The following is a 107,945-nucleotide window of genomic DNA, read 5'->3' on the forward strand; positions in this document are numbered from 1 at the left end:
TACCAGCCGTTGTCAGAGGAAGGCCCAAAAAATGGTCAGAGACTCCAGTCATCAAGTCATAGACTGTTCTCCCTGCTACCACACGGCAAGCAGTACCAGAGCACCAAGTCTGGGTCCAAAAGGCTCCTTAACAGCTTTTACCGCCAAGCGATAAGACTGCTGAAAAATGTATAAAATGGCCACCCGGACAATTACATTTTGTTTTTGCACTGCTGCTATTCACTGTTTATTACGTATGCATAGTCACTTTACCCCTACCTCCATGTACAAATTACCTCGTCTAACCTGTATCCCCACATATTGACTTGGTACCGGCACCCCCTGTATATAGCCTCGTTATTGTTATGTAATTTTATTGTGATACTTTATATTTTCTTTTTAACTTTAGATTATTTAGTAAATATTTTCTTAACTCTAATTCTTGAACTACATTGTTGGTTAGGGGCTTGTAAGTAAACATTTCACGGTAAAGGTCTACACCTGTTGTATTCGGCACATGATAAATAAAGCATGGCTTCAGAATGTGAGGTAGAGTAATCTGATCCTAGATCTGTGGTTTGGGACAACTTCTATTTAAAGTTTCATCCATGGGAATGTAATAGAGGTATCACAGTGTTCAACATTACACCATTACAACACATGGACCACTGCCATCTAGTGGTTAAATCAGGATACAACACATGGAGCACTGCCATCTAGTGGACAGATCAGGATACAACACATGGAGCACTGCCATCTAGTGGTTAAATCAGGATACAACACATATAAGCTCCAGGTCTTGGAAGCTTTATTTGGCAAGTTGGCACCTATTAAGTGGTCAGTGGTGTCTGTATGTTCTCATGATAAACTAACTCTTGTTGTTGATAGTTCCAGTCAGTGGTGTCTGTATGTTCTCATGATAAACTAACTCTAGTTGTTGATAGTTCCAGTGGTGTCTGTATGTTCTCATGATAAACTAACTCTTGTTGTTGACAGTTCCAGTCAGTGGTGTCTGTATGTTCTCATGATAAACTAACTCTTGTTGTTGATAGTTCCAGTCAGTGGTGTCTGTATGTTCTCATGATAAACTAACTCTTGTTGTTGATAGTTCCAGTCAGTGGTGTCTGTATGTTCTCATGATAAACTGACTCTAACTCTGCTGTGGAAACTTCACACCTCTCTGTTGCTGATGCTGTTGATGGCGGTCAAGGCTGCAGCATCTAAAGAGAGTGTGTTGGTGTGAAAAGGGAAGGATTGAGAGAGAAGATAAGAGAAAGGAGAAGTAAAGAGATGGACTGACAGGGTTGTGGTTATTCATCGCTGCTGAAGAGAGCATCTTTTTCCATCCACCATGACGTTCTGATGAACAGGGTCACTAGGTAAAGAGAGAGGAGAGAGAGATGAGTGAGGGACAGAGGCGCTGATCCAGTTTACTGCAGTGAAGACCTCCAACACCACAGGAACAGTTATAGACCCCAACAGGTCTCAGTGTTTAATGTGTAGTTAGATACATTTATACACCCAAACAGGTCTCAGTGTTTAATGTGTAATTAGATACATTTATACACCCCAAAAGGTCTCAGTGTTTAATGTGTAGTTAGATACATTTATACACCCCAACAGGTCTCAGTGTTTAATGTGTAGTTAGATACATTTATATACCCCAACAGGTCTCAGTGTTTAATGTGTAGTTAGATACATTTATACACCCAAACAGGTCTCAGTGTTTAATTTGTAGTTAGGTACATTTATACACCCCAACAGGTCTCAGTGTTTAATTTGTAGTTAGATACATTTATACACCCCAACAGGTCTCAGTGTTTAATTTGTAGTTAGATACATTTATACACCCCAACATACATAGTGTATATAAACTGCTCAAAAAATAAAGGGAACACTTAAACAACACAATGTAACTCCAAGTCAATCACACTTCTGTGAAATCAAACTGTCCACTTAGGACGCAACACTGATTGACAATAAATTTCACATGCTGTTGTGCAAATGGAATAGACAACAGGTGGAAATTATAGGCAATTAGCAAGATACCCCCAATTAAGGAGTGGTTCTGTAGGTGGTGACCACAGACCACTTCTCAGTTCCTTTGCTTCCTGGTTGATGTTTTGGTCACTTTTAAATGCTGGCGGTGCTTTCACTCTAGTGGTAGCATGAGACGGAGTCTACAACCCACACAAGTGGCTCAGGTAGTGCAGCTCATTCAGGATGGCACATCAATGCGAGCTGCGGCAAGAAGGTTTGCTGTGTCTGTCAGCGTAGTGTCCAGAGCATGGAGGCGCTACTAGGAGACAGGCCAGTACATCAGGAGACGTGGAGGAGGCCATAGGAGGGCAACAACCCAGCAGCAGGACCGCTACCTCCGCCTTTGTGCAAGGAGGAGCACTGCCAGAGCCCTGCAAAATGACTTCCAGCAGGCCACAAATGTGCATGTGTCTGCTCAAATGGTCAGGAACAGACTCCATGAGGGTGGTATGAGGGCCCGACGTCCACAGGTGGGAGTTGTGCTTACAGCCCAACATCGTGCAGGACGTTTGGCATTTGCCAGAGAACACCAAGATTGGCAAATTCGCCACTGGCGCCCTGTGCTCTTCACAGATGAAAGCAGGTTCACACGCACATGTGACAGACGTGACAGAGTCTGGAGACGCCGTGGAGAACGTTCTGCTGCCTGCAACATCCTCCAGCATGACCGGTTTGGCTGTGGGTCAGTCATGGTGTGGGGTGGCATTTCTTTTGGGGGACACACAGCCCTCCATGTGATCGCCAGAGGTAGCCTGACTGTCATTAGGTACTGAGATGAGATCCTCAGACCCCTTGTGAGACCATATGCTGGTGCGGTTGGCCCTGGGTTCCTCCTAATGCAAGACAATGCTAGACCTCATGTGGCTGGAGTGTGTCAGCAGTTCCTGCAAGAGGAAGGCATTGATGCTATGGACTGGCCCGCCCGTTCCCCAGACCTGAATCCAATTGAGCACATCTGGGACATCATGTCTCGCTCCATCCACCAACGCCACGTTGCACCACAGACTGTCCAGGAGTTGGCGGATGCTTTAGTCCAGGTCTGGGAGGAGATCCCTCAGGAGACCATCCGCCACCTCATCAGGAGCATGCCCAGGCGTTGTAGGGAGGTCATACAGGCACGTGGAGGCCACACACACTACTGAGCCTCATTTTGACTTGTTTTACGGACATTACATCAAAGTTGGATCAGCCTGTAGTGTAGTTTTCCACTTTAATTTTGATTGTGACTCCAAATCCAGACCTCCATGGGTTGATAAATTTGATTTCCATTGATAATGTTTGTGTGATTTTGTTGTCAGCACATTCAACTATGTAAAGAAAAAAGTATTTAATAACAATATTTCATTCATTCAGATCTAGGATGTGTTATTTTAGTGTTCCCTTAATTTTTTTGAGCAGTGTATATACAGTTGAAGTCGAAAGTTTACATACACCTTAGCCAAAATCATTTAAACTCAGTTTTTCACAATTCCTGACATTTAATCCTAGTTAAAATATCCCTGTCTTAGGTCAGTTAGGATCAACACTTTATTTTAAGAATGTGAAATGTCAGAATAATAGTTGATAGAATGTCACGAGGATAATGAGTGGACCAAGGCGCAGCGTGTGAAAAATACAGTCTCTTTTATTAGAGATGAGTGAAACACGAAACGAACACTTACAACAAAACTAAACAAAACAACAAACGACCGTGAAGCTACAAACGTTCTACATAGACAATTACCCACAAACACATAATGCCTAAATATTAAATATGGCTCCCAATCAGAGACAAATGAAATACAGCTGTCTCTGATTGAGAACCACTCAGGCATAGACATACCTAGACACATTCACTAAACACAACCCCATACACTAAACCCAACACCCCCTTACCATATAACCACCCAAGACGAGACAAAACACAAACATTCCCCATGTCACACCCTGACCTAACTAAAATAATAAAGAAAACAAAGAATACTAAGGCCAAGGCGTGACATAGAATGATTTATTTCAGCTTTTGTTTCTTTCATCACATTCCCAGTGGGTCAGAAGTTTACACACCCTCAATTAGTATTTGGTAGCATTGCCTTTAAATTGTTTAACTTGGGTCAAACGTTTCGGGTAGCCTTCCACAAGCTTCCCTCAATAAGTTGGGTGACTTTTGGCCCATTCCTCCTGACAGAGCTGGTGTAACTGAGTCAGGTTTGCAGGCCTCCTTGCTCGCACACACTTTTTCAATTCTGCCCACAAATTTTCTGTAGGATTGAGGTCAGGGCTTTGTGGTGGCCACTCCAATACCTTGACTTTGTTGTCCTTAAGCCATTTTGCCACAACTTTGGAAGTATGCTTGGGGTCATTGTCCATTTGGAAGACCCATTTGCGACCAAGCTTTAACTTCCTGACTGATGTCTTGAGATATAGCTTCAATATATCCACATAGATGTCATCATGAGGATGGAAAATTATTTTGTGAAGTGCACCAGTCACTCCTACAGCAAAGCACCCCCACAACATGATGCTGCCACCCCGTGCTTCACGGTTGGGATGGTGTTCTTCGGCTTGCAAGCGTCCCCCTTTTTCCTCCAGACATAACGAGGGTCATTATGGCCAAACAGTTCTATTTTTGTTTGATCAGACCAGAGGACATTTCTCAAAAAAGTATGATCTTTGTCCCCATGTGCAGTTGCAAACCGTAGTCTAGCATTTTTATGGCTTCTTCCTTGCTGAGCGACCTTTCAGGTTATGTCGATATAGGACTCATTTTACTGTGGATACAGATAATTTTGAGACAGAACATGTCACCATCCTGAGCGGTATGATGGCTGCGTGGTCCCATGGTGTTTATACTTGCGTACTATTGTTTGTACAGATGAACGTGGTACCTTCAGGCGTTTGGAAATTGCTCCCAAGGATAAACCAGACTTGTGGAGGTCTACAATTATTTTTTCTGAGGTCTTGGCTGATTTCTTTTGATTTTCACATGATGTCAAACAAAGAGGCAGTGAGTTTGAAGGTAGGCCTTGAAATACATCCATAGGTACACCTCCAATTGACTCAAATTATGTCTTTTAGCCTATCAGAAGCTTCTAAAGCCATGACATACGCTGTTTAAAGGCACAGTCAACTTAGTGTATGTAAACTTCTGACCCACTGGAATTGTGATACAGTGAATTATAAGTGAAATAATCTGTCTGTAAACAATTGTTGGAAAAATGACTTGTGTCTTGCACAAAGTAGATGTCCTAACGGACTTGCCAAAAATACAGTTTGTTAATAAGAAATGTGTGGAGTGGTTGAAAAATTAGATTTATTGACTCCAACCTAAGTGTATGTAAACTTCCGACATCAAGGGGCCTCCCGGGTGGCGCAGTGGTCTAGGGCACACCAGAGTCTCTGGGTTCGCGCCCAGGCTCTGTCGCAGCCGGCCGCGACCGGGAGGTCCGTGGGGCGATGCACAATTGGCATAGCGTCGTCCAGGGTAGGGAGGGTTTGGCCGGTAGGGATATCCTTGTTTCATCGCGCTCCAGCGACTCCTGTGGCGGGCCGGGCGCAGTGCGCGCCAACCAAGGGGGCCAGGTACACGGTGTTTCCTCCGACACATTGGTGCGGCTGGCTTCCGGGTTGGAGGCGCGCTGTGTTAAGAAGCAGTACGGCTGGTTGGGTTGTGCTTCGGAGGACGCATGGCTTTCGACCTTCGTCTCTCCCGAGCCCGTACGGGAGTTGTAGCGATGAGACAAGGTAGTAATTACTAGCGATTGGATACCACGAAAATTTGGGGGAAAATGGGATAAAAAAAAATATATATATATATAAAAAAAAAATAATAATAATAAAAAATAATAATAATTCCGACATCAACTGTACGTTCCCATTCAGACTAAAATAGACCAGCTGCAACAGTCAACAAAGGGAAGAAGAGGGAGGTACATGTGCACCCCTGTGTATGTGTGTGTGTGTGTTTGTGTGTGTGTGTGTGTGTGTGTGTGTCTGTGAGTCCGTGTGGGTCTCTGTGTCTCTGTGTGTGTGTTTGTGTTTGTTTTTGTTTCTCTGCATGTGTGTCTGTGTGTGTGGCTCAGTTTGTGTATCTGTGTCCTGTGTGGCTCGGTTGGCAGAGAATGGCGCATGGAAAAGTACACTAATGTATCCGCTCACTACAGTAAGTCGCTTTGGACAAGAGCGTTTGCTAAATGACTCACTACTGTAAGTCGCTAAATGAACAAAATACATAAAAATACATGTAAAATGTGTGACAGAGGGACAGAGGTGTGGGTGATGTTGTTCACATACAGCTCTAACCTCAAACTGCCACAGATCTACTGCTCTGATAAGTCTATGTGGAGACAGCCTCTATTTTTACTAATGCTTTCAGTTGTAAGGACATTGGCTTGGTGACTTTGGGTATTTTGAGCATCATGTTATACTGTTTAAATGTCAGCTACCAGACCAGAGCATCATGTTATACTGTTTAAATGTCAGCAACCAGAGCATCATGTTATACTGTTTAAATGTCAGCCACCAGAGCATCATGTTATACTGTTTAAATGTCAGCCACCAGACCAGAGCATCATGTTATACTGTTTAAATGTCAGGCACCAGACCAGAGCATCATGTTATACTGTTTAAATGTCAGCCACCAGAGCATCATGTTATACTGTTTAAATGTCAGCCACCAGACCAGAGCATCATGTTATACTGTTTAAATGTCAGCCACCAGAGCATCATGTTATACTGTTTAAATGTCAGCCACCAGACCAGAGCATCATGTTATACTGTTTAAATGTCAGCCACGAGACCAGAGCATCATGTTATACTGTTTAAATGTCAGCCACCAGACCAGAGCTTCATGTTATACTGTTTAAATGTCAGCCACCAGAGCATCATGTTATACTGTTTAAATGTCAGCCACCAGAGCATCATGTTATACTGTTTAAATGTCAGCCACCAAACCAGAGCATCATGTTATACTGTTTAAATGTCAGCCACCAGACCAGAGCATCATGTTATACTGTTTAAATATCAGGCACCAGAGCATCATTTTATACTGTTTAAATGTCAGCCACCAGAGCATCATGTTATACTGTTTAAATGTCATCCACCAGACCAGAGCATCATGTTATACTGTTTAAATGTCAGCCACCAGACCAGAGCATCATGTTATACTGTTTAAATATCAGCCACCAGACCAGAGCATCATGTTATACTGTTTAAATGTCAGCCACCAGACCAGAGCATCATGTTATACTGTTTAAATGTCAGCCACCAGACCAGAGCATCATGTTATACTATTTAAATATCAGGCACCAGAGCATCATTTTATACTGTTTAAATGTCAGCCACCTGAGCATCATGTTATACTGTTTAAATGTCAGCCACCAGAGCATCATGTTATACTGTTTAAATGTCAGCCACCAGACCAGAGCATCATGTTATACTGTTTAAGTGTCAGCCACCAGACCAGAAAATCATGTTATACTGTTAAATGTCAGCCACCAGACCAGAGCATCATGTTAGACTGTTTAAATGTCAGCCACCAGACCAGAGCATCATGTTATACTGTTTAAATGTCAGCCACTAGACCAGAGCATCATGTTATACTGTTTAAATGTCAGCCACCAGACCAGAACATCATGTTATACTGTTAAATGTCAGCCACCAGACCAGAGCATCATGTTATACTGTTTAAATGTCAGCCACCAGCCCAGAGCATCATGCTATACTGTTTAAACGTCAGCCACCAGAGCATCATGTTATACTGTTGAAATGTCAGCCACCAGAGCATCATGTTATGTTTAAATGTCAGCCACCAGACCAGAGCATCATGTTATACTGTTTAAATGTCATTCACCAGACCAGAGCATCATGTTATACTGTTTAAATGTCAGCCACCAGACCAGAGCATCATGTTATACTGTTTAAATGTCAGCCACCAGACCAGAGCATCACGTTATACTGTTTAAATGTCAGCCACCAGACCAGAGCATCACATTATACTGTTTAAATGTCAGCCACCAGACCAGAGCATCATGTTATACTGTTTAAATGTCAGCCACCAGACCAGAGCATCATGTTATACTGTTTAAATGTCAGCCACCAGACCAGAGCATCATGTTATACTGTTTAAATGTCAGCCACCAGACCAGAGCATCATGTTATACTGTTTAAATGTCAGCCACCAGACCAGAGCATCATGTTATACTGTTTCAATGTCAGCCACCAGAGTATCATGTTATGCTGTTTAAATGTCGGCCACCAGACGAGAGCATCATGTTATGCTGTTTAAATTTCAGCCACCAGACCAGAGCATCATGTTATACTGTTTAAATGTCAGCCACCAGAGCATCATGTTATACTGTTTAAATGTCAGCCACCAGACCAGAGCATCATGTTATACTGTTTAAATGTCAGCCACCAGAGTATCATGTTATGCTGTTTAAATGTCAGCAACCAGACCAGAGCATCATGTTATACTGTTTAAATGTCAGCCACCAGACCAGAGCATCATGCTATACTGTTTAAATGTCAGCCACCAGACCAGAGCATCATGTTATACTGTTTAAATGTCAGCCACCAGACCAGAGCATCATGTTATACTGTTTAAATGTCAGCCACCAGACCAGAGCATCATGTTATACTGTTTAAATGTCAGCCACCAGAGCATCATGTTATACTGTTTAAATGTCAGCCACCAGAGCATCATGTTATACTGTTTAAATGTCGGCCACCAGAGCAGAGGATCATGTTATACTGTTTAAATGTCAGCCACCAGAGCAGAGCATCATGTTATACTGTTTAAATGTCAGCCACCAGACCAGAGCATCATGTTATACTGTTTAAATGTCAGCCACCAGAGCATCATGTTAAACTGTTTAAATGTCAGCCACCAGACCAGAGCATCATGTTATACTGTTAAATGTCAGCCACCAGACCAGAGCATCATGTTATACTGTTTAAATGTCAGCCACCAGAGCATCATGTTATACTGTTTAAATGTCGGCCACCAGAGCATCATGTTATACTGTTTAAATGTCAGCCACCAGACCAGAGCATCATGTTATACTGTTTAAATGTCAGCCACCAGAGCATCATGTTATACTGTTTAAATGTCAGCCACCAGACCAGAGCATCATGTTATACTGTTTAAATGTCAGCCACCAGACCAGAGCATCATGTTATACTGTTTAAATATCAGGCACCAGAGCATCATTTTATACTGTTTAAATGTCAGCCACCAGAGCATCATGTTATACTGTTTAAATGTCAGCCACCAGACCAGAGCATCATGTTATACTGTTTAAATATCAGCCACCAGACCAGAGCATCATGTTATACTGTTTAAATGTCAGCCACCAGACCAGAGCATCATGTTATACTGTTTAAATGTCAGCCACCAGACCAGAGCATCATGTTATACTATTTAAATATCAGGCACCAGAGCATCATTTTATACTGTTTAAATGTCAGCCACCTGAGCATCATGTTATACTGTTTAAATGTCAGCCACCAGAGCATCATGTTATACTGTTTAAATGTCAGCCACCAGACCAGAGCATCATGTTATACTGTTTAAATGTCAGCCACCAGAGCAGAGCATCATGTTATACTGTTTAAATGTCAGCCACCAGACCAGAGCATCATGTTATACTGTTTAAATGTCAGCCACCAGACCAGAGCATCATGTTATACTGTTTAAATGTCAGCCACCAGAGCATCATGTTATACTGTTTAAATTTCAGCCACCAGACCAGAGCATCATGTTATACTGTTTAAATGTCAGCCACCAGAGCAGAGCATCATGTTATACTGTTTAAATGTCAGCCACCAGAGCATCATGTTATACTGTTTAAATATCAGCCACCAGAGCATCATGTTATACTGTTTAAATGTCAGCCACCAGACCACAGCATCATGTTATACTGTTTAAATGTCAGCCACCAGACCAGAGCATCATGTTATACTGGTTAAATGTCAGCCACCAGACCAGAGCATCATGTTATACTGTTTAAATGTCAGCCACCAGAGTATCATGTTATGCTGTTTAAATGCCAGCCACCAGACCAGAGCATCATGTTATACTGTTTAAATGTCAGCCACCAGACCAGAGCATCATGTTATACTGTTTAAATGTCAGCCACCAGAGCATCATGTTATACTGTTTAAATGTCAGCAACCAGACCAGAGCATCATGTTATACTGTTTAAATGTCAGCCACCAGAGCATCATGTTATACTGTTTAAATGTCAGCCACCAGACCAGAGCATCATGCTATGCTGTTTAAATGTCAGCCACCAGACCAGAGCATCATGTTATACTGTTTAAATGTCAGCCACCAGACCAGAGCATCATGTTATACTGTTTAAATGTCAGCCACCAGACCAGAGCATCATGTTATACTGTTTAAATGTCAGCCACCAGAGTATCATGTTATGCCGTTTAAATGTCAGCAACCAGACTAGAGCATCATATTATAAAGTTTACATGTCATCCACCAGAGCAGAGCATCATGTCTTGCTGTTTAAATATCAGTCACCAGAGCATCATGTTATACTGTTCAATTGTAGGCCACCAGACCAGAGCATCATGTTATACTGTTTAAATGTCAGCCACCAGACCAGAGCATCATGTTATACTGTTTAAATGTCAGCCACCAGAGCATCATATTATACTGTTTAAATGTCAGCCACCAGACCAGAGCATCATGTTATACTGTTTAAATGTCAGCCACCAGAGCATCATATTATACTGTTTAAATGTCAGCCACCAGACCAGAGCATCATGTTATACTGTTTAAATGTCAGCCACCAGAGCATCATATTATACTGTTTAAATGTCAGCCACCAGACCAGAGCATCATGTTATGCTGTTTAAATGTCAGCCACCAGACCAGAGCATCATGTTATACTGTTTAAATGTCAGCCACCAGACCAGAGCATCATGTTATACTGTTTAAATATCAGCCACCAAACCAGAGCATCATGTTATACTGTTTAAATGTCAGCCACCAGAGCATCATGTTATACTGTTTAAATATCAGCCACCAGAGCATCATGTTATACTGTTTAAATGTCAGCCACCAGACCACAGCATCATGTTATACTGTTTAAATGTCAGCCACCAGACCAGAGCATCATGTTATACTGTTTAAATGTCAGCCACCAGACCAGAGCATCATGTTATACTGTTTAAATGTCAGCCACCAGACCAGAGCATCATGTTATACTGTTTAAATGTCAGCCACCAGAGCATCATGTTATAAAGTTTACATGGCAGCCACCAGACCAGAGCATCATGTTATACTGTTTATATGTCAGCCACCAGAGCAACATGTTATACTGTTTAAATGGCAGCCACCAGACCAGAGCATCATGCTATACTGTTTAAATGTCAGCCACCAGACCAGAGCATCATGCTATGCTGTTTAAATGTCAGCCACCAGACCAGAGCATCATGTTATACTGTTTAAATGTCTGCCACCAGACCAGAGCATCATGTTATACTGTCTAAATATCGGCCACCAGAGCATCATGTTATACTGTTAAATGTCAGTCACCAGACCAGAGCATCATGTTATACTGTTTCAATGTCAGCCACCAGACCAGAGCATCATGTTATACTGTTTCAATGTCAGCCACCAGAGCAGAGCATCGTGTTAAACTGTTTAAATGTCAGCCACCAGACCAGAGCATCATGTTATACTATTTAAATGTCAGCCACCAGACCAGAGCTTCATGTTAAACTGTTTAAATGTCAGCCACCAGACCAGAGCATCATGTTATACTGTTTAAATGTCAGCCACCAGAGCATCATGTTTTACTGTTTAAATGTCAGCCACCAGACCAGAGCATCATGTTATACTGTTTAAATGTCAGCCATCAGACCAGAGCATCATGTTATACTGTTTAAATGTCATTCACCAGAGCATCATGTTTTACTGTTTAAATGTCAGCCACCAGACCAGAGCATCATGTTATACTGTTTAAATGTCAGCCACCAGACCAGAGCATCATGTTATACTGTTTAAATGTCAGCCACCAGACCAGAGCATCATGTTATACTGTTTAAATGTCAGCCACCAGACCAGAGCATCATGTTATACTGTTTAAATGTCAGCCACCAGACCAGAGCATCATGTTATACTGTTTAAATGTCAGCCACCAGACCAGAGCATCATGTTATACTGTTTAAATGTCAGACACCAGACCAGAGCATCATGCTATACTGTATAAATGTCAGCCACCAGACCAGAGCATCATGTTATACTGTTTAAATGTCAGCCACCAGACCAGAGCATCATGTTATACTGTTTAAATGTCAGCCACCAGACCAGAGCATCATGTTATACAGTTTAAATGTCAGCCACCAGACCAGAGCATCATGTTATACTGTTTAAATGTCAGCCACCAGAGCATCATGTCTTGCTGTTTAAATATCAGTCACCAGAGCATCATGTTATACTGTTTAAATGTCAGCCACCAGACCAGAGCATCATGTTATACTGTTTAAATGTCAGCCACCAGACCAGAGCATCATGTTATACTGTTTAAATGTCAGCCACCAGAGCAGAGCATCATGTTATACTGTTTAAATGTCAGCCACCAGAGCAGAGCATCATGTTATACTGTTTAAATGTCAGCCACCAGAGCATCATGTCTTGCTGTTTAAATATCAGTCACCAGAGCATCATGTTATACTGTTTAAATGTCAGCCACCAGACCAGAGCATCATGTTATACTGTTTAAATGTCAGCCACCAGACCAGAGCATCATGTTATACTGTTTATATGTCAGCCACCAGAGCATCATGTTATACTGTTTAAATGTCAGCCACCAGAGCAGAGCATCATGTTATACTGTTTAAATGTCAGCCACCAGACCAGAGCATCATGTTATACTGTTTAAATGTCGGCCACCAGAGCATCATGTTATACTGTTAAATGTCAGTCACCAGACCAGAGCATCATGTTATACTGTTTCAATGTCAGCCACCAGACCAGAGCATCATGTTATACTGTTTAAATGTCAGCCACCAGAGCAGAGCATCGTGTTAAACTGTTTAAATGTCAGCCACCAGACCAGAGCATCATGTTATACTATTTAAATGTCAGCCACCAGACCAGAGCATCATGTTATACTGTTTAAATGTCAGCCACCAGACCAGAGCATCATGTTATACTGTTTAAATGTCAGCCACCAGAGCATCATGTTATACTGTTTAAATGTCAGCCACCAGACCAGAGCATCATGTTATATTGTTTAAATGTCAGCCACCATACCAGAGCATCATGTTATACTGTTTAAATATCACCTACCAGAGCATCTTGTTATACTGTTTAAATGTCAGCCACCAGACCAGAGCATCATGTTATACTGTTTAAATGTCAGCCACCAGACCAGAGCATCATGTTAAACTGTTTAAATGTCAGCCACCAGACCAGAGCATCATGTTATACTGTTTAAATGTCAGCCACCAGACCAGAGCATCATGTTATACTGTTTAAATGTCAGCCACCAGACCAGAGCATCATGCTATACTGTATAAATGTCAGCCACCAGACCAGAGCATCATGTTATACTGTTTAAATGTCAGCCACCAGACCAGAGCATCATGTTATACTGTTTAAATGTCAGCCACCAGACCAGAGCATCATGTTATACTGTTTAAATGTCAGCCACCAGAGCATCATGTCTTGCTGTTTAAATATCAGTCACCAGAGCATCATGTTATACTGTTTAAATGTTAGCCACCAGACCAGAGCATCATGTTAACTGTTTAAATGTCAGCCACCAGACCAGAGCATCATGTTATACTGTTTAAATGTCAGCCACCAGACCAGAGCATCATGTTACACTGTTTAAATGTCAGCCACCAGACCAGAGCATCATGTTATACTGTTTAAATGTCAGCCACCAGACCAGAGCATCATGTTACACTGTTTAAATGTCAGCCACCAGACCAGAGCATCATGTTATACTGTTTAAATGTCAGCCACCAGACCAGAGCATCATGTTATACTGTTTAAATTTCAGCCACCAGTGTTGTATAGCCCACCTTCTTTACTGATTTCTCTGAAATATTGTCTATTGTCCTTGAGAATTATGATAAAATCATTGTGTTGGGCGATTTTAAAATTCAGTTTGACAAAGAGACTGACTCCAAGGCCATTGAATTTCTGAATCATTTTAGCTCTATGGACTTTATCCAACATGTTACTGGGCCCACCCATAACCACAGTCAAACTCTAGACCTGGTTATTACCAATGGGCTTTCTACTTGACCCACCCATAACCACAGTCATACTCTAGACCTGGTTATTACCAAGGGGCTTTCTACTGGGCCCACCCATAACCACAGCCATACTCTGGACCTGGTTATTACCAAGGGGCTTTCTACTGGGACCACCCATAACCACAGCCATACTCTGGACCTGGTTATTACCAAGGGGCTTTCTACTGGGCCCATCCATAACCACAGCCATACTCTGGACCTGGTTATTACCAAGGGGCTTTCTACTGGGCCCACCCATAACCACAGCTATACTCTGGACCTGGTTATTACCAAGGGGCTTTCTACTGGGCCCACCCATAACCACAGCCATACTCTGGACCTGGTTATTACCAAGGGGCTTTCTACTGGGCCCACCCATACCCACAGCTATACTCTGGACCTGGTTATTACCAAGGGGCTTTCTACTGGGCCCACCCATAACCACAGCCATACTCTGGACCTGGTTATTACCAAGGGGCTTTCTACTGGACCTGGTTATTTCCAAGGGGCTTTCTACTGGGCCCACCCATGACCACAGCTATACTCTGGACCTGGTTATTAACAAGGGGCTTTCTACTGGGCCCACCCATAACCACAGCCATACTCTGGACCTGGTTATTACCAAGGGGCTTTCTACTGGGCCCACCCATAACCACAGCCATACTCTAGACCTGGTTATTACCAAGGGGCTTTCTACTGGGCCCACCCATAACCACAGCCATACTCTGGACCTGGTTATTACCATGGGGCTTTCTACTGGGCCCACCCATAACCACAGCCATACTCTGGACCTGGTTATTACCAAGGGGCTTTCTACTGGACCTGGTTATTTCCAAGGGGCTTTCTACTGGGCCCACCCATGACCACAGCTATACTCTGGACCTGGTTATTACCAAGGGGCTTTCTACTGGGCCCACCCATAACCACAGCCATACTCTGGACCTGGTTATTACCAAGGGGCTTTCTACTGGGCCCACCCATAACCACAGCCATACTCTAGACCTGGTTATTACCAAGGGGCTTTCTACTGGGCCCACCCATAACCACAGCCATACTCTGGACCTGGTTATTACCAAGGGGCTTTCTACTGGGCCCACCCATAACCACAGCCATACTCTGGACCTGGTTATTACCAAGGGGCTTTCTACTGGGCCCACCCATAACCACAGCCATACTCTAGACCTGGTTGTTACCAAGGGGCTTTCTACTGGGCCCACCCATAACCACAGCCATACTCTGGACCTGGTTATTACCAAGGGGCTTTCTACTGGGCCCACCCATAACCACAGCCATACTCTGGACCTGGTTATTACCAAGGGGCTTTCTACTGGGCCCACCCATAACCACAGCCATACTCTGGACCTGGTTATTACCAAGGGGCTTTCTACTGGGCCCACCCATAACCACAGCCATACTCTGGACCTGGTTATTACCAAGGGGCTTTCTATTGCCATATCCTCTACTGTTGATGTTGCTTTCTCTGATCACCACTGGGGATTTATACGACCTTCTTGCCCAGAGCACAGGGTAATACTGAACTCATTATTAAGAAACAATGTCTTACCTCTGAAGTTGATACAGATTTAAATCAGTTAATGAACAATATTCCACCACCTATTCTGCCTTCCTCTTGTGGTGATTTAGTTGATAACTTTAATAGTAAATTAAGGGCAACCAATGATGCCATAGATCCAGTAAAGTTGAAAAAGGACACATCCAAACAGAGAGACCCTCGGATGAGTGAGGAAACAAATAAATTAAAGAGAAACTGCAGAAAGGCAGAGTTGAATTTGAATTGGATGAAGTCAAAGTTGCAGGTCCATTATGATATTCTGAGAGAGCAACTTTGCATATATAACAATGCCATTAGAAATGAGAGAGCATCACATATAACAAGGCCATTAGAAATGAGAGAGCATCACATATAACAAGGCCATTAGAAATGAGAGAGCATCATATATAACAAGGCCATTAGAAATGAGAGAGCATCACATATAACAAGGCCATTAGTAATGAGAGAGCATCATATATAACAAGGCCATTAGAAATGAGAGAGCATCATATATAACAAGGCCATTAGAAATGAGAGAGCATCATATATAACAAGGCCATTAGAAATGAGAGAGCATCACATATAACAAGGCCATTAGAAATGAGAGAGCATCATATATAACAAGGCCATTAGAAATGAGAGAGCATCACATATAACAAGGCCATTAGAAATGAGAGAGCATCACATATAACAAGGCCATTAGAAATGAGAGAGCATCACATATAACAAGGCCATTAGAAATGAGAGAGCATCACATATAACAAGGCCATGAGACATGAGAGATGGGCTCATTTTGCTAACTTGATCACTAATAATCAGAATAACTAGAGAATAAACAGAGATTGCTCTTCTCCACCATTGATGGCCTGATAAATCCTACCTCCGCAAACCTATGTGAACTCTACATATCTAAATGTGATGAGATTGCAGCATATTTCAGAGATAAGATTCAACATTAGACTGGGTATCAGTCAAGACCTGACTAGAAGTCTGATGATATGTGTACTAGCCTACAACATTAGACTGGGTATCAGTCAAGACCTGACTAGAAGTCTGATGATATGTGTACTAGCCTACAACATTAGACTGGGTATCAGTCAAGACCTGACTAGAAGTCTGATGATATGTGTACCAGTCTACCACACAAAGGCACTATGGATTTATTTTCCCTGGTTGACACAGACTCAATAAATTAATATCACAACTTAACCTCTCTAGGGTATGTGGGACGCCACCTCATCAACAGTCAGTGATACTGCAGGGTGCCATTTTCAAAACAACAGAAATTCCTCAAACATACAATTATTTTACACCATTTTAAAGCTACAATTGTTGTAAATCCAGCCAAAGTGTCCGATTTCAAAAAGGTTTTACGACGAAAGCACACCAAAAGATTATGTATGAGCAGAAAAAGACAGCCATTTTTCCAGCATTAACAAAAAGCAGAAATAGAGATAAAATGTATCACTAACTTTTCATAATCTTCATCAGATGACACTCATGTTACACAAAACATGTATTTTATGTTCGGTAAAGTTCATATTTATATCCAAAAATATGAGTTTAGGCGGGACGCTACTGTATCACTTGGCAAAAAGCCTGAGAAAATGCATTGCGGCACATTAAAATGAATGACTATGAAAATTACTATAAAATCACACTTTCATTAAATCACACATGAAAGATATCAAATTAAAGCTACACTGGTTTTGAATCCAGCCAACATGTTAGAATTCAAATAGGCTTTTCAGCGAAAGCATACGATGCTATTATCTGAGCATATCACCATTGCAAACAAAAGAGAGAAAACATTTCATCCCTGCAGGAGCACAAAAACGCAGAATAAAAATATAATTCATGCTTTACCTTTGACGAGCTTCTGTTGTTGGCAATCCAATATGACCCATAAACATCACAAATGGTCCTTTATTTCGAATAATTCCGTTGTCCAAAATATCCATTTATTTGATCCAGAAAAACACCGGTTCAAACTTCCTCCAAACATGACGACAAAATATATCAAAGGTTACCATTAAACTTTGCCAAAAAAATGTCAAACTACTTATGTAATACAACTTTAGGTATTTTGTAACGTTAATAATCGATAAAATTGAAGACGGGGTGATCTGTGTTCAATACAGGATTAAAACGATATGTAGCATGCCTTCTGTTTGATTGAAACGCACCTGGAGTGCCTCGACTTCAAGATGGCCGTATTTCTTCATTGCACAAAGGAATAACCTCAACCTATTTCTCACGACTGTTGACATCCAGTGGAAGCCGTAGGAACTGCAAGCAAGTTGCTTAGAAATCTGGTGTCCCAATGAAACCTCATTGAAAAGACAGTGACCTCAATAAAAATAAAGATCTGAATGGTCTCTCTCTCTCTCTCTCTTCTCTCTCTCTCTCTCTCTCTCTTCTCTCTCTCTCTCTCTCTCTCTCTCTCTCTTCTCTCTCTCTCTCTCTCTCTCTCTCTCTCGCTCTCTCTCTTCTCTCTCTCGCTCTCTCTCTCTCTCTCTCTCTCTCTCTCTCTCTCTCTCTCTCTCTCTCTCTCTCGCTCTCTCTCTCTCTCTCTCTCTCTCTCTCTCTCTCTCTCTCTCTCTCTCTCTCTCTCTCTCTCTCTCTCTCTCTCTCTCTCTCTCTCTCTCTCGCTGTCTCTCTTCTCTCTAGGCCCCCTCATTCTCACACACATCTTTCACACCTCTCAGTCCATCTCAAGAGGAAGTATAGATGGTAGAAAGGAGAGGTGGGGGGGGGTGTACAGGCTACAAGTCACTAGAGTTTAGGTACAGTTAGTGATCGACAGGCTACAAGTCACTAGAGTTTAGATACAGTTAGTGATCGACACGTTGAGATGGAATGCACCTGTCTTCTACTCTGTGAGTTGAATATTATCTAAACCATTTAATATATATACGGTTCAATGTCTAGATATCATGATAATATCTGTATACTTTAATATCTGTATGGTTTAATATCTGTTTAGATTAATATATATCTATATAGTTTAATATATATATAGTTTAATATCTGTATGGTTTAATATCTGTATGGTTTAATATCTATATGGTTCAATGTCTAGATACATTTTAATATCTGTATGGTTTAATATCTATATATAGTTTAATATCTATATGGTTTAATATCTAGAAATCAATGTAATATCTGTATGGTTTAATAAATGTGTAGTTTAATATCCATAATGTTAAATATCTGTATAGTTTCATATCGGTATGGTTTAATACATATAATGTTTAAAATCTATATAGTTTAAAATCTATATAGTTTAATGTCTATATAGTTTAATATCTATATAGTTTAATATCTATATGGTTTAATATCTATATAGTTTAATATATATATATTTTAAAATCTATACAGTTTAATATCTATAGAGTTTAAAATCTATATAGTTTAATGTCTATATAGTTTAATATCTGTATGGTTAAATATGTGTAATGTTTAATATTTATATAGTTTAAAATCTATATAGTTTAATATATATGGTTTAATATATGTATTGTTTAATATCTATATAGTTTAATATCTATATAGTTTAATATCTATATAGTTTAATATCTATATAGTTTAATATCCATATAGTTTAATATCTGAGTGTTATCTGTATGGTTTAATATCTATATAGTTTAGTATCTGTATGATTTAATATCTGTATGGTTTAATATATGTGTGGTTTTATATCTATATGGTTTAATATCTGTAAAGTTTCATATCTGTATGGTTAAATATCTGTATAGTTTAATATCTATGTAGTTTAATATATATAAAGTTTAATATCTATTCATTTTAATATCAATATGGATTAATATATGTGTGGTTTTATATCTATATGGTTTAATATCTATAAAGTTTAATAGCTATATAGTTTAATATCTATATAGTAAAATATCTATATAGTTTAATATCTGTATAGTTTAATATCTATTTAGTTTAATATGTATATATAGTTTAATATCTATATAGATTAATATATATATATTGTTTAATATCTGTATAGTTTAAAATATGTATATGTCAATATCTGTAAAGCCTATTATCAATATAGTTTAATATCAATATAGTCTATTATCAATATAGTTTAATATCAATATAGTTTAATATCTATAACGTGTAATATCTATTTGGTTTAATATCTGTATATTTTAATATCTGTATAGTTTAATATCTATATAGTTTAATATCTATATAGTGTAATATCTATTTAGTCTATTATCTATATAAATATGGTTTAATATCTATATAGTTTAATATCAATATAGTTTAATATCTATACCGTGTAATATTTATATGGTTTAATATCTGTATAGTTTAATATCTATATGGTTTAATATCTATATGGTTTAATATCTGTATAGTTTAATATCTATATGGTTTAATATCTATATAGTTTAATATCTATATGGTTTAATATCTATATAGTTTAATATCTATATGGTTTAATATCTATATAGTTTAATATCTATATAGTTTAATATCTATATAGTTAAATATCTATATAGTTTAATATCTGTATAGTTTAATATCTATATAGTTTAATATCTATATGGTTTAATATCTATATGGTTTAATATCTGTATAGTTTAATATCTATATAGTTTAATATCTATATGGTTTAATATCTATATAGTTTAATATCTATATGGTTTAATATCTTTATGGCTTAATATCTTTGTAGTCTATTATCAATATAGTTTAATATCTGTAGAATGTCAATTCTATGTGGTTTAATCTCTATATAGTCTATTATCAATAAGGTAAAATATCTATATAGTTTAATATCTATATGGTATACTATCTATATAGTTTAATATCTATATGGTTTAATATCTTTATGGCTTAATATCTTTGTAGTCTATTATCAATATAGTTTAATATCTGTAGAATGTAATTTCTATGTGGTTTAATCTCTATATAGTCTATTATCAATAAGGTAGAATATCTATATAGTTTAATATCTATATGGTATACTATCTATATAGTTTAATATCTATATAGTTGAATATCTATATTGTTTAATATCTATATGGTTTAATATCTATATAGTTTAATATCTATATAGTTTAATATCTACATAGTTTAATATCTATATATTTTATTATCTATATAGTTTTATATCTATAATTTTTAATATCTATATGGTTTAATATCTGTATGGTTTAATATCTGTATGATTTAATATGTCCTCTTAAAATGGTGGTTCTGGTAAGCTAACATATATAATTGTTTTAGATGGTCTACCATGGATCATTTGTCTGTATAATTTTTTTTAAATAAAGATGATTCGATAAAATATTGATTTGGGCCTGTAATTCTAACACATTCAGAAATTTCAAAAAAGACAGTCAAAAAATGTGTCATATGTAAGGTTTAAGTTTAAGTTTGTAAGGTTTGTAATAAGGTTTTGGAGAGTCTCTCCTATATCTACGAGATATAAGAAAGCAGGAAATATATTTGTATATTCCATTTATTTGTATGGGTTACCTTCAGATGAGTCCCTTGACACTTGTGATCGTAGAGTCTCCTCTTTCCATAGTGGGGTCATATTAGTTTGTAGCTGAGTCTCCTCTTTCCATAGTGGGGTCATATTAGTTTGTAGCTGAGAGTCTCCTCTTTCCATAGTGGGGTCATATTAGTTTGTATCTGAGAGTCTCCTCTTTCCATAGTGGGGTCATATTAGTTTGTAGCTGAGTCTCCTCTTTCCATAGTGGGGTCATATTAGTTTGTAGCTGAGTCTCCTCTTTCCATAGTGGGGTCATATTAGTTTGTAGCTGAGAGACTCCTCTTTCCATAGTGGGGTCATATTAGTTTGTAGCTGAGTCTCCTCTTTCCATAGTGGGGTCATATTAGTTTGTAGCTGAGTCTCCTCTTTCCATAGTGGGGTCATATTAGTTTGTAGCTGAGAGTCTCCTCTTTCCATAGTGGGGTCATATTAGTTTGTAGCTGAGTCTCCTCTTTCCATAGTGGGGTCATAATATTAGTTTGTAGCTGAGAGTCTCCTCTTTCCATAGTGGGGTCATATTAGTTTGTATCTGAGTCTCCTCTTTCCATAGTGGGGTCATATTAGTTTGTAGCTAAGTCTCCTCTTTCCATAGTGGGGTCATATTAGTTTGTAGCTGAGTCTCCTCTTTCCATAGTGGGGTCATATTAGTTTGTATCTGAGTCTCCTCGTTCCATAGTGGGGTCATATTAGTTTGTATCTGAGTCTCCTCGTTCCATAGTGGGGTCATATTAGTTTGTATCTGAGAGTCTCCCATTTCCATAGTGGGGTCATATTAGTTTGTATCTGAGAGTCTCCCATTTCCATAGTGGGGTCATATTAGTTTGTATCTGAGAGTCTCCTCTTTCCATAGTGGGGTCATGTTAGTTTGTATCTGAGAGTCTCCCATTTCCATAGTGGGGTCATATTAGTTTGTAGCTGAGTCTCCTCTTTCCATAGTGGGGTCATATTAGTTTGTAGCTGAGAGTCTCCTCTTTCCATAGTGGGGTCATATTAGTTTGTAGCTGAGAGTCTCCTCTTTCCATAGTGGGGTCATATTAGTTTGTAGCTGAGTCTCCTCTTTCCATAGTGGGGTCATATTAGTTTGTAGCTGAGAGTCTCCTCTTTCCATAGTGGGGTCATATTAGTTTGTAGCTGAGTCTCCTCTTTCCATAGTGGGGTCATATTAGTTTGTAGCTGTCTCCTCTTTCCATAGTGGGGTCATATTAGTTTGTAGCTGTCTCCTCTTTCCATAGTGGGGTCATATTAGTTTGTAGCTGAGAGTCTCCTCTTTCCATAGTGGGGTCATATTAGTTTGTAGCTGAGAGTCTCCTCTTTCCATAGTGGGGTCATATTAGTTTGTAGCTGAGTCTCCTCTTTCCATAGTGGGGTCATATTAGTTTGTAGCTGAGAGTCTCCTCTTTCCATAGTGGGGTCATATTAGTTTGTAGCTGAGAGTCTCCTCTTTCCATAGTGGGGTCATATTAGTTTGTAGCTGAGTCTCCTCTTTCCATAGTGGGGTCATATTAGTTTGTAGCTGAGTCTCCTCTTTCCATAGTGGGGTCATATTAGTTTGTATCTGAGAGTCTCCTCTTTCCATAGTGGGGTCATATTAGTTTGTATCTGAGAGTCTCCTCTTTCCATAGTGGGGTCATATTAGTTTGTAGCTGAGTCTCCTCTTTCCATAGTGGGGTCATATTAGTTTGTATCTGAGAGTCTCCCCTTTCCATAGTGGGGTCATATTAGTTTGTAGCTGAGTCTCCTCTTTCCATAGTGGGGTCATATTAGTTTGTAGCTGAGTCTCCTCTTTCCATAGTGGGGTCATATTAGTTTGTAGCTGAGTCTCCTCTTTCCATAGTGGGGTCATATTAGTTTGTAGCTGAGTCTCCCCTTTCCATAGTGGGGTCATATTAGTTTGTATCTGAGAGTCTCCCCTTTCCATAGTGGGGTCATATTAGTTTGTATCTGAGAGTCTCCCCTTTCCATAGTGGGGTCATATTAGTTTGTAGCTGAGTCTCCTCTTTCCATAGTGGGGTCATATTAGTTTGTAGCTGAGAGTCTCCTCTTTCCATAGTGGGGTCATATTAGTTTGTAGCTGAGAGTCTCCCCTTTCCATAGTGGGGTCATATTAGTTTGTAACTGAGAGTCTCCTCTTTCCATAGTGGGGTCATATTAGTTTGTACCTGAGAGTCTCCTCTTTCCATGGTGGGGTCATATTAGTTTGTAGCTGAGTCTCCTCTTTCCATAGTGGGGTCATATTAGTTTGTAGCTGAGTCTCCCTTTTCCATAGTGGGGTCATATTAGTTTGTAGCTGAGTCTCCCTTTTCCATAGTGGGGTCATATTAGTTTGTATCTGAGAGTCTCCCCTTTCCATAGTGGGGTCATATTAGTTTGTAGCTGAGTCTCCCTTTTCCATAGTGGGGTCATATTAGTTTGTAGCTGAGTCTCCTCTTTCCATAGTGGGGTCATATTAGTTTGTATCTGAGAGTCTCCCCTTTCCATAGTGGGGTCATATTAGTTTGTAGCTGAGTCTCCTCTTTCCATAGTGGGGTCATATTAGTTTGTAGCTGAGAGTCTCCTCTTTCCATAGTGGGGTCATATTAGTTTGTAGCTGAGTCTCCTCTTTCCATAGTGGGGTCATATTAGTTTGTAGCTGAGAGTCTCCTCTTTCCATAGTGGGGTCATATTAGTTTGTAGCTGAGAGTCTCCTCTTTCCATAGTGGGGTCATATTAGTTTGTAGTTGAGTCTCCTCTTTCCATAGTGGGGTCATATTAGTTTGTATCTGAGAGACTCCTCTTTCCATAGTGGGGTCATATTAGTTTGTAGCTGAGAGTCTCCTCTTTCCATAGTGGGGTCATATTAGTTTGTAGCTGAGAGTCTCCTCTTTCCATAGTGGGGTCATATTAGTTTGTATCTGAGTCTCCTCTTTCCATAGTGGGGTCATATTAGTTTGTAGCTGAGTCTCCTCTTTCCATAGTGGGGTCATATTAGTTTGTAGCTGAGTCTCCCCTTTCCATAGTGGGGTCATATTAGTTTGTATCTGAGAGTCTCCCCTTTCCATAGTGGGGTCATATTAGTTTGTATCTGAGAGTCTCCCCTTTCCATAGTGGGGTCATATTAGTTTGTATCTGAGTCTCCCCTTTCCATAGTGGGGTCATATTAGTTTGTAGCTGAGAGTCTCCTCTTTCCATAGTGGGGTCATATTAGTTTGTAGCTGAGAGTCTCCCCTTTCCATAGTGGGGTCATATTAGTTTGTATCTGAGAGTCTCCTCTTTCCATAGTGGGGTCATATTAGTTTGTAGCTGAGTCTCCTCTTTCCATAGTGGGGTCATATTAGTTTGTAGCTGAGAGTCTCCTCTTTCCATAGTGGGGTCATATTAGTTTGTAGCTGAGTCTCCTCTTTCCATAGTGGGGTCATATTAGTTTGTAGCTGAGAGTCTCCTCTTTCCATAGTGGGGTCATATTAGTTTGTAGCTGAGAGTCTCCTCTTTCCATAGTGGGGTCATATTAGTTTGTAGCTGAGAGTCTCCCCTTTCCATAGTGGGGTCATATTAGTTTGTAACTGAGAGTCTCCTCTTTCCATAGTGGGGTCATATTAGTTTGTAGCTGAGTCTCCTCTTTCCATAGTGGGGTCATATTAGTTTGTAGCTGAGTCTCCCCTTTCCATAGTGGGGTCATATTAGTTTGTATCTGAGTCTCCTCTTTCCATAGTGGGGTCATATTAGTTTGTAGCTGAGTCTCCTCTTTCCATAGTGGGGTCATATTAGTTTGTAGCTGAGTCTCCCTTTTCCATAGTGGGGTCATATTAGTTTGTAGCTGAGTCTCCCTTTTCCATAGTGGGGTCATATTAGTTTGTATCTGAGAGTCTCCCCTTTCCATAGTGGGGTCATATTAGTTTGTAGCTGAGTCTCCCTTTTCCATTGTGGGGTCATATTAGTTTGTAGCTGAGAGTCTCCCCTTTCCATAGTGGGGTCATATTAGTTTGTATCTGAGAGTCTCCTCTTTCCATAGTGGGGTCATGTTAGTTTGTAGCTGAGAGTCTCCTCTTTCCATAGTGTGGTCATTTTAGTAAGTCATAATTAGTAATTAGTAATTAGTAGTAATTAGTAATTATTAATCCAACAGAGGTATCTCTTAAGCAAAATGTTTTTATTATGTTAATTAGATTGGCACATTAATATACTGTTAAGGAAATTAATATCTGTGGTACAACTCAGTATTTACTTAGTTCTCTCTGTGTGTTTCAGTGTTTACATCATGTACCATAGTGATAGTTCGCTCTGTGTGTTTCAGTGTTTACATCATGTACCATAGTGATAGTTCTCTCTGTGTGTTTCAGTGTTTCCATCATGTACCATAGTGATAGTTCTCTCTGTGTGTTTCAGTGTTTACATCATGTACCATAGTGATAGTTCTCTCTGTGTGTTTCAGTGTTTACATCATGAACCATAGTGATAGTTCTCTCTGTGTGTTTCAGTGTTTACATCATGAACCATAGTGATAGTTCGCTCTGTGTGTTTCAGTGTTTCCATCATGTACCATAGTGATAGTTCTCTCTGTGTGTTTCAGTGTTTACATCATGTACCATAGTGATAGTTCTCTCTGTGTGTTTCAGTGTTTACATTATGTACCATAGTGATTGTTCTCTCTGTGTGTTTCAGTGCTGTTGAGTACACTGGTATACTGTAGCCTCGGACAAGGTGGAGGTGAGTACATTTATCTATATTCGTCACCTGTTCTATAATAGTAACATTTATCTATATTCATCACCTGTTCTATAATAGTAACATTTCTCTATATTCATCACCTGTTCTATAATAGTAACATTTATCTATATTCATCACCTGTTCTATAATAGTAACATTTATCTATATTCATCACCTGTTCTATAATAGTAACATTTATCTATATTCATCACCTGTTCTGATCTGGGATCAGGTCCCCCCTGTCTGTCCATGTATGTTATTCATAGTACAGACCCTGTATCTCAGAGTGCTGATCTGGGATCAGGTCCCCCCTGTCTGTCCATGTATGTTATTCATAGTACAGACCCTGTATCTCAGAGTGCTGATCTGGGATCAGGTCCCCCCTGTCTGTCCATGTATGTTATTCTATAAAAAATATATATATATTTTATAACTGGTCCTAAGACATCACTTTACTGTGTATCTGGTGTCGTTTCCATATGTGTGTTTAGGTGTTTAGGTGTTTAGGTGTGTTTAGGTGTGTGTGTGTGTGTGTGTGTGTGTGTGTGTGTGTGTGTGTGTGTGTGTGTGTGTGTGTGTGTGTGTGTGTGTGTGTGTGTGTGTGTGTGTGTGTGTGTGTGTGTGTGTGTGTGTGTGTGTGTGTGTGTGTGTGTGTGTGTGTGTGTGTGTGTGTGTGTCATACTCTGGACCTGCACAACATATTAATCATTGTTGAGAGGAACGGGAGATTCGATATATGCCGATAGTTTTTATATTTTCTGGGTCAAGGTTTGGGGTTTTCAAGAGAGGCTATATTACTGCCCCTTTGAGTGAGTTTGGTACACATCCGGTGGATAGAGAGTCGTTTATTATGTTCAACATAGGAGGGCCAAGCACAGGAAGCAGCTCCTTCAGTAGTTTAGTTGGAATAGGGTCCAGTATGCAGCTTGAAGGTTTAGAGGCCATGATTATTTTCATCAATGTGTCAAGAGATATAGTATTAAAAAACTTTAGTGTCTCCCTTGATCCTTAGTCCTGGCAGAGTTGTGCAGACTCAGGACAGCTGAGCTTTGGAGGAATACGCAGATTTAAAGAGGATTCCGTAATTTGCTTTCTATTGATCATGACCTTTTCCTCAAAGAAGTTCATGAATTTATCACTGCTGAAGTGAAAGCCATCCTCACTTGGGGAATGCTTCTTTTTAGTTAGCTTTGCGATAGTATCAAAAATACATTTTTGTTTGTTGTTATTTTCCTCAATTAAGTTCGGAAAAATAGGATGATCGAGCATCAGTGAGGGCTCTTCGGTACTGCACGGTACTGTCTTTCCAAGCTAGTCGGAAGACTTTCAGTTTGGTGTGGCGCCATTTCCGTTCCAATTTTCTGGAAGCTTGATTCAGAGCTCGGGTATTTTCTGTATACCAGGGAGCTAGTTTCTTATGACAAATGTTTTTAGTTTTTAGAGGTGCGACTGCATCTAGGGTGTTGCGCAAGGTTAACTTCTACTTGCACACAATCCCGGATCCGGGAGCACCCCCATCAGTAAAAAAGCTGACTAGCATAGCCTAGCATAGCGTCATAAGTAAATACTAGCATCTAAATATCATTAAATCACAAGTCCAAGACACCAGATGAAAGATACACATCTTGTAAATCCAGCCATCATTTCTGATTTTTAAAATGTTTTACAGGAAAGACACAATATGTATTTCTATTAGCTAACCACGATAGCAAAATACACAACTTTTTTTCCCACAATTTTTTTCCTGCATAGGTAGCTACTACAATTTCGACCAAATAAAGATATAAATAGTCACTAACCAAGAAACAACTTCATCAGATGACATATTTATTGTATAGCATATGTTTTGTTCGAAAAATGTGCATATTTCAGGTATAAATCATAGTTTTACATTGCAGCCACCATCACAAATCTCACCAAAGCAACTAGAATAACTACAGAGACCAACGTGAATTACCTAAATACTCATCATAAAACATTTATGAAAAATACACAGCGTACGGCAAATGAAAGACAAAGATCTTGTGAATCCAGCCAATATTTCAGATGTTTTAAGTGTTTTACAGCGAAAACACAATATAGCATTATATTAGCTTACTACAATAGCCAACCACACAACAGCATTGATTCAAGCCAACAATAGCGATAACGAATAAACCAGCAAAAGATATAAATTTTTTCACTAACCTTCTCAAACTTCTTCAGATGACAGTCCTATAACATCATATTACACAATACATATAGAGTTTGTTCGAAAATGTGCATATTTAGCGGCACAAATCGTGGTTATACAATGAGAATGGTAGCCAAGCTGCAAAGAAAATGTCGGGAGAAATCTTGGGAGAGGCACCTAATCTAATCAATAACTAATCATAAACTTGACTAAAAAATACAGGTTGGACAGCAAATGAAAGATACATTAGTTCTTAATGCAACCGCTGTGTTAGATTTTTAAAATTAACGTTACTACGACATACAGCATGCGTTAAAGCGAGACCGCACCGAAATTAATGGCGGGATAGTAGATTTACATTTTCCAACAGAACAACGAATTAACTTCATAAATACTTCTTACTTTTTGATGAGCTCCCATCAGAATCTTGGGCAAGTTGTCCTTTGTCCAGAGGAATCGTTGCTCGGTTGTAGATTGTCGCCTTCAACTTTGGAATTAGCAGTAAACATTAGCCATGTGGCGAAGACGTGCCCAACTCAGCATAATGCAGAGCAAAGAAAATCCCGAAAATCGCAATATACTGATATAAACTGATATAACTCGGTTTAAAATAACAACATTATGATGTCTTTAACACCTATATCGAATAAAATGAGAGCCGGATATATCTAAGGCCTATAACGGCAGCTTTCCAGAACGCAATCCTGAGGTCTGTCTTGCGTCGTGGCGAAAGATGAAAAGACTGGACCCCACGTTCCCAGACCCTTTATATGCCCTCAGATCTGCCTAGCAACTCCATTTAAATTCTCACTATTTGCTGACATCCAGGGGAAGGCGTATGCAGTGCATGTCGACCAATAGAATAAACCGACCCTGGAACAGATTGCCTTATTTCAGATTTCTCACTTGCTGACAGGAAAATTGCTCCAACTCGAGTTCTGTTTTACTCACAGATATAATTCAAACGGTTTTAGAAACTAGAGAGTGTTTTCTATCCAATAGTAATAATAATATGCATATTGTACGAGCAAGAATTGAGTACGAGGCAGTTTAATTTGGGAACAAATTTTTTACAAAGTGAAAACAGCACCCCCTATTGAGAAAAGGTTAAATTGAGTTCCTCAGTTAGGTGGTTAAACGATTTTTGTACCCTGACGTCCTTGGGTAGGTGGAGGGAGTCTGGGAGGGCATCTAGGAATCTTTGGGTTGTCCGAGAATTTATAAATCAAATCAAATGTTATTGGTCACATTCACATGGTTAGCAGATGTTATTGGTCACATGGTTAGCAGATGGTATTGGTCACATACACATGGTTAGCAGATGTTATTGGTCACATGGTTAGCAGATGTTATTGGTCACATGGTTAGCAGATGTTATTGGTCACATGGTTAGCAGATGGTATTGGTCACATACACATGGTTAGCAGATGTTATTGGTCACATGGTTAGCAGATGTTATTGGTCACATGGTTAGCAGATGTTATTGGTCACATGGTTAGCAGATGTTATTGGTCACATACACATGGTTAGCAGATGTTATTGGTCACATGGTTAGCAGATGGTATTGGTCACATTCACATGGTTAGCAGATGTTATTGGTCACATGGTTAGCAGATGTTATCGGTCACATTCACATGATTAGCAGATGTTATTGATCACATACACATGGTTAGCAGATGTTATTGGTCACATTCACATGGTTAGCAGATGTTATTGGTCACATTCACATGGTTAGCAGATGTTAATGGTCACATACACATGGTTAGCAGATGTTATTGGTCACATACACATGGTTAGTAGATGTTAATGGTCACATACACATGGTTAGCAGATGTTATTGGTCACATACACATGGTTAGCAGATGTTATTGGTCACATGGTTAGCAGATGTTATTGGTCACATACACATGGTTAGCAGATGTTAATGGTCACATACACATGGTTAGCAGATGTTATTGGTCACATGGTTAGCAGATGTTATTGGTCAAATGGTTAGCAGATGTTATTGGTCACATGGTTAGCAGATGTTATTGGTCACATACACATGGTTAGCAGATGTTAATGGTCACATACACATGGTTAGCAGATGTTATTGGTCACATGGTTAGCAGATGTTATTGGTCAAATGGTTAGCAGATGTTATTGGTCACATGGTTAGCAGATGTTATTGGTCACATACACATGGTTAGCAGATGTTATTGGTCACATACACATGGTTAGCAGATGTTATTGGTCACATACACATGGTTAGCAGATGTTATTGGTTATCAGATGTTATTGGTCACATACACATGGTTAGCAGATGTTATTGGTCACATACACATGGTTAGCAGATGTTAATGGTCACATGGTTAGCAGATGTTATTGGTCACATACACATGGTTAGCAGATGTTATTGGTCACATGGTTATCAGATGTTATTGGTCACATACACATGGTTAGCAGATGTTATTGGTCACATGGTTAGCAGATGTTAATGGTCACATACACATGGTTAGCAGATGTTATTGGTCACATGGTTAGCAGATGTTATTGGTCACATGGTTAGCAGATGTTATTGGTCACATGGTTAGCAGATGTTATTGGTTATCAGATGTTATTGGTCACATACACATGGTTAGCAGATGTTATTGGTCACATACACATGGTTAGCAGATGTTATTGGTCACATGGTTAGCAGATGTTATTGGTCACATTGTTAGCAGATGTTATTGGTCACATGGTTAGCAGATGTTATTGGTTATCAGATGTTATTGGTCACATACACATGGTTAGCAGATGTTATTGGTCACATACACATGGTTAGCAGATGTTATTGGTCACATGGTTATCAGATGTTATTGGTCACATACACATGGTTAGCAGATGTTATTGGTCACATACACATGGTTAGCAGATGTTAATGGTCACATACACATGGTTAGCAGATGTTATTGGTCACATACACATGGTTAGCAGATGTTATTGGTCACATACACATGGTTAGCAGATGTTATTGGTCACATACACATGGTTAGCAGATGTTATTGGTCACATGGTTAGCAGATGTTATTGGTCACATACACATGGTTAGCAGATGTTATTGGTCACATGGTTAGCAGATGTTATTGGTCACATACACATGGTTGGCAGAAGTTTTTGGTCACATGGTTAGCAGATGTTATTGGTCACATGGTTAGCAGATGTTATTGGTCACATGGTTAGCAGATGTTATTGGTCACATGGTTAGCAGATGTTATTGGTTATCAGATGTTATTGGTCACATACACATGGTTAGCAGATGTTATTGGTCACATACACATGGTTAGCAGATATTATTGGTCACATGGTTAGCAGATGTTATTGGTCACATGGTTAGCAGATGTTATTGGTCACATGGTTAGCAGATGTTATTGGTTATCAGATGTTATTGGTCACATACACATGGTTAGCAGATGTTATTGGTCACATACACATGGTTAGCAGATGTTATTGGTCACATGGTTAGCAGATGTTATTGGTCACATGGTTAGCAGATGTTATTGGTCACATGGTTAGCAGATGTTATTGGTTATCAGATGTTATTGGTCACATACACATGGTTAGCAGATGTTATTGGTCACATACACATGGTTAGCAGATGTTATTGGTCACATGGTTATCAGATGTTATTGGTCACATACACATGGTTAGCAGATGTTATTGGTCACATACACATGGTTAGCAGATGTTAATGGTCACATACACATGGTTAGCAGATGTTATTGGTCACATACACATGGTTAGCAGATGTTATTGGTCACATACACATGGTTAGCAGATGTTATTGGTCACATACACATGGTTAGCAGATGTTATTGGTCACATGGTTAGCAGATGTTATTGGTCACATACACATGGTTAGCAGATGTTATTGGTCACATGGTTAGCAGATGTTATTGGTCACATACACATGGTTGGCAGAAGTTTTTGGTCACATGGTTAGCAGATGTTATTGGTCACATGGTTAGCAGATGTTATTGGTCACATGGTTAGCAGATGTTATTGGTCACATGGTTAGCAGATGTTATTGGTTATCAGATGTTATTGGTCACATACACATGGTTAGCAGATGTTATTGGTCACATACACATGGTTAGCAGATATTATTGGTCACATGGTTAGCAGATGTTATTGGTCACATGGTTAGCAGATGTTATTGGTCACATGGTTAGCAGATGTTATTGGTTATCAGATGTTATTGGTCACATACACATGGTTAGCAGATGTTATTGGTCACATACACATGGTTAGCAGATGTTATTGGTCACATGGTTATCAGATGTTATTGGTCACATACACATGGTTAGCAGATGTTATTGGTCACATACACATGGTTAGCAGATGTTAATGGTCACATACACATGGTTAGCAGATGTTATTGGTCACATACACATGGTTAGCAGATGTTATTGGTCACATACACATGGTTAGCAGATGTTATTGGTCACATACACATGGTTAGCAGATGTTATTGGTCACATGGTTAGCAGATGTTATTGGTCACATACACATGGTTAGCAGATGTTATTGGTCACATGGTTAGCAGATGTTATTGGTCACATACACATGGTTGGCAGAAGTTTTTGGTCACATGGTTAGCAGATGTTATTGGTCACATGGTTAGCAGATGTTATTGGTCACATGGTTAGCAGATGTTAATGCGAGTGTAGTGAAATGCTTGTGGTTCTAGTTCCGACAATGCAGTAATATCTAACAAGTAATCTAACAACTTCACAACAACCACCTTATACACACACGTGTAAAAGAATGAATAAGAATAGGTACATATAATGGATGAGTGATGGCCGAACGACATAGACAAGATGCAGTAGATGGTGTAGAAAACAGTATATACATATGAGATGCGTAACTTAGGGTATGTAAACATTATAGAAGGTGGCATTGTTTAATGTGACTAGTGATACATTTATTTTTATTTTTATTTTTTTTATTATTAAAGTGGCTAGAGATTTGAGTCAGTATGTTGGCAGCAGCCACTCAATGTTAGTGATGGCTGTTTAACAGTCTGATGGCATTGAGACAGAAGCTGTTTTTTAGTCTCTCGGTCCAAGCTTTGATGCACCTGTACTGACCTCGCCGTCTGGATGATAGCGGGGTGAACAGGCAGTGGCTCGGGTGGTTGTTGTCCTTGATGATCTTTATGGCCTTCCTGTGACATCAGGTGGTGTAGGTGTCCTGGAAGGCATGTAGTTTGCCCCCAGGGATGCATTGTGCAGACCTCACTACCCTCTGGAGAGCCTTACGGTTGTGGGCGGAGCAGTTGCCGTACCAGGCGGTGATACAGCCCGACAGGATGTTCTTGATTGTGCATCTGTAAAAGTTTGTGTGTGTGCCAAATTTCTTCAGCCTCCTGAGGTTGAAGAGGCGCTGTTGCGCCTTCTTCACCACACTGTCTGTGTTGGTGGACCATTTCAGTTTGTCAGTGATGTGTACACCGAGGAACATAAAACTGCCCACCTTCTCCACTACTGTCCCGTCGATGTGGATAGGGGGGTGCTCCCTCTGCTGTTTCCTGAAGTCATCTCCTTTGTTTTGTTGACGTTGAGTGTGAGGTTATTTACCAGTGTAGTGTCATCTGCGAATAGCTGCACTGTTTGTATTCAGTCATGTTTCTGGTCATGATTAAAAGCAGTGGTTCGCGCTTTCAGTTTTACACAAATGCTGTCATTCATCCACGGTTTCTGGTTGGGGAAGGTTTTAATAATTACTGTCGGTACAACATCACCGATGAACTTGCTACTACACTCGCTCACTGAATCAGAGTATACATCAATGTTGTTATCCACGTTAAACCATATTCAGGTAGCCTGTTTTGTGTTGGGTTTTGTGGGTGGTGGTTTTCAGTCTTTGTCTTTGTCTGCACCAGATTTATCTGTTTCGGTTGTCACTTTTGTTGTTTTGTATTTTGAGTGTTCACCTTTATTAAAATAAGATGAACAATTACCACGCTGCACATTGGTCCACCGATCCTTCTAACTTATCCTCCTCACACGAGGAGGACGACAGCCGTTACAGACCCACCCACCAAAACAGCTGCAGCGGCAAAGTACACAGGACTCCTTGACATGGGAGGAAATTCTGGACGGTAAGGGATCCTGGGTTCAAGCTGGAGAATATCGCCGCCCTCGTGAAGAGCTGGAGGCAGCTAAAGCCGAGAGGCGGTGGTATGAGGAGGCAGCACGGAAGCGCGGCTGGAAGCCAGAGAGGCATCCCCAAATATTTATTGGGGAGGGGGGAACAGGGGTGTGTGGCGAGTCCAGGTAGGAGACCTGCGCCAACCCCCCGTGCTTACCGTGGAGAGAGAGGGCGTCGTACTGGTCAGGCACTGTGTTATGCGGTGGAGCGCACGGTGTCCCCAGTACGCGTGCTTAGCCCGGTGCGGTACATTCCAGCTCCTCGTTTCGGCCGGGCTAGATTGGGCATCGAGCATGAAGCAGGCTCAACGCATCTGGTGTCCAGTGCGTCTCCTCGGGCCGGCGTACATGGCACCAGCCTTACGCATGGTGTCCCCGGTTCGCCAGCACAGCCCAGTGTGGGCAATTCCACCTCGCCGCACTGGCCGAGCTACAGGGAGTATTCAACCAGGTAAGGTTGGGCAGGCTCGGTGCTCAAGAGCTCAACTGCGCCTTCACGGTCCGGTCTACTCGGTGCCACCTCCTCGCACCAGCCCAGTACCACCAGTGCCAACACCACGCACTAGGCTTCCTGTGCATCTCCAGAGCCCAGTATGCCCTGTTCCTGCTCCCCGCACTCGCCCAGTGGTGCGTGTTCTCAGCCCGGTACCGCCAGTTCCGGCACCACGCACAAGGCCTACTGTGCGCCTCAGCAGGCCAGAGTCTTCCGTCTGCCCAGCGCCGCCTGAGCTGCCCGTCTGCCCAGCGCCGCCTGAGCTGCCCGTCTGCCCAGCGCCGCCTGAGCTGCCTGTCTGCCCAGCGGCGTCTGAGCTGCGGGGCTGCCCAGCGCCGTCTGAGCCGCCCGTCTGTCCTTAGCCGTCATAGCCGCCCGTCTGTCCTGAGCTGTCAGAGCCGCCCGTCTGTCCTGAGCCACTAGAGCGTCCGTCAGTCAGGAGCCGCTAGAGCCGTCCATCAGTCAGGAGCCGCCAGAGCCGTCCGTCAGTCAGGAGCCGCCAGAGCCGTCCGTCAGTCAGGAGCTGCCAGAGCCGCCCGCCAGTCAGGAGCCACCAGAGCCGCCCGCCAGTCAGGAGCCGCAAGAGCCGCCCGCCAGTCAGGAGCCGCCAGAGCCGCCCGCCAGTCAGGAGCTGCCAGAGCCGCCCGCCAGTCAGGAGCTGCCAGGGCCACCACCCAGTCAGGAGCTGCCAGAGCCGCCCGCCAGTCAGGGGCTGCCAGAGCCGCCCGCCAGTCAGGAGCTGCCAGGGCCACCACCCAGTCAGGAGCTGCCAGAGCCGCCCGCCAGTCAGGAGCTGCCAGAGCCGCCCGCCAGTCAGGAGCTGCCAGGGCCACCACCCAGTCAGGGGCTGCCAGAGCCGCCCACCAGTCCGGAGCTGCCCTTCAGTCCGGAGCTGCCCTTCAATCCGGAGCTGCCATTCAGTCATGAGCTGTCCTCAGTCCTGAGCTACCCCTCAGTCCTGAGCTACCTCTCAGTTATGAGCTACCTCTCAGTCATGAGCTACCTCTCAGTCTTGAGCTACCCCTCCGTCATGAGCTACCCCTCTGTCATGAGCTACCCCTCAGTCCTGAGCTGCCCCTCAGTCCGGAGCTGCCACTCAGTTGAGGATGCCTGGTCATTCTTTAAAAGTTACTTCCTCACCATATTAGACAAGCATGCTCCATTCAAAAAATGCAGAACCAAGAACAGATATAGCCCTTGGTTCACTCCAGACCTGACTGCCCTCGACCAGCACAAAAACATCCTGTGGCGAACTGCAATAGCATCGAAGAGCCCCCGCGATATGCAACTGTTCAGGGAAGTCAGGAACCAATACACGCAGTCAGTCAGGAAAGCAAAGGCCAGCTTTTTCAAGCAGAAATTTGCATCCTGTAACTCTAACTCCAAAAAGTTCTGGGATACTGTAAAGTCCATGACCAGGAGGTGAGGCCTCATTTAACACAGTAAATTAATAAGGCTCAAGCCATTTTTCAGTCAGGCCAATCACATCAAGATTATGATCAGCGATTGACCACTGCAACACAACAATCAGCACAAGTAGCTAATAGCTAATCAAATTTGACACATGTTATTGAATTTACTTTAGTAGGAGCTTGACTTCCTGTAGCCTGTTGGACATGCTGCTTATGCATCAAAGTTAAAGTAACGGCTGCATAAAACACTCAGGGTTTTACTTTTTTGAAGCCTCCTTTCATCATGGATGAATGAGGCCTCTAGTGGACAACATACCCAACACATAACCCTAACCTCCCTCTACTTCTCCACTTCTCTGTCTTCTTTAATGCAGAAATGGACCTAAGTCAGAACCATAGAGAATGATAGAGGCCTGCCATGTAACAGAAAAAAACCCATTGGGCCTGTCCTGTAGACACCATGTAACAGACAAAACCCACTGGGCCTGTCCTGTAGACACCATGTAACAGACACCATGTAACAGACACAACCCACTGGAACTGTCTCGTAGACACCATGCAACAGACACCATGTAACAGACACAACCCACTGGACCTGTCCTGTAGACACCATGTAACAGACACAACCCACTGGACCTGTCCCGTAGACACCATGTAACAGACACAACCCACTGGACCTGTCCCGTAGACACCATGTAACAGACACAACCCACTGGACCTGTCCTGTAGACACCATGTAACATAAATGAGTGAAGGATGCTTTGTTGTGAAATAGGAAGCTGATTCTAGATATAATTTTGGATTGGAGATGCTTCTTGTGAGTCTGGAAGGAGAGTTTACAGTCTAACCAGACACCTTGGTATTTGTAGTTGTCCACATTTTCTAAGTCAGAACTGTCCAGAGTAGTGATGCTGGACGGGCGGGTGGTTGTGGGCAGTGATCGGTTGAAGAGCATGCATTTTGTTCTACTAGCATTTAAGAGCAGTTGGAGGCCACGGAAAGAGTGTTGTATGGCATTGAAGCTCGTTTGGAGGTTAGATAGCACAGTGTCCAAAGAAGGGCTAGATGTATACAGAATGGTGTCGTCTGTGTAGAGGTGGATCAGAGAATCACCAGCAGCAACAGCAACATCATTGATATATACAGAGAAGAGAGTCAGCCAGAGAATTGAACCCTGTGGCACCCCCATAGAGACCGCCAGAGGTCCGGACAACAGGGCCCTCCGATTTGACACATTGAACTCTATCTGAGAAATAGGTGGTGAACCAGGCGAGGCAGTCATTTGAGAAACCAAGGCTATTGAGTCTGCCGATAAGAATGCGATGATTGACAGAGAGGGTCCAGATTGTCTAGCCCAGCTGATTTGTACGGATCCAGGTTTTGCAGCTCTTTCAGGACATCAGCTATCTGGTTTTGGGTGAAGGAGTGGAGGGGGCTGGGGAAAGTTGCTGCGGGGGGTGCAGAGCTGTTGGCTGGGGTTGGGGTAGCCAGCTGGATATTCTCTTGTTTGTCTGGAAGTAGCGTTACCTAAATTAACCAGCCAGTTAGCTTGGGTGCTTGACTGCCTTGTGGCAAGAAAAATATTTTCCATTATGAATCAGAAAGCTTGGCCCAACCCTGTTCCTTAGAGTATTTTGGCGGTTGAATAATCCTTGTGAGAATCAAGGACAGTGGATATTAGATAACGTATTAAAATGGGCAGTATACATGGTCAAGAGCACAAATTATGTTTAAAATAGTCAAACTTTGTATCACACCGCATTCAAACAATCGCTAATGGGTTTATATTTGGGGTTCTGTGTTGATACAATATGTAAGGTAGTGTATTTGTTATTGGCGTAAAAATACGAAGACTCTCACATGCCAAACATCGCCACATTAGTAAACTATGTGGTAGAACAGGGTCACTAGGAATTATATGTTAAAGTAAAACCGGTGAAACAAGAGAACATATTTGGGGTTTAGAGAACCTGTCAGCGATTGGGTGCAGAGATGTAGCGGAGTCAGGTGACCCTAACCCTAACCCTAACCCTAACCTAAGAAATCAGGCGCAGGACACAGGTTTGAGCAACACAACTGAGTTTACTCACAAAAAGGCAAGCAATATTCCAATAAGGAAAATACAGACAGACATGAACCACTAAGACCCCAACAATCATGGACAGAACAGAAAGGTATACCAGAGGGTTAAATAAGGAACATGATATGTGGTGACTAGAAAGCTGGTGACGTCGACCCGCGAACACCTCCCGAACAAGGAGAGGGGCCAACCGGTGGTGAATAGAAAGCCGGTGACGTCGACTGCCGAACAATGAGAGGGGCTTCGGCGGAAGTCGTGACAGAACCATGCGACCGTAGTAGTCTGAAACTCGTGAGTCTTTATTTAGTTTTATTCTAAAATAGATTTATTGAATTGAGGAAAGGGAGGAAGAGATAAGAGTAATTAAAGTGGCCTCCCTGTGAAAAGTATAAGTTATGTTTGTTTTGACTATAATTGAAATGTTAAAAAATCACCTGGTAACATTAACAGAAAGACAGAGGTAGAATATGGTTGAGATTGTAGAGAGCTTTCTGAGTTTAATAATAATATGCATATATTAGCATCTGGGACAGAGTAGGAGGCAGTTCACTATGGGCACGCAATTATTCCAAAAGTGAAAATGCTGCCCCCTATATCAAAGAAGTTAAGGCAAGAGATGTACAGTAGACTAGTGAAGGTAACAAAAGTCAATTGGAAAGTAAGAATTTTGAATTGTTTGGATTGATTAAGAATTGGCTGATGTATTTTCTACATTACAGGTTAATTACAGATTGGCAGTCAGAATCCTTGGCAGTCAGAATCCTTGGCAGTCAGAATCCTTGGCAGTCAGAATCCTTGACAGTCAGAATCCTTGACAGTCAGAATCCTTGGGAGTCAGAATCCTTGGCAGTCAGAATCCTTGGCAGTCAGAATCCTTGGCAGTCAGAATCCTTGGCAGTCAGAATCCTTGGCAGTCAGAATCCTTGGGAGTGAGAATCCTTCGTAGTAAGAGTACATAATACTGGGGATTCTGGCGCCCCTATGGGGGGGGGGTACTGTCACACTTGCTCCCGCTCTTCTTCCCCCTGGCACTCGAGGGCGCCAGGACCCCCAGCATTAAGCACTCAAGCCACCATCAGTACGCACACCTGCCTTCCCCCCGTCACTCAGCAATCATTGGACTCACGTGAACTCCATTACTTGAGTCATTACATTCCCTATATCTGTCTGTTCCCAAGCTCTGTTCCCTGCTTCGGGATTAATTGTCTCATGTCCGTGTTACCCGTGTTCTGACGCTGTTCCTGTCTTGTTTCCTTGTCTGTTCCCAAATAAATGTCTGACTCCCCGTACCTGCTTCTCCTGTCTGGCGTCGGTCCTCACAGAATGTTATTTTGCGGAGGGTAGTATCTTGTATATCCTTGTAAAAACAAAACGTTTATCTAACTCTAAATCTATTATTTTGTTAAAAAAAAGCTGAAAGATTCAGGAGCTCATCTTCATCACATTCTCTCTCTCTCTCTCTCTCTCTCTTTCTAAGATATCTCTCTTCCAGCCTCTCTGAGTTTCAGTCCTGACAGATCTCAATTCTTTGAATTTGAGCCTGTCTCTCTGAGCTGTGAGGTTCAGGGGAACTCTACTGGATGGAGAGTGGTGAGGAACACAACGAGAGGAATCCTTTCAGAGTGTAATACTGACTGGGGAAACCAACATGGGTCTTCATGCATCGTGTCACTAATACCAACACACAGTGGAGTGTACTGGTGTGAGTCTGGGTCTGGAGAACACAGCAATACTGTCAACATCACAGTACATGGTATGTCCACAAACACCATCTACTAACATTATAGTGTTTAGTGGTTCATCTGGTTTCAGATAGCTGATGTGTTTATATATGATTTTATATATTATATACAGTTGGTGCTGTGATCCTGGAGAGCCCTGCCCTTCCTGTGACTGAGGGAGATTCTGTGACTCTGCGCTGCAGATATCAGGGAACTCCCTCTAACCTCACAGCTGTTTTCTACAAAGATGGATCCCTCATCAGGGCTGAGACTACAGGAGAGATGACCATCCCTGCAGTGTCCAAGTCAGATGAAGGACTCTACAAGTGTTCCAACTCGAAAGGAGAATCACCAGAGAGCTGGATGACTGTGACAGGTGAGAATATGAGAAGCCTTGACATTCAGATAATCTGGTTCTTCTTTACACTGTTAAGTGGTGCTGAAACCTGCATTATAAACTGGGTGGTTCTTCTTTACACTGTTAAGTGGTGCTGAAACCTGCATTATAAACTGGGTGGTTCTTCTTTACACTGTTAAGTGGTGCTGAAACCTGCATTATAAACTGGGTGGTTCTTCTTTACACTGTTAAGTGGTGCTGAAACCTGCATTATAAACTGGGTGGTTCTTCTTTACACTGTTAAGTGGTGCTGAAACCTGCATTATAAACTGGGTGGTTCTTCTTTACACTGTTAAGTGGTGCTACAACCTGCATTATAAACTGGGTGGTTCTTCTTTACACTGTTAAGTGGTGCTGAAACCTGCATTATAAACTGGGTGGTTCTTCTTTACACTGTTAAGTGGTGCTGAAACCTGCATTATAAACTGGGTGGTTCTTCTTTACACTGTTAAGTGGTGCTGAAACCTGCATTATAAACTGGGTGGTTCTTCTTTACACTGTTAAGTGGTGCTGAAACCTGCATTATAAACTGGGTGGTTCTTCTTTACACTGTTAAGTGGTGCTGAAACCTGCATTATAAACTGGGTGGTTCTTCTTTACACTGTTAAGTGGTGCTGAAACCTGCATTATAAACTGGGTGGTTCTTCTTTACACTGTTAAGTGGTGCTACAACCTGCATTATAAACTGGGTGGTTCTTCTTTACACTGTTAAGTGGTGCTGAAACCTGCATTATAAACTGGGTGGTTCTTCTTTACACTGTTAAGTGGTGCTGAAACCTGGTTATAAACTGGGTGGTTCTTCTTTACACTGTTAAGTGGTGCTGAAACCTGCATTATAAACTGGGTGGTTCCTCTTTACACTGTTAAGTGGTACTGAAACCTGCATTATAAACTGGGTGGTTCTTCTTTACACTGTTAAGTGGTGCTGAAAACTGCATTATAAACTGGGTGGTCCTTCTTTACACTGTTAAGTGGTGCTGAAACCTGCATTATAAACTGGGTGGTCCTTCTTTACACTGTTAAGTGGTGCTGAAACCTGCATTATAAACTGGGTGGTTCTTCTTTACACTGTTAAGTGGTGCTGAAACCTGCATTATAAACTGGGTGGTTCTTCTTTACACTGTTAAGTGGTGCTGAAACCTGCATTATAAACTGGGTGGTTCTTCTTTACACTGTTAAGTGGTGCTGAAACCTGCATTATAAACTGGGTGGTTCTTCTTTACACTGTTAAGTGGTGCTGAAACCTGCATTATAAACTGGGTGGTTCTTCTTTACACTGTTAAGTGGTGCTGAAACCTGCATTATAAACTGGTTGGTCCTTCTTTACACTGTTAAGTGGTGCTGAAACCTGCATTATAAACTGGGTGGTTCTTCTTTACACTGTTAAGTGGTGCTGAAACCTGCATTATAAACTGGGTGGTTCTTCTTTACACTGTTAAGTGGTGCTGAAACCTGCATTATAAACTGGGTGGTTCTTTACACTGTTAAGTGGTGCTGAAACCTGCATTATAAACTGGGTGGTTCTTCTTTACACTGTTAAGTGGTTATAAAACCTGCATTATAAACTGGGTGGTTCTTCTTTACACTGTTAAGTGGTGCTGAAACCTGCATTATAAACTGGGTGGTTCTTCTTTACACTGTTAAGTGGTGCTGAAACCTGCATTATAAACTGGGTGGTTCTTCTTTACACTGTTAAGTGGTGCTAAATTTGAGACGTTATATTCATAATAATTTGTGTTCTTGTAATCTCTCTTGGTCATTAGACGTAATACACACAGTATCAGTCAAAAGTTTGGACACACCTACTCATTCAAGGGTTTTTCTTTATTCTTTACTATTTTCTACATTGTAGAATAATAGTGAAGACATCACAATTATGAAATAACACATATGGAATCATGTAACAACCAAACAAGTGTTAAACAAATAAAAATATACTTTATATTGAGATTCTTCAAAGTAGCCCCTCTTTACCTTTATGACAACTTTGCACACTCTTGACATTCTCTCAACCAGCTTCTTGTGGAATGCTTTTCCAACAGTCTTGAAGGAGTTCACACATAAGCACTTGTTTGCAGCTTTTCCTTCACTTCTGCGGTCCCAAACCATCTCAATTGGGTTGTCGGGTGATTGTGGAGGCCAGGTCATCTGATGCAGCACTCCATCACTCTCCTTCTTGGTCAAATAGCCCTTACACAGCCTGGAGGTGTGCTTTGGGTCATTGTCCTGTTGAAAAACAAATGATAGTCCCAACTAAGCGTATCGCTGCAGAATGCTGTTGTGGCCATGCTGGTTAAGTGTGCCTTGAATTCTAAATAAATCACAGACAATGTCACCAGCAAAGCACCCCCACACCATAACACCGGCTCCTCCATGCTTTACGGTGGGAGATCATCATCCAAAAATCTCAAATTTTGACTCATCAGACCAAAGGACAGATTTACATTTACATTGCTCGTGTTTTTTTGTCCAAGCAAGTCTCTTCCTCTGATTGGTGTCCTTTAGTAGTGGTTTCTTTGCAGCAATTCTACCACGAAGGCCTGATTCATGCAGTCTCCTCTGAACAGTTGACGTTGAGATGTGTCTCTTACTTGACTTCTGTTAAGCATTTCTTTGGGCTGCAATCTGAGGTGCAGTTAATTGTCGATTTTTGAGGCTGGTCACGAATGAACTCATCCTCTGTAGGAAACTCTGTCTTCCTTTCCTGTGGCGGTCCTCATGAGAGCCAGTTTCATCATAGCACTTGGTGGTTTCTCCGACTCCACTTGAAGAATCTTTCAAAGTTCTTGACATTTTCCAGATTTGACTGACCTTCATGTCTTAAAGTATTGATGGACTGTCGTTTCTCTTTGCTTATTTGAGCTGTTTTTTGACATAATATGGACTTGGTCTTTTACCAAATAGGGCTATCTTCTGTATACCAACCCTAACTTGTCACAACACAACTGATTGGCTCAAATGCACTAAGGAGAGAAATTCCACAAATTCACTTTTAATAAGGCACCTGTTCATTGAAATGCATTCCACGTGACTACCTCATGAAGCTGGTTAAGAAAATGCCAAGAGTGTGAAAAAACTGTAATCAAGGGCTGCTCCTTTGAAGAATCTCAGATATTAAATATATTTGATTTTTTTAAAACCTCTTTCAGCTACCCCCGCCCCTTCTTTCAATTTCCGCCTGAAGACAAACGCAAATCTAACTGCCTGTAGCTCAGGCCCAGAAGCAAGGATATGCATGTTCGTGGTACCATTTGAAAGAAATTAGAAAACTTTTGAAAAGAAACTAACTAATTGAGTAATTCTCTGTGTAAATGTGAATTGAATGTAAGAGAATATAACACAATAGATCTGGTTTAGATAATACAATAAAAAAAACATACGTTTTTTCTTTTTAATTGTTGTATCATCATCTTTAAAATGAACAAGATAAAACAAACATTCAGATATGATTATGGGGACAATTTCAGTGAAAAACATGAGAGGGCAACAGTACTTGTGAAAAGTTTCAGAATGATAACTTCCAAAATGAGTGTGCTACATGACATTTAACATGAAGTCACCCAGGTGTCCCACACAAGTAGCCCAAATGTACCCAAGTGGCCAAATTGGAAGATATACATTTTGAAACAAATAACTATATACAAAATACCAAAATGGTATTATAACACACCCCCAAAAAATGGAGGGAAAAAATAAAATAGAGAAAAAAATTAATTATATATATATACATGTATATATATACATTTACAAAATAACATGGGTACCTATTTACACACTTACAATATTTGGAAGACCCTCAGTCCTCTATCAAATCAAACCTATTTATATAGCCCTTCGTACATCAGCTAATATCTCGAAGTGTTGTACAGAAACCCAGCCTAAAACCTAAAACAGCAAGCAATGCAGGTGTAGAAGCACGGTGGCTAGGGAAAACTCCCTAGAAAGGCCAAAACCTAGGAAGAAACCTAGAGAGGAACCAGGCTATGAAGGGTGGCCAGTCCTCTTCTGGCTGTGCCTGGTGGAGATTATAACAGAACTATGCCAAGATGTTCAAAATGTTCATAAGTGACAAGCATGGTCAAATAATAATCAGGAATAAATGTCAGTTGGCTTTTCATAGCCGATCATTAAGAGTTGAAAGCAGCAGGTCTGGGACAGGTAGGGGTTCCATAACCGCAGGCAGAACAGTTGAAACTGGAACAGCAGCAAGGCCAGGTGGACTGGGAACAGCAAGGAGTCATCATGCCCGGTTTGCCGTGACGTATGGTCCTAGGGCTCAGGTTCTCCGATAGAGAGAAAGAAAGAGAGAACGAAAGAGAGAACGAGAGAATTAGAGAGAGCATACTTAAATTCACACAGGACACTGGATAAGACAGGAGAAGTACTGCAGGTATAACCAACTGACCCTAGCCCCCCAACACATAAACTACTGCAGCATAAATACTGGAGGCTGAGACAGGAGGGGTCAGGAGACACTGTGGCCCCATCCGATGATACCCCCGGACAGGGCCAAACAGGAAGGATATAACCCCACCCACTTTGCCAAAGCACAGCCCCCGAACCACTAGAGGGATAACTTCAACCACCAACTTACAATCCTGAGACAAGGCCGAGTATAGCCCACAAAGATCTCCACCACAGTACAAACCAAGGGGGGACGCCAACCCAGACAGGAAGATCACGTCAGTAACTCAACCCACTCAAGTGACGCACCCCTCCTAGGGACGGCATGAAAGAGCACCAGTAAGCCAGTGACTCAGCCCCTGTAATAGGGTTAGAGGCAGAGAATCCCAGTGGAGAGAGGGGAACCGGCCAGGCAGAGACAGCAAGAGCGATTCGTTGCTCCAGAGCCTTTCCGTTCACCTTCACACTCCTGGGCCAGACTACACTCAATCATATGACCTACTGAAGAGATAAGTCTTCAGTAGACTTAAAGGTTGAGACCGAGTCTGCGTCTCTCACATGGGTAGGCAGACCGTTCCATAAAAATGGAGATCTATAGGAGAAAGCCCTGCCTCCCGCTGTTTGCTTAGAAATTCTAGGGACAATTAGGAGGCCTGCGTCTTGTGACCGTAGCGTACGTATAGGTATGTACAGCAGGACCAACTCGGAAAGATAGGTAGGAGCAAGCCCATGTAACACTTTATAGGTTAACAGTAAAACCTTGAAATCAGCCCTTGCATTAACAGGAAGCCAGTGTAGGGAAGCTAGCACTGGAGTAATATGATCAAATTTCTTGGTTCTAGTCAGGATTCTAGCAGCCGTATTTAGCACTAACTAAAGTTTATTTAGTGCTTTATCCGGGTAGCCGGAAAGTTGAGCATTGCAGTAGTCTAACCTAAAAGTAACAAATGCATGGATTAATTTTTCTGCATCATTTTTGGACAGAAAATTTCAGATTTTTGCAATGTTACGTAGATGGAAAAAAGCTGTCCTTGAAACAGTCTTGATATGTTCGTCAAAAGAGAGATCAGGGACAAGAGTAACGCCGAGGTCCTTCACAGTTTTATTTGAGACGACTTTACAACCATCAAGATTAATTGTCAGATTTAACAGAGATCTCTTTGTTTCTCGGGACCTAGAACAAGCATCTCTGTTTTGTCCGAGTTTAAAAGTAAAACGTTTTCAGCCATCCACTTCCTTATGTCTGAAACACAGGCTTCTAGCGAGGGCAATTTTGGGGCTTCACCATGGTTCATTGAAATGTACAGCTGTGTGTCATCTGCATAGCAGTGAAAGTTAACATTATGTTTTCGAATAACATCCCCAAGAGGTAAAATATATAGTGAAAACAATAGTGGTCCTAAAACGGAACCTTGAGGAACACCGAGTCGTCTTCCAAAAGCATATGTTACACTTTACAATCAATTTCCTCGATAATTTTGTCTACATTCGTATATCTAGTCTTAGATTTAGCTTTCCCTGACTTATTCGCCATGATGTTGATATATAAACAGCTGAAGATGCGTGTTAGCGAAATAGTGCTGTGCGTAACGAGCTTTGCTCCTTCCAGTATGAATCTTCAATGGCGAAAGACCGTCTTTAGGCCGGAGTTTACTACATGGGTTGGTCTTCCAACACAGAAACATTACATATTGCCATTTACCTCTGCTCATTGGCTATCTACCCAGCTAGATTTCAAGACGATCAGTGGTCATTGGATTAAAATACAGTCAATCAACGAAACAGCGGTCATATATTTGGTGCACAATGAGGTCATTACTTGTTGTCTTCCAATCGGTTTCTTTGGGTCAATACGTCCCGCGAAATGACCCATCATGTTTGGTTGTGTTACAAACAAACAGTTGATTGCAATAAAACCAAACATGACTGGATAAAGTCACGTGTAGTCTGTGTATTTACGTCGAATGTTTAGTCGAAAATTGAATGACACGGAATTCACGACACCAGCGCTTCACAAAATGTTTCGTGTTAGGCTATAAAAATGGATTTAACCGAACAAAAGACCATTCATTGTATAACAATGAGCCTTGCGATTGCAAACAGAGGAAAATCTTCAAAGGTAAACGATTTATTTTATTGCAATCTGTGATTTTGTTACACCTGTGCTGCTTGAAATAGTATTTTGGTATGGGGCTCTGTCCTCAGATAATTGCATCGTATTCTTTCGCAGTAAATCCTTTTTTAAATCTGAAAACGCAGTTGGATAAGCAAGATTATAGGCTTTTGAAGCATGTGAGACACATGTATTTTCAGGAATGTTTAATATGACTATTTATGGCGATCACCGTATGTTGTCGAATTTAATCCCGCTACCGGGATCCGTAGCATAGTGAAGTTAACACTGTTGTGGTTACTAAATGATTTCATATGTGTTATTTCATAGTTGTTGATGTCTTCACCATTATTCTACAATGTAGAAAATAGTGAAAATAAATAAAAACCCTTGAATGAGTAGGTGTGTCCAAACTTCTGACTGGTGTTGTATGTCTAAGATAATATTAGTCAGATTGATTATAACTATTTACTGTGTTGTTTCCTCTGGTGTGTTTCAAAAAGGGGGCTCTGCTTCATCCTCCTCATCCTCCCCTCTCCTTCTCCCTCTGTCTGTGTCTGGGTTGGTGGCTGCTCTCTCCATCTCTCTGATCATTCTACTGGTCCTGTTCTGCAAGAGGAACAAAGATGTAACAGCTGAACCCAGAGATGTTACGTATGCTGACGTCAGAATCATACAGGACCCAGAACCCAGGAGAAGGAGAGGTACACACACACAGACAGACAGACAGACAGACAGACGCACGCACGCAAGCACGCACGCACACACACACTGCTGGCTTGCTTCTGAAGCTAAGCAGGGTTGGTCCTGGTCAGTCCCTGGATGGGAGACCAGATGCTGCTGGAAGTGGTGTTGGATGGCCAGTAGGAGGCACTCTTTCCTCTGGTCTAAAAAATATCCCAATGCCCCAGGGCAGTGATTGGGGACACTGCCCTGTGTAGGGTGCCGTCTTTCGGATGGGACGTTAAACGGGTGTCCTGACTCTCTGAGGTCATTAAAGATCCCATGGCACTTATCGTAAGAGTAGGGGTGTTAACCCCGGTGTCCTGGCTAAATTCCCAATCTGGCCCTCAAACCATCATGGTCACCTAATAATCCCCAGTTTACAATTGGCTCATTCATCCCCCTCCTCTCCCCTGTAACTATTCCCCAGGTCGTTGCTGCAAATGAGAACGTGTTCTCAGTCAACTTACCTGGTAAAATAACGGTAAAATAAATAAATAAATAAATAAACACACACACACACAGACACACACACACACACACACAGACACACACACACACACACACACACACACACACACAGACACACACACACACACACACACACACACACACACACACACACACACACACACACACAGTACGGTGTCTTTATGTCTTTAACCCGTTGTCTCGTCTCCTCCAGAGAAGTCACCAGGAGCTGGTCCAGTCTACTCTGCAGTGAAGATCTCCAACACCACAGGTACTGTAGAACTGTATAACACTATAACACCACAGGTACTGTAATACTGTATAACACTATAACACCACAGGTACTGTAATACTGTATAACACTATAACACCACAGGTACTGTAATACTGTATAACACTATAACACCACAGGTACTTTAATACTGTATAACACTATAACACCACAGGTACTATAATACTGTATAACACCACAGGTACTGTAATACTGTATAACACTATAACACCACAGGTACTGTAATACTGTATAATACTATAACACCACAGGTACTGTAATACTGTATACCACTATAACACCACAGGTACTGTAATACTGTATAATACTATACCACCACAGGTACTGTAATACTGTATAACACTATAACACCACAGGTACTGTAGTACTGTATAACACTATAACACCACAGGTACTGTAATACTGATAACACTATAACACCACAGGTACTGTAATACTGTATAACACTCCAACACCACAGGTACTGTAATACTGTATAACACTATAACACCACAGGTACTATAATACTGTATAACACCACAGGTACTGTAATACTGTATAACACTATAACACCACAGGTACTGTAATACTGTATAACACTATAACACCACAGGTACTGTAATACTGTATAACACTATAACACCACAGGTACTGTAATACTGTATAACACTATAACACCACAGGTACTGTAATACTGTATAACACTATAACACCACAGGTACTGTAATACTGTATAACACTCCAACACCACAGGTACTGTAATACTGTATAACACTATAACACCACAGGTACTATAATACTGTATAACACCACAGGTACTGTAATACTGTATAACACTATAACACCACAGGTACTGTAATACTGTATAACACTATAACACCACAGGTACTGTAATACTGTATAACACTATAACACCACAGGTACTGTAATACTGTATAACACTATAACACCACAGGTACTGTAATACTGTATAACACTATAACACCACAGGTACTGTAATACTGTATAACACTATAACACCACAGGTACTGTAATACTGTATAACACTATAACACCACAGGTACTGCAATACTGTATAACACTATAACACCACAGGTACTGTAATACTGTATAACACTATAACACCACAGGTACTGTAATACTGTATAACACTATAACACCACAGGTACTGTAATACTGTATAACACCACAGGTACTGTAATACTGTATAACACTATAACACCACAGGTACTGTAATACTGTATAACACTATAACACCACAGGTACTGTAATACTGTATAACACTATAACACCACAGGTACTGTAATACTGTATAACACTATAACACCACAGGTACTGTAATACTGTATAACACTATAACACCACAGGTACTGTAATACTGTATAACACCATAACACCACAGGTACTGTAATACTGTATAACACCACAGGTACTGTAATACTGTATAACACTATAACACCACAGGTACTGTAATACTGTTTAACACTATAACACCACAGGTACTGTAATACTGTATAACACCACAGGTACTGTAATACTGTATAACACTATACCACCACAGGTACTGTAATACTGTATAACACTATACCACCACAGGTACTGTAATACTGTATAACACTATAACACCACAGGTACTGTAATACTGTATAACACTATAACACCACAGGTACTGTAGTACTGTATAACACTATAACACCACAGGTACTGTAGTACTGTATAACACTATAACACCACAGGTACTGTAATACTGTATAACACTATAACACCACAGGTACTGTAATACTGTATAACACTATAACACCACAGGTACTGTAATACTGTATAACACTATAACACCACAGGTACTGTAATACTGTATAACACTCCAACACCACAGGTACTGTAATACTGTATAACACTATAACACCACAGGTACTGTAATACTGTATAACACTATAACACCACAGGTACTGTAATACTGTATAACACCACAGGTACTGTAATACTGTAAAACACTATAACACCACAGGTACTGTAATACTGTATAATACTATAACACCACAGGTACTGTAATACTGTATAACAATATAACACCACAGGTACTATAATACTGTATAACACCACAGGTACTGTAATACTGTATAACACTATAACACCACAGGTACTGTAATACTGTATAACACTATAACACCACAGGTACTGTAATACTGTATAACACTATAACACCACAGGTACTGTAATACTGTATAACACTATAACACCACAGGTACTGTAATACTGGATAACACTATAACACCACAGGTACTGTAATACTGTATAACACCACAGGTACTGTAATACTGTATAACACTATAACACCACAGGTACTGTAATACTGTATAACACTATAACACCACAGGTACTGTAATACTGTATAACACTATAACACCACAGGTACTGTAATACTGTTTAACACTATAACACCACAGGTACTGTAATACTGTATAACACCACAGGTACTGTAATACTGTATAACACTATACCACCACAGGTACTGTAATACTGTATAACACTATAACACCACAGGTACTGTAATACTGTATAACACTATAACACCACAGGTACTGTAATACTGTATAACACTATAACACCACAGGTACTGTAATACTGTATAACACTATAACACCACAGGTACTGTAATACTGTATAACACTATAACACCACAGGTACTGTAATACTGTATAACACTATAACACCACAGGTACTGTAATACTGTATAACACTATAACACCACAGGTACTGTAATACTGTATAACACTCCAACACCACAGGTACTGTAATACTGTATAACACTATAACACCACAGGTACTGTAATACTGTATAACACTATAACACCACAGGTACTGTAATACTGTATAACACTATAACACCACAGGTACTGTAGTACTGTATAACACTATAACACCACAGGTACTGTAATACTGTATAACACTATAACACCACAGGTACTGTAATACTGTATAACACCACAGGTACTGTAAAAATGTATAACACTATAACACCACAGGTACTGTAATACTGTATAACACTATAACACCACAGGTACTGTAATGCTGTATAACACTATAACACCACAGGTACTGTAATACTGGATAACACCACAGGTACTGTAAAACTGTATAACACTATAACACCACAGGTACTGTAATACTGTATAACACTATAACACCACAGGTACTGTAATATTGTATAACACTATAACACCACAGGTACTGTAATACTGGATAACACTATAACACCACAGGTACTGTAATACTGTATAACACCACAGGTACTGTAATACTGTATAACACCACAGGTACTGTAATACTGTATAACACTATAACACCACAGGTACTGTAATACTGTATAACACTATAACACCACAGGTACTGTAATACTGTATAACACTATAACACCACAGGTACTGTAACGCTGTATAACACTATACCACCACAGGTACTGTAATACTGTATAACACCACAGGTACTGTAATACTGTTTAACACTATAACACCACAGGTACTGTAATACTGTATAACACCACAGGTACTGTAATACTGTATAACACTATAACACCACAGGTACTGTAATACTGTATACCACTATAACACCATAGGTACTGTAGTACTGTATAACACTATAACACCACAGGTACTGTAATACTGTATAACACCACAGGTACTGTAATACTGTATAACACCACAGGTACTGTAATACTGTATAACACTATAATACCACAGGTACTGTAATACTGTATAACACTATAACACCACAGGTACTGTAATACTGTATAACACTATAACACCACAGGTACTGTAATGCTGTATATCACTATAACACCACAGGTACTGTAATACTGTATAACACCACAGGTACTGTAATACTGTTTAACACTATAACACCACAGGTACTGTAATACTGTATAACACCACAGGTACTGTAATACTGTATAACACTATAACACCACAGGTACTGTAATACTGTATACCACTATAACACCACAGGTACTGTAGTACTGTATAACACTATAACACCACAGGTACTGTAATACTGTATAACACCACAGGTACTGTAATACTGTATAACACCACAGGTACTGTAATACTGTATAACACTATAACACCACAGGTACTGTAATACTGTATAACACCACAGGTACTGTAATACTGTATAACACCACAGGTACTGTAATACTGTATAACACCACAGGTACTGTAATACTGTATAACACTATAACACCACAGGTACTGTAATACTGTATAACACCACAGGTACTGTAATACTGTATAACACTATAACACCACAGGTACTGTAATACTGTATAACACCACAGGTACTGTAATACTGTATAACACTATAACACCACAGGTACTGTAATACTGTATAACACCACAGGTACTGTAATACTGTATAACACCACAGGTACTGTAATACAGTATAACACTATAACACCACAGGTACTGTAATACTGTATAACACCACAGGTACTGTAATACTGTATAAGACTATAACACCACAGGTACTGTAATACTGTATAACACTATCACACCACAGGTACTGTAATACTGTATAACACCACAGGTACTGTAATACTGTATAACACTATAACACCACAGGTACTGTAATACTGTATAACACTATCACACCACAGGTACTGTAATACTGTATAACACCACAGGTACTGTAATACTGTATAACACTATAACACCACAGGTACTGTAATACTGTATAACACTATAACACCACAGGTACTGTAATACTGTATAACAATATAACACCACAGGTACTGTAATACTGTATAACACACCAACACCACAGGTACTGTAATACTGTATAACACTATAACACCACATGTACTGTAATACTGTATAACACCACAGGTACTGTAATACTGTATAACACTATAACACCACAGGTACTGTAAAACTGTATAATACTATAACACCACAGGTACTGTAATACTGTATAACACTATAACACCACAGGTACTGTAATACTGTATAACACTATAACACCACAGGTACTGTAATACTGTTTAACACTATAACACCACAGGTACTGTAATACTGTTTAACACTATAACACCACAGGTACTGTAATACTGTATAACACCACAGGTACTGTAATACTGTATAACACTATAACACCACAGGTACTGTAATACTGTATAACACCACAGGTACTGTAATACTGTATAACACTATAACACCACATGTACTGTAATACTGTATAACACTATAACACCACAGGTACTGTAATACTGTATAACACTATAACACCACAGGTACTGTAATACTGTATAACACTATAACACCACAGGTACTGTAATACTGTATAACACTATAACACCACAGGTACTGTAATACTGTATAACACTCCAACACCACAGGTACTGTAATACTGTATAACACTATAACACCACAGGTACTGTAATACTGTATAAAACTATAACACCACAGGTACTGTAATACTGTATAACACTATAACACCACAGGTACTGTAATACTGTATAACACTATAACACCACAGGTACTGTAATACTGTATAACACTATAACACCACAGGTACTGTAATACTGTACAACACTATAACACCACAGGTACTGTAATACTGTATAACACTATAACACCACAGGTACTGTAATACTGTACAACACCACAGGTACTGTAATACTGTACAACACCACAGGTACTGTAATACTGTATAACACCACAGGTACTGTAATACTGTATAACACTATAACACCACAGGTACTGTAATACTGTGTAACACTATAACACCACAGGTACTGTAATACTGTATAACAATATAACACCACAGGTACTGTAATACTGTATAACACACCAACACCACAGGTACTGTAATACTGTATAACACTATAACACCACAGGTACTGTAAAACTGTATAATACTATAACACCACAGGTACTGTAATACTGTATAACACTATAACACCACAGGTACTGTAATACTGTATAACACTATAACACCACAGGTACTGTAACACTGTTTAACACTATAACACCACAGGTACTGTAAAACTGTTTAACACTATAACACCACAGGTACTGTAATACTGTATAACACCACAGGTACTGTAATACTGTATAACACTATAACACCACAGGTACTGTAATACTGTATAACACCACAGGTACTGTAATACTGTATAACACTATAACACCACATGTACTGTAATACTGTATAACACTATAACACCACAGGTACTGTAATACTGTATAACACTATAACACCACAGGTACTGTAATACTGTATAACACTATAACACCACAGGTACTGTAATACTGTATAACACTATAACACCACAGGTACTGTAATACTGTATAACACTATAACACCACAGGTACTGTAATACTGTATAACACTCCAACACCACAGGTACTGTAATACTGTATAACACTATAACACCACAGGTACTGTAATACTGTATAAAACTATAACACCACAGGTACTGTAATACTGTATAACACTATAACACCACAGGTACTGTAATACTGTATAACACTATAACACCACAGGTACTGTAATACTGTATAACACTATAACACCACAGGTACTGTAATACTGTATAACACTATAACACCACAGGTACTGTAATACTGTATAACATTATAACACCACAGGTACTGTAGTACTGTATAACACCACAGGTACTGTAATACTGTATAACACTATAACACCACAGGTACTGTAATACTGTATAACACTATAACACCACAGGTACTGTAATACTGTACAACACTATAACACCACAGGTACTGTAATACTGTATAACACTATAACACCACAGGTACTGTAATACTGTACAACACCACAGGTACTGTAATACTGTACAATACCACAGGTACTGTAATACTGTATAACACTATAACACCACAGGTACTGTAATACGGTATAACACTATAACACCATAGGTACTGTAATACTGTACAACACTATAACACCACAGGTACTGTAATACTGTATAACACTATAACACCACAGGTACTGTAATACTGTATAACACTATAACACCACAGGTACTGTAGTACTGTATAACACTATAACACCACAGGTACTGTAATACTGTATAACACTATAACACCACAGGTACTGTAATACTGTATAACACCACAGGTACTGTAAAACTGTATAATACTATAACACCACAGGTACTGTAATACTGTATAACACTATAACACCACAGGTACTGTAATGCTGTATAACACTATAACACCACAGGTAATGTAATACTGGATAACACCACAGGTACTGTAAAACTGTATAACACTATAACACCACAGGTACTGTAATACTGTATAACACTATAACACCACAGGTACTGTAATACTGTATAACACTATAACACCACAGGTACTGTAATACTGGATAACACTATAACACCACAGGTACTGTAATACTGTATAACACCACAGGTACTGTAATACTGTATAACACCACAGGTACTGTAATACTGTATAACACTATAACACCACAGGTACTGTAATACTGTATAACACTATAACACCACAGGTACTGTAATACTGTATAACACTATAACACCACAGGTACTGTAATGCTGTATAACACTATACCACCACAGGTACTGTAATACTGTATAACACCACAGGTACTGTAATACTGTTTAACACTATAACACCACAGGTACTGTAATACTGTATAACACCACAGGTACTGTAATACTGTATAACACTATAACACCACAGGTACTGTAATACTGTATACCACTATAACACCACAGGTACTGTAGTACTGTATAACACTATAACACCACAGGTACTGTAATACTGTATAACACCACAGGTACTGTAATACTGTATAACACCACAGGTACTGTAATACTGTATAACACTATAACACCACAGGTACTGTAATACTGTATAACACCACAGGTACTGTAATACTGTATAACACCACAGGTACTGTAATACTGTATAACACCACAGGTACTGTAATACTGTATAACACTATAACACCACAGGTACTGTAATACTGTATAACACCACAGGTACTGTAATACTGTATAACACTATAACACCACAGGTACTGTAATACTGTATAACACCACAGGTACTGTAATACTGTATAACACTATAACACCACAGGTACTGTAATACTGTATAACACCACAGGTACTGTAATACTGTATAACACCACAGGTACTGTAATACAGTATAACACTATAACACCACAGGTACTGTAATACTGTATAACACCACAGGTACTGTAATACTGTATAACACTATAACACCACAGGTACTGTAATACTGTATAACACTATAACACCACAGGTACTGTATTACTGTATAACACTATAACACCACAGGTACTGTAATACTGTATAACACTATCACACCACAGGTACTGTAATACTGTATAACACCACAGGTACTGTAATACTGTATAACACTATAACACCACAGGTACTGTAATACTGTATAACACTATAACACCACAGGTACTGTAATACTGTATAACAATATAACACCACAGGTACTGTAATACTGTATAACACACCAACACCACAGGTACTGTAATACTGTATAACACTATAACACCACATGTACTGTAATACTGTATAACACCACAGGTACTGTAATACTGTATAACACTATAACACCACAGGTACTGTAAAACTGTATAATACTATAACACCACAGGTACTGTAATACTGTATAACACTATAACACCACAGGTACTGTAATACTGTATAACACTATAACACCACAGGTACTGTAATACTGTATAACACTATAACACCACAGGTACTGTAATACTGTATAACACTATAACACCACAGGTACTGTAATACTGTATAACACTAACACCACAGGTACTGTAATACTGTATAACACTATAACACCACAGGTACTGTAATACTGTATAATACTATAACAACACAGGTACTGTAATACTGTATAACACTATAACACCACAGGTACTGTAATACTGTATAACACTATAACACCACAGGTACTGTAATACTGTATAACACTATAACACCACAGGTACTGTAATACTGTATAATACTATAACACCACAGGTACTGTAATACTGTATAACACTATAACACCACAGGTACTGTAATACTGTATACCACTATAACACCACAGGTACTGTAATACTGTACAACACTATAACACCACAGGTACTGTAATACGGTACAACACTATAACACCACAGGTACTGTAATACTGTATAACACTATAACACCACAGGTACTGTAATACTGTATAACACCACAGGTACTGTAATACTGTATAACACTATAACACCACAGGTACTGTAATACTGTATGACACTCCAACACCACAGGTACTGTAATACTGTATAACACTATACCACCACAGGTACTGTAAAACTGTATAACACTATAACACCACAGGTACTGTAATACTGTACAACACCATAACACCACAGGTACTGTAATACTGTATAACACTATAACACCACAGGTACTGTAATACTGTATAACACCACAGGTACTGTAATACTGTATAACACTATAACACCACAGGTACTGTAATACTGTATAACACTCTAACACCACAGGTACTGTAATACTGTACAACACTATAACACCACAGGTACTGTAATACTGTATAACACTATAACACCACAGGTACTGTAATACTGTATAACACCACAGGTACTGTAATACTGTATAACACTATAACACCACAGGTACTGTAATACTGTATAACACTATAACACCACAGGTACTGTAATACTGTACAACACTATAACACCACAGGTACTGTAATACTGTATAACACTATAACACCACAGGTACTGTAATACTGTATAACACTATAACACCACAGGTACTGTAATACTGTATAACACTATAACACCACAGGTACTGTAATACTGTATAACACTATAACACCACAGGTACTGTAATACTGTACAACACTATAACACCACAGGTACTGTAATACTGTATAACACTATAACACCACAGGTACTGTAATACTGTATAACACTATAACACCACAGGTACTGTAATACTGTACAACACTATAACACCACAGGTACTGTAATACTGTATAACACTATAACACCACAGGTACTGTAATACTGTATAACACCACAGGTACTGTAATACTGTATAACACTATAACACCACAGGTACTGTAATACTGTATAACACTCTAACACCACAGGTACTGTAATACTGTATAACACTCTAACACCACAGGTACTGTAATACTGTATAACACTATAACACCACAGGTACTATAATACTGTATAACACTATAACACCACAGGTACTGTAATACTGTATAACACCACAGGTACTGTAATACTGTATAACACTATAACACCACAGGCACTGTAGTACTGTATAACACTATAACACCACAGGTACTGTAATACTGTATAACACTATAACACCACAGGTACTGTAATTATGTATAACACTATAACACCACAGGTACTGTAATACTGTATAACACTATAACACCACAGGTACTGTAATACTGTATAACACCACAGGTACTGTAATACTGTATAACACTGTAACACCACAGGTACTGTAATACTGTATAACACTATAACACCACAGGTACTGTAATACTGTATAACACTATAACACCACAGGTACTGTAATACTGTATAACACTATAACACCACAGGTACTGTAGTACTGTATAACACTATAACACCACAGGTACTGTAATACTGTACAACACCACAGGTACTGTAATACTGTTTAACACTATACCACCACATGTACTGTAATACTGTATAACACTATAACACCACAGGTACTGTAATACTGTATAACACTATAACACCACAGGTACTGTAATACTGCATAACACTCTAACACCACAGGTACTGTAGTACTGTACAACACTATAACAACACAGGTACTGTAATACTGTATAACACTATAACACCACAGGTACTGTAATACTGTATAACACTATAACACCACAGGTACTGTAATACTGTATAACACTATAACACCACAGGTACTGTAATACTGTATAATACTATAACACCACAGGTACTGTAATACTGTATAACACTATAACACCACAGGTATTATAATACTGTATAACACCACAGGTACTGTAATACTGTATACCACTATAACACCACAGGTACTGTAAAACTGTATAACACTATAACACCACAGGTACTGTAATACTGTATAACACCACAGGTACTGTAATACTGTATAACACTATAACACCACAGGTACTGTAATACTGTATAACACTATAACACCACAGGTACTGTAATACTGTATAACACTATAACACCACAGGTACTGTAATACTGTACAACACTATAACACCACAGGTACTGTAATACTGTATAACATTATAACACCACAGGTACTGTAATACTGTATAACACTATAACACCACAGGGACTGTAATACTGTATAACACTATAACACCACAGGTACTGTAATACTGTATAACACTATAACACCACAGGTACTGTAATACTGTATAACACTATAACACCACAGGTACTGTAATACTGTATAACACTATAACACCACAGGTACTGTAATACTGTATAACACTATAACACCACAGGTACTGTAATACTGTATAACACTATAACACCACAGGTACTGTAATACTGTATAACACTATAACACCACAGGTACTGTAATACTGTATAACACTATAACACCACAGGTACTGTAATACTGTATAACATTATAACACCACAGGTACTGTAGTACTGTATAACACCACAGGTACTGTAATACTGTATAATACTATAACACCACATGTACTGTAATACTGTATAACACTATAACACCACAGGTACTGTGATACTGTATAACACTATAACACCACAGGTACTGTAATACTGTATAACACTATAACACCACAGGTACTGTAATTATGTATAACACTATAACACCACAGGTACTGTAATACTGTATAACACTATAACACCACAGGTACTGTAATACTGTATAACACCACAGGTACTGTAATACTGTATAACACTGTAACACCACAGGTACTGTAATACTGTATAACACTATAACACCACAGGTACTGTAATACTGTATAACACCACAGGTACTGTAATACTGTATAACACTATAACACCACAGGTACTGTAATACTGTATAACACTATAACACCACAGGTACTGTAATACTGTATAACACTATAACACCACAGGTACTGTAGTACTGTATAACACTATAACACCACAGGTACTGTAATACTGTACAACACTACAGGTACTGTAATACTGTTTAACACTATACCACCACATGTACTGTAATACTGTATAACACTATAACACCACAGGTACTGTAATACTGTATAACACTATAACACCACAGGTACTGTAATACTGCATAACACTCTAACACCACAGGTACTGTAGTACTGTACAACACTATAACAACACAGGTACTGTAATACTGTATAACACTATAACACCACAGGTACTGTAATACTGTATAACACTATAACACCACAGGTACTGTAATACTGTATAACACTATAACACCACAGGTACTGTAATACTGTATAACACTATAACACCACAGGTACTGTAATACTGTATAACACTATAACACCACAGGTACTGTAGTACTGTATAACACTATAACACCACAGGTACTGTAATACTGTATAACACTATAACACCACAGGTACTGTAATACTGTATAACACCACAGGTACTGTAATACTGTATAACACTATAACACCACAGGTACTGTAATACTGTATAACACTATAACACCACAGGTACTGTAGTACTGTATAACACTATAACACCACAGGTACTGTAATACTGTATAACACTATAACACCACAGGTACTGTAATACTGTATAACACTATAACACCACAGGTACTGTAATACTATATAACACTATAACACCACAGGTACTGCAATACTGTATAACACTATAACACCACAGGTACTGTAGTACTGTATAACACTATAACACCACAGGTACTGTAGTACTGTATAACACTAACACCACAGGTACTGTAATACTGTATAACACTATAACACCACAGGTACTGTAGTACTGTATACCACTATAACACCACAGGTACTGTAGTACTGTATAACACTATAACACCACAGGTACTGTAGTACTGTATAACACTATAATACCACAGGTACTGTAATACTGTATAACACTATAACACCACAGGTACTGTAATACTGTATAACACTATAACACCACAGGTACTGTAATACTGTATAACACCACAGGTACTGTAATACTGTATAACACCACAGGTACTGTAATACTGTATAACACTATAACACCACAGGTACTGTAATACTGTATAACACTATAACACCACAGGTACTTTAGTACTGTATAACACTATAACACCACAGGTACTGTAATACTGTATAACACTCCTACACCACAGGTACTGTAATACTGTATAACACTATAACACCACAGGTACTGTAATACTGTATAACACCACAGGTACTGTAATACTGTATAACACTATAACACCACAGGTACTGTAATACTGTATAACACTATAACACCACAGGTACTGTAATACTGTATAACAATATAACACCACAGGTACTGTATTACTGTAAAACACTATAACACCACAGGTACTGTAATACTGTATAACACTATAATACCACAGGTACTGTAATACTGTATAACACTATAACACCACAGGTACTGTAATACTGTATAACACTATAACACCACAGGTACTGTAATACTGTATAACACTATAACACCACAGGTACTGTAATACTGTATAACACTATAACACCACAGGTACTGTAATACTGTATAACACTATAACACCTAAGGTACTGTAATACTGTATAACACCACAGGCACTGTATAACACCACAGGTACTGTATAACACTCCAACACCACAGGTACTGTAATACTGTATAACACTATAACACCACAGGTACTGTAATACTGTATAACACTATAACACCACAGGTACTGTAATACTGTATAACACTATAACACCACAGGTACTGTAATACTGTATAACACTATAACACCACAGGCATAACAGTGTTTAGTTCCAGGTGGATCTGGTCCAGTCTGTGTTAATATCCTCTCTCTCTCCTGTGTTTAGTTCCAGGTGGATCTGGTCCAGTCTGTGTTAATATCCTCTCTCTCTCTCTCCTGTGTTTAGTTCCAGGTGGATCTGGTCCAGTCTGTGTTAATATCCTCCCTCTCTCCTGTGTTTAGTTCCAGGTGGATCAGTTCCAGTCTGTGTTAATATCCTCTCTCTCTCCTGTGTTTAGTTCCAGGAGGATCTGGTCCAGTCTGTGTTAATATCCTCTCTCTCTCCTGTGTTTAGTTCCAGGTGGATCTGGTCCAGTCTGTGTTAATATCCTCTCTCTCTCCTGTGTTTAGTTCCAGGTGGATCTGGTCCAGTCTGTGTTAATATCCTCTCTCTCTCTCTCCTGTGTTTAGTTCCAGGTGGATCTGGTCCAGTCTGTGTTAATATCCTCTCTCTCTCCTGTGTTTAGTTCCAGGTGGATCTGGTCCTGTCTGTGTTAATACCCTCTCTCTCTCCTGTGTTTAGTTCCAGGTGGATCTGGTCCAGTCTGTGTTAATATCCTCTCTCTCTCCTGTGTTTAGTTCCAGGTGGATCTGGTCCAGTCTGTGTTAATATCCTCTCTCTCTCTCCTGTGTTTAGTTCCAGGTGGATCTGGTCCAGTCTGTGTTAATATCCTCTCTCTCTCTCCTGTGTTTAGTTCCAGTTGGATCTGGTCCAGTCTGTGTTAATATCCTCTCTCTCTCTCCTGTGTTTAGTTCCAGGTGGATCTGGTCCAGTCTGTGTTAAACCTGTTTGGGGTGCAAGCCCGAAATCGGAACGAAAATGACAACAGCTGCAGGGCGCGAAATTCAAAATCTATTTTTTAAAAATATTTAACTTTCACACATTAACAAGTCCAATACAGCATTTGAAAGATAAACATCTTGTCAATCCAGCCAACATGTCCGATTTTTTAAATGTTTTACAGAGAAAACACCACATATATTTATGTTAGCTCACCACCAAATACAAAAGTGGACAGACACGTATGAATATGATTATGATGTATGAATTATGATTCAAGTAGCATGCACAAGCCAACCGAAATAAACTAAAACCAACCTAAAGAACCCAGAAAAAACTACCTCAGATGACAGTCATATAACATGTTACACAATAAATCTATGTTTTGTTCATAAAAAGTGCATATTTTAGCTATAAATCAGTTTTACATTGATGCTACCATAAATGCTACCACATAGCTACAGCCTGAATTCAGACGGGAGTAGCCAGAGAAAATACATACACCAACGTCGACTACTAATTACACCTCATAAAACATTTCAGAAAAACATATGGTGGATAGCTAATGAAAGACAGATATCGTGTGAATAAAGCCAATATTTCCGATTTTTGAAGTGTTTTACAGCGAAAACACAATATATCGTTATATTAGCTAACAACATAAGCTAGCATAAGGCAGCACTAGCATAAGTCAAGCGCTAGCCTAGCACAGTTAGCAGAGTTAGCATAGCACAGTTCGACAGATATATGAAAAAGCATCCCAAATTGGGTCCTTATCTTTGTTGATATTCCATCAGAATGTTGTAACGGGGTCCAATGTCCAGTAGAGTCTTTAGTTGGGTTCCAGAACGAACTATTTCCCTCTTTGGTTAGCAAGCACAATAGCATTGCGGCGCTAACCTCTCCTTCTTCAAAAAATTCTTCCAAAACATCACGTCTAAAGTCCAGAATAAATTGCAATAATATAATTAAAGTATATTGAAAAAACATACTTTAGGATGATTTTGTGACATGTATCAAATAATATCGCAGTCAGAGATCATATTCACCGTTATCGACCTTCTTCCAGAAGCCGAGACCAAATTATGCTTCGCGCCCGGAATTTTTTTTTAACTGCGCAGGTCTTACAAGAAGGTGTGTTATTCAGTCCATGGACGAGATATTCGACTGCTTTCAATTCTCACTTCCGCATTACAGCCTGATGAAGGCGTGTGACGTGTTTCTACGGTCCTAAGTGTAATGACCTTTTATAGACAAGGTCTTAAAGAGACACATCGCATTTTGGAAATCTCAATTCGGCTGGGAAAATGGCTGTAAAAATATTTCTGTTCGACTTAGAGAAACAATTCAAACCTTTTTAGAAACTATAGACTGTTATCTATCCAACAGTAGTAAATATATGCATATTGTAAAATAAAAAGTTTCTTAGGAGGCCGTTTGAAAATGTGCACATATTTTCCAGTTTTTTCAATATTCAGCTTGCAGCCCAAACAGGTTTTAATATCCTCTCTCTCTCTCCTGTGTTTAGTTCCAGGTGGATCTGGTCCAGTCTGTGTTAATATCCTCTCTCTCTCCTGTGTTTAGTTCCAGGTGGATCTGGTCCAGTCTGTGTTAATGTCCTCTCTCCTGTGTTTAGTTCCAGGTGGATCTGGTCCAGGTGATATGACCTATGCTGACATCAACCACACAGAGAAGAGACAACACAACAGGAGGAGAGGTAGGAAAAAGGGAGAGACCAACAATACTCCCCTCATCTTTCTGAAGTAAGTAATATGTTTTTAGTGTTTTAACATGTCACTAGTTGTAACCTGTTTACGTGTTTCTTTCAGAGAACATTGTTCCAGACCCTGTCTACTCAGCGGTGAAGACAGACAGACAGAGATACAGGTCAGTAGGGCGTTCCAGACCCTGTCTACTCAGCAGTGAAGACAGACAGACAGAGATACAGGTCAGAAGGTCGTTCCAGACCCTGTCTACTCAGCAGTGAAGACAGACAGACAGACATACAGTGGGGCAAAAAAGTATTTAGTCAGCCACCAATTGTGCAAGTTCTCCCACTTAAAAAGATGAGAGAGGCCTGTAATTCAGAAAAAAATCCAGAAAATCACATTGTAGGATTATTAATGAATTTATTTGCAAATTATGGTGGAAAATAAGTATTTGGTCAATAACAAAAGTTTATCTCAATACTTTGTTATATACCCTTTGTTGGCAATGACAGAGGTCAAACGTTTTCTGTAAGTCTTCACAAGGTTTTCACACACTGTTGCTGGTATTTTGGCCCATTCCTCCATGCAGATCTCCTCTAGAGCAGTGATGTTTTGGGGCTGTTGCTGGGCAACACGGACTTTCAACTCCCTCCAAAGATTTTCTATGGGGTTGAGATCTGGAGACTGGATAGGCCACTCCAGGACCTTCAAATGCTTCTTACGAAGCCACTCCTTCGTTGCCCGGGCGGTGTGTTTGGGATCATTGTCATGCTGAAAGACCCAGCCACGTTTCATCTTCAATGCCCTTGCTGATGGAAGGAGGTTTTCACTCAAAATCTCACGATACATGGCCCCATTCATTCTTTCCTTTAGATGGATCAGTCGTCCTGGTCCCTTTGCATAAAATCAGCCCCAAAGCATGATGTTTCCACCCCCATGCTTCACAGTAGGTATGGTGTTCTTTGGATGCAACTCAGCATTCTTTGTCCTCCAAACACGACGAGTTGAGTTTTTACCAAAAAAGTTCTATTTTGGTTTCATCTGACCATATGACATTCTCCCAATCTTCTTCTGGATCATCCAAATGCTCTCTAGCAAACTTCAGACGGGCCTGGACATGTACTGGCTTAAGCAGGGGGACATGTCTGGCACTGCAGGATTTGAGTCCCTGGCGGCGTAGTGTGTTACTGATGGTAGGATTTGTTACTTTGGTCCCAGCTCTCTGCAGGCCATTCATTAGGTCCCCCCGTGTGGTTCTGGGATTTTTGCTCACCGTTCTTGTGATCATTTTGACCCCACGGGGTGAGATCTTGCGTGGAGCCCCAGATCTAGGGAGATTATCAGTGGTCTTGTATGTCTCCCATTTCCTAATAATTGCTCCCACAGATGATTTCTTCAAACCAAGCTGCTTACCAATTGCAGATTCAGTCTTCCCAGCCTGGTGCAGGTCTACAATTATCTTTCTGGTGTCCTTTGACAGCTCTTTGGTCTTGGCCATAGTGGAGTTTGGAGTGTGACTGTTTGAGGTTGTGGACAGGTGTCTTTTATACTGATAACAAGTTCAAACAGGTGCCATTAATACAGGTAACGAGTGGAGGACAGAGGAGCCTCTTAAAGAAGAAGTTACAGGTCTGTGAGAGCCAGAAATCTTGCTTGTTTGTAGGTGACCAAATATTTATTTTCCACCATAATTTGCAAATAAATTCATAAAAAATCCTACAATGAGATTTTCTGGAATTTTTTTTCTCATTTTGTCTGTCATAGTTGAAGTGTACCTATGATGAAAACTACAGGCCTCTCTCATCTTTTTAAGTGGGAGAACTTGCACAATTGGTGGCTGACTAAATACTTTTTTGCCCCACTGTAAATGAAACCCTGTGTATAGTGTAGATAATCATTGTACACATAGTGTAGATCTCAACCTCTGTGTTTTGTATAACCAAAAATATTGTTGTTTCAGCTCTTTGCAAAAGATGCAAAAACTAACGGGAAGCATAGAAATTGCTCACAAAGAACAGATGTACAGCTACTAAGATTTGCTTTAAAGTAGCATGACAGATCTATAACACATTTCTATGTGGATTTTGTCAGGTCGCTCAAAAAGTTACATATTGCCGTTTTAACAAATATAATCTGTGTGAACTTTAGGTAGAGCTGTATCTGGATCCAGGGACGTAATGTACAGAGAGGTAGGTCCAGATGACTGTATCACTAACCCTAATGTACAGACTGAGGTAGGTTGTTGTGTTTGTTATGAATGATGTAGCATGTTGTGTTATGAATGATGTAGCATGTTGTGATTGTTATGAATGATGTAGCATGTTGTGTTATGAATGATGTAGCATGTTGTGTTATGAATGATGTAGCATGTTGTGTTTGTTATGAATGATGTAGCATGTTGTGTTATGAATGATGTAGCATGTTGTGATTGTTATGAATGATGTAGCATGTTGTGTTATGAATGATGTAGCATGTTGTGTTCTGAATGATGTAACATGTTGTGTTATGAATGATGTAGCATGTTGTGTTTGTTATGAATGATGTAGCATGTTGTGTTATGAATGATGTAGCATGTTGTGTTATGAATGATGTAGCATGTTGTGTTTGTTATGAATGATGTAGCATGTTGTGTGTGGTATGAATGATGTAGCATGTTGTGTTATGAATGATGTAGCATGTTGTGTTATGAATGATGTAGCATGTTGTGTTATGAATGATGTAGCATGTTGTGTTTGTTATGAATGATGTAGCATGTTGTGTTTGTTATGAATGATGTAGCATGTTGTGTTATGAATGATGTAGCATGTTGTGTTATGAATGATGTAGCATGTTGTGTTATGAATGATGTAGCATGTTGTGTTATGAATGATGTAGCATATTGTGTTTGTTATGAATGATGTAGCATGTTGTGTTATGAATGATGTAGCATGTTGTGTTATGAATGATGTAGCATGTTGTGTTATGAATGATGTAGCATGTTGTGTTATGAATGATGTAGCATGTTGTGTTTGCTATGAATGATGTAGCATGTTGTGTTATGAATGATGTAGCATGTTGTGTTTGTTATGAATGATGTAGCATGTTGTGTTATGAATGATGTAGCATGTTGTGTTATGAATGATGTAGCATGTTGTGTTATGAATGATGTAGCATGTTGTGTTATGAATGATGTAGCATGTTGTGTTATGAATGATGTAGCATGTTGTGGTTGTTATGAATGATGTAGCATGTTGTGTTTGTTATGAATGATGTAGCATGTTGTGTTATGAATGATGTAGCATGTTGTGTTTGTTATGATGTAGCATGTTGTGTTATGAATGATGTAGCATGTTGTGTTATGAATGATGTAGCATGTTGTGTTGTGAATGATGTAGCATGTTGTGTTAGGAATGATGTAGCATGTTGTGTTTGTTATGAATGATGTAGCATGTTGTGTTATGAATGATGTAGCATGTTGTGTTATGAATGATGTAGCATGTTGTGTTATGAATGATGTAGCATGTTGTGTTATGAATGATGTAGCATGTTGTGTTATGAATGATGTAGCATGTTGTGTTATGAATGATGTAGCATGTTGTGTTTGTTATGAATGATGTAGCATGTTGTGTTATGAATGATGTAGCATGTTGTGTTATGAATGATGTAGCATGTTGTGTTATGAATGATGTAGCATGTTGTGGTTGTTATGAATGATGTAGCATGTTGTGTTTGTTATGAATGATGTAGCATGTTGTGTTATGAATGATGTAGCATGTTGTGTTTGTTATGATGTAGCATGTTGTGTTATGAATGATGTAGCATGTTGTGTTATGAATGATGTAGCATGTTGTGTTGTGAATGATGTAGCATGTTGTGTTAGGAATGATGTAGCATGTTGTGTTTGTTATGAATGATGTAGCATGTTGTGTTATGAATGATGTAGCATGTTGTGGTATGAATGATGTAACATGTTGTGTTATGAATGATGTAGCATGTTGTGTTGTGTTATGAATGATGTAGCATGTTGTGTTATGAATGATGTAACATGTTGTGTTATGAATGATGTAGCATGTTGTGTTGTGTTATGAATGATGTAGCATGTTGTGTTATGAATGATGTAGCATGTTGTGTTATGAATGATGTAGCATGTTGTGTTTGTTATGAATGATGTAGCATGTTGTGTTATGAATGATGTAGCATGTTGTGTTATGAATGATGTAGCATGTTGTGTTATGAATGATGTAGCATGTTGTGTTATGAATGATGTAGCATGTTGTGTTATGAATGATGTAGCATGTTGTGTTATGAATGATGTAGCATGTTGTGTTTGTTATGAATGATGTAGCATGTTGTGTTATGAATGATGTAGCATGTTGTGTTATGAATGATGTAGCATGTTGTGTTATGAATGATGTAGCATGTTGTGTTAGGAATGATGTAGCATGTTGTGTTTGTTATGAATGATGTAGCATGTTGTGTTATGAATGATGTAGCATGTTGTGTTATGAATGATGTAGCATGTTGTGTTTGTTATGAATGATGTAGCATGTTGTGTTATGAATGATGTAGCATGTTGTGTTATGAATGATGTAGCATGTTGTGTTATGAATGATGTAGCATGTTGTGTTATGAATGATGTAGCATGTTGTGTTATGAATGATGTAGCATGTTGTGTTTGTTATGAATGATGTAGCATGTTGTGTTATGAATGATGTAGCATGTTGTGCTATGAATGATGTAGCATGTTGTGTTATGAATGATGTAACATGTTGTGTTTGTTATGAATGATGTAGCATGTTGTGTTATGAATGATGTAGCATGTTGTGTTTGTTATGAATGATGTAGCATGTTGTGTTATGAATGATGTAGCATGTTGTGTTATGAATGATGTAGCATGTTATGTTATGAATGATGTAGCATGTTGTGTTATGAATGATGTAGCATGTTGTGTTATGAATGATGTAGCATGTTGTGTTATGAATGATGTAGCATGTTGTGTTATGAATGATGTAGCATGTTGTGTTATGAATGATGTAGCATGTTGTGTTATGAATGATGTAGCATGTTGTGTTTGTTATGAATGATGTAGCATGTTGTGTTATGAATGATGTAGCATGTTGTGTTATGAATGATGTAGCATGTTGTGTTTGCTATGAATGATGTAGCATGTTGTGTTTGTTATGAATGATGTAGCATGTTGTGTTTGTTATGAATGATGTAGCATGTTGTGTTATGAATGATGTAGCATGTTGTGTTATGAATGATGTAGCAAGTTGTGTTTGTTATGAATGATGTAGCATGTTGTGTTATGAATGATGTAGCATGTTGTGTTATGAATGATGTAGCATGTTGTGTTTGTTATGAATGATGTAGCATGTTGTGTTATGAATGATGTAGCATGTTGTGTTATGAATGATGTAGCATGTTGTGTTATGAATGATGTAGCATGTTGTGTTATGAATGATGTAGCATGTTGTGTTATGAATGATGTAGCATGTTGTGTTTGTTATGAATGATGTAGCATGTTGTGTTATGAATGATGTAGCATGTTGTGTTATGAATGATGTAGCATGTTGTGTTATGAATGATGTAGCATGTTGTGTTTGTTATGAATGATGTAGCATGTTGTGTTATGAATGATGTAGCATGTTGTGTTATGAATGATGTAACATGTTGTGTTATGAATGATGTAGCATGTTGTGTTATGAATGATGTAGCATGTTGTGTTTGTTATGAATGATGTAGCATGTTGTGTTTGTTATGAATGATGTAGCATGTTGTGATTGTTATGAATGATGTAGCATGTTGTGTTCTGAATGATGTAGCATGTTGTGTTATGAATGATGTAGCATGTTGTGTTATGAATGATGTAGCATGTTGTGTTTGTTATGAATGATGTAGCATGTTGTGTTATGAATGATGTAGCTTGTTGTGTTATGAATGATGTAGCATGTTGTGTTATGAATGATGTAGCATGTTGTGTTTGTTATGAATGATGTAGCATGTTGTGTTATGAATGATGTAGCATGTTGTGTTATGAATGATGTAGCATGTTGTGTTATGAATGATGTAGCATGTTGTGTTATGAATGATGTAGCATGTTGTGTTTGTTATGAATGATGTAGCATGTTGTGTTATGAATGATGTAGCATGTTGTGTTATGAATGATGTAACATGTTGTGTTATGAATGATGTAGCATGTTGTGTTATGAATGATGTAGCATGTTGTGTTTGTTATGAATGATGTAGCATGTTGTGTTATGAATGATGTAGCATGTTGTGTTATGAATGATGTAGCATGTTGTGTTATGAATGATGTAGCATGTTGTGTTATGAATGATGTAGCATGTTGTGTTATGAATGATGTAGCATGTTGTGTTATGAATGATGTAGCATGTTGTGTTATGAATGATGTAGCATGTTGTGTTATGAATGATGTAGCATGTTGTGTTATGAATGATGTAGCATGTTGTGTTATGAATGATGTAGCATGTTGTGTTATGAATGATGTAGCATGTTGTGTTTGTTATGAATGATGTAGCATGTTGTGTTATGAATGATGTAGCATGTTGTGTTATGAATGATGTAACATGTTGTGTTATGAATGATGTAGCATGTTGTGTTATGAATGATGTAGCATGTTGTGTTATGAATGATGTAGCATGTTGTGTTATGAATGATGTAGCATGTTGTGTTATGAATGATGTAGCATGTTGTGTTATGAATGATGTAGCATGTTGTGTTATGAATGATGTAGCATGTTGTGTTATGAATGATGTAGCATGTTGTGTTATGAATGATGTAGCATGTTGAGTTATGAATGATGTAGCATGTTGTGTTTGTTATGAATGATGTAACATGTTGTGTTATGAATGATGTAGCATGTTGTGTTATGAATGATGTAGCATGTTGTGTTATGAATGATGTAGCATGTTGTGTGTGTTATGAATGATGTAGCATGTTGTGTTATGAATGATGTAGCATGTTGTGTTTGTTATGAATGATGTAGCATGTTGTGTTATGAATGATATAGCATGTTGTGTTATGAATGATGTAGCATGTTGTGTTATGAATGATGTAGCATGTTGTGTTATGAATGATATAGCATGTTGTGTTATGAATGATATAGCATGTTGTGTTATGAATGATATAGCATGTTGTGTTATGAAGGATATAGCATGTTGTGTTATGAATGATATAGCATGTTGTGTTATGAATGATATAGCATGTTGTGTTATGAATGATGTAGCATGTTGTGTTATGAATGATGTAGCATGTTGTGTTATGAATGATATAGCATGTTGTGTTGTGAATGATATAGCATGTTGTGTTATGAATGATATAGCATGTTGTGTTATGAATGATATAGCATGTTGTGTTATGAATGATATAGCATGTTGTGTTATGAATGATATAGCATGTTGTGTTATGAATGATGTAGCATGTTGTGTTATGAATGATGTAGCATGTTGTGTTTGCTATGAATGATGTAGCATGTTGTGTTATGAATGATGTAGCATGTTGTGTTATGAATGATGTAGCATGTTGTGTTTGTTATGAATGATGTAACATGTTGTGTTATGAATGATGTAGCATGTTGTGTTATGAATGATGTAGCATGTTGTGTTATGAATGATGTAGCATGTTGTGTTATGAATGATGCAGCATGTTGTGTTATGAATGATGTAGCATGTTGTGTTATGAATGATGTAGCATGTTGTGTTATGAATGATGTAGCATGCTGTGTTATGAATGATGTAGCATGTTGTGTTTGTTATGAATGATGTAGCATGTTGTGTTATGAATGATGTAGCATGTTGTGTTATGAATGATGTAGCATGTTGTGTTATGAATGATGTAGCATGTTGTGTTATGAATGATGTAGCATGTTGTGTTATGAATGATGTAGCATGTTGTGTTATGAATGATGTAGCATGTTGTGTTATGAATAATGTAGCATGTTGTGTTATGAATGATGTAGCATGTTGTGTTTGTTATGAATGATGTAGCATGTTGTGTTATGAATGATGTAGCATGTTGTGTTATGAATGATGTAGCATGTTGTGTTATGAATGATGTAGCATGTTGTGTTTGTTATGAATGATGTAGCATGTTGTGTTATGAATGATGTAGCATGTTGTGTTATGAATGATGTAGCATGTTGTGTTTGTTATGAATGATGTAGCATGTTGTGTTATGAATAATGTAGCATGTTGTGTTTGTTATGAATGATGTAGCATGTTGTGTTATGAATGATGTAGCATGTTGTGTTATGAATGATGTAGCATGTTGTGTTTGTTATGAATGATGTAGCATGTTGTGTTATGAATGATGTAGCATGTTGTGTTATGAATGATGTAGCATGTTGTGTTTGTTATGAATGATGTAGCATGTTGTGTTATGAATGATGTAGCATGTTGTGTTATGAATGATGTAGCATGTTGTGTTATGAATGATGTAGCATGTTGTGTTATGAATGATGTAACATGTTTTGTTATGAATGATGTAGCATGTTGTGTTATGAATGATGTAGCATGTTGTGTTTGTTATGAATGATGTAGCATGTTGTGTTATGAATGATGTAGCATGTTGTGTTATGAATGATGTAGCATGTTGTGTTATGAATGATGTAGCATGTTGTGTTATGAATGATGTAGCATGTTGTGTTATGAATGATGTAGCATGTTGTGTTATGAATGATGTAGCATGTTGTGTTTGTTATGAATGATGTAGCATGTTGTGTTATGAATGATGTAGCATGTTGTGTTATGAATGATGTAGCATGTTGTGTTATGAATGATGTAGCATGTTGTGTTATGAATGATGTAGCATGTTGTGTTTGTTATGAATGATGTAGCATGTTGTGTTTGTTATGAATGATGTAGCATGTTGTGTTATGAATGATGTAGCATGTTGTGTTATGAATGATGTAGCATGTTGTGTTATGAATGATGTAGCATGTTGTGTTATGAATGATGTAGCATGTTGTGTTTGTTATGAATGATGTAGCATGTTGTGTTATGAATGATGTAGCATGTTGTGTTAAGAATGATGTAGCATGTTGTGTTATGATTGATGTAGCATGTTGTGTTATGAATGATGTAGCATGTTGTGTTATGAATGATGTAGCATGTTGTGTTATGAATGATGTAGCATGTTGTGTTATGAATGATGTAGCATGTTGTGTTATGAATGATGTAGCATGTTGTGTTATGAATGATGTAGCATGTTGTGTTTGTTATGAATGATGTAGCATGTTGTGTTATGAATGATATAGCATGTTGTGTTATGAATGATGTAGCATGTTGTGTTATGAATGATGTAGCATGTTGTGTTATGAATGATGTAGCATGTTGTGATTGTTTTGAATGATGTAGCATGTTGTGTTTGTTATGAATGATGTAGCATGTTGTGTTTGTTATGAATGATGTAGCATGTTGTGTTATGAATGATGTAGCATGTTGTGTTATGAATGATGTAGCATGTTGTGTTATGAATGATGTAGCATGCTGTGTTATGAATGATGTAGCATGTTGTGTTTGTTATGAATGATGTAGCATGTTGTGTTATGAATGATGTAGCATGTTGTGTTATGAATGATGTAGCATGTTGTGTTATGAATGATGTAGCATGTTGTGTTATGAATGATGTAGCATGTTGTGTTATGAATAATGTAGCATGTTGTGTTATGAATGATGTAGCATGTTGTGTTTGTTATGAATGATGTAGCATGTTGTGTTATGAATGATGTAGCATGTTGTGTTATGAATGATGTAGCATGTTGTGTTTGTTATGAATGATGTAGCATGTTGTGTTATGAATGATGTAGCATGTTGTGTTATGAATGATGTAGCATGTTGTGTTTGTTATGAATGATGTAGCATGTTGTGTTATGAATAATGTAGCATGTTGTGTTTGTTATGAATGATGTAGCATGTTGTGTTATGAATGATGTAGCATGTTGTGTTATGAATGATGTAGCATGTTGTGTTTGTTATGAATGATGTAGCATGTTGTGTTATGAATGATGTAGCATGTTGTGTTATGAATGATGTAGCATGTTGTGTTTGTTATGAATGATGTAGCATGTTGTGTTATGAATGATGTAGCATGTTGTGTTATGAATGATGTAGCATGTTGTGTTTGTTATGAATGATGTAGCATGTTGTGTTATGAATGATGTAGCATGTTGTGTTATGAATGATGTAGCATGTTGTGTTATGAATGATGTAGCATGTTGTGTTATGAATGATGTAGCATGTTGTGTTATGAATGATGTAGCATGTTGTGTTATGAATGATGTAGCATGTTGTGTTTGTTATGAATGATGTAGCATGTTGTGTTATGAATGATGTAGCATGTTGTGTTATGAATGATGTAGCATGTTGTGTTATGAATGATGTAGCATGTTGTGTTATGAATGATGTAGCATGTTGTGTTTGTTATGAATGATGTAGCATGTTGTGTTTGTTATGAATGATGTAGCATGTTGTGTTATGAATGATGTAGCATGTTGTGTTATGAATGATGTAGCATGTTGTGTTATGAATGATGTAGCATGTTGTGTTATGAATGATGTAGCATGTTGTGTTTGTTATGAATGATGTAGCATGTTGTGTTATGAATGATGTAGCATGTTGTGTTAAGAATGATGTAGCATGTTGTGTTATGATTGATGTAGCATGTTGTGTTTGTTATGAATGATGTAGCATGTTGTGTTATGAATGATATAGTATGTTGTGTTATGAATGATGTAGCATGTTGTGTTATGAATGATGTAGCATGTTGTGTTATGAATGATGTAGCATGTTGTGTTATGAATGATGTAGCATGTTGTGTTATGAATGATATAGCATGTTGTGTTATGAATGATGTAGCATGTTGTGTTATGAATGATGTAGCATGTTGTGTTATGAATGATGTAGCATGTTGTGTTATGAATGATGTAGCATGTTGTGTTATGAATGATGTAGCATGTTGTGTTATGAATGATGTAGCATGTTGTGTTATGAATGATGTAGCATGTTGTGTTTGTTATGAATGATGTAGCATGTTGTGTTATGAATGATGTAGCATGTTGTGTTATGAATGATGTAGCATGTTGTGTTTGTTATGAATGATGTAGCATGTTGTGTTATGAATGATGTAGCATGTTGTGTTATGAATGATGTAGCATGTTGTGATATGAATGATATAGCATGTTGTGTTTGTTATGAATGATGTAGCATGTTGTGTTTGTTATGAATGATGTAGCATGTTGTGATATGAATGATGTAGCATGTTGTGTTATGAATGATGTAGCATGTTGTGTTATGAATGATGTAGCATGTTGTGTTATGAATGATGTAGCATGTTGTGTTATGAATGATGTAGCATGTTGTGTTATGAATGATGTAGCATGTTGTGTTTGTTAATAATGATGTAGCATGTTGTGTTATGAATGATGTAGCATGTTGTGTTATGAATGATGTAGCATGTTGTGTTTGATAATATTGATGTAGCATGTTGTGTTTGCTATGAATGATGCAGCATGTTGTGTTATGAATGATGTAGCATGTTGTGTTATGAATGATGTAGCATGTTGTGTTTGCTATGAATGATGTAGCATGTTGTGTTTGTTAATAATGATGTAGCATGCTGTACCATCTCTTCTGAACTTGTCTGTCTGTCTCACTTTCACACCCAGAGGCTTTGTATCTGAGAGTCACACACAAGCCACTACACCCAGAGGCCTAGCTGGTAGCATTTAGCATTTTGAGGTTGTGTTGTGTGTTACATGTCTGTGTGAGAGAGAAAGATATAGAGAGATAGATAGAGATCAAATCAATTTAAATCAAGTGTCATTTATACAGCACATTTCAGACATGGAATGCAACACAATGTGCTTCAAAAGAATAACAATAAAAACTGAACGACTAAAAAGCTCCCTGAGGAAAAGCAAAGCTAAAAATATATGTTTTAAGATCTCTTTAAAATATGTTCCGTTTCAGCCCCCCTCAGGTTCTCTGGCAGGGTATTCCAGAGGCTGGGGGCATAATAACTAAAGGCTGCCTCTCCATGCCTCTTGGTCCTGGGCTTTGGGATAGTTAAAAGGCTGTCTCTCCATGGCTCTTGGTCCTTGGCTTTGGGATAGTTATAAGGCTGCCTCCATGCCTCTTGGGATAGTTTTACTTCTTTGGGATAGGGTTGGCGCTGTTTTCACTTTGTAAAAAATCGTTCCCAAATTAAACTGCCTCGTACTCAATTCTTGCTCGTACAATATCCATAAATGGGTCCTACTTTTGTTGAGCTTCCATCAGAATCTTGTACAGGTGGTCCTTTGTCCAGAACAATCGTTGTTTGGATTTAGAATGTCCTTTTTCCCTCTCGAATGAGCAAGCAAAACTAGCCAAGTGGCGCTAAGCTCTCCTTCGTCAACAAACGCAGAGAACGGAACACGCCAAAACTCCCGAAAAAATTGCAATAATCTGATTAAACTATATTGAAAAAACATACTTTACGATGATATTGTCACATTTATCAAATAAAATCAAAGCCGGAGATTTTAGCCGTCTATAACAAAAGCTTTTCAGAAGCCAATACGGAAGTCCTTTCCGCGTCTTCCTGAGCAAAGGAAATTGGGGTCCTGTCATTCCAAGCTGTCTCTTTTGACCATAGAAAGAGCTAGAGACCCCACTTCATCTCTCACAGCCTATTGACATCTAGTGGAAGGCGTATGAAGTGCATGTATACTAATAGATTTCAAGCAAACGATTAGGGAGGCCCTGGAACAGAGCCTCGATTTCAGATTTTTCACTTTCTGACAGGAAGTTTGCTGCAAAATGAGTTCTGTTTTACTCACAGATATAATTCAAACGGTTTTAGAAACTTGAGTGTTTTCTATCCAATAGTAATAATAATATGCATATTGTACGAGCAAGAATTGAGTACGAGGCCGTTTCATTTGGGCACGATTTTTTCCAAGTTAACCAGGTCCAGAGTATAACTGTGGTTATGGGTGGGCCGAGTAGAAAGCACCTTGGCAATAACCAGGTGTAGAGTATGGCTGTGGTTATGGGTGAGCCCAGGAAAAAGCCCCTTGGTAATAACCAGTTCTATAGTGTGGCTGTGGTTATGGTTGGACCAGGCAACATGTTGGATAATGTCCATAGATCTAAAATGATTCAGAATTGCAATGTCCTTAGATTCAGTCTCTTTGTCAACACGAATATTAAAATCTCCCAACATAATGATTATATCATAGTTCTCAAGGACAATAGACAATAGTTCAGATAAATTAGTAAAGAAAGTGGAGCAGTGGTTTGGTGGCCTTTACAGGGTTATGGCCAGCACTGGTGGCTGACATTTAAACAGTATAACATGATGCACTGGTCTGGTGGCTGACATTTAAACAGTATAACATGATGCTCTGGTCTGGTGGCTGACATTTAAACAGTATAACATGATGCTCTGGTGGCTGACATTTTAACAGTATAACATGATGCTCTGGTCAGGTGACTGACATTTAAACAGTATAGCATGATGCTCTGGTCTGATGGCTGACATATAAACAGTATAACATGATGCTCTGGTATGGTGGCTGACATTTAAACAGTATAACATGATGCTCTGGTATGGTGGCTGACATTTAAACAGTATAACATGATGCTCTGGTCTGGTGGCTGACATTTAAACAGTATAAGATGATGCTCTGGTCTGGTGGCTGACATTTAAACAGTATAACATGATGCTTTGGTCTGGTGGCTGACATTTAAACAGTATAACATGATGCTCTGGTCTGGTGGCTGACATTTAAACAGTATAGCATGATGCTCTGGTCTGATGGCTGACATTTAAACAGTATAACATGATGCTCTGGTCTGGTGGCTGATATTTCAACAGTATAACATGATGCTCTGGTGGCTGACATTTAAACAGTATAACATGATGCTCTGGTGGCTGACATTTAAACAGTATAACATGATGCTCTGGTGGCTGACATTTAAACAGTATAACATGATGCTCTGGTCTGGTGGCTGACATTTAAACAGTATAACATGATGCTCTGGTGGCTGACATTTAAACAGTAAAACATGGTGCTCTGGTCTGGTGGCTGACATTTAAACAGTATAAAATGATGCTCTGGTCTGATGGCTGACATTTAAACAGTATAACATGATGGTCTGGTCTGGTGGCTGACATTTAAACAGTATAACATGATGCTCTGGTCTGGTGGCTGACATTTAAACAGTATAACATGATGGTCTGGTATGGTGGCTGACATTTAAACAGTATAACATGATCCTCTGGTCTGGTGGCTGACATTTAAACAGTATAACATGATGCTCTGGTGGCTGACATATAAACAGTATAAGATGATGCTCTGGTGGCTGACATTTAAACAGTATAACATGATGCTCTGGTCTGGTGGCTGACATTTAAACAGTATAACATGATGCTCTGGTCTGGTGGCTGACATTTAAACAGTATAAGATGATGCTCTGGTCTGGTGGCTGATATTTCAACAGTATAAGATGATGCTCTGGTCTGGTGGCTGACATTTAAACAGTATAACATGATGCTCTGGTGGCTGACATTTAAACAGTATAACATGATGCTCTGGTGGCTGACATTTAAACAGTATAACATGATGCTCTGGTGGCTGACATTTAAACAGTATAACATGATGCTCTGGTGGCTGACATTTCAACAGTATAACATGATGCTCTGGTCTGGTGGCTGACATTTAAACAGTATAACATGATGCTCTGGTCTGGTGGCTGACATTTAAACAGTATAACATGATGCTCTGGTGTGGTGGCTGACATTTAAACAGTATAACATGATGCTCTGGTCTGGTGGCTGACATTTAAACAGTATAACATGGTGCTCTGGTGGCTGACATTTAAACAGTATAACATGATGCTCTGGTCTGGTGGCTGACATTTAAACAGTATAACATGATGCTCTGGTCTGGTGGCTGACATTTAAACAGAATAACATGATGCTCTGGTGGCTGACATTTAAACAGTATAACATGGTGCTCTGGTCTGGTGGCTGACATATAAACAGTATAACATGATGCTCTGGTCTGATGGCTGACATTTAAACAGTATAACATGATGCTCTGGTGGCTGACATTTAAACAGTGTACCATGATGCTCTGGTCTGGTGGCTGACATTTAAACAGTATAACATGATGCTCTGGTCTGGTGGCTGACATTTCAACAGTATAACATGATGCTCTGGTGGCTGACATGTAAACAGTATAGCATGATGCTCTGGTCTGGTGGCTGACATTTAAACAGTATAACATGATGCTCTGGTCTGGTGGCTGACATTTAAACAGTATAACTTGATGCTCTGGTCTGGTGGCTGACATGTAAACAGTATAACATGGTGCTCTGGTCTGGTGGCTGACATTTAAACAGTATAACATGATGCTCTGGTGGCTGACATTTAAACAGTATAACATGATGCTCTGGTCTGGTGGCTGACATTTAAACAGTATAACATGATTTTCTGGTCTGGTGGCTGACATGTAAACAGTATAGCATAATGCTCTGGTCTGGTGGCTGACATTTAAACAGTATAACATGATGCTCTGGTCTGGTGTCTGACATTTAAACAGTATAACATGATGCTCTGGTCTGGTGGCTGAAATTTAAACAGTATAACATGATGCTCTGGTGGCTGACATTTAAACAGTATAACATGATGCTCTGGTCTGGTGGCAGACATTTAAACAGTATAACATGATGCTCTGGTCTGGTGGCTGACATTTAAACAGTATAACATGATGCTCTGGTCTGGTAGCTGACATTTAAACAGTATAACATGATGCTCTGGTCTGGTAGCTGACATTTAAACAGTATAACATGATGCTCTGGTGGCTGACATTTAAACAGTATAACATGATGCTCTGGTCTGGTGGCTGACATTTAAACAGTATAACATGATGCTCTGGTCTGGTGGCTGACATTTAAACAGTATAACATGATGCTCTGGTCTGGTGGCTGACATTTAAACAGTATAACATGATGCTCTGGTGGCTGACATTTAAACAGTATAACATGATGCTCTGGTCTGGTGGCTGACATTTAAACAGTATAACATGATGCTCTGGTCTGGTGGCTGACATTTAAACAGTATAACATGATGCTCTGGTGGCTGACATTTCAACAGTATAAAATGATGCTCTGGTGGCTGACATATAAACAGTATAACATGATGCTCTGGTCTGGTGGCTGACATTTAAACAGTATAACATGATGCTCTGGTGGCTGACATTTAAACAGTATAACATGGTGCTCTGGTCTGGTGGTTGACATTTAAACAGTATAACATGATGCTCTGGTCTGGTGGCTGACATTTAAACAGTATAACATGATGCTCTGGTCTGATGGCTGACATTTAAACAGTATAACATGATGCTCTGGTCTGGTGGCTGACATTCAAACAGTATAACATGATGCTCTGGTCTGGTGGCTGACATTTAAACAGTATAACATGATGCTCTGGTGGCTGACATTTAAACAGTATAACATGATGCTCTGGTGGCTGACATTTAAACAGTATAACATGATGCTCTGGTCTGGTGGCTGACATTTAAACAGTATAACATGATGCTCTGGTCTGGTGGCTGACATTTAAACAGTATAACATGATGCTCTGGTCTGTTGGCTGACATTTAAACAGTATAACATGATGCTCTGGTGGCTGACATTTAAACAGTATAACATGGTGCTCTGGTCTGGTGGCTGACATATAAACAGTATAACATGATGCTCTGGTCTGATGGCTGACATTTAAACAGTATAACATGATGCTCTGGTCTGGTGGCTGACATTTAAACAGTATAACATGATGCTCTGGTCTGGTGGCTGACATTTAAACAGTATAACATGATGCTCTGGTCTGGTGGCTGACATTTAAACAGTATAGCATGGTGCTCTGGTGGCTGACATATAAACAGTATAACATGATGCTCTGGTGGCTGACATTTAAACAGTATAACATAATGCTCTGGTGGCTGACATATAAACAGTATAAGATGATGCTCTGGTCTGGTGGCTGATATTTCAACAGTATAACATGATGCTCTGGTCTGGTGGCTGACATTTAAACAGTATAACATGATGCTCTGGTCTGGTGGCTTACATTTAAACAGTATAACATGATGCTCTGGTGGCTGACATTTAAACAGTATAACATGGTGCTCTGGTCTGGTGGCTGACATATAAACAGTATAACATGATGCTCTGGTCTGATGGCTGACATTTAAACAGTATAACATGATGCTCTGGTCTGGTGGCTGACATTTAAACAGTATAACATGATGCTCTGGTGGCTGACATTTAAACAGTATAACATGATGCTCTGGTCTGGTGGCTGACATTTAAACAGTATAACATGATGCTCTGGTCTGGTGGCTGACATGTAAACAGTATAGCATGATGCTCTGGTCTGGTGGCTGACATTTAAACAGTATAACATGATGCTCTGGTCTGGTGTCTGACATTTAAACAGTATAACATGATGCTCTGGTCTGGTGGCTGAAATTTAAACAGTATAACATGATGCTCTGGTGGCTGACATTTAAACAGTATAACATGATGCTCTGGTCTGGTGGCTGACATTTAAACAGTATAACATGATGCTCTGGTCTGGTGGCTGACATTTAAACAGTATAACATGATGCTCTGGTCTGGTAGCTGACATTTAAACAGTATAACATGATGCTCTGGTCTGGTAGCTGACATTTAAACAGTATAACATGATGCTCTGGTGGCTGACATTTAAACAGTATAACATGATGCTCTGGTCTGGTGGCTGACATTTAAACAGTATAACATGATGCTCTGGTCTGGTGGCTGACATTTAAACAGTATAACATGATGCTCTGGTCTGGTGGCTGACATTTAAACAGTATAACATGATGCTCTGGTCTGGTGGCTGACATTTAAACAGTATAACATGATGCTCTGGTGGCTGACATTTAAACAGTATAACATGATGCTCTGGTCTGGTGGCTGACATTTAAACAGTATAACATGATGCTCTGGTCTGGTGGCTGACATTTAAACAGTATAACATGATGCTCTGGTGGCTGACATTTCAACAGTATAAAATGATGCTCTGGTGGCTGACATATAAACAGTATAACATGATGCTCTGGTCTGGTGGCTGACATTTAAACAGTATAACATGATGCTCTGGTGGCTGACATTTAAACAGTATAACATGGTGCTCTGGTCTGGTGGTTGACATTTAAACAGTATAACATGATGCTCTGGTCTGATGGCTGACATTTAAACAGTATAACATGATGCTCTGGTCTGGTGGCTGACATTCAAACAGTATAACATGATGCTCTGGTCTGGTGGCTGACATTTAAACAGTATAACATGATGCTCTGGTGGCTGACATTTAAACAGTATAACATGATGCTCTGGTGGCTGACATTTAAACAGTATAACATGATGCTCTGGTTTGGTGGCTGACATTTAAACAGTATAACATGATGCTCTGGTGGCTGACATTTAAACAGTGTACCATGATGCTCTGGTCTGGTGGCTGACATTTAAACAGTATAACATGATGCTCTGGTCTAGTGGCTGACATTTAAACAGTGTAACATGATGCTCTGGTCTGGTGGCTGACATTTAAACAGTATAACATGATGCTCTGGTCTGGTGGCTGACATTTAAACAGTATAACATGATGCTCTGGTCTGTTGGCTGACATTTAAACAGTATAACATGATGCTCTGGTGGCTGACATTTAAACAGTATAACATGGTGCTCTGGTCTGGTGGCTGACATATAAACAGTATAACATGATGCTCTGGTCTGATGGCTGACATTTAAACAGTATAACATGATGCTCTGGTCTGGTGGCTGACATTTAAACAGTATAACATGATGCTCTGGTCCGGTGGCTGACATTTAAACAGTATAACATGATGCTCTGGTCTGGTGGCTGACATTTAAACAGTATAGCATGGTGCTCTGGTGGCTGACATATAAACAGTATAACATGATGCTCTGGTGGCTGACATTTAAACAGTATAACATGATGCTCTGGTGGCTGACATATAAACAGTATAAGATGATGCTCTGGTCTGGTGGCTGATATTTCAACAGTATAACATGATGCTCTGGTCTGGTGGCTGACATTTAAACAGTATAACATGATGCTCTGGTCTGGTGGCTGACATTTAAACAGTATAACATGATGCTCTGGTGGCTGACATTTAAACAGTATAACATGGTGCTCTGGTCTGGTGGCTGACATATAAACAGTATAACATGATGCTCTGGTCTGATGGCTGACATTTAAACAGTATAACATGATGCTCTGGTCTGGTGGCTGACATTTAAACAGTATAACATGATGCTCTGGTCTGGTGGCTGACATTTAAACAGTATAACATGATGCTCTGGTCTGGTGGCTGACATTTAAACAGTATAACATGGTGCTCTGGTGGCTGACATATAAACAGTATAACATGATGCTCTGGTGGCTGACATTTAAACAGTATAACATGATGCTCTGGTGGCTGACATATAAACAGTATAAGATGATGCTCTGGTCTGGTGGCTGATATTTCAACAGTATAAGATGATGCTCTGGTCTGGTGGCTGATATTTCAACAGTATAAGATGATGCTCTGGTCTGGTGGCTGATATTTCAACAGTATATGATGATGCTCTGGTCTGGTGTCTGACATTTAAACAGTATAACATGATGCTCTGGTGGCTGACATTTAAACAGTGTACCATGATGCTCTGGTCTGGTGGCTGACATTTAAACAGTATAACATGATGCTCTGGTCTGGTGGCTGACATTTAAACAGTATAACATGATGCTCTGGTCTGGTGGCTGACATTTAAACAGTATAACATGACGCTCTGGTCTGGTGGCTGACATTTAAACAGTATAACATGATGCTCTGGTCTGGTGGCTGACATTTAAACAGTATAACATGGTGCTCTGGTGGCTGACATTTAAACAGTATAACATGGTGCTCTGGTGGCTGACATATAAACAGTATAACATGATGCTCTGGTGGCTGACATTTAAACAGTATAACATGATGCTCTGGTCTGGTGGCTGATATTTCAACAGTATAACATGATGCTCTGGTCTGGTGGCTGACATTTAAACAGTATAACATGATGCTCTGGTCTGGTGGCTGACATTTAAACAGTATAACATGATGCTCTGGTCTGTTGGCTGACATTTAAACAGTATAACATGATGCTCTGGTGGCTGACATTTAAACAGTATAACATGGTGCTCTGGTCTGGTGGCTGACATATAAACAGTATAACATGATGCTCTGGTCTGATGGCTGACATTTAAACAGTATAACATGATGCTCTGGTCTGGTGGCTGACATTTAAACAGTATAACATGATGCTCTGGTCTGGTGGCTGACATTTAAACAGTATAACATGATGCTCTGGTCTGGTGGCTGACATTTAAACAGTATAACATGGTGCTCTGGTGGCTGACATATAAACAGTATAACATGATGCTCTGGTGGCTGACATTTAAACAGTATAACATGATGCTCTGGTCTGGTGGCTGATATTTCAACAGTATAAGATGATGCTCTGGTCTGGTGGCTGATATTTCAACAGTATAAGATGATGCTCTGGTCTGGTGGCTGATATTTCAACAGTATAAGATGATGCTCTGGTCTGGTGTCTGACATTTAAACAGTATAACATGATGCTCTGGTGGCTGACATTTAAACAGTATAAAATGATGCTCTGGTGGCTGACATTTCAACAGTATAACATGATGCTCTGGTGGCTGACATTTAAACAGTATAACATGATGATCTGGTCTGGTGGCTGACATTTAAACAATATAACATGATGCTCTGGTCTGGTGTCTGACATTTAAACAGTATAACATGATGCTCTGGTCTGGCGGCTGAAATTTAAACAGTATAACATGATGCTCTGGTGGCTGACATTTAAACAGTATAACATGATGCTCTGGTCTGGTGGCTGACATTTTAACAGTATAACATGATGCTCTGGTCTGGTGGCTGAAATTTAACAGTATAACATGATGCTCTGGTGGCTGACATTTAAACAGTATAACATGATGCTCTGGTCTGGTGGATGACATTTTAACAGTATAACATGATGCTCTGGTCTGGTGGCTGACATATAAACAGTATAACATGATGCTCTGGTCTGGTGGCTGACATTTAAACAGTATAACATGATGCTCTGGTCTGGTGACTGACATTTAAACAGTATAACATGATGCTCTGGTCTGGTGGGTGACATTTAAACAGTATAACATGATGCTCTGGTCTGGTAGCTGACATTTAAACAGTATAACATGATGCTCTGGTCTGGTGGCTGACATTTAAACAGTATAACATGATCCTCTAGTCTGGTGGCTGACATTTAAACAGTATAACATGATGCTCTGGTGGCTGACATTTAAACAGTATAACATGATGCTCTGGTGGCTGACATTTAAACAGTATAACATGATGCTCTGGTCTGGTGGCTGACATTTATACAGTATAACATGATGTTCTGGTCTGGTGGCTGACATTTTAACAGTATAGCATGATACTCAAAAGAACCAAAGTCACCAAATGAAACTTCCTTACAACTGACAGCATTAGTAAAAATAGAGGCTGTTCAGAGCAGGAGATCTGTGGCTGTTTGAGGTTAGAGCTATTTGTGAACCACATCACCCACTCCCCCTCCCCTTTGTTGACTGCTGCAGCAGGGTCTATTTTAGTCTCTATGGGAACCTACGTATTCTGTATGATGTACATTCAGAGTTCTAAACCCTTAAAACACCAGTCAAACACATGGTTGAATCAGCCATAATAATTGGGCTGTATGTTGGGGTGTATAAATGTATCTAACTACACATTAAACACTGAGACCTGTTGGGGTGTATAAATGTATCTAATTACACATTAAACACTGAGACCTGTTGGGGTCTATAACTGTCTCTAAAAAACCTCATTGAAAAGACAGTGACATCAAAAAAATACAAATTCTGAATGGTTTGTCCTCAGGGTTTTGCCTGCTACATAAGTTCTGTTATTCTCACAGACATGATTCAAACAGTTTTAGAGACTTCAGAGTGTTTTCTATCCAAATCTACTAATACTATGCATATCTTATATTCTGGGGATGAGTAAAAAGCAGTTGAATTTTGGCATGCTATTTTTCCCGATATTGAAAATGCTGCCCCCTGCCCTCAAGAAGTTAAACACTGAGACCTGTTGGGGTGTATAAATGTATCTAATTACACATTAAACACTGAGACCTGTTGGGGTGTATAAATGTATCTAACTGCACATTAAACACTGAGGCCTGTTGGGGTGTATAAATGTATCTAATTACACATTAAACACTGAGACCTGTTGGGGTGTATAAATGTATCTAACTGCACATTAAACACTGAGGCCTGTTGGGGTGTATAAATGTATCTAATTACACATTAAACACTGAGACCTGTTGGGGTGTATAAATGTTCCTGTGGTGTTGGAGGTCTTCACTGCAGTAGACTGGATCAGCTCCTCTGTCCCTCACTCATCTCTCTCTCTCCTCTCTCTTTAGCTAGTGACCCTGTTCATCAGAACGTCATGGTGGATGGAAAAATATGCTCTCTTCAGCAGCGGTGAATAACCACAACCCTGTCAGTCCATCTCTTTACTCTCCTTTCTCTTATCTTCTCTCAATCGTTCCCTTTTCACACCAACTCACTTATCTTTAGACACTGCGGCCTTGACTGCCATCAACAGCATCAGCAACAGAGAGGTGTGAAGTTTCCACAACAGAGTTAGAGTTAGTTTAACATGTACTTCTCTTTAGACGCTGCAGCCTTGACCACCATCAACAGAGTTAGAGTTAGTTTATCATGAGAACATACAGACACCACTGACTGGAACCAGCTGACAGTATGAGTAGTAAAGGCTTCATTACTACTAACAGAAGGAGAGTTGTAGTGTAATGTCCATGATGAATGATGTAAAGGCTTCATTACTACTAACAGAAGGACAGTTGTAGTGTTATGTCCATGATGAATGATGTAAAGGCTTCAATGTGTTTTATATAATAATTGTTTTTGTCCAAATTGATATTTTTTTAATGTAATTGTGTGTGTTTATCTTCAGCAACGCCAGTTTATGGGTGCCAACTTGCCAAATAAAGCTTCCAAGACCTGGAGGTTATATGTGTTGTATCCTGATTTAACCACTAGATGGCAGTGTTCCATGTGTTGTATCCTGATCTGTCCACTAGATGGCAGTGCTCCATGTGTTGTATCCTGATCTGTCCACTAGATGGCAGTGATCTGTCCACTAGATGCCAGTGCTCCATGTGTTGTATCCTGATCTGTCCACTAGATGGCAGTGATCTGTACTCTAGATGGCAGTGCTCCATGTGTTGTATCCTGATCTGTCCACTAGATGGCAGTGCTCCTTGTGTTGTATCCTGATCTGTCCTCTAGATGGCAGTGCTCCATGTGTTGTATCCTGATGTGTCCACTAGATGGTAGTGCTCCATGTGTTGTATCCTGATCTGTCCACTAGATGGCAGTGCTCCATGTGTTGTCCTGGTGTAATGCTGTACACTGTGATACATCTATTACATTCCCTGGCTGCAGACATGGATGATACTTCAAATAGAAGTTGTCCCTAACCACAGATCTAGGATCAGATTACTCTACCTCACATTCTGAAGCCATTTTATTTGTCATGTGCCAAATACAACAGGTGTAGACCTTTACCGTGAAATGTTTAATTACAAGCCCCTAACTAACAATGCAGTTCAAGAATTAGAATTATGAAAATATTTACTAAATAATCTAAATTAAAAAAGAAAATATAAAGTAACAATAAAATTACATAACAATAACGAGGCTATATACAGGGGGTGCCGTTACCAAGTTAACCTGTCTAGGATCAGCGTGGTGCTAGCGGCACTCCCCCCCCCCCCCCACTGAAAAACCAGTGCCGCGAAATTCAAAAAAAATATTTTTTTAAATATTTAACTTTCACACATTAAAGTCCAATACAGCTAATGAAAGACACAGATCTTGTGAATCCAGTCAACATGTCCGATTTTTAAAATGTTTTACAGGGAAGACACAATATGTAAAGATGTACATCTATTACCTAAAAACACATTAGCATAATCCACCATCTTTTATTTGTCCACCAACACCAGTAGCCATCACCAATTCGGCTAAACTAAGATATTTATAGCCCCTAACCAACAAAAAAACTCATTAGATGACAGTCTGATAACATATTTATGGTATGGGATAGGTTTTGTTAGAAAAAAGTGCATATTTCAGGTAGATGGCATAGGTTACAATTGCACCCACCGTCACAAATGGAATAGAAAAACTACTTAGAGCAACGTGTTTACCTACTTACTAATCATCAAACATTTCGTAAAAATACACAGCATACACGAATCGAAAGACACAGATCCTGTGAATACAGACAATATTTCAGATTTTCTAAGTGTCTTACAGCGAAAACACAATAAATCGTTATATTAGCATAGCACATACCACATAGCAGCCCAGCATTGATTCTAGCCAAAGTGAGCGATAAAAGTCAACATCGCCAAAAGATATTAATTTTTTCACTAACCTTCTCAGAATTCTTCCGATGACACTCCTGTAACATCACATTACAACATGCATATACAGTTTGATCGAAAATGTTTATATTTAGCCACCAAAATCATGGTTAGACAATGTGAAATGTAGCTCAGTTGGTCAGAAAATTTCCTTGCGCCACTTAGACAGTGATCTACTCTTATACATAAATACTCATAAACGTGACTAAAAAATATAGGGTGGACAGGGATTGATAGACAATTTAATTCTTAATACAATTGCGTTATTACATTTTTAAATTTATCCTTACTTTTCAATACAGTTTGCGCCAAGCGAAGCTACGTCAAAAAACATGGCGTACTAAGCCACTAAAATGTTTCGACAGAAACACGATTTATCATAATAAAAATGTCCTACCTTGAGCTGTTCTTCCATCAGTATCTTGGGCAAAGGATCCTTTCTTGGGAGGAATCGTCTTTTGGTGGAAAGCTGTCCTCTTGCCATGTGAAAATGCCAACTGCGTTCGGGATGAACTGAAAGCGTGCCCACCTATTCACAGCGTTAAAGAAATAAATGTCCCAAAATCGCACTAAACGGATATAAATTGCTATAAAACGCTTTAAATTAACTACCTTATGATGTTTTTAACTCCTATAACGAGTGAAAAGATGACCGGAGAAATATAACAGGCTAAACTAACGCTTGGAACAGGAGAGGGTCGGTGTCCTCCACGCGCGTTACGCAGCAAGAAAAGACTTGCTAGCTACAGGGTTTTTTCATTTGTAGTGCCTGTGAACGCGCAATCGACCCCATTGGAATCGTCATCACGTAAAGGCATCCAGGGGAAGACGTAAGAAGTGTCCGTATAGTCATAGCAAAATCAGTGCCCTTTAAACTGACTTCAGAACAGTGGCCAACATTTCTGAAATCTGAATCCATGTCAGGGAAATTGCTGTAGAATGGGCTCTGTTCCACTTAGAGACAAAATTTCAACTCCTATAGAAACTATAGACTGTTTTCTATCCAATAATAATAATAATATGCATATTGTACGATCAAGGATTTTGTGGGAAGCCGTTTAAAAAAGTACCCAATTAGCATAAATAGTCTAAACAGCGCCCCCATCCCCAACAGGTTAATATGTGGGGATACAGGTTAGACGAGGTAATTTGTACATGTACGTAGGGGTAAAGTGACTATGCATACGTAATAAACAGTGAATAGCAGCTGTGCAAAAACAAGTGTAATTATCCGGGTGGACATTTTATACATTTTCCAGCAGTCATATAGCTTGGCGGTAAAAGCTGTTAACCTCTCTGGGATATGTGGGACGGTAGCGTCCCACCTGGCCAACATCCAGTGAAAATGCAGAGCGCTAAATTCAAATAAATTACTATAAAAATTTAACTTTCATGAAATCACACATTCAATATACCAATTTTAAGCTACACTTGTTGTGAATCCAGCCAATGTGTCAGATTTCAAAAATGCTTTACGTCGAAAGCAAACAATGCTATTATCTGAGGATAGCACCCCAGCTAACAATCACAGACCATCATATTTCAACACTCCCGGCGCGACACAAAACGCAGAAATATAGATATAATTCATGCCTTACCTTTGATGAGCTTCTTCTGTTAGCACTCCAATATGTCCTATAAACATCACAAATGGTCCTTTTGTTCGATTAATTCAGTCGATATATATCCAAAATGTCCATTTATTTGACGCGTTTGATCCAGAAAAACACCGGTTCCAACTTGCACAACGTGACTACAAAATATCTCAAAGGTTACCTGTAAGCTTTGTCCAAAGATTTCAAACTACATTTGTAATACAACTTTAGGTATTTTTTAAAACCTTTTGTCAATAGGGGGGCGCCATTTCGACTTTGTAAAAATTCGTTCCCAAATTAAACTGCCTCTTACTCAATTCTTGCTAGTACAATATGCATATTATTATTACTATTGGATAGAAAACACTCTCTAGATTCTAAAACCGTTTGAATTATTTCTCTGAGTAAAACAGAACTCATTCTACAGCACATTTCCTGTCAGGAAGTGAGATTTCTGAAATCGAGGTCCCTGTTCTAGGGTCAGTTTATAAGTCCCCATGTAAGCTATGGGGCTACATGCACTGCATACGCCTTCCTCTAGATGTCAGTAAGCGGTGAGAATTTGAATGGAGTGGATTGCACCAACTGTGGCACTATAAAAGCTCATTGAACGGAAGTACCGTTCTTTTCAACGGGGCGCCTGGCGCAAGAGTGACATCACAGATGCGTCCTGCAAAAGCTTTCGTTTTAGTAGTTCTATATCTCCGGTCATGTTTTTATTCGTTATAGGTGTTAAAGACATCATAAGGTAGTTAACCTTTACTGAACCTCAACCCCGGATCCGGGATCACCCCCCACCCCCCCCCCCCCACACTGATTAGCATCGCTAGCATAGCGTCACAATTAAATAGTAGCATCTAAATATCATTAAATCACAAGTCCAAGACACCAGATGAAAGATACAGATCTTGTGAATAAACCCATCATTTCTGTTTTTTAAAATGTTTTACAGGGAAGACACAATATGTAAATCTATTAGCTAACCACGTTAGCAAAATACACCATTTTTCTTTGTCCACCATTTTTTCTCGCCACCACTAGCTATCACCAATGCAATGGTAAACTATGATTTATACCTGAAATATGCACATTTTTCTAACAAAACATATGCTATACAATAAATATGTTATCAGACTGTCATCTGATGAGGTTGTTTCTTGGTTAGTGGCTATTTATATCTTTATTTTGATCGAATTTGTGATAGCTACTGATGCAGTAAAAAAATGGTGGAGTAAAAAAAGTGGTGTCTTTTGCTAACGTGGTTAGCTAATAGATTTACATATTGTGTCTTCCCTGTAAAACATTTTAAAAATCAGAAATGATGGCTGGATTCACAAGATGTGTATCTTTCATCTGGTGTCTTGGACTTGTGATTTAATGATATTTAGATGCTAGTATTTACTTGTGACGCTATGCTAGGCTATGCTAGTCAGCTTTTTTACTGATGGGGGTGCTCCCGGATCCGGGTTTGGGAGGAACTAGAAGTTAACGTAAATAATCGATAACATTGAAGACGGGATGATCTGTGTTCAATACCGGAGGAAAACAATGTGTAGCATGCTTTCTGGTAACGCGCCTCTAACAAACAGTACACTTCACTGGAGCCTCATTCTGAACATGGCTACTTCATTTCTCAAAGGAAAAACCTCAACCAATTTCTAAAGACTGTTGACATCCAGTGGAAGCGATAGGAACTGCAGGCTCAGGGGTAGCAGTGGTAAGGAGTCACCGCATGGTGCTGAAAAGAAGCCTCTGCTGTTGGTACAGCTTTATGTAGGCCCTAAATAGTTTGTGAGCAACGTTTGTCACCGTTATAGTGCAATTCATGTATTGTTTAGTGTTGTGTTGTGGAGTGTAGTGGCTTTGTTGGCATGAATCGAAGAAAAATGTCCTTGACCCACCAAGATTTACTGCTAAAATCGCTTTAGTAAATATTTCAATTTACAACAACTTGGGATGTGCCAAGAACATTGATCATATAAAATAAATGTGACTTTCACTGTCAGTTGTTGACTAGATAGTTGTGAGCAGTATGGCAGAAATGACTGGGGGCTGTAGGGGGAACCTGGAATGGAACATTTAGAAGATACTCAAGGCCCTGGGGGCTGTAGGGGAAACCTGGAATGGAGCATTTAGAAGATACTCAAGGCCCTGGGGGCTGTAGGGGGATTACAAACAGAGTGGTTTTGATGTCATTCAGAACAGATTAAAAAACAGGCTACATGGTTGAGGAAAATCATTTATTTCAATCTATATGATACAAAGACAAAAGCAATATCTTACCAGGATGATTAAATGAAAAATAATGGTTTTGCACAAAACAACCACAATAAAACAATAGGACTACATTAGTTTCATGTTTAAATCAAATAATGATGAACTACTATAGAGACCAAAGTGGAAAAATAATTGTAATAATTGAATTCTCCTGTCCTGTATGTTTTCTATCTCTGTAACATGTAGCGGTATAACATTATACTGAACCTGTGACAATAATGACTGAACCTCAACACATATTAGTTGATCTGTATAGACATGAAAAGTTATGGCATTTACAATGTATCAACCATAATGCTATACAGTATATGACCAGTATATGACTGATGTTAAAGCTGCTGAATGAATAATACAACACACATTATATTAAAACACATTCCAATCAGAATAATACATGTATCAGTTAATAGATCACATTTGATCAAATGCCACTATTGTTCCAGCAGGTGGAGCTACAATGTAACAACATACAGCATAGTGACTCACAGTTCTATATTAGAATTCCATGAGTTCCATTCTGATGGTTGTTATGGTGATCAGGTGACCTCAGCCTCACTCTTCTTCAACACGATCACCTGTTCAACACAGAAGTAGTTCATCAGTGTGGCCATGTATTTACTTATCCAATACAGAACCACTTAGAAATGTAAATCATATCAGATGATTTACTAGTCAATACTGTGCTACTTAGAATCCTATCAAATTATTTCCAATGAGGCTCCTGCTTATGTCCAGGTCTCCCTTATCAATTCCAGGGCTATTTAATAATTATCAATACCAGGGCTATTTACTCATTATCAATACCAGGGCTATTTACTCCTTATCAATACCAGGGCTATTTACTCCTTATCAATACCAGGCTATTTACTCCTTATCAATAAACAGACGATTTACTCCTCATCAATTCCAGGGCTATTTACTCCTTATCAATAAACAGACTATTTACTCCTAAATGCATTAAATCATATCAATGATATATGTTGGTAGTTGACTCTAATCCATCCTACTTTCTACTTCTACTAAGAGGTACATAATATAGTAAACACTGTGTTCAGAATACCATATTGTGCCCCTGCAGCTGTTGTGTTGTAAGGTAGAAACTCACCTAATTGGTCTTGGTGGGTCTTCCTGGGTACCCTGGTTTCACCTAAACAGACAGTTATCAACACTTTACAACATGGTTCAATCAGAGATACAGTTATCAACACTTTACAACATGGTTCAATCAGAGATACAGTTATCAACACTTTACAACATGGTTCAATCAGAGATACAGTTATCAACACTTTACAACATGGTTCAATCAGAGCTACAGTTATCAACACTTTACAACATGGTTCAATCAGAGCTACAGTTATCAACACTTTACAACATGGTTCAGAGATACAGTTATCAACACTTTACAACATGGTTCAATCAGAGCTACAGTTATCAACACTTTACAACATGGTTCAATCAGAGATACAGTTATCAACACTTTACAACATGGTTCAATCAGAGATACAGTTATCAACACTTTACAACATGGTTCAATCAGAGATACAGTTATCAACACTTTACAACATGGTTCAATCAGAGATACAGTTATCAACACTTTACAACATGGTTCAATCAGAGATACAGTTATCAACACTTTACAACATGGTTCAATCAGAGATACAGTTATCAACACTTTACAACATGGTTCAATCAGAGATACAGTTATCAACACTTTACAACATGGTTCAATCAGAGCTACAGTTATCAACACTTTACAACATGGTTCAGAGATACAGTTATAAACACTTTACAACATGGTTCAATCAGAGCTACAGTTATCAACACTTTACAACATGGTTCAATCAGAGATACAGTTATCAACACTTTACAACATGGTTCAATCAGAGATACAGTTATCAACACTTTACAACATGGTTCAATCAGAGATACAGTTATCAACATGGTTCAATCAGAGATACAGTTATCAACACTTTACAACACGGTTCAATCAGAGATACAGTTATCACCACTTTAAACATGGTTCAATCAGAGATACAGTTATCAACACTTTAAACATGGTTCAATCAGAGATACAGTTATCAACACTTTACAACATGGTTCAATCAGAGCTACAGTTATCAACACTTTACAACATGGTTCAATCAGAGCTACAGTTATCAACACTTTACAACATGGTTCAGAGATACAGTTATCAACACTTTACAACATGGTTCAGAGATACAGTTATCAACATGGTTCAATCAGAGATACAGTTATCAACACTTTAAACATGGTTCAATCAGAGATACAGTTATCAACACTTTACAACATGGTTCAATCAGAGCTACAGTTATCAACACTTTACAACATGGTTCAATCAGAGATACAGTTATCAACACTTTACAACATGGTTCAATCAGAGATACAGTTATCAACACATTAAACATGGTTCAATCAGAGATACAGTTATCAACACTTTACAACATGGTTCAATCAGAGATACAGTTATCAACACTTTACAACATGGTTCAATCAGAGCTACAGTTATCAACACTTTACAACATGGTTCAATCAGAGATACAGTTATCAACACTTTACAACATGGTTCAATCAGAGATACAGTTATCAACACTTTACAACACGGTTCAATCAGAGATACAGTTATCAACATGGTTCAATCAGAGATACAGTTATCAACATGGTTCAATCAGAGATACAGTTATCAACACTTTACAACATGGTTCAATCAGAAAAACAGTTATCAACACTTTACAACACGGTTCAATCAGAGATACAGTTATCAACATGGTTCAATCAGAGATACAGTTATCAACATGGTTCAATCAGAGATACAGATATCAACACTTTACAACATGGTTCAATCAGAGATACAGTTATCAACACTTTACAACATGGTTCAATCAGAGATACAGTTATCAACACTTTAAACATGGTTCAATCAGAGATACAGTTATCAACACTTTACAACATGGTTCAATCAGAGCTACAGTTATCAACACTTTACAACATGGTTCAATCAGAGCTACAGTTATCAACACTTTACAACATGGTTCAGTCAGAGCTACAGTTATCAACACTTTACAACATGGTTCAATTAGAGATACAGTTATCAACACTTTAAACATGGTTCAATCAGAGCTACAGTTATCAACATGGTTCAATCAGAGATACAGTTATCAACATGGTTCAATCAGAGATACAGTTATCACCACTTTCAACATGGTTCAATCAGAGATACAGTTATCAACATGGTTCAATCACAGATACAGTTATCAGCAGTTTACAACATGACTCAGTCAGAGCTACTGCAGTATTGTCATTCCTTTGATATAATTCAGATTTACAACAGGTATTTTATTGGAATGAGGTGATCCTGTATAAACTCAGGTTCTCACCTTGAGTCCTGCTCCTGCAGCATTTCACCAGCAGTATGATGGTCACCAGCAGGTAGGGAGACCCCACCAGTAGACTACACAGAAGCCTGGGTAGAGACATGGACAACACTGGAGATGGTGCTGGAGAGAGACATGAAAATACACACCCATATACACAGACACACACATATATACACACACACACAGACACACACAGATTTATAATTGTGTTCATAAATGTAACATGTGCAGTATATTTATACTGGTGACTGTAAATATCTCAGGTCCAAGAGGCTTCTAAACAGCTTCTACCCCCAAGCCATAAGACTCCTGAACATCTAGTCAAATGGCTACCCAGACTATTTGCATTGCACCCCCCCCCACCTACCTCTCCTCACCACTGCCACTCTCTGCTGTTATCTATGCATAGTCTCTTTAATAACGCTACCTACATGTACATACTACAGCAACTAACTGGTGCCCCCGCACATTGACTCTGTACTGGCACCCCCATGTATATATTGTTATTTCTTGTTCTAATCCGTATTTTTTTAAACTGCAGTGCTGGTTAGGGGCTCAAAAGTTTCACTGTAAGGTCTACCTACACCTGTTGTATTCAGCATTTCACTGTAAGGTCTACTACACCTGTTGTATTCAGCATTTCACTGTAAGGTCTACTACACCTGTTGTATTCATCATTTCACTGTGAGGTCTACTACACCTGTTGTATTCAGCATTTCACTGTGAGGTCTACTACACCTGTTGTATTCAGCATTTCACTGTAAGGTCTACTACACCTGTTGTATTCAGCATTTCACTGTGAGGTCTACTACACCTGTTGTATTCAGCATTTCACTGTAAGGTCTACTACACCTGTTGTATTCAGCATTTCACTGTGAGGTCTACTACACCTATTGTATACAGCATTTCACTGTAAGGTCTACTACACCTGTTGTATTCGGCATTTCACTGTAAGGTCTACTACACCTGTTGTATTCAGCATTTCACTGTAAGGTCTACTACACCTGTTGTATTCAGCATTTCACTGTAAGGTCTACTACACCTGTTGTATTCAGCATTTCACTGTGAGGTCTACCTACACCTGTTGTATTCAGCATTTCACTGTAAGGTCTACTACACCTGTTGTATTCAGCATTTCACTGTGAGGTCTACTATACCTGTTGTATTCAGCATTTCACTGAGGTCTACAACACCTGTTGTATTCAGCATTTCACTGTAAGGTCTACTACACCTGTTGTATTCAGCATTTCACTGTAAGGTCTACTACACCTGTTGTATTCAGCATTTCACTGTAAGGTCTACTACACCTGTTGTATTCAGCATTTCACTGTGAGGTCTACTACACCTGTTGTATTCAGCATTTCACTGTGAGGTCTACTACACCTGTTGTATTCAGCATCTCACTGTAAGGTCTACTACACCCGTTGTATTCAGCATTTCACTGTAAGGTCTACTACACCTGTTGTATTCAGCATTTCACTGTAAGGTCTACCTACACCTGTTGTATTCAGCATTTCACTGTGAGGTCTACTACACCTGTTGTATTCAGCATTTCACAGTAAGGTCTACTACACCTGTTGTATTCAGCATTTCACTGTAAGGTCTACTACACCTGTTGTATTCAGCATTTCACTGTAAGGTCTACTACACCTGTTGTATTCAGCATTTCACTGTAAGGTCTACTACACCTGTTGTATTCAGCATTTCACTGTAAGGTCTACTACACCTGTTGTATTCAGCATTTCACTGTGAGGTCTACTACACCTGTTGTATTCAGCATTTCACTGTTAGGTCTACCTACACCTGTTGTATTCAGCATTTCACTGTGAGGTCTACTACACCTGTTGTATTCAGCATTTCACTGTGAGGTCTACTACACCTGTTGTATTCAGCATTTCACTGTAAGGTCTACTACACCTGTTGTATTCAGCATTTCACTGTAAGGTCTACTACACCTGTTGTATTCAGCATTTCACTGTAACGTCTACACCTGTTGTATTCAGCATTTCACTGTAAGGTCTACAACACCTGTTGTATTCAGCATTTCACTGTGAGGTCTACTACACCTGTTGTATTCAGCATTTCACTGTAAGGTCTACTACACCTGTTGTATTCAGCATTTCACTGTAAGGTCTACTACACCTGTTGTATTCAGCATTTCACTGTAAGGTCTACTACACCTGTTGTATTCAGCATTTCACTGTAAGGTCTACTACACCTGTTGTATTCAGCATTTCACTGTGAGGTCTACTACACCTGTTGTATTCAGCATTTCACTGTTAGGTCTACCTACACCTGTTGTATTCAGCATTTCACTGTGAGGTCTACTACACCTGTTGTATTCAGCATTTCACTGTGAGGTCTACTACACCTGTTGTATTCAGCATTTCACTGTAAGGTCTACTACACCTGTTGTATTCAGCATTTCACTGTAAGGTCTACCTACACCTGCTGTATTCAGCATTTCACTGTAAGGTCTACTACACCTGTTGTATTCAGCATTTCACTGTAACGTCTACACCTGTTGTACTCAGCATTTCACTGTAAGGTCTACTACACCTGTTGTATTCAGCATTTCACTGTAAGGTCTACTACACCTGTTGTATTCAGCATTTCACTGTAAGGTCTACCTACACCTGTTGTATTCAGCATTTCACTGTGAGGTCTACTACACCTGTTGTATTCAGCATTTCACTGTGATGTCTACTACACCTGTTGTATTCAGCATTTCACTGTAAGGTCTACTACACCTGTTGTATTCAGCATTTCACTGTGAGGTCTACTACACCTGTTGTATTCAGCATTTCACTGTGAGGTCTACTACACCTGTTGTATTCAGCATTTCACTGTAAGGTCTACTACACCTGTTGTATTCAGCATTTCACTGTAAGGTCTACTACACCTGTTGTATTCAGCATTTCACTGTGAGGTCTACTATACCTGTTGTATTCAGCATTTCACTGTAAGGTCTACTACACCTGTTGTATTCAGCATTTCACTGTAAGGTCTACTACACCTGTTGTATTCAGCATTTCACTGTAAGGTCTACTACACCTGTTGTATTCAGCATTTCACTGTAAGGTCTACCTACACCTGTTGTATTCAGCATTTCACTGTAAGGTCTACTACACCTGTTGTATTCAGCATTTCACTGTAAGGTCTACCTACACCTGTTGTATTCAGCATTTCACTGTAAGGTCTACCTACACCTGTTGTATTCAGCATTTCACTGTAAGGTCTACTACACCTGTTGTATTCAGCATTTCACTGTAAGGTCTTCCTACACCTGTTGTATTCAGCATTTCACTGTAAGGTCTACCTACACCTGTTGTATTCAGCATTTCACTGTGAGGTCTACTACACCTGTTGTATTCAGCATTTCACTGTAAGGTCTACCTACACCTGTTGTATTCAGCATTTCACTGTGAGGTCTACTACACCTGTTGTATTCAGCATTTCACTGTAAGGTCTACACCTGTTGTATTCAGCATTTCACTGTAAGGTCTACTACACCTGTTGTATTCAGCATTTCACTGTGAGGTCTACTACACCTGTTGTATTCAGCATTTCACTGTGAGGTCTACTACACCTGTTGTATTCAGCATCTCACTGTAAGGTCTACTACACCCGTTGTATTCAGCATTTCACTGTAAGGTCTACTACACCTGTTGTATTCAGCATTTCACTGTAAGGTCTACCTACACCTGTTGTATTCAGCATTTCACTGTGAGGTCTACTACACCTGTTGTATTCAGCATTTCACAGTAAGGTCTACCTACACCTGTTGTATTCAGCATTTCACTGTAAGGTCTACCTACACCTGTTGTATTCAGCATTTCACTGTGAGGTCTACTACACCTGTTGTATTCAGCATTTCACTGTAAGGTCTACCTACACCTGTTGTATTCAGCATTTCACTGTGAGGTCTACTACACCTGTTGTATTCAGCATTTCACTGTAAGGTCTACACCTGTTGTATTCAGCATTTCACTGTAAGGTCTACTACACCTGTTGTATTCAGCATTTCACTGTGAGGTCTACTACACCTGTTGTATTCAGCATTTCACTGTGAGGTCTACTACACCTGTTGTATTCAGCATCTCACTGTAAGGTCTACTACACCCGTTGTATTCAGCATTTCACTGTAAGGTCTACTACACCTGTTGTATTCAGCATTTCACTGTAAGGTCTACCTACACCTGTTGTATTCAGCATTTCACTGTGAGGTCTACTACACCTGTTGTATTCAGCATTTCACAGTAAGGTCTACTACACCTGTTGTATTCAGCATTTCACTGTAAGGTCTACTACACCTGTTGTATTTAGCATTTCACTGTAAGGTCTACCTACACCTGTTGTATTCAGCATTTCACTGTGAGGTCTACTACACCTGTTGTATTCAGCATTTCACTGTAAGGTCTACCTACACCTGTTGTATTCAGCATTTCACTGTGAGGTCTACTACACCTGTTGTATTCAGCATTTCACTGTAAGGTCTACACCTGTTGTATTCAGCATTTCACTGTAAGGTCTGCTACACCTGTTGTATTCAGCATTTCACTGTGAGGTCTACTACACCTGTTGTATTCAGCATTTCACTGTGAGGTCTACTACACCTGTTGTATTCAGCATCTCACTGTAAGGTCTACTACACCCGTTGTATTCAGCATTTCACTGTAAGGTCTACTACACCTGTTGTATTCAGCATTTCACTGTAAGGTCTACTACACCTGTTGTATTCAGCATTTCACTGTGAGGTCTACTACACCTGTTGTATTCAGCATTTCACAGTAAGGTCTACTACACCTGTTGTATTCAGCATTTCACTGTAAGGTCTACTACACCTGTTGTATTCAGCATTTCACTGTAAGGTCTACTACACCTGTTGTATTCAGCATTTCACTGTAAGGTCTACTACACCTGTTGTATTCAGCATTTCACTGTAAGGTCTACTACACCTGTTGTATTCAGCATTTCACTGTGAGGTCTACTACACCTGTTGTATTCAGCAATTCACTGTTAGGTCTACCTACACCTGTTGTATTCAGCATTTCACTGTGAGGTCTACTACACCTGTTGTATTCAGCATTTCACTGTGAGGTCTACTACACCTGTTGTATTCAGCATTTCACTGTAAGGTCTACCTACACCTGTTGTATTCAGCATTTCACTGTAAGGTCTACTACACCTGTTGTATTCAGCATTTAACTGTAACGTCTACACCTGTTGTATTCAGCATTTCACTGTAAGGTCTACAACACCTGTTGTATTCAGCATTTCACTGTGAGGTCTACTACACCTGTTGTATTCAGCATTTCACTGTAAGGTCTACTACACCTGTTGTATTCAGCATTTCACTGTAAGGTCTACTACACCTGTTGTATTCAGCATTTCACTGTTAGGTCTACTACACCTGTTGTATTCAGCATTTCACTGTGAGGTCTACTACACCTGTTGTATTCAGCATTTCACTGTGAGGTCTACTACACCTGTTGTATTCAGCATTTCACTGTAAGGTCTACTACACCTGTTGTATTCAGCATTTCACTGTAAGGTCTACCTACACCTGTTGTATTCAGCATTTCACTGTAAGGTCTACTACACCTGTTGTATTCAGCATTTCACTGTAACGTCTACACCTGTTGTATTCAGCATTTCACTGTAAGGTCTACAACACCTGTTGTATTCAGCATTTCACTGTGAGGTCTACTACACCTGTTGTATTCAGCATTTCACTGTAAGGTCTACCTACACCTGTTGTATTCAGCATTTCACTGTGAGGTCTACTACACCTGTTGTATTCAGCATTTCACTGTGAGGTCTACTACACCTGTTGTATTCAGCATTTCACTGTAAGGTCTACTACACCTGTTGTATTCAGCATTTCACTGTAAGGTCTACCTACACCTGTTGTACTCAGCATTTCACTGTAACGTCTACACCTGTTGTATTCAGCATTTCACTGTAAGGTCTACTACACCTGTTGTATTCAGCATTTCACTGTAAGGTCTACTACACCTGTTGTATTCAGCATTTCACTGTAAGGTCTACCTACACCTGTTGTATTCAGCATTTCACTGTGAGGTCTACTACACCTGTTGTATTCAGCATTTCACTGTGATGTCTACTACACCTGTTGTATTCAGCATTTCACTGTAAGGTCTACTACACCTGTTGTATTCAGCATTTCACTGTGAGGTCTACTACACCTGTTGTATTCAGCATTTCACTGTGAGGTCTACTACACCTGTTCTATTCAGCATTTCACTGTAAGGTCTACTACACCTGTTGTATTCAGCATTTCACTGTAAGGTCTACTACACCTGTTGTATTCAGCATTTCACTGTGAGGTCTACTACACCTGTTGTATTCAGCATTTCACTGTAAGGTCTACTACACCTGTTGTATTCAGCATTTCACTGTAAGGTCTACTACACCTGTTGTATTCAGCATTTCACTGTAAGGTCTACTACACCTGTTGTATTCAGCATTTCACTGTAAGGTCTACCTACACCTGTTGTATTCAGCATTTCACTGTAAGGTCTACTACACCTGTTGTATTCAGCATTTCACTGTAAGGTCTACCTACACCTGTTGTATTCAGCATTTCACTGTAAGGTCTACCTACACCTGTTGTATTCAGCATTTCACTGTAAGGTCTACTACACCTGTTGTATTCAGCATTTCACTGTAAGGTCTACTACACCTGTTGTATTCAGCATTTCACTGTGAGGTCTACTACACCTGTTGTATTCAGCATTTCACTGTAAGGTCTACCTACACCTGTTGTATTCAGCATTTCACTGTGAGGTCTACTACACCTGTTGTATTCAGCATTTCACTGTAAGGTCTACACCTGGTGTATTCAGCATTTCACTGTAAGGTCTACTACACCTGTTGTATTCAGCATTTCACTGTAAGGTCTACCTACACCTGTTGTATTCAGCATTTCACTGTGAGGTCTACTACACCTGTTGTATTCAGCATTTTACTGTGAGGTCTACTACACCTGTTGTATTCAGCATTTCACTGTGAGGTCTACTACACCTGTTGTATTCAGCATTTCACTGTGAGGTCTACTACACCTGTTGTATTCAGCATTTCACTGTGATGTCTACTAATCCTGTTGTATTCAGCATTTCACTGTGAGGTCTACTACACCTGTTGTATTCAGCATTTCACTGTGAGGTCTACTACACCTGTTGTATTCAGCATTTCACTGTGAGGTCTACTACACCTGTTGTATTCAGCATTTCACTGTGAGGTCTACTACACCTGTTGTATTCAGCATTTCACTGTAAGGTCTACTACACCTGTTGTATTCAGCATTTCACTGTGAGGTCTACTACACCTGTTGTATTCAGCATTTCACTGTGAGGTCTACTACACCTGTTGTATTCAGCATTTCACTGTAAGGTCTACTACACCTGTTGTATTCAGCATTTCACTGTGAGGTCTACTACACCTGTTGTATTCAGCATTTCACTGTGAGGTCTACTAAACCTGTTGTATTCAGCATTTCACTGTGAGGTCTACTACACCTGTTGTATTCAGCATTTCACTGTGAGGTCTACTACACCTGTTGTATTCAGCATTTCACTGTGAGGTCTACTACACCTGTTGTATTCAGCATTTCACTGTAAGGTCTACTACACCTGTTGTATTCAGCATTTCACTGTGAGGTCTACTACACCTGTTGTATTCAGCATTTCACTGTGAGGTCTACTACACCTGTTGTATTCAGCATTTCACTGTAAGGTCTACACCTGTTGTATTCAGCATTTCACTGTGAGGTCTACTACACCTGTTGTATTCAGCATTTCACTGTAAGGTCTACTACACCTGTTGTATTCAGCATTTCACTGTAAGGTCTACCTACACCTGTTGTATTCAGCATTTCACTGTAAGGTCTACCTACACCTGTTGTATTCAGCATTTCACTGTTAGGTCTACTACACCTGTTGTATTCAGCATTTCACTGTGAGGTCGACTACACCTGTTGTATTCAGCATTTCACTGTAAGGTCTACTACACCTGTTGTATTCTGCATTTCACTGTGAGGTCTACTACACCTGTTGTATTCAGCATTTCACTGTAAGGTCTACTACACCTGTTGTATTCAGCATTTCACTGTAAGGTCTACTACACCTGTCGTATTCAGCATTTCACTGTAAGGTCTACTACACCTGTTGTATTCAGCATTTCACTGTGAGGTCTACTACACCTGTTGTATTCAGCATTTCACTGTGAGGTCTACTACACCTGTTGTATTCAGCATTTCACTGTAAGGTCTACTACACCTGTTGTATTCAGCATTTCACTGTGAGGTCTACTACACCTGTTGTATTCAGCATTTCACTGTAAGGTCTACTACACCTGTTGTATACAGCATTTCACTGTGAGGTCTACCTACACCTGTTGTATTCAGCATTTCACTGTGAGGTCTACTACACCTGTTGTATTCAGCATTTCACTGTGAGGTCTACTACACCTGTTGTATTCAGCATTTCACTGTAAGGTCTACTACACCTGTTGTATTCAGCATTTCACTGTAAGGTCTACTACACCTGTTGTATTCAGCATTTCACTGTGAGGTCTACTACACCTGTTGTATTCAGCATTTCACTGTAAGGTCTACTACACCTGTTGTATTCAGCATTTCACTGTAAGGTCTACTACACCTGTTGTATTCAGCATTTCACTGTAAGGTCTACCTACACCTGTTGTATTCAGCATTTCACTGTGAGGTCTACTACACCTGTTGTATTCAGCATTTCACTGTAATGTCTACTACACCTGTTGTATTCAGCATTTCACTGTGAGGTCTACTACACCTGTTGTATTCAGCATTTCACTGTGAGGTCTACTACACCTGTTGTATTCAGCATTTCACTGTAAGGTCTACTACACCTGTTGTATTCAGCATTTCACTGTAAGGTCTACTACACCTGTTGTATTCAGCATTTCACTGTAAGGTCTACCTACACCTGTTGTATTCAGCATTTCACTGTGAGGTCTACTACACCTGTTGTATTCAGCATTTCACTGTAATGTCTACTACACCTGTTGTATTCAGCATTTCACTGTGAGGTCTACTACACCTGTTGTATTCAGCATTTCACTGTGAGGTCTACTACACCTGTTGTATTCAGCATTTCACTGTAAGGTCTACTACACCTGTTGTATTCAGCATTTCACTGTAAGGTCTACTACACCTGTTGTATTCAGCATTTCACTGTGAGGTCTACTACACCTGTTGTATTCAGCATTTCACTGTAAGGTCTACTACACCTGTTGTATTCAGCATTTCACTGTAAGGTCTACTACACCTGTTGTATTCAGCATTTCACTGTAAGGTCTACCTACACCTGTTGTATTCAGCATTTCACTGTGAGGTCTACTACACCTGTTGTATTCAGCATTTCACTGTAATGTCTACTACACCTGTTGTATTCAGCATTTCACTGTAAGGTCTACTACACCTGTTGTATTCAGCATTTCACTGTGAGGTCTACTACACCTGTTGTATTCAGCATTTCACTGTGAGGTCTACTACACCTGTTGTATTCAGCATTTCACTGTAAGGTCTACTACACCTGTTGTATTCAGCATTTCACTGTAAGGTCTACTACACCTGTTGTATTCAGCATTTCACTGTGAGGTCTACTACACCTGTTGTATTCAGCATTTCCCTGTAAGGTCTACTACACCTGTTGTATTCAGCATTTCACTGTAAGGTCTACTACACCTGTTGTATTCAGCATTTCACTGTAAGGTCTACTACACCTGTTGTATTCAGCATTTCACTGTAAGGTCTACCTACACCTGTTGTATTCAGCATTTCACTGTAAGGTCTACTACACCTGTTGTATTCAGCATTTCACTGTAAGGTCTACCTACACCTGTTGTATTCAGCATTTCACTGTAAGGTCTACCTACACCTGTTGTATTCAGCATTTCACTGTAAGGTCTACTACACCTGTTGTATTCAGCATTTCACTGTAAGGTCTACTACACCTGTTGTATTCAGCATTTCACTGTGAGGTCTACTACACCTGTTGTATTCAGCATTTCACTGTAAGGTCTACCTACACCTGTTGTATTCAGCATTTCACTGTGAGGTCTACTACACCTGTTGTATTCAGCATTTCACTGTAAGGTCTACACCTGGTGTATTCAGCATTTCACTGTAAGGTCTACTACACCTGTTGTATTCAGCATTTCACTGTAAGGTCTACCTACACCTGTTGTATTCAGCATTTCACTGTGAGGTCTACTACACCTGTTGTATTCAGCATTTCACTGTGAGGTCTACTACACCTGTTGTATTCAGCATTTCACTGTGAGGTCTACTACACCTGTTGTATTCAGCATTTCACTGTGAGGTCTACTACACCTGTTGTATTCAGCATTTCACTGTGATGTCTACTAATCCTGTTGTATTCAGCATTTCACTGTGAGGTCTACTACACCTGTTGTATTCAGCATTTCACTGTGAGGTCTACTACACCTGTTGTATTCAGCATTTCACTGTGAGGTCTACTAAACCTGTTGTATTCAGCATTTCACTGTGAGGTCTACTACACCTGTTGTATTCAGCATTTCACTGTGAGGTCTACTACACCTGTTGTATTCAGCATTTCACTGTGAGGTCTACTACACCTGTTGTATTCAGCATTTCACTGTAAGGTCTACTACACCTGTTGTATTCAGCATTTCACTGTGAGGTCTACTACACCTGTTGTATTCAGCATTTCACTGTGAGGTCTACTACACCTGTTGTATTCAGCATTTCACTGTAAGGTCTACTACACCTGTTGTATTCAGCATTTCACTGTAAGGTCTACCTACACCTGTTGTATTCAGCATTTCACTGTAAGGTCTACCTACACCTGTTGTATTCAGCATTTCACTGTTAGGTCTACTACACCTGTTGTATTCAGCATTTCACTGTAAGGTCTACTACACCTGTTGTATTCAGCATTTCACTGTGAGGTCTACTACACCTGTTGTATTCAGCATTTCACTGTGAGGTCTACTACACCTGTTGTATTCAGCATTTCACTGTAAGGTCTACCTACACC

General features: G+C 39.4%; 1 protein-coding gene and 1 long non-coding RNA gene across 2 annotated transcripts; one reads left to right on the plus strand and one right to left on the minus strand.

Annotated features, from left to right (window-relative positions):
* Window positions 1–39,336: 39,336 nt before the first annotated feature.
* LOC129842282 (low affinity immunoglobulin gamma Fc region receptor II-like) lies at window positions 39,337–88,125 on the plus strand. Its single transcript, XM_055910766.1, has 10 exons — window positions 39,337–39,433; window positions 39,833–40,108; window positions 40,210–40,452; window positions 47,494–47,694; window positions 48,399–48,468; window positions 50,429–50,463; window positions 64,917–64,997; window positions 65,110–65,228; window positions 67,138–67,178; window positions 87,565–88,125. Exons 1-9 carry the CDS (start codon window positions 39,337–39,339, stop codon window positions 67,165–67,167), a joined length of 1,152 nt encoding a protein of 383 aa, XP_055766741.1. The 3' UTR covers window positions 67,168–67,178; window positions 87,565–88,125.
* A 5,569-nt stretch (window positions 88,126–93,694) lies between these two features.
* Window positions 93,695–96,972, minus strand: LOC129842285 (uncharacterized). The gene is made up of 3 exons (XR_008757536.1): window positions 96,862–96,972; window positions 94,572–94,613; window positions 93,695–94,041 (listed from the first exon to the last, which is right to left on the minus strand). It is a non-coding gene; the product is annotated as an uncharacterized LOC129842285 (long non-coding RNA).
* Between the last annotated feature and the right edge of the window lie 10,973 nt (window positions 96,973–107,945).

Source organism: Salvelinus fontinalis, unplaced genomic scaffold, assembly GCF_029448725.1.
Source record: "Salvelinus fontinalis isolate EN_2023a unplaced genomic scaffold, ASM2944872v1 scaffold_0029, whole genome shotgun sequence".
Taxonomy (NCBI): Eukaryota; Metazoa; Chordata; class Actinopteri; order Salmoniformes; family Salmonidae; genus Salvelinus; species Salvelinus fontinalis.

What these genes read in the sequence shown, in the direction of transcription:
- LOC129842282 (XM_055910766.1), top strand. Translation starts at nt 39,337, where the DNA reads ATGGGGGGGGGGTACTGTCACACTTGCTCCCGCTCTTCTTCCCCCTGG. An exon ending in AGAACCCAGGAGAAGGAGAG is followed by an intron (nt 47,695 to 48,398) that starts GTACACACACAC and finishes CGTCTCCTCCAG; the next exon opens with AGAAGTCACCAGGAGCTGGT. An exon ending in ACCACAGGTACTGTAGAACT is followed by an intron (nt 48,469 to 50,428) that starts GTATAACACTAT and finishes ATAACACCACAG; the next exon opens with GTACTGTAATACTGTAAAAC.